This window comes from Capsicum annuum, chromosome 4 (assembly GCF_002878395.1).
Source record: "Capsicum annuum cultivar UCD-10X-F1 chromosome 4, UCD10Xv1.1, whole genome shotgun sequence".
NCBI classification, from domain to species: domain Eukaryota; kingdom Viridiplantae; phylum Streptophyta; class Magnoliopsida; order Solanales; family Solanaceae; genus Capsicum; species Capsicum annuum.
The window spans coordinates 224,151,719-224,260,172 of NC_061114.1; the positions used below are offsets into that span (position 1 = coordinate 224,151,719).

The 108,454-nt window shown below is 35.7% G+C and overlaps 9 protein-coding genes and 1 long non-coding RNA gene across 12 annotated transcripts; 4 read left to right on the plus strand and 6 right to left on the minus strand.

The window, feature by feature from the left end:
- Positions 1-2,023: 2,023 nt before the first annotated feature.
- LOC107867121 (mitogen-activated protein kinase kinase kinase 5) lies at positions 2,024-7,541 on the plus strand. 2 transcript variants are annotated; one of them, XM_016713234.2, is made up of 11 exons: positions 2,024-2,618; positions 4,058-4,651; positions 4,729-4,816; positions 5,259-5,321; positions 5,389-5,552; positions 5,751-5,826; positions 6,012-6,071; positions 6,174-6,299; positions 6,503-6,724; positions 6,855-6,946; positions 7,078-7,541. In XM_016713234.2, exons 1-11 carry the CDS (start codon positions 2,212-2,214, stop codon positions 7,301-7,303), a joined length of 2,118 nt encoding a protein of 705 aa, XP_016568720.2. In that variant the 5' UTR covers positions 2,024-2,211; the 3' UTR covers positions 7,304-7,541. The 2 variants fall into 2 exon arrangements, with proteins under 2 accessions (XP_016568720.2, XP_047267151.1); XM_047411195.1 differs by having other exon boundaries at positions 2,040-2,618; positions 4,052-4,651.
- Positions 7,542-8,375: 834 nt separating this feature from the next.
- Positions 8,376-24,712, plus strand: LOC107867120 (gamma-tubulin complex component 5). 2 transcript variants are annotated; one of them, XM_016713233.2, is made up of 16 exons: positions 8,376-8,786; positions 9,508-9,771; positions 10,029-10,126; positions 11,834-11,996; positions 12,077-12,187; positions 12,874-13,812; positions 20,634-20,786; positions 20,875-20,974; positions 21,061-21,155; positions 22,275-22,466; positions 22,556-22,612; positions 22,693-22,764; positions 23,280-23,378; positions 23,807-23,938; positions 24,046-24,219; positions 24,312-24,712. In XM_016713233.2, the coding sequence occupies exons 1-16, from the start codon at positions 8,682-8,684 to the stop codon at positions 24,480-24,482; spliced, it is 2,925 nt and encodes a 974-aa protein (XP_016568719.1). In that variant the 5' UTR covers positions 8,376-8,681; the 3' UTR covers positions 24,483-24,712. The 2 variants fall into 2 exon arrangements, 1 of the variants encoding a protein (XP_016568719.1); XR_001673097.2 differs by lacking the exon at positions 24,312-24,712 and having other exon boundaries at positions 23,280-23,682; positions 24,046-24,169.
- A 7,590-nt stretch (positions 24,713-32,302) lies between these two features.
- On the minus strand, positions 32,303-38,305 carry LOC124897788. The gene is made up of 2 exons (XR_007054734.1): positions 38,132-38,305; positions 32,303-32,642 (listed from the first exon to the last, which is right to left on the minus strand). It is a non-coding gene; the product is annotated as an uncharacterized LOC124897788 (long non-coding RNA).
- A 377-nt stretch (positions 38,306-38,682) lies between these two features.
- On the plus strand, positions 38,683-46,889 carry LOC107867118 (T-complex protein 1 subunit epsilon). Its single transcript, XM_016713231.2, has 9 exons — positions 38,683-38,996; positions 41,590-41,908; positions 42,098-42,446; positions 43,538-43,670; positions 43,772-43,824; positions 44,196-44,298; positions 45,834-46,000; positions 46,073-46,186; positions 46,360-46,889. The coding sequence occupies exons 1-9, from the start codon at positions 38,798-38,800 to the stop codon at positions 46,528-46,530; spliced, it is 1,608 nt and encodes a 535-aa protein (XP_016568717.1). The 5' UTR covers positions 38,683-38,797; the 3' UTR covers positions 46,531-46,889.
- An 11,962-nt stretch (positions 46,890-58,851) lies between these two features.
- LOC107867117 (probable disease resistance protein At4g33300) lies at positions 58,852-62,964 on the plus strand. Its single transcript, XM_016713228.2, has 6 exons — positions 58,852-59,204; positions 59,954-60,369; positions 60,568-60,977; positions 61,070-61,425; positions 61,540-61,745; positions 61,835-62,964. The coding sequence occupies exons 1-6, from the start codon at positions 58,930-58,932 to the stop codon at positions 62,665-62,667; spliced, it is 2,496 nt and encodes an 831-aa protein (XP_016568714.2). The 5' UTR covers positions 58,852-58,929; the 3' UTR covers positions 62,668-62,964.
- A 1,353-nt stretch (positions 62,965-64,317) lies between these two features.
- On the minus strand, positions 64,318-74,169 carry LOC107867116 (nucleobase-ascorbate transporter 3). Its single transcript, XM_016713227.2, has 14 exons — positions 73,526-74,169; positions 70,809-70,906; positions 70,545-70,721; positions 67,544-67,644; positions 67,319-67,394; positions 67,171-67,230; positions 66,903-67,087; positions 66,727-66,823; positions 65,864-65,950; positions 65,680-65,738; positions 65,350-65,441; positions 65,163-65,240; positions 64,920-65,080; positions 64,318-64,708 (listed from the first exon to the last, which is right to left on the minus strand). Exons 1-14 carry the CDS (start codon positions 73,686-73,688, stop codon positions 64,490-64,492), a joined length of 1,653 nt encoding a protein of 550 aa, XP_016568713.2. The 5' UTR covers positions 73,689-74,169; the 3' UTR covers positions 64,318-64,489.
- Positions 74,170-79,115: 4,946 nt separating this feature from the next.
- On the minus strand, positions 79,116-87,427 carry LOC107867113 (serpin-ZX). The gene is made up of 2 exons (XM_016713226.2): positions 86,789-87,427; positions 79,116-80,172 (listed from the first exon to the last, which is right to left on the minus strand). The coding sequence occupies exons 1-2, from the start codon at positions 87,185-87,187 to the stop codon at positions 79,393-79,395; spliced, it is 1,179 nt and encodes a 392-aa protein (XP_016568712.1). The 5' UTR covers positions 87,188-87,427; the 3' UTR covers positions 79,116-79,392.
- Positions 87,428-90,517: 3,090 nt separating this feature from the next.
- Positions 90,518-92,477, minus strand: LOC107867115 (serpin-ZX-like). The gene is made up of 2 exons (XM_047411196.1): positions 91,577-92,477; positions 90,518-91,482 (listed from the first exon to the last, which is right to left on the minus strand). The coding sequence occupies exons 1-2, from the start codon at positions 91,967-91,969 to the stop codon at positions 90,703-90,705; spliced, it is 1,173 nt and encodes a 390-aa protein (XP_047267152.1). The 5' UTR covers positions 91,970-92,477; the 3' UTR covers positions 90,518-90,702.
- A 406-nt stretch (positions 92,478-92,883) lies between these two features.
- LOC107869435 (serpin-ZX-like) lies at positions 92,884-95,294 on the minus strand. The gene is made up of 2 exons (XM_016715972.2): positions 94,366-95,294; positions 92,884-93,933 (listed from the first exon to the last, which is right to left on the minus strand). Exons 1-2 carry the CDS (start codon positions 94,756-94,758, stop codon positions 93,148-93,150), a joined length of 1,179 nt encoding a protein of 392 aa, XP_016571458.2. The 5' UTR covers positions 94,759-95,294; the 3' UTR covers positions 92,884-93,147.
- A 375-nt stretch (positions 95,295-95,669) lies between these two features.
- Positions 95,670-102,607, minus strand: LOC107867112 (serpin-ZX). Its single transcript, XM_016713225.2, has 2 exons — positions 97,275-102,607; positions 95,670-96,916 (listed from the first exon to the last, which is right to left on the minus strand). The coding sequence occupies exons 1-2, from the start codon at positions 97,665-97,667 to the stop codon at positions 96,137-96,139; spliced, it is 1,173 nt and encodes a 390-aa protein (XP_016568711.2). The 5' UTR covers positions 97,668-102,607; the 3' UTR covers positions 95,670-96,136.
- Between the last annotated feature and the right edge of the window lie 5,847 nt (positions 102,608-108,454).

Below are 108,454 nucleotides of genomic sequence, written 5' to 3' on the forward strand. Positions count from 1 at the left end.
GTGGGGGTGGGGGCTAGGAGAAGGGTTGAGTGGGGGTGAGGAGGGGGCTGGGTGGGGGCGGGGGCGAGGGCGGGGTAGGGTGTGGGGGTGGGGGTGGGAAAAAATACTTTAAATTTATTATTTTTAAATTTTTAAAAATAGTCTTAAACTTAAAAAGCTGGAATTTTTTTAAAAAAATTATTATTTTTAAATTTTTAAAAATATTTTGAAATTATAAAAGATGGAAAAATAATTTTAAATTTATTATTTTTAAAAATATTTTTAACTTTTTAAAAATATTTTTAAATTAAAAAAGATGGAGTAAAAAGAAAAAATCTTTTTTATTTTTTATTTTAATGTTATTTTTTTTAATTACTTTAATATAAAATTAGCCAAAAATTGACGCTCACTCGCACCTCCAGGCAAGTGTAATCACTCTCTTTGACCTAGTCAGCATGTCAATGCCACATAGGCAAAGTCAATAGTCAAAGGGTGCAAAATGTTGCTTTTTAGCGTGTTAATAGGTCCAGATGATAAACATGTGAGTAGAAGTATCCAACTTACAAAATTGACATAGTACAGAGGTCCAGAAGGTCATTTCATCTAATTTAAATTGTATTCGAAATTTTAAAAACAGGTAAAGCCTTATTTTCATTTTTATTTTATTCTAAATTTTTTATTTTTATAAAATAACATTAGTTAAATTATGTTTCATGTTTAGATTAACTATACTATTTTTTTAAAAAATATATTTAAATTCTGTGTATTTAGTACAAATTGTATGGCCAAATATAATTCTAACTTTAGCTTCGACTTTAAAGATTTCAAATAAAGTATTTTTTTTATTTTTATGACCAAATGTTCACTTGTTGTTTTCTTCCTTCTCTTTTTCTGGTCATCTTTTCTTCTTAGCTGCTTCATACAATCACTTTTATTTGTCACTATTTCACATTTCGAGGTCAAATTATATGAATTTTGATCAATATATTAAGATTTATTTTTTCATCATATTAATATGAGAAAGATTTCAATTTATTACGTTTTTCGTATTGTTTTTGATGATCTATATTTTAAATTTAATATATTAAATTAATCTACTTCAATTTTATCTTTAAAATATATCCAAATTGACCTTGAGAAGCAAAACAATGACAAGTAAAAGTGAAAGAATAAATTATTTCTTTTTTTGAATTTTTGGTATTAATTTTTCTTTAAATATGGTGATGATATAAAAATAAATCGTTAGCCTTACGCTATCAAATTCAACTTCAAATAAAAAAATTCAACATAAACAAAGAGAATAATAACAAGAAAAAATAATTATGATGAATAAACTGATATAAAATGATCGTACTTTTAAAAATCTGTAGAATATTTAAATAGAGATTATTTAGATTTATAATACCAAAATAAATTAAAAAATGACAATAAAAAAGAACTATATAAAAAACAATAAAGAAATAAACACCCCAAAAAATTTGAGCAAAAGATAATTTGTGAAAAAAGAAAGGAGCAGAGAGAACAAAAAAAAAAGTATAAATAACATAAATACCAGCCCATATAAAAATAATTACACTCTCTCCTACTTTTTAAATTATACATTATTCTCTCTCTATTAATATACATAACATAGCTGACATATATATAGCATTCTGTGTATATGTTGTGATTTTTATAATATGCGTAGGGAGTTAGCTTTAGATCTATCAACGAACAATAAACATTTCATAAGAAAAAAAAGCAGAATTGGAAGTTTCAATCTCAAAGAAAGGTATAGGTTTAATTTTGCATAGTCATTTCAATTTTTTTCTTCCAATTCTAAAAAAGAAAAATCCGTCAATAAATGACGAACGTGCTGCAGCTACTACTTTGACTCCTTTTATGCAATTATAAGATTTTTTATAATATTAAAAATATAAATAAATTATGTATTTGTGTAACTTTTAGAAAAAAAAAAGTGGGCTATGACTTTGAAAAATGGGGCCCTCTATGTCCACTTGGATGAAAGTTAAAGGCCTCACACACGTATTACGAGGAATGTGAGGCCCAGGATAAAATTTTCCCTACTACTGCTACTAAAGTTTTCTTCAATGCATTACTTCATTAATATCCCACTACACATTTTCGGGTAACATTCTTTTACTCTTCCATCAGAATGAATATTCATTTAGTTAATCAGCTACGCTACTAATATTTCCGTTGTTGGAGTTGGTAAGCAGATTGCCATGAAAAATGCCATCTATATGGAAAGCATTTTCACTATCTTCGAATTCCCATCACTCTTCTTCTACTTCTTTTCCCACTACCGGGAGTACTTCTCCGACAGATTCGCCGAATACACGGCGTATTTACGGGGGAGGAAGGAGGCTAACTAGGCAGAGGAAGTTGAGGCATGTTAGTGATGATGATCTTGGTTTACGTAGACCTAATATTCAGGCGTTGATTATTGATGAACGTTCAAAGTCTTTGCCGTGTTCTCCTGATTCTTATGCTGAATTGGGCTCGAGTTCGAGGTCGCCTCATCGGTCTACGTCCTCTGCCGTGCCACTGCCGTTGCCTCTCCCTGAGCTGAATTGTCTGCCCAGGCAAAACACGCCGGTTAGAGTTGACAGGGATCCGTTAAGCCCTCTTCGTGCTAGGTTAGTAGAATATTTAACGAAATTATTTTAAACTCCAACTAAAAAAATGCTACTTTTTGTGTGTCAATTTATGTATCAGCATTTAACTTGGCACAAATTTTAAAGAGAGAAATGTTTTTGAAATTTGTGGTCAAAAGCACTACTTGACCATTTATATGGAATAAATCATTTTATTAAGGGTAGAAGGACAAGTTTAAAGTTAAATTGTTTATAGAAATTAGAAAGTTCATATTTTTTTTACACGGACTAGAAAAGAAAACGTGTTGCATAAATTGAGACGGGGAGTAACTTTCTCACTGAAATATTCATATAGCCAATTTGTATTGGTTTGGGATTGAGGCACAGTTATTTTTGTTCTGATGATGAAAGTTTTTCACCTAAATTAACTTTAGCAAGGGTGTGACCTAGTGGTCAATGAGGTGGGTTGTGAACAGTGGCGGAGCCACCTTGTATTGAGGGGGTTCGAACCCCCTTCTATGGAAACTTATACTATTTTTGTACTATTTTTATATGGTCAAAAATATTTTATGTATATATAGTAGATGTTGACCCTTCGACGAGTCCGTATGTTTACTTCTAAATTCCCTCAATGAAAATCCTGGCTCCGTCACTGATTGTGAACTTGAGGTCTCATATTTAAATCTCAGCAGAGTAGGTGGTTCTTCTCATCTGTTCTAGTATTGGCGGAAAAAGTTACCTTATATCTATTGTTGCCAGTGGGAGGTGACAGATATTTCGTGGATTTAGTCGAAGTGGACGAAAGCTGCCCAGACACCATGGTTATCCCCCCCAAAAGGCATGTACTGGTTGACTGGCAGTAGGTAGTTGGTTCTTAGTTGAAGTAACCCTTTAGGGCTGGATTCATTTTTTTGTAAGAAATAATTGTGGTGTCTAGGCTATCTTACCTGCCACCTCCCACCAGTAAAGATAGGGGGTAATTAGCAAGTTATTAGGTAACTCTGTCCACCAAGGTTAGCACTTAGCATAGATGGAAGTAAATCACCTGGTGTTTTTGTCTTTGTTGGGATTTGAACGTGAGACCTCATAGTTGTCAACCCACTTCATTGACTATCAAGACGGGCCCTTTTGGGCGCTTTTGGGGTGAATTGATTGCAGTAACATTATAGGTCATTACCATAAAAGAACCATTTTTTCCCTTTTAGGGTTGTGGTAATTGCAGTAACCTTTAGTACCTAAGAGGTTCACCATAAATGTTGGTTTGGATTTATGAAGATAGTGTGGTTTGTTGTTGGTTGGTTTCCCAGAGACATATTGTATTGACGACATGTAACAGTTCTAATTTTGTGTTGCTTGGTCTTAGTATCAAATGATGATATGTAGTGTGCTATTTAGTTTTTTGGGGAAATGTTTGATTAACTATGATGATTTCATAAGAACAAAAACCGAACTCTAAAGTGTTAACCTGTTGCAAGTTGCAGGGATCCTTCTGACCAAACTCCAGTTGAGGTGAAAAGTTCTCAGCATCCAAGATCATCTACTCCGACTTATCAGCGTAGGGGGTTTCCTCCTGATCTGAATGCTGAGGGTGTTGAGTTCAGGTTGAATGTTCCTCCCAGAAGTGCCCCAAGTAGTGGTTTTACAAGCCCCATCCGAAGCCCGAAAAGGTTTAGTACACAGGACCTTTTTCATCCTCCCTCCCCTCAGGCCTCATCATCACCTTCAGAGGCTTACTCTTTCCAACTTTCACCCACAAGGGTTACGAATAGCGCTGGTCATTCTCCACCGAGTAGCCCAATATTTCCAAGTTCAGCTAACAGAATCAGGAATGACAAAAGTGGTGCTGTGCATTCGCATCATCAATCTCTTCCGGAAAGTTCTCTAGCTTGGAATGAAACTAACAACATCAACGTGCACCCGCTGCCCCTTCCACCAGGAGTTCCAAGACAACCAGAATTGTGTACCATCTACAGCAACATGGACAAACCTTGTGTATCACCAAAAAAGGGTCAATGGCTAAAGGGGAAGCTTTTAGGTCGTGGTACATATGGAAGTGTATATGAAGCTACTAACCGGTAAGGGATAAAAGCTTGCTTAGTGAGTAACTCGGTGGGACTGTAACATTTCTTTTTGTTTTTCCTCCCTTTGACAGTGAAACCGGTGCTTTATGTGCAATGAAAGAAGTTGATCTTACTCCTGATGATCCTAAATCTGCTGAATGTATAAAGCAGTTAGAACAGGTGACTTCCTCGTGTCTTCTTAGTCTACATAATTAATATGTACATAAACTGCAAAGGCATATTTGAAAGGCCAAATCTTTATTAGTGAAGTCAGCTTTAAAAAGTACTTAATAAGCTTGTTAAATCCACTTTTGAGCCTAAGCATCATGCTCCTGAAGATGCAAAATCAAAAATGTATCCATAGAGCTACTTTTATTGATCATATTCGTTGACTTCATAAGCCTCTCTTCACATTTTGCATCAGCGAGAAAATAATCCGGAATGTTGGTTACTGGCTTGGGGAAAGTTGAGGTTTCATATTACTGTATTTTATTTCCACTTGCTTATACACAGTTTATTGCATCTGAAAGGATGAGGCTTTTGTACTGCACTGCAATGACTATGGCATGTTTTTCACTTGTTTATGCTATTCTAAATCAATTCTTTCTTCCTTCTGTTGCAGGAAATAAGAGTTCTCCGGCAGTTAAAGCACCAAAATATTGTTCAATACTATGGCAGTGAAATAGTAAGAACATCTTTCTTGTTCTCTTGCCATGTTCAGATATTGAAAGATAAGTGCTGTTGCTGTGCAGATGGAAGACCGCTTTTGCATATATTTGGAATATGTGCACCCCGGATCAATTAATAAGTATGTTCGGGAACATTGCGGAGCTATGACAGAGTCAATAGTTCGAAACTTTACTAGGCATATTGTATCAGGGTTGGCTTACTTGCATAGCACTAAGACAATACACAGGTAGATACTGGTTACACCGAGTGGAATATGTCACTTGATTTAAAGATTTATTAATGGAACCACTAAAGCGTTTGAGTTGCAATTCTTGTTATAAGCATGGAAGAAACTATTTTCTTTTACAATTTTTTTCTAAAAAAAACATTTCGCTGACAATGATGATCAGTCTAATGGGTGGTTTCAATGATTTTTTCTGAGTAGGGACATTAAGGGAGCAAATTTGCTTGTAGATGCATCTGGCGTTGTCAAGCTTGCAGATTTTGGGTTAGCAAAACATGTAAGCTTTCAAAAATTCTAATGCCAAACTGAATATGCTACTCCGTTGTTTGTTCTAGTTTAGTGTTTTTCGTTTTTTCTTGTAAACCCTGATCTGTAGTGAAATGAATGACCTGAATTTTTCATCAATTACTTTTCAGGCATACCTTACTGCTGTAATTTCATATTGTTTCTCTTTTTCCCCAGCTTTCCAGCTGTGCAACTGATCTTTCTCTGAAAGGGAGCCCTCACTGGATGGCTCCAGAGGTAGGCATCGTTAATCTACTTTGCGGTTATTGCCTGGGTTCAGTTTTCTTTCCCCTCTATTTATTGGCTTGTACTTATGTCTAGACTTAACTTTAAATGCAGGTAATGCAGGCAGTGTTGCGCAAAGATGCCAATCCAGAGCTTGCCTTAGCTGTTGATATATGGAGCCTGGGTTGTACTGTAATTGAAATGTTTACTGGACAGCCCCCTTGGGGCGATCTTAGTTGGGTAAGTGTTTAAAGCATTTCATTTTTGAGAACAATGTAATCGTATTACAATTCGAAATATATTATGAGCTTTTAGCTTGTAAAATACGAGCATGGCTAGCTGATTGGCTTAATCCTAATTAGGCCAGAGCTATGTTCTTACTTTTCAGGCATTCTAGAATTGATTTCTGCAAGTGTCTAAGTGTTCATGCTTTGGCTTATTAGGTGCAAGCTATGTTCAGCGTGTTGAACAAATCACCACCTATACCAGAAAAATTATCGTTAGAAGGAAAGGATTTCCTTCAGTGCTGCTTTCGAAAGGAACCTGCAGATAGGCCATCAGCTATGACGCTGCTTGAACATTCTTTTTTACGTAATACCAGTTCTTGTGAGCATAGTATCTCCCTTGCTGGCTACTCAGAGGATTCTCCAGGGATGAAATTACACGTGAGTGGTGCATGCAGCTGCTGATGTGACATTATTGGTTAACGTCACTGTATTATTTGTCAGATTCTGTAAAAAAAATTTCCTAATGGTTTTAAACTCTGAATTCGTTGCATTTCATGATAACTTGCAGAGTCCCCCGAAGAACCCAATTAACCATAAAAAGGAACAAAAACCACTGTTACCAGGAACATCTGCCAGGCATGGAAAATCACCATGTAGCAGGTAATAATTGTCTTTTACCTCCTCTTATCTGTGTTTGTCATGTTTGTTAGATATCAAACGCTTTATTCTGTGAGATTATTCTCGTGTTAGTATGTGCGTCCATCTTATCCAAGTTAAATTGTCTCTTCCAGTGAAACTTGCCAGCAAACTCATCCTGAAACCTGCAAATATGGAGCAGCTTCCTACCACTCTCCACGTTCAGCACTTGAAGCCCTTCCCTGTACAATGGAGCTGAACTCGAGTCCACGTGCAGCCAGCCCCTCAAGTGTTCCTAGTAGCTTCCGCCTGGGACCTGAAAACACTAGTCCTTATAGAATCGTAGGAAAGGAAATTCCAAACCTCTGCATAAGATCATAATAAATAAAAAGCGAGGGGGAAACTCATGTACAGATCAGGATTTTAGATGCAGAATAACTTCAGTCAGATGATTAATTAAAATGTTGTCATATGCAATGTAATTCCCATATGCATTCACATCTTTTATGTACTACTGTTATTGTGTTTGAAGCTATCAAAGACTTGCATAGTTTTGGAACAGATTCATGAAGAATTGAAGATGGCTCTCAAGTTAATAGTTTAATTTAGATTGGAAACATGACTTAGGATGTAAATGTTTGTCTTGTACTTGGCTGTTAACTAGATGGACATTTATTCCAAGTACTCCTGCTGATAGCCTGAACTGGGTAAGGATCAACAATTATGCTACAATTAGTTATTTATGTATTAACTATAATTATTCTAATTTCTATCGTGCATAAAATAATACATAGATTTTCTCGTAACTTAAACATGTATTAGTGCGGAAAAGAAAAACATGAGCTAAGTTATATTAGCAGTGCTATATTTTGTGTAAACAGAAAAAATCAACTAAACATTGTACAGTATAATTTATGCTAGATTCTGTGTGGCTGTTGTTCTTCTTCATTTTTATAACCAAACAACGTACACAATTATTATTCTGTTTTTAATACGTAAATAACTTCTCTGTCACAAATAACCCCGTCATTATTAAGCATCATAGTCATAATCTGGACATTCGGGATAGCTTAGTGGATTCATGCCAATTATTTAAGCCTTGGCGTCGTTTGGTATTCGGCATGAAATAAGTAAGAATATCAATGAAATTATTTTATCCATCTTTTATATGAATAGTAATCTTACTATTTTAATATAAATGATGCAATAAAATAATCAGAAATTAGCTAATACCGCAAATCAATTGGAACCGGGCTCTCTTCACAGCCCCTAAAGGCATTAGAAAGAGATTTAATCCGTTGGTGTCATAATTTCAATCAATAGAAAATAATAACAAATAACGTTCTAGTACAATCTCACAAGTAAGAACGTAAAATTAAATATAAAATAAAATTATCTTAAATCTTATGTTGAGATTATTATCTTTATACATGAATCAAAACTTTTAAGAATGAAAAAAATTTCTCTAAAAAGAATTGTGATAGAGTGATAAATAGTATATTTGTAATGACCATGAATGTGAGTTTCTTTTTTTTTTTTTTCCAACAAAGGACTCCAAGTGGAATAAAAGGAAAAAAATAAAAATTTGGAAAATTGACACTTGCCCCCTTGTATTCTCCTACTCTTTTCATTTTGCCCTTCGTTTTGAATGAGAAAGCGCGCAGAATTCTCCGATTAATGGAAGCAATTGGTAACTTTAGAAAATGGATCCATGAAAATCATTCATAATTTATGGTGCTGTGCTGCTTTCAATTGAAAAATGGAAGGTCCACAGAGTTTAATCAGCAAATTACACACTTGCTATTCCGACGGCTTACACTTTGCGAAGCCAATTTCCTCCTTACGTACTAACGAATTTGATTTAGTAAGTTCTTTTTCTTCAAACCCTTTTCATATTTCGCTACGAGGATTCATATAGCCCACTCAATTTTAGTTTATTCGTTTGTATTTGTTTAAAGTTTTAATCTTTGATTTACCCCTTTTGATATTACGCTATGATGAGTAGTTGGTTAATTGACCAGAGGGAGTTCCTCGGATGATATGCACCCCTTACTTTCAACCCGAAGGTTGAGTTTGAGTCACCAAAGGAGCAAAAAGGTGGGAGCTCCTAGGGAGGGGTAAAAAAATAAAAGATAAAAAATAAGTTTTAATCCTTAATCTACCCTTTTGATATTATGCTAATGAGTAGTTAGTTGATTGGTTAAAAAAAAGGCAGTCCGGTGCACTGAAGCTCCCGCTATGCCGGGAAGGACCGAACCATAAGGGTTATTGTACTCGGAGGTTGTTTTCACTGCTTGACCTTGTGGTCGCACGACGAAAACTTTACTAGTTATACCAAGGGCCCCCCTCAGTTGGTTGATTGATTGATTTTTTTTGCTTAAAGTTTTCATCTTTAGTTTACTCATTTGATAGTATGCTATAAGTAGTAGTTGGTGATTGATTTGAATTTGCCTAAAGTTTCATTTTTAATTTACCCTTTCTGATATTACGCTATGAGGAGTAGTTAGTTGATTGATTTGAATTTGCTTGAAGTTTTAATCTTTAATTTACCCTTTTTCGCCCATTGTGATTTTTTTCCTCTTTAGGTGAGAAATGTGCTGCAAATATTACAAGGTTTATCCGGTACGTTGTTGTATTGGGATGAAGTAGGGCGTTGTTTTCGTGTTCGGAGTGGGATATATGTTAGCCATCTTTCGCATACAAGTCTTTATCATGTTCTGAATCAGTTTACCTATGCTGCAACATGTTTAAAGATGGTAGAAAGTAGTATTAACAAGGTTGCGAAATCTGTTCCTTCTCCACCACCTACTTTGAGGGCATTTTGTTGCTCAATCTCCACTTGGCTAACAGTAAGTATCTACTTTCGTTTGCAGTTTTTGGGGGTTTGCATGTGTGAACAGCTTTGTAATGTTTTTACTTGAGCTGAGGGTATATTGAAAATAGCCTCTCTACCCACGAGGTAGGGGTAAGGTCTACGTACACACTATCCTCTCCCGACTCCACTTATGGGATTATACTGGGTGTGTTGTTGTTGCTGGGTGTTTATATGCGTATGCCATTTGTATAGAAAGAAGATGACTTTTTCCCTTCTTATTTTATGGAGCAGTGGTTGCGGAATGGTGCGTTGAAAGAGGAGATGAAAGTGGTCGACTCATGTAGTTTAACTACTCCAACCCTCTTGGGATTGTCAAGTTCTTTATCAAGGTTTGTATATAGAATCCAAATGAATCACCTTGTGAATGAAAGTTTTGAAAAATATAGCATGATTTGAAAGGGAGCATTGATGTAATTGGTAAACTTGTTGTCGTGTGACCAAGAGGTCATGGGTTCAAGGCTTTAAGCCGTGGAAACAACCGCTTGCATAAATGCAGGGTACTATGTAAATAAACTCGTGTGGTTCGACCCTTTCCTGGACCTTGCGCATAGCGGGAGCTTTAGTGCACCAGGGTGCCCTTTATAGCATGAATGTAGTTCAGTGATGTCAGTGTGATTAAGCATAATAAAAAGAAAAAAAGGTGAAAAATACCAAATATACCCCTGGCGTTTGCGTTTTGTCTTTAAAAAGGAATAAAGAAAAGAATTTATCTGATGAAAGAAGTTTTGAAACTCTATCAAATGAAAGAATTATGGGAAAAGATGGAAAGAATGAAGATTATGTAGGATAGTCATCATAGAAGTAAATGTAATTTGAGCCAGGGATGTTAGAGCTGAACTGTGGTTTCAAGCGAAGATAAGTGGATCGTTGGTTTTGTTGTAATAGAAGGTCTAGTATAGTTATGATAAACTAAAAATAGGATAAACCAAAAGGGTGGCAAAAAGAGTTTTTCCATCAATGGGAAATTACAACAACTAGGAATATCTTCTTCCTAAGATTGGTAAATCACAATGTGTTTGATGGAGAGCTATATGAGAGAAGTAATTTGATCTTAACCTCTATACCTATAAATAGTCATACATCTCAAAATTCTAAATTCCTTTGTGTTGGATATTTGGCCTAGGCTTTGGGGCACATCCTCATACCTATAAACAAGGGAGTTGCTTATTGTCTGCCTCCAACTTCAGTTACATGTTTTTCTTGATTGTAATCTATGCATCTCATGTTTTGCTGTCTTTCTTTTTTACTTTGTTTATGAACATGTGGGTATCATGGCAAAAATTCTGAAATCAAGAAATTCCAGGATTTATTTCTTCCTACACCAGCTGTTGTATTGCGATCTTGCAGCAGTTAATATTGCTTCTTGAAGAAATAGGTTTGGACCTAGATGTACTCCATTTGTCCCATTTATGTGGCACACTTTCCTTTTAGTTTTATCTCGAAAAGAGTGACAGAAAAAATCTTTAAATTTCCCATTTTCTCTTTCTACCACTCCATGGAAGTAAGACTAGCAACCCGATAATGAGATGAAATATAGCGCCACAAATGTCTATAGTCTGTTTTAAACCACAAGTTTCAGAATAGCTATAGCTTGTTTTAGACCACAAGTTTCAGAAGTCTTTTTTTGCATTCTTAATCTCCATATCCAGTCAAACACCGGTTCATAAAATAGGACAAAGGGTATAGATTAACCTGCCCATTTTTATTTTTATTTTGCTATAAACATGCCTTTTGATTGTTGTTCCCATCTTTGACGTACCTGTGGCTCATCCTTGTTGCGTCTTCTTTCTTTATAAGGGTTTTTCTTCCTGGATTTTCTTCTACATTTTTGATTGTGTATGTACATGTTTGCATGAAACCCTTGTCCTTTTGAAATGCCAAGGGGGAGTCTAATGGCTCTCCCTTTTTGCATGCCTTACCCAAAAGAATTTTACCGGCTCACTTGTTTGACTGGTCTCGCTGACAGTTCTTTTTCTGTCCTCTTTTTAGGGGTTATTAATAGAAGTTCCTGACAAGATATATCAATGCAATATTAGTTTGTGTGCAGGAACTGAATTTTTGTTTCAACTAGTCCAAGGGGCCATTCCACAAGCTTATGATGAGACTAATTCTTCTATCTCTGCCACAACTTTTGCTGTGCATATTCTTGATTATTTATATAAGAAGCTGACTGAAGTTTGCCTTGTCCAAGGTGGCGAGGTTTGAACTGCTTTCCTTTGCTCGAAATATTTTCTGACTCTTTCATCTTATAATTTATTATCTTGAGTAAATAATTTCAGGAGGATGCTTACAGGATGATATTACATGCATTTGTTAGCAGTCTTTTGCCATACATTGAGGGCCTTGATTCATGGCTTTATGAAGGAATTCTGGACGACCCCTTTGAGGAGGTAAGTTTCTTTTGATAGTTGTATTAGTGGAAGTGAATGATTTCATGTAGCTTTCAACATGTATCAGAATAGTAGCTTCCAGGAGCATATCTGCATGTTTCAACATCATAAGAAAGAAAATGGACACATTTACATTAGAACTTGTGAAACTCAGTTATGGTTTGTGAGAGTGATGCCCCATCATTTTTTATCTGCACACATGTATAAGAACAATTGGAACACAGAAGATGTTCCCTGTAATAGCAACTTATAAGGAAATTGTTCCTCAAATATGTGTATCCTAATCGCTATAAGCTTTTACTAATAAACAAAATACTTTTTGTTTATATGATCGTCATTATCTTAGCCATACCCCTATAGAGGTTTAAAAGTGTCTTAGAAGGTTGGAGTAGGATGACTACCAAGCTATTTAATGCTATATTAGGAAGTGGTAGGATGCTTGACAAGTTGAGAAAGAGTATTTTAGTTCCAATTTATATGAAAAACCGAGAGATTCAAAATTGTGTGGACTATCGTGCATTGAACTTATGATTCGTAGATGGAACTTTGAAAAGAGTGACTTGGGGACATTACAAGAGTGACTGAGCGATTTTCATGGTTATGTTATAGCAAATGGTTCAGCAACACCTATATTTAGACATTGATGTTCTCTAAGACAATCTTATGCCTGTATGTTTTTTATGCAGATGTTCTTTCGTGCTAACAAACGAATTGCAGTTGAGGAGTCTGAGTTTTGGGAGAAGAGCTATCTACTGAGATCTGCAAAATTGGACAATGGCTGTGTTACTGATTCTTTGCTTTCAATAAAGCGAACAAATGATGTGAGTAGAAAAGAGCTTAATGATGCGTCTGGTTTGACCAAGGAAAAAGAGGCAAAGGAGAGAGATTCGGATGTGTGTCCTCTGTTTATCAAAGAGATTGCCAGGGATATTATCTCTGCTGGAAAGTCTTTGCAGCTTGTACAACATACTTCTATGACATCCTCAGTATCTGCTAGTGGCCGTATTGCTGGGTTAAGCTTGTCAGAGATCTTTTGTGTCACCTTATCGGCTCTTATTGGCTATGGGGATCACATATCTGAATACTTTTTCCAGGAGGAGACAACTGCTCCTTTAGTTAAATCATTTATTGGAGGGCAAAAAATTGAAGGAAGTAACGAGAGCTTCCAAGAGATTACATGCTCAGATAAAGAATGGTGTAAGTTCTTGGTTGATACCATGGCTCAGAAAGGAAGTGCTGGTCACCTTTCATGTCACGCTCTTGGAGAGGAAGTGTATAACTTTGATTTGAAAGGTGATAAGCTAGGTTTAGATGGAAATGGTATTCTATCCTTAGGATTCCATCCTGAAAATCCAGCTATAACTACCAGCCACAAGTTTCTTCATGCAAATAGGGATGCTTGGGGCCCATTGAGTTTATCTAGAGAGTATTACCTTCCCCCTCTTAATGATGAGGGATTAAGGCAGGCAATATTCGACGGAAGTGCTGCATCATTTGTGGCAACTAAATATACGAACTATACCTTTGGTTTTCAGTTTGGTGAATCTGAACGTGATCGATTAAAGGAAGATGTCAATTTTCTGGAGGAGTTGTTCCCCTTTCCAACTCTTCTTCCTCCTTTTCAGGTACTTATAACCTCAGTGGTCATAAAACCAAAAATAATTTAACTTATTTTCGACATGCTTAGCATTCCTCAGCCTCACTTCCTAAGGCGCTGGGTAGGAGGTCATTTATCTTCGGTACGCAATTTAGCCTAATATTTTCTTCTTATACCAGGTCATATCATGTAAACAAATAGTACTTTACACCTTTAAAAAACAACTTTCAAAACAATGGATGTGATAATGTAATCTAAACCGTAAATCCATCTGAAAATTCTATAGTTTAGCCAAATTTGTTTTGGTTTTGTCATGCTCCTGCTGTATTACGGTAGAAAATTAGATGTAGTGCTCTTCAGCAGTGGTGGATAGCTTATTCTGAGACCAACTTCCCTAATTAACTGAATCAAATTTTATAGTTGCTTCATTGAGAGCCTCCTACTTTCTAGGAGAGAAAATCTCACTTTCCGGTAGCTTTCACCGGAATTGGACCCTCTTTCAAGCCACCAATAATCACCCACTGTGATTATTGATAAACACCTTAGAATCTTTAAGCTAAAGGATGGAGGAAAACAGAATCTACTTCAATGCAGGGTTTAAATCCTTTGATATCACTAGATGGGAGACTGAAAAGGCCGAGTGGTACGAGTGGGTGGAAAGGAGTAGGAAGATGATGCGCAGATCATCAGTGAGCAGGAAGGTGATGGAGTGGATATGTGTCTTCCTGAAAGAAGCATCAAAGGGAAAAAGAAGGAAATCAGGAGATGGAAGCTGGCAGAAAGTGATGCAAAGCACTTCTGTACGAAGAAGTATAATGAATATGGGAGGTTTATTAGCATTATAACATTAAATAGAGGGGGGAGAACAGGTCTAATCATTCCGGAAATAGCAGTAAATGCTGGGTGATTGGACATTGCTTCAAAGATCGATAGTTTCATTAAATGCCAGAGGAAGAAGCAGCAGATAACACCAAGCTCAAGGTATATAGAAGCTGATTATCCCTACGCAAGTGTTATACAAGAGAGTAAATGGCAAACTAGGAACATCCACACAGCTGAGATCAGTAGCAAGAAAGGAACTGTAGAAGTGCTAGATAAAATGGATGTCCAGGAGGATGGACTATTAAGGAGATGTCTAGTTGGGTATTGCAGTGAGGAATCAAAGGAAGGGCCAACTTTAGCTGATATCAGAAGATGGTCCACAACAACATGGAAGAAAGTTTTCGGGGTAAACATCTATGAGTTGTACGGTGAGATGTTCCTCTTCGAGTTCCCAAATAGATACATGGCGGAGCAGACCATTCAAGGTCAATGGAGATGGAAAAATTACAGATTTCATCTCGAATGGTGGCAGCCAACAATTGGGTGCATCCCAAGAGCAGCAACTGTGAAGAAAACGTGGATTAGAGCTGTGGGGATTCCCTTGCATCTTTGGTCCAAGAATATTCTTAAGGAAATAGGCGAAGTTTGCGGGGGTTGGGTTACTACAGAGGAAGAAATAGAGCTTAAAAATCACATGAAATGGGCCAGAATTTTAGTTTCAAATGATGGTAGCAGCATCCCAAGGGAGGCGGCGACATCTCGAAACGGCGTCATGTACCACTTTCCAATTTGGGCAGAATGTCAACCACGGTTTGAAATCCTGCCGGAAAAACCAGTCGGAGGAGATGAAGCACTTTATCCAGATAATGCCTTTGTACAATGGGTAAGAGAGGAGAGCCTCTGTGGAGAAGTACAAAAAATTCTATCAGAAGACAGCACATGTGTACAGCTGGAGAAAGTGTGTCAGCAACATGCCAGGCCCATGTTTCATTTAAATGAGACCTCTGTAGTGGGCTGTTTACATAAGCCCAGTCCGAAAATGCCACAAAACTCATTTAAAGGCCTAGATTTAGCTACACAGGTTATTTTAAACAATCTACAAGTGGAGAAACAGAGTATTACAGAAGCCCACAGTGCTTTTAACTTTGCTGAAGACATAACAACACAAATATCTCAGCATGACTCCTCTCCAGTAGCAGAACAAAGGAAATCTTTCGCGAAGATGGTGATGACGACAACTGAGGTTGAGAATAGTAGTGCCTCGCCAACATCGGATAAGGAAGAAGATCCGCAGGAGTTAAGGAATTGCAATAGCAGAGGTGCGGAAAGTGAAAATTACGGAATAACTTTCTAGAATGACAACACTGAAATTGTCAATTGGGAGGTAGAGGAAGCGGAACCAATAATGATGCGGCAACAACAAATTTTTCAAGGGAGAGAAAAAGAAACATCAGGGTGCAACAAAACTTGATAAAACTGGGGAGAATATTTGGGGTTGATTTCCAAGGACTCGAAGAGGAGGCCACAGAACTCTTAATGCAGATAGACAGCTGCCGGCAAGCAAGAAGACTAGACCACGATATTGAAGTCAAAAAGACAAGGATAAATGGTGCACAAGAATTGAAAAGTCTAGTATCTTTTGATGTTAAATTCAAAAGCACAAGGAACAGGAAGAAGGGGGAAAATACAAGCTCTAGTTCTAAATGAAATTCAAGCTAGTGTCTTGGAATGTTAGGGGGCTGAATAATAGAGAGAAGAGGAGGCTAGTGAACAGTCTGGTGTGGGGGTGGAAGGCAGACATTATTTGTCTTCAAGAGACAAAATTAGAAGGGAATGTTTCAGAAATGGCTAAACAAATTTGGGGAGGGAGGTGGGTTAGACATGCATATCTTGAAGCAAGTGGAACAAGGGGGGGTATATTATTGATGTGGGATGAGAGGGTTTGGAAGGGAGAAGTTCTGGAGATAGGAATGTACTCGATCACTTGTAAGTTTGAATCACAACTTCAAACTTTCAAGTGCCACATAACAGGAGCATTTGCTCCCAATTGTTACAAAGAAAGAAGAATAGTTTGGGATGAGTTGAGCTCTGTGAGGGGACTGATGGAAGGGCCTTGGGCCATTTGTGGGGATTTTAATGTCACTAGATATATTTTCGAGAAGAAGTATGGTACAAACAGAACAAGGGGCATGCGGGAGTTTTCAGACTTTATTGAAGATATGAAGCTAGTTGACTTGCAACTAGAGGATGCTAAGTATACGTCGTTCAAAGGAGACCAACATGAAACTGCTGCCAGGATTGATAGGTTCTTAGTTTCCAAAGAATGGGATGATAGTTTCCAAAACATGAAACAACTCCTACTTCAAAGATTGAGCTTTGACCACATCCCTATAGCACTACTTGGAGGGCCCTAGGAAAGGAACAAGAACTATTTTAAATTTGAAAATTGGTGGTTGGAGACAGAAGGCTTCATTGACAGAGTCAAAAACTGGTGGTCCCTTTTCAATTTCTCAGGGAGGCCTGACTATGTCCTAGCTTGCAAGCTTAAAGCTTTGAAATCCAAACTCAAAGAATGGAGGAATGGGGAGTCTGGAAACTTGGGCATACAAAGGAAGAAATTAGTTGAACATATGGCAGACTTGGATGATAAGAGGGAAGGTAGAGCACTCACTGATGTGGAGACGGCTAAAAAGTCTGAATTACTTCTAAAATATGAGGAGTTGCTTAAGAAAGAGGAGATTTCATGGAGACAAAAGTCAAGAGTTCTCTGGTTGAAGGAGGGTGATAAGAATACTAAATTCTTTCACAAAATGGCATATGCTCATAAAAGATACAACAATATTGACCAATTGGTGATTCAAGGAGAACTTACCAAAGAACCAAGCGGAATTGAAGAACCAAGCGGAATTGAAGGAGAAATTGTGGACTATTACAAAAAGTTGTACACAGAATCCATCCAGTGGAGACCTATTTATCAAAATACTCAGTTCCCAGTTCTAACAGAGGAGGATAGGGTGGCTCTCCAAAGCAACTTTGATGAAACTGAAGTTTTGAGGTGCCTCAAGTTGTGTAAGTTGTGTGCATCTGATAAAGCACCTGGGCCTGGCCTGATGGTTTCACTATGGGTTTCTTTATCAAGTGCTGGGAGGTGGTGAAGCAGGACATTATGGACACTTTTCAAAATTTTCATGATCAGGAAGTGTTTGAGAAGAGTTTTAACGCAACTTTTATTGCACTTATTCCTAAAAAGAAAGGTGTCAAAGAGTTGAGAGATTTTAGACCTATAAGTCTGAGTAGCAGTATTTACAAACTGCTTTCTAAAGTACTGACTGAGAGACTGAAAGGGGTGATTAGCAAGTTGATAGATTCTCAGCAAATGACATTCATTAAAGGGAGACAAATCATGGATGCAATCTTGATTGCCAATGAAGCTGTTGATTCCAGAGTTAAGCAGAAGAAACCAGGAATTCTTTGCAAGCTGGACATAGAGAAAACGTATGACCATGTTTACTGGAGATACCTTGTGAAAGTATTAGAAATGATGGGTTTTGGGCAGAAGTGGTTGAAATGGATGAAGCAATGTATCTCAACAGTCAGCTTTTCAGTTCTAGTCAATGGTTCTCCGGCATGATTCTTTCAATCATAGAGAGGACTCAGGCAAGGTGATCCTTTGTCACCTTTCTTGTTCCTAATTGCTATGGAAGGACTGAATAATATGATCAAGACAGCGAAATTGAGAGGTTGGATGAGGGGTTTTGAAGTAGCCAGGGAAAGGGTTGACAGCCTGGAAGTGACACACCTTCAATACGCGGATGACACACTTATCTTTTGTGATGCTGAGGAAGATCAACTGAAGCATTTAAGGGTAATCTTGGTTTTGTTTGAAGGGGTTTCTGGTTTGCATTTTAATTGGAGAGAGAGTCTAATGTACCCTATTAATCAAGTCAACAATATGAGCTGGTTAGCAACAATTCTTGGTGGTGAAATTGGCACTCTGCCAACTACATACTTGGGATTACCTCTGGGAGCTAAATCTAAGTCCATAGATATATGGAACAGTGTAATTGAGAAGTGTGAGAAAAAACTAGCCAGGTTGAAATCACAGTACTTGTCTATGGGTGGAAGATTGACACTAATCAATTCAGTACTTTACGCTCTTCCAACTTACATGATGTCCCTTTTCCCATCCCAGTAGAGGTCATCAAGAGGTTGAACAACATTAGGAGAAAATTTTTGTGGCAGGGCAATAAGGAAAAGAAAGGATTTCACTTGGTAAAGTGGAAATTAGTGATAACTGGGAAGAAGAATGGTGGTCTGGGGATTAAGAACCTAAACTTGCAAAGTAAAGCTCTTAGAATGAAATGGTTATGGAAGTTTGCAAATGGTAGCCAATTGTTATGGAAAAGGGGGATTGGGGCTAAATACGTAGCAGAAGATGAATGGATGACCAAAGTCGTGACTTCTCCCTATGGGGTCAGCCTTTGGAGATCCATTAGGAACCCGTGGGATGAAGTGAAAAGCAACTCAAAGGTGAAAGTGTTTGATGGGGCCAAGACCAAGTTCTGGAAGGACAACTGGCATGAGAAAGGCAACTTGGAAGAGTTATTTCCTGACATCTACAGCTTAGTCACATTTCAGCAAGGGTATATAGCAGATTTATGGACACCGCAGGGTTGGAACTTCAACTTCAGGAGACAACTTAATGACTGGGAAGTTCAGAGGGTAGCTAAATTTGTCAACACAATGGAGCCGTTCAACGGACTCCAAACAGGGGAGGATATCTTTTGGTGGACCGGAAACAATAGAGGAGTATACAAAGTGAATAGAGCTTATAAGTTGATGGATCAGACAAACCAGCAAAATATAAATTGGCCATGGAAACAAATCTGGAAAAGTAGAACACCACACAAAGTATCATGCTTTGTCTGGTTGCTGGCCAAAGAAGCAGTCCTAACTCAAGATAATGTTATGAAGAGAGGGATAACCTTATGCTCTAAATGCTTTCTTTGTGGGGAAACATTAGAGATTGTTAACCATCAGTTTCTACACTGCAAGTACACTCAACAACTATGGAGAGTTTTTTTTAGTCTTAAAGGCATTTCCTGGACTATGCCTAGGAAAGTCTCTGAGGCTTTAAAGAGCTGGGAAGAAGCAGGAGCACAGGCAAAGGACAGAGACAGATGGAGACTTATCCCTGCTGCTATATGGTGGGCACTATGGAAAGAGAGGAACTTTAGGTGTTTTGAGGGCATAGAGAATAGTGTACAGAATGTGAAGCTTAGCTGCATTCTACTGTTATGTTTTTGGTGTAATCAGTTCTACTCAAATGATACTGTCTCTATAATTGATGTTTTAGACTCAATTTGGTCATAGAGCAGTAAGATTTGGGACCACTTGTAGATAAGGTTTCAGTACAACCTATGTACTGTTTTGTGATATCATACAAAGTTACCAAGTTCAATTTTTTTTTTTTTTATAGTTGCTTCCATTAAGAAAGTCAGTTCTAACAGATTGTTACTGCTTATTATTTAGTTAGTTGAGGTTGAAGTTTGTGCTTAGCATGCATCACATTCACCATGACCTTTAAATTACAGCTTTTCTTGAATTTCCAGCACCATTCTCGTCATGCAAATGTCAACTTGCAGCGTTTTCTGCATGTAATTGCATAACTCTTGATCTTCCAACATCCTGCTCTTACTTCTTCCCTTTGAAATCTGCACATTCTCATTTGGTTATTGAACAATGTGCTAAGCATTGGATTTGGGTTATAACAAACATTTCTGTGATTGACTGTCAAGAATGGTTCCATGATTGAAATTTAACAGATTTCCTAATTTTTTGTGGACCTTCAGCTGGAAGTGCAGCTGTGTCAAGATTAGGCTTTTAGCTTGTTTCTTAAATGAACTTAGTTTAAATAGATCATATCAATTCATCTGGCTAGTTATGGTTAATATTTGTCTTAGTCTAGCTTTTATTCCATATTTTCCATCGTTTGAAATTTCGAACTTTACATGATTTCTGGAACAGGAGGAGGATCATGTATCAGAGGTGTTCCCTTTCCAGGAAAATAGCACACTCCCTTCAAGGACCTTAAACTGGATTGGGAGGGTTGAACCAAGGAATACTCCGTTGCCTACAGTTATTCTTCAAGAATGCCTTCTTGTCTTCATTAAAAAACAGGTAGTAGCATGTAGTCATCTAAAATACCTTTTTATATTTACATGGTTGAGGCTTAATATGTCCAATTGTCTCTTGTTACACACTGCAGGCTGATTGTATTGGCAGGAATATTTTGTCAAAATTACTGCGTGAGTGGAGACTGCTAGAAGAGCTGGAAGTGCTGCGTGCTATATACTTGTTAGGCTCGGGTCCGCATTTGTTTTTGCTAAGCTAGCTTGTTAGAAGTCACTCGTCATTGGCATTCTTTACAGGATTATTACATTGCTTACGTCAGGTGATCTGCTTCAGCACTTCTTGACAGTGGTCTTCAATAAACTAGACAAAGGAGAAGGCTTGGATGATGATTTTGAATTAAACACAACACTGCAGGTCTAATTGGTCAACTCAATCCTTTTCCTTGATTCATTAGTTCCCTTCTATCTTTCGGCAGAATATATGTATATTTTTTTGAAACTGAGTCTGTCGGCAGAATCATTCTATGAAGATTTTTCTCTTACGTTGTCAAAGTGGCATCTAGTATCATTGTACATGCATAATCAAATATACATACTAGACAATATTTTGAGGCAAATGAAACATCATTAGATGATTATAGTTACTAGGCTACTTGGTAATTAACGTAGAGTAAGCTGTAATATAGTGGACAATATTTTGTAACAAATTTCAATTAACTACATTATCTTGAAATAGATAATTTGTACTTGTACGAGACTACTTGATAGTTAACATATATTAAGTTATAAGCTTTCTGTCATTTTAGGTTGAAGAAACACCGATAAGTGGACGAGTATTTCAATGTAGATAGAGTCTAGACATAGGAACGGAAGGGTTTTAATACTTCAATGGGGTTCTTAGAAGGTAAATTAATGCAACATGCATGAAATTAGTTGGGAGGCTGCATGTTAAACCACATTGTTTTAAAATCTATAGGGACCTTTTGACCTATTTTTACTCCACAGGGAGATTATATGGAACATTGAAAATCCCTAGAGAGTAATACCCATCATATCATTATTTATGCGTATATGGTTTTCCTTTCAATTGAGTAATGCAATAAAGTCTTACCTTGTTTATCGTTACCAAACATTCTGTATTCCACCAGAAAGGTATGTTCCAAGAAATCAAGACAAGAAGACAGCAGCACTTCTCTTTTTAAAGAAAAGGAAAGAATGTTTTTTGTGTTAAACAGGAAAATGAATTGTGTTGTGCGAGCTGGTATGGACACCATTGTTATCCCAAAAAGAAAAAAAAAAGAATTGTATGACTAGGGCTGACTGACCTCTCTATAATATCAGAAAAGGAGGATAAAAGATCAAGTAGACTCTCTGCTTTTCTTTAATGGTTGGGAAGGGATTGAACTGAAACTACTGCAGCCTTTGATGTCTCTAGAATCCAATTGTCTGAACTTTTAAATCTTTTCTGCTACTGACTTCTCTAATTTCAGTGAGGAAGCTCCTTTGTATTTACTTAACCTTTGTTATAATTCAGGAATCAATCCGATACTCTGCTGATGCCACACTATTAAGCACACCCGACTCATTAGTTGTGTCTGTAACAAGAAATACTGCCACTACTGAGGATGACCAGCGTGATATGCCTCTTCCAATTTCGACACCTCGCAAGAGTCGAGGGCAGAACTTTGGCATTGATGGTCTGGATTCACTCATGTTTACATACAAGGTTTGCAACTTGTTTTCGGGTGCTTTAGGCTGTCTGATCTATGGTGTCTTACAGCCTTGTCATATTGTGTTAATGTTGAAATGTAGCAGGTTCCTTGGCCCCTTGAGCTTATTGCTAATACAGAAGCAATAAAGAAATATAATCAGGTATCCAATGGATTTCTGTAGTTGCCCTTAAGGTGCAATCGATTTGAATGTTCTGTTCAGAAGTTTATTGTCTTCTTTAGGTTATGAGGTTCTTACTGAAGGTCAGACGTGCAAAATTTGTTCTTGATAAAGCTCGAAGGTGGATGTGGAAGGTCTGCTCTATGTTATCCTATTTTATTACAGTTAATTTGGAAACCAATAGAAATCGGTTGCTATTTCAATAACAATTAAGTATCCCACATTGGTTTGAGGGATGGGCTATTTGTATGCTTGCATGATCTTGGACAATCCTCACCGCATGAACTAGCTTTTGGAGTTGACGCAAGCCCAAGGTCCATTTTCTTTTAGTATGGAACCAGAGCCCAACCCATCTTAATTTTGGTTTATGTGAAGTTGCCCTGATGTTATATTACGCTTCTGATATCCGATATGGTCATGCGAGGGAGTGTTAAAGTGTCCGTCATTAATTAAGAGATGGGATGTTTGTCCACTTGTATGGTCTTGGACAATCCTTAACTCATTAGCTAAGCTTTTTGGGGTTGAGTCAGGCCCATGGTCCATTTTCTTTAGCAGTAGTGTACTTTATGTCTTCTAACAGAGATTCGTTTGCTTGCTCTTATTAGAATGTCAAGTCCAGTAACATAATCATAGCAACTTTGTCTCCCAGGACAGAAGCTCCGCACCTATTAACCGGAAGCATCATTGGTTGCTGGAACAAAAACTGCTACATTTTGTGGATGCCTTCCACCATTATGTGATGGACAGGGTGCTCTCTCTCTCTCTGATAGTTATAATTATCGAAACATGGCGGTTTAATTCTAGAAAGAAGAAATTTATAGTTTGCCCTTACATTTTTATATGTTCTCACAAACAATTACTAATATCACAAAATTACTGCATTTCTACTCTCTGTATTACTAGCGGAGTTTATGGCCCTATTATGAGGTAAATGCAATTTCTAACATCAATCAACGCTCTATCTCGGACAAGTTGGGGTAAATGCTGCTTCTGACATACTTGATAAAATTGATGAAATCGTGATTTCACAAAGCTCTTAGAAATAGAAAAAGGTTGTCTGTTCATTATCTGCTCTTGACTGTAATTCCATTAAATATTAGTAAAACATTGGCCTTTGCAATCGATTGTTGCTACATTTTATTACTGTTAAGCGTCTCCCACCATGTGACCATGTAGGTGTATCACAGTGCATGGGGTGAACTTTGTGAAGGGTTGGCTGCAGCGAGATCATTGGATGAAGTCATTGAAATACATGAGGCTTACTTGACGTCTATTCAAAGGCAGTGCTTCGCTGTCCCAGAAAAACTGGTATTTTCACATGGATGCACTATTTGTTTCTTTTTCCTCCTTCCCAAAACATGGAAATGAAGCATCAAGCCATGAGGCGTTAACTGGAAACAATTTCCTTATTCCAGTGGGCATTGATTGCTAGCCGCATCAACAGTATTCTTGGATTAGCTCTGGATTTCTATTCAGTACAGCAAACTCTTAGCAGTGGAGGGGCAGTTTCTGCTATCAAGGCGAGGTGTGAAATGGAAATCAATAGGATAGAGAAACAGTTCGATGACTGCATAGCTTTCCTCATGAGGGTACCCTTCTTTTACTCCCTTATTTTGATTCAGCTAACCACTTCGATATCACAGACTTGATTAGCTCTTAATATCATTTTGCGAAATTTCAGATTCTATCGTTCAAGCTCAACGTGGGACAGTTTCCACATTTGGCAGATCTGGTTACCAGAATCAATTACAATCATTTCTATATGTCACATAATGGGAGTTTGATATATGCACCTGGCTCCAATGCTGTCCCTTCTAAATCAGGAAAGTTGTTTGCAGGCCAAAGAGATTGAAGCAAAGCTAGTTGGGATGATTTTTTGTGTTTTTCTTTTTCACTGTACAGAAATTTATAGTAAAGAGCCTCTTCATGTATTTTATTAATTGAGAGAATATTCTACTGGTTGGGATGAAGAATCTGTAGTACACTAGTCTGTATTTCATCATCTTAAGAGCCATCAGGCAACTGCAGTGTAACTGTTGAGAATGCTGTTATATCCATATCTGTTACTAGCTTTGTATAATACATGTAAAGGTCTTTTCTTTTTCAATAAACCAAAAAATCAGGAGGCCAATGTTGCACAGTTTGAAATTGAATCTTTTTCGTTTGGTAATAAGGGCGATTTCATTTAAATTAGTTATCGCTCCTAGCGTGTGTAGGAGCCAAAAAGGAATAGTTCAAGGCCACGTCTCGGCCATGTAGGTTAATGTTCTAGTATTTAACTGAACGGTTAAAAGTTTTGCCAATACTGGCATCCCTAATAACATTTAACATTAGCAGCAAAAAGTGGTACATAAGCTACTACAGTAGGTTCTAGGGAATAGTCGACCCTAGTGCCATCCTTCGCTAGGCAATCTGCTACTGCATTTTGCTCCCTGAAGATTTGCTGTGGTGTGGCTGCTTCCAGCTCTTGCAGTAATGACCTACACTCAGAAATAATGTTAGCATACAACAGGTGTCCTTGGTTTAAAATGTTGATGCAGTTGATGAGTCCATCTCGATGTCAAAGGAGGTGATGTTATGTTCTTTCACTACCAGGAGGCCAACTCTAAGGGCTAGTAGTTCAACCATTACTGGGGTTGTGTGAGGGATATGGTTGTAGTAGCCTAGGATCCATTTGCCATGGTTGTTTCTAAAAACTCCACCCAATCCTCAAGGCCCAGGGTTGGCTTTTGCTGAGCCATCAGTATTAAGTTAGATCTCTCTTGAGGTAGGGGGATTCCACTTAGTGTTGATGGTTTCGAACCTTGGAGGCATATGGGAGGACTATGTTTTACCAATAAGGGTGAACTCAGTAGCCTTTGCAACAACCTCATGGTTTCGACCCTTGGAGGCATATGGAAGGACTGTGTTTTACCAATAAGGGTGAACTCAGTAGCCTTTGCAACCTCATCAATCCTAATGGTATTGTGCTTATTATTGAAGAGGTTGTCATTCCTAGTCAACCAAATAGCCCAGAGGCAGTATAGTAGCAAGGTGTTGAAGCTGAGCCAGTTATTGAAGGGCTTCCCACGAAGCCTGTCCCACAACTCATGCCAGGCTACAAGGTTGTTCCAGTTTCTAGGGAACTTGTATCTGCTTTTGGCCTGAATGTTGTCCTAGAACTGGAGTGTATTGCTGCACTGAAAGAAGATATGGGGGAGGTCCTCCACAATGTTACTACAAAGCTTACAATGAGCAGGGACATTGATGCCAATATGGTTGAGATAATTGTTGGTGGGGATCCTCTGTGGGTTAAGAGCCATAGAAAGGTCTTAATTTTATTAGTAGTGTTGACTTTCCAGATTTTAACAAAGGCATTGTCGTGGCTTCCATTATGCTTTGCTGGGTAAAGGTGGTTAGCATCAGGGGAATTTTATATGGCAGTATCTTTAATGGTGTCCCTAATGTTGATAGGCATACTGATAATGCTTTGCTTTATGACATTGGGAATTTCAAAGGGGATTGTAGAAAAATCCCAGATGTCATTGTTGTAGACATCTTTAACAGTGATATTCAAGGTTTGGTTCCCCACAGGCCCTTGGACTATGCTCCTAAGGCTATCAAGGTGGGGGATCCAAGTGTCACCCCAAAAACTCACCCTATCTCCTTTACCCATTCTCCATCTTATGCCCAGGGAGCAGTCTTTCCAGCCCTTTTTGATACTTTTTCAGGTTCTAGAGATTATTCTCTTGGGGTGGGAATTGTCTTGATAGTTATAATGCTTAGTGAGTAGGACTTGACCCCAAAGAGAGTTTGGGTTATGGAAAAGTCTCCATGCAAGTCCAGCATTCATAGCTCTGTTTCTGAGCTCACTTCTGTGCTTGCCAAGACCCCCATCTTTTTTGTGAGTGGTGAGGGTGTCCCAGCTGAGAAGGTGCAGTTTTTTTTTGTCAGGGAAGCTTCTCCAGACAAAGTCTCTTTGTCTTTTGTTAAAGGATTCAGTGATTTTTTTTTGGGTATTCTAATGTATTGCATTGTATAGGTGGGCATCGCACTGAGGGTGGATTGGCAAGGACAGTTCTACCAGTCATATTCAAGAGCTTGGTATTCCAGCCTGCCAATTTGGTGTTCATGGAGTCAATGATGAATTGGAATCACTATTTTTGGGCTTACTGTGAAAGATAAGGAATCCAAGGTATTTTTCAAAGGTGGTACAAGGCTGGATGTTGAGGATTTGAGAGCAAATGGTGGTATGAGATGGGGAGCAGTTATTGGAAAAGATTACTTTGGACTTTTGATGGTTAATGGTCTGTCCAGAGAGCTTGCTGAAGATATTGAGCAAGTTAACAATGGTATGACAGTTGTGGGTATTGGCTCTAGCAAGAAGGGTTAGATTATCAACAAAAAAGATACGAGAGAGCTTAGGTTCAGTATTAGAGATGCTGATAGAGGTCCAATGCTTAGCTCTTACCTCAATTTCAATGCCCCTAGATAATCTCTTCATACACATGATGAAGATGTAGTGGGAGATGGGGTTTCCCTGTTCAATGCCTCTAGAAAGGTTAAAGAAGGTGCTTTTCCTACCATTAGGTAGGACAACTATGAAGGAGATGCTAATACAGGACATGATGAGCTTGGTAATATTTGGAGGAAATCCAAAAAATTTGAGTGTATCCTTAATGAAGGACCACTCAAGTTTGTCAAAGGCTTTTTCTAACTTTATTTTAAGGATCATGTTGGCTTCTTTTCTTTTCATCCTTCTAAAATGGGAGAGTACTCTTGGATGATGATGGCCTGGTCAAAGGAAGCTGGCTTGGGTAGGGCTGATGATGTCTTGGAGAAAAGGCTTGATCCTATTGATAATTGTCTTAGTGACAACTTTGTAGGAAGTATTACAAAGCCCAATCGGTCTGAAGTTCTTAAGGTTGGAAGCATTCCTACACTTAGGGATGAGACATAGAAGGGTGGTGTTGTGGTTTGCAGGGATTTAAGAGGAAGAGAAGACTTCCTTGTAAAAGGAGATAACTTTAGGAACTACCTCATGCCAGCCATCAGGTCCAGGAGTTTTAAGAGGCTTGAAAGACTTGGTGGCCATAAGGATTTCAGAGTCCCTCAAGGGGGCATCAAGCATTTGGGAGGCCTAAGGACTGATAACATTCCTAGTCAAGATGGGAGTGAAGTGGTTGTTGGTACTCATGATATGGTTAGTAGTGTAGAGACTGGTGAAGGATATGGTCTGCAATGTTTCCTTCACCTCTAACTACATTACCCACATCATCTACAAGCTCAGAGATATTATTTCTTCTTCTTCTAATAATGGTGGTGGCATGAAAGAAGCCAGTGTTGGCATCCCCATCAGTGAGCCAGGTGATTCTAGATTTAGTCTTCCTGAAGTCTTCTTCACACTTAAGCAGGGCTCATAATCTTAGAGGAGCTCATTCTTTAGATTTTGGAGGTATGTGCTGGTATGATAATGCTTAAACTTTTGTATGCCATCTAATCTAGCATTAATGTTTTTCATTCTTTTAAAGATATCTCCAAATACTCTATAGTTACAAGCAGTGGCCCTAGACTGAAAAACGAGGATGGCTTGTTGAAGGTTGGTTGGTTGTGAGAAGCAAGTATGAACAAGGTCCTTGAAAGTGTGATGATTGCACCACATGGGTTCAAATCTAAAAGGTTTAGGATTTGAGCCTTGTGAGCTATGGATCAGAGAAAGAAGCATTGGACAATGATCCAATTTGATTTTGGGTAGATGAGTGACTAATGCCTCTGGGTAGAGATTTATCCAAGAGGTATTAGCCATACACCTATCTAATCTTTCTTGAATGAGACTAAACCTATTGTGATACCTCAACCTATTGTGATACCTCTTATTGGTCCAGGTGTATTTACAGCCCCTAAAGCCTAGGTCCACCATGTTACAATGGTTTAGACAATCCCACAACTTATTAACTCTAGCTGTATTGATGGAAGCCCCCCATTTTCTCATTGGCTCGCAGTACTTCATTAAAGTCCCCACCTATAAGTCAATCCCTTTTGAAGGTTTCTGAGATATGACAAAGGTCCTCCCAAAGGGTGGCACGCATACAAGGGTCTGGGCTAGCATAAATAGCTGAGAAAAGCGATGGGGAGGGATGAAAATTTACCTTTACAAGAGTGTGTATTCCTTGGGAGGAGATGGAAAAGTTTTGAAGTTTAATCATATCCTCTTTCCACATCACGACTATGCCTCCTTTTCTACCATCAGCACTGGATTCGAAGTGAGATCCAAACCTGAATAGCTCTACAAGGTGCTTATGATCAACTATCTTGGTATCCAGCAGAACCACTATACTGGGATTGTGCATTTTGATTAAAGCATTGCATTGACGCTTAAAACTAGCACTGTTGGCATCCTTAGTATTCCAAATGATGAAGTTCATGGTGTCAGCAGGGATGGGTGGGTGGTTGAGAATTGGGCTCTTGCCCTTGTCCTGACGGGAAGCCTGTGCCTGTTCCAAATATGGGCTCAGGTAGGTTGTTGCATTCATTCCTAATAATGAGTTCCTCAGTATAAGTTTGAATGTCTTCATCTCCTTCAGACAGAGTACTATAGTAGCTGTGCTGAAAGGCTCTGCGTACTCTTTCCGAAATGGCTTTTCTAGCTTGAAGAAATCTACGGTGGCTACCTTGAAGGTTGCCAAGAACTCTTACATCTCCGGATTCGCTTGTTGAAGTTTCTCTAAGATGGTTCGATTTGTTCTTTTTTGGGCGTCTTCCTTTGCTGATTCTTCATGGTTCAAGGAGGAGGGGACTGAGTAGCTTGGGTTGGGGGAGTCGGAGGGGTCCATGGGATGAAGTTTAGTGTCTCTATCTCCGAGAGGTAGGAGATACTGGGGTAACAAGGCAGACTTTTAAACATGTGACTCGTGAGGGAGTTGAACTCGTGTGAGTTCATGATGTTCAATGTCCCCAACATTTGAGCTTGCAACCAGGTTTGAGCCTATAGTTGATGCCCCAATCCTTCTGCTATTTTGTCTATCCCTTCCTTGATGATTTGGGCCATCCACACTGTGTCCTCTATCACAAGCACTATTTGTTGGTCCCCACTGCGACGCAGTGGGTTATGGACTTCCCCATTAGTACCAACTCCGCCCATGGTGTTGGAAGTCTGTTGGGAGGATGAGGGGCTAAGACAAAGATTAACGGCTCTTTGAGGGGTGGGGTGGTTGAAGGTTCCGTCATTGGTAATTTGAGCTTCCGTAGGCCTCTCTTCTGATTTTGGTGAATAGTTGTTACTTTGCATCAACCTAAAGGGAGGGGGAGGGGGGGTATTATGGGAGTTAATTGACAGGACTACTTCGGCCATGTCAACCGTTTCAGGGTGATCATTAGCTCTAGTATCGGCTTCGGTTAACTCCCTAGAAGTTGCAGGGACGGAGGCCTTCATTAAAACATTGTTGGTGGAAGTGGGGGGTGGGGGTGGGGGGCAGCTTAAGCCACCCAAATTAAATGTGGGAGGGTCAGTGGAGTTAATAAGGGGGCTTTGGTTAGTGGGTTCCAAGATGCCACGTTGGTGGTATTGACTGCCATTGTCAGTGCTTTTGTTTCCCCACTGGCGCACGGGGCCCTCATCCGATTTATTTCTTTTTTTTCCTTCCGATTTTATTATTCAGATTATTATAATTATTATTTTTCTTTTTCTTTTGTGGGGTAAGGACATTGACTTTGGAGTTGTTAGACAAGTGAATAGCAGTGGTCATACCTGGGCTGGCCATGTCCATTTTTACCTGTGATGGTTGCTCTTGCTGTGGTGTTCTGCATCCATGGCTTACCGCTGTGAGTTTTGGTGGGGATCTTCTTTTTTAGAAGGAGACGATTTGCCAGTCATTTCCTTCGGGGGAATTTTTCATGGGGGTGGGTTCAGATGGCCCAGGTTCCATAGTGGGAGTAGTCCCTCCACGAATGCAATTTATGGCGTTATGGTCGAGTCTACCACATCCCGTGTAGAGAATACCTTCACCTTCGTAGACAACTCGTTGTTGGTGATTGCTAATGGTCACTTGGGTTTTTAGGGGAACATCCCGTGGGACTTGGATGCATATGCGTGCGTACCTTCCCCTTAGAGTGGAGGACGTGCATGTATCGATTTTCAGCGTAGCTCTCAGTTTTGATCCTATCCGTTCCAAGATTGTTTGGTCGTAGAACTCCGTTGGTAGCGTTGGTAGTCTGAGCCATATTGCAGTGTGGGTTTGTGTTGCTTCGTGAGGTGCAAAATTCGGCTCCCATTGTCTAACTGACAAAAAGTGGCCAGTTACAAACCAGGGACCGCTATGGAGGGCCTTCAGCATATTCACCGATCTGGTAAATTTGACAGTATAGAAGTCGTTTCCCAAATCGATGAGGACGTCTATTATATAATAGCCATAAACGGAATCTTAAGAAGCAGAAAATCTTTGGATTCTGTTGGCTTCCATGTGTCTTGTAGTTTGGTTCTTAAATAATTGTGTGCTAATCTTCTGTTGAATAGCTTAACAATTACTGAGAATTGCCATGGTTGGTAGATTCGGTCTTTGTCTTCATCTGAACGATCGATTGTGGCATTGTCATCATTTGCTCTGATTGGGCGCTTTCCCATCTTGTAGTCATAATATTTGTTGATGGAGCAAGCTTTGTTTAGCAATTTATCTTTGAAGCTGTCATACTGGACTAGTGAGGTTACACCATTTATCTAGTGTTGTTCGATTGACATCGTGTCTGGTGGTTCTGGCAGTTCTGGTAGCTGAGTCGGCAGTACTTTCGTCGGTTGGGGCATTGGGAGAGAAATTCACTGTTCACTATATATTTATCTCATATGTCCACACCATTTTCACTTTTGCTTAAAAGAGTGGTTTTTCAACTCTCTTTTTTTTTTTTCGAATGAGATATCCGAACCCACAATAGGCTCGATAATGAATCTCTCTATCCCTGTTCATTTAAATACTAGGCTTTTGTTTGCAGCGGGTTTGTAGCTTAAATACCAAGCTTTTGTTTATGACAAGATTTGTATATGTCGTGATGCGCTAACCACCCATGACAAGCTGCGCTGTGTATTCTTCTGTCAGTTTAAAATTTGGAGTAGAATTCGGAGGCAAATATAGTTGGTAGAAAAGATGAAATTACGCAGGGAACATTTCATTTGTATTAACATGCAGAATACAGGAGGTAGAGGTAAGCTAAAGAAGTCCCAAAGGAAAGTGATTAAATAGAACATGGCATTCATGTAGCTTATTAAGGACATGATCCTAGATAAAATGATATGAAGATCAAGAATTAGGAAAGAAAGTCAATAGACAGAGATAGGTTAAGAAATCCAAAGGCAAGGTGATTAAATAGGACATGACGCTTGCGTAACTTATTGAGGACATGATCATATATAGAAAGATATGAAGAACGAGAATTAAGATAGAAGGCAAATAGAAAGTCGAGTGTGCTTTACTGGCTTCAGTAATTGTATTATTTGTTGTTGCTATGATTCTCTTTTTCATTGTTTTTACTTCAGATACAATACTTGCCATTTGTAATGTTATACTTCAACCGAAGGTCTATCAAAAACCACCTCTCTACCTTTACAAAATAGAGGTAAGACTGCTTACACAACAACTTCCCTGGACTCCACTTGTGGGATTACCCGGGGCTTGTTATTGTTGTTGTTAATAATAACATGCAGAATAGACAGACGCATACAAATCTCTGATAAACAGTTAAAGCTGGAAATACAGTACACCATAAAATCAAAATTTTCAAGACAGTGAAAACCTTTAGCAAGGTTCTACCAAGCCGATTAAGAACATCCAGAAATCTCGGGGCAATAATGAAGAAAAGTATACAGGGCATAACCAAAGCCTGGATATGGGACGAGCTAGAGATTGTAACATGACAATTTATTTGAAAAAGTTGAGACAACTCCTGAAATTGAAAATCTTGTTCCCACTGTAATCTACTTGGGCTTTAGTATATGAGATCCATTTTAGTGATCTTGCAGACTCCTAATTCTTGAAAAGATGAAATCCTGTAGCAACAACACAAACATCGTCATGCTATAATACAAACTGATTAATCGTGTTAAGAAAGAATTTGTAAAGGAAAACAATGATAAAGAGAAAACTATGTCCAAATTAAGTACTCCTTAGAATAACATCATATTTCCAAGGTATTGTAACAAACGAGAACATATAGCAGAGAAGAAAGGTCAATTACAAGAGGAAGGCGGAGTAAAAGAAGGCAATAGAGAAAACCGAGGGGGCTTGAAGATATCACGGCCATGGGCACTCAGCTCATTTGTAAGCCCCTTGAGGGATGGATGCGAGCCGGGAGCTTATTTATGACTCTTGTAGCAATACGTGACATCTCCCATCTAACCTTAATTTTGCTAGCAGTATGATAAGTGTATCAACGGAATGCTAAATAAAACCCCTTTTAAAAATAAATAACTAATCCGCCTTAGGTACTCTTTTAAGTCCGTGTAAGGTGGACCCAAAATTTGAAGCAAACAGGGGCACCAGCCCGGGCAGATGCATCATGCATGTTAGTCAAATTGGTGGCACACAACAATGCTTCCTCGGAAAATTTTATCAAACAAACATAAAACCAATGTACCAACAGAGAAAAACAAATTACACGACACATTTTGATATACTTCATGGTTTGATAATATGACCCCCACTTTACATATTGAGGTCGCCAATTCAAAACTTGCTAGCTACACATTATGTGGAAAAATGCCAAAGAATGCATCGACAGAGATGCGAACACAGGTCAAAACACTCGTGTGTTGAACCAGTGCCTCAAATAAGTTTTTTTTTTTTTTTTAAATTAGTAACGGGTCAGTGCCTCAAATAAGTTTGTGTTTAAGGGTATAGGCGGATCCACCATTTGAAAGTTCCAGGTGCCAACTGCTTTGAAGAACCGCATAACTGCTGCGTCTTGCATAAGTTATATGGATTTTTAAAAAGCACAAAGTATAACTTATCATTCATTAGGTGAAGATGGAAGAGCCTGGGTCACCGATTTGTACCAAAATTTTATTTTTTAACAATAAAAAGCTAAAATTAGTATTAAAATGTAACACTCCGCACCTTCGGGCTAGAATTTAAACCATCGTTTCTACGCGTATAGACCCAAACCAAATGATTCCTTGTTAATATATGTGTAGTGATCAATTCTATAGTGTGGGATACTTTTGAATATGAATTGGGGTCACAAAAATCCCCTAACTTAAAGACGAGTTGGAAACTCTTCTATCGATTAAGTTTTTGTGAACGTCTCAACTTCCATCGACCATAACTTCTTGTATATAACGAGTTAGAGGGCCTACAATATACCAAAAGAAAGATCTTTGAGTCCCCTTTCCAACGCAACTGGTTCACCTTAATCCGATATCGGAGTAGAAAGTTATGCTCATTTTACTTTGGAGTGTCTAACTGCCAAAAAGTGATGACTTAGTTGACGAGCCGTCAACTGGGTGATGACCCATCAACCATAGTCGTCACCCTTAACCAGAAAGGAGTAAATTCCACCTTCAAGTGACGGGACATCACCAAGTTAACGGCTCGTCAACCTAGTCGTCAGCCGAGGAAAATCCTGCATTGTTGTGGTTTCTTTAGGGGTATTTTCCTCACCCCAAAGTTCTCTCAAACGATTTAATTCATCCAAAAAACGTTATAATCCATCTTTTATCAGTTTTAAAACATCTCAAATCCTGATACAAGTACGACCAAGAGGATGGACGTGTGAAAGTATAATGAACCCGAGGCTTGGAGTGTGCAAGAAAAATGCAAAAGAGGGCTTAAAACACACCAAAACCAAACCTACACTGCACTCCATGGGCTGCATTTTGAGGCATTTCATTAAAGGGCCTTTTGGTCATTTTGTATTCTACATGTAACGTAGTATAAATAGAACATTGTAGGTCATTTTGTCTCTTTGATGATATTTGTAAGTCATATAACACTTTGAAAGACAAGTTCTCTCTTCTCTTTAGGAGGCGACCCGAAATTAGGGTGATACTAGTATGGAATCACTAATGTTGCATTCATGGCTTGAGACGTTGGTGTTTAGAGGAAGTAAAGGTCACTCTTGTGTCAACGTAGGAGTTAGGTTAACCGTTGCGTGTAGTGTTAAGGGTCCAAGAGTATCACATGTTCACTATACCAACCAAGGTCTAACTATCTATCCTTTGTGTTCATTGTAATCCTGTAACCATTTGTGTATCTTGTAATCTTCAATCCGTGAGTTGTTGTCCCTTGTTCTTATCATATTGTTGCTGTTTTGGTTATACACATTATTATCTCATCATTGTGTAGCATTCTCGGTTTTGGACTTGTTTCCAACTTGTCTCGATTTAGTATTGTGTTTGTACACCGTTTTGGTACAATCGGTGTTTGTAGTGTATCAAATCCTCTCCACTCTCAAGAACAAGGAAAAATTAGGGTTTCCTTCAAGGCAAGAATTCAAGTCTTTCAAGAAAAGGGTTCCAATCTTCAAGTTAAACAACATAAGGTACGTGGGGTTTTCCTAAACTACATAGGCATGGTGAAATCCTTTTCTTTATAATGCTTGAAGGTTGAGAATGTAATTACAAAGGATTTTGAATTTACATTTACAATTATGTATTGTGAACCCTTTTGATGATAATGTTTTGGGTCTTGAGGCCTTCCCTTGAATTTTTACTCGTGTATATATATGTGTTTTTTTTTAGTTTTTAAATATGAATAACGAATTTCCATCACTCGTTGTGTTATTTCTTGATTTACAAGTTATGGGTTACTCAATTGCATGTCTAAAAGCATGAACCAAGAGTTTGACTATCATTTATGAACTTGATGTTGGTTGTGAATCGAAGAGAGGAATATTTCTTGTTTTGTAAATGCTATATATGTGATAATTGAAAGAATTGCATGATTGTCTCGAGAAATTGACCACCACATGTTTATGAATTGAAAGAGAGAACCTTTACATAAGTTTTCATGTATGTTGAAATACATATCCTCTTGTACTATTTGTGAATGATTTGGTGGTCCAAACATTATGTTTTGAATGAAAGGATTGTAACATGATATTTTATGGCTTAGAGATATGACTTGCAAGTCTTGGTATGACGATAACAAAAGAGATAATGCCATGACAATACAGAACAGAACAGCATGCAGATTTTGAATGATGCATGTTTAGAAAGAGTTAAAAATGAGCTTAAAGAGAGTTAGGTCGTTAAGAAGGCATGAGCCCAGAAAACTCATTGCCCAAAATTTGCCGATACGGGTTTTATATATATATACGAGTAAAAATTCAAGGGAAGGTCTCAAGACCCAAAACATTATCATCAAAAGAGTTCACAATACATAATTGTAAATGTAAATTCAAAACCCTTTGTAATTACATGATTTCTCAACCTTCAAGCATTATAAAGAAAAGGATTTCACCATGCCTATGTAGTTTAGGAAAACCCCACGTACCTTATGTTGGTTAACTTGAAGATTGGAACCCTTTTCTTGAAATCTTGAATTGAAAGACTTGAATTCTTTCCTTGAAGGAAACCCTAATTTCTCCTTGTTCTTGAGAGTGGAGAGGATTTGAGATGTTTTAAAACTGATAAAAGATGAATTATAACGTGTTTTGGATGATTTAAATCGTGTGAGAGAAGTTTGGGGTGAGGAAAATACCCCTAAAGAAACCAACAATAATGCAGGATTTTCTCGGCTGACGACTAGGTTGACGAGCCGTCAACTTGGTGACGTCCCATCACTTGAAGGTGGAATTTGCTCCTTTCTAGTTAAGGGTGACGACTATGGTTGATGGATCATCACCCAATTGACAGCTCGTCAACTAAGTCGTCGTTTTTTGGCAGTCAGACACTCCGAAGTAAAATAAGCATAACTTTCTACTCTGATATCGAATTAAGGTGAAACCAGTTGCGTTGGAAAGAGGACTCAAAGATATTTCTTTTGGTATATGGTAGGCCCTCAAACTCGTTATATACAAGAAGTTATGATCGATGGAAGTTGACCTTAGTTGAGACGTTCACCAAAACTTAATCGATAGAAGAGTTTTCAACTCGTCTTTTAAGTTAGGGAATTTTTGTTACCCCAATTCATATTCAAAGGTATCCCCACACAATAGAATTGCTCACCACACATATATTAACAAGGAATCATTTGGTTTGGGTCTATACGCGTAGGAAAGAAGGTTTAACTTCTAGCCCGAAGGTGTGGGGTGTTACGCTTGTCTTCTTTGTTGTGAATACTTCAAACAACCTTGCAGTTTCAAACTTCATTTAAAATTCTTAATCATCCTCATCACAAAGATATGGTACTCCTAAATAATCGCAATCCCATTCGGCTAAAATAAATAAAATCTACCCTAAGGCTTTCAATGCTTCGTATTCTAATTTTGGGAATAAATGCATGTTCTCATGGTGATAAATTACTAATCTACAAATGACAGCAAAAGGCTTAATCTTTTTTTGAACACCCTTTTGCCACCAGGCTAAATCCATGGCAGTATGGAAAAAGCCTTGATATGTATTCTCTTCCTTGTATGCATTTCCATTTTTATATACATTTCATTTTCGTTAACAAGGGACCCGTAGTCGCTACCCTTCGGGTGCACAGACTCCACTCTAGTCTAATAGCCCGCAAACAAACCACACACGATAGGTGATACGAGCCTGGTTCACTTGAAGTACATTAGGAGGGGCTTCCATATATGAATGATAGCTTGGAGCGCTAAGGAAGACATGAAAAAATAAATAAACAAGTTCATAAGCAATCAAGATGCCATTTTGGCAATCAAGAAGGTCCCTTTTTTTTATTTTTGTAAAATAGTCACTTTTGGGCTATTTTTGTAAAGGCAATTACTATGAATAATTGTCTTAGCCATTTTCATTACTTATATTTTGTATGATTGAATTGTCTTGATCGAGAGATTAGGTGGATTCTTGCATTGCTTGTATTATCTTCTTCGCTTGATTGATTATTGAGTTATCATATTGTGGATTCAATTTGGTTTCACGTGCATTTGATTGAGTTCTCTTTCTCCCTTGACCTGATTATTGTTCAATTAAGCCTTTTTTTCTTCACTTCTGATCTGTTATTTCTCAACTATCCTTTAATTTTGTTGTTTAATTCCGCATGTCAATATCGATTTTAGTAACCTCCGACTAGGGTCGCTTATCAATAGGTAAACCTTACTAGGCAAGCCATGTGCAACCTGATACCCCATTCGAGAGATCACCAGCTCAACCAACTCGTCACCCTTGTTTTTTTTTTTTTGTATCGATTTCATTTCAGTCACTAAAATTCAGAACACAACACTACAATCTCATCACTTATCCACAAACGAAAATAATATACTTCTGATTCACAATAAGAAAGATTAATTCCCAGCTAAACATCTCAACAAACACCTTTCACCCAAAGCCAGCAACAACACTAAAATTCAAATTCAAACAACTTTCCAAACCAAATATTCAAAAAAAAAAAAAAAAAAAAAAACCAAAATTACCTTGAGCACAATCTACCAAGAAGCTTTCTTAACACCTTGCAAAGCACCACGAGCAGCCAAACCACGAAAAACAATACGAGACATTCGAAACTTCTCATAAACAGCACGAGGACGTCCTGTAAAAATACACCGATTTCTTATTCGTGTAAACGAACTGTTTCTTGGTAACTTAGATAGCTTGTAACGATGAGCTTCTCGCATTTCAGGTGGAAGTTCAGGATCTTGAACAAATGCTTTATACAATTTTCGCCGCAATTCATACTTAGCTGATAATAGTCTTCGTTTGTTATCTTGTATATTACGAGTGAATTTTTTGCCTAATGCTACCATTGAATTCATCTTTGCTATAGAAAGAAATTTGAGATTTTCAGATTTTTCGGGATTATTGGGTGTATATTAGGGCTTCATATACATGCTTTTTTGGACTATGTAAAAAATTCAATAATGGGCCCAAGTTAATAGGCCCAATTAAAAGGCTCTACTGCACCGCCTTGCACAGGGTGGTAGTAAGGTCTATTTGAGGGTTTATCACGTTTGGTTCGTTCTCACAGAAAATATACTAGGGTTTGAAGCCTTCTAGTTTCACATAGCGCCAACACTCTCTGCCACTGTCACCGGAGAATATTATTAGTAGCCGAACTGATCGGAAGAAGGTAGTTAGAAAGAATGGCGTTAGCTTTCGATGAATTCGGAAGGCCGTTTATAATACTAAGAGAGCAAGAACAGAAAACCAGATTAAGAGGCCTCGATGCTCAGAAGGCCAACATTTCTGCCGGTAAAGCTGTTGCACGAATTTTGCGTACCTCACTTGGTCCTAACGGCATGGATAAGATGCTTCAGAGCCCTGACGGCGATGTCACCATCAGTATGTTATGTTCTTCTTCCTCCTTTTTTTGTTTGCTTCTCTTTACTCTTCAATGAAATTTGATTTACACCTTCCTTTTCATATTAGTTGTCCACTTTCTCCTTTTTTGGTTTCCCACCTGGTCTCCTACACCTGTATTGGAGCCCGATTATGTTTGGATCTCGCATTGCTGGGCCTCTTCTGGGAGGCAGCAGTCTCAACATGTTTATATCTAAGGGCTCGAACTCAAGAACTCTAGTGTCCACTTTCTCCTTTACCTAGCCTTTAAGAAATCATAAATAAGATATAAGATGGTTACAACAAGTACAACACCATACCCAGTGTATTCCCACAAAGTGAGGTAAGTATACACAGTCCATACCACTACTTCGGATGAGGTAGAGAAGCTGTTTCTGATAGACCCCGGCTCAGGACTGAACAATAAAAAGACATAATAAAAACACAAACAAAATGTATTACACCAATAGATAATAACAGAAACAAGACACACACATTGTACTACAAGACACTATGAACAGGAAACTACAAGGCGCATGCAACCACTGGCCCGGCTACAAACAAACCACTCCTACCTACTAGCAAGGGCGCACTCCCACCTACTAACCCTCCACCCTAATTCTCATCCTCCACTCCTTCCTATCTAGGCTCATGTCCTCCATAAGCCGTAACTGTCCATGTCATGTCTAAATACGATATAAGATGGTTAGTTTTACTAATTTATATAACTCCTTGGGAAAAACTTTTTGGAACTTATAAGCTTGTTTAGGCTATCAAAAAGCATTAACTGCAGAGGTAAAATGGAAAATTTTAATTAATTTTATCTTAGTTTGGTTAATGGACAATTAATTTGGGACAACTAAGTAAGGTGGACAACTGAAATGGGACGGAGGGAATACTTTTTCTGCTGCATAGTACATATTAGTTGTCCACGTTACTTAGTAAAAATAGTTGTCCCAAATTACTTGTCAATTTACAAAACCAAGAGAGAATTAATCAGAATTTTCCAATTAATTCTTGTTTTTGAAAGTGTAGACAAGTTTGTAAAGTTTCAAACGAGTTTTTTAACAGGTAAGTTAGTAAAACCACTCTTCTTATTTATGATTTTTTAAGCTGCGTGTAAAAGGGAGAGTGGAAATCTAATATGGGACGGAGGCAGTACTAATGAGGTGACATACGTTCTTAACAAAGTTTGTGGTTGTGATTTGCTTTCTCCAGAAAGTATGTTGAGTGTTTGGAATGAAGGAAAATGTTTTGTGCAAACTGTTTCCAGGAATGTTTGGTTGGTGAGCTGATAATAATGCCGGTGAATTGGGTAGTGTTCTGGTAAAATCTGTGAGTATTAGCAGTTGATAACAATGCCCAAGTATTAGTTGGGGCAAGTGATACTCAGTTAGAGTTGGGGTAGTTGTAAAGGCAAAATGACTTCTGCATGCAAGGGAAATAATGTTCCCCATTTTGCTGGAAAATGTATATGTTTTCTTGGGAAAATATTTTTCGGGAACAAACATAAGAAGATGAGTTCTTCGTGGAAAATATTTTGGCACATTGTATTTGTAACTATGTGAGACACTGTAAAGTGTAGGATCTTTGGTTCTGTATGATGTATTTCATTTAGTTGTAGGCTTGTAGATGCATTACGGATTCTAAGAAATTTTGTCTGAGGTTGCAATGAATTAGGTTATAAGTTCCTTTATTTTTGTTCAGTAACTAGGCTTATTATAATGTCTGAGTGTATGACTCTACACGGCTCTAGAGTCAAGTTAGGCTCATATAGTTGACTATACCACGGGTTGTTTGAGTTTGTCCATTTCATTTTCTCCATTGGATGCAATGTATGACCAGATGAGTGCCTGAAGTAATACTTGGTTTATGGAGGAATTTATCGGGACTAGTGTGTAGCCAGTGTAGATGATCAACCTTTCGATTGGCGTTGATCCATTTTATATATGGAAATTGGATTGTTTCTTTTAGGATATGTTTTTTGTTTGTATTAATTGTTTGTAATTCTGACTTCACTGAAAATTTTGAACAATTAAGGAAATCGTAACTCTATGTCGATTCTTGTACATTTCCATACAACATTCAAGAGTGAAAGGTAGATTATTATATGATTGAAAGGTATACTTTAGGAGTACACTATATTTAGAATATCTCTCTTTTTTCTTTTTTTTTTTTTTTTTTGGGGGGGTTATTTAGCTTTGCTGTCTCATTGATGCTTGACATATACTATTCCGTTGCTACAAATTGTAGCTCTGTTGACCCAACTTCTGAAGATCTTTTAATCAGTGTTCTGGAAAGAAATTTTTGAGGTGAACCTTGGGGCAATGTACAATAATTTTCCTGTGAGGCCTTGCCCTATTTCAAAAGTCTTGCCAATTGAAGCAAGCTATTGGTTGCATGCAGCTTTCCCTTCTTTCTTCCAGATGTGCCTCTATAACATCATTCGATAGTCTACTTATGTTTGGGAAGAGCAGTAGTTACTTGAACACTTGGTTTAGATTACTATGAGCGTATTCCTTTTTTGGACTTAACCTCTGCAGACAATCTCATATCTTGTTTTCATGTTTCTAATCTTGGAAATTTCAATTGTCAGCAAATGACGGTGCCACCATTTTGGAGCAGATGGATGTTGACAATCAGATTGGAAAGTTGATGGTTGAGTTGTCACGAAGTCAAGATTATGAAATTGGCGATGGAACCACGGGAGTTGTTGTCATGGCTGGGGCACTTCTAGAACAAGCTGAGAAGTTGTTAGAACGTGGTATTCATCCTATTCGGATTGCAGAAGGGTATGAAATGGCTTCAAGGATTGCGGTTGAGCATTTGGAGCGTGTAGCACATAAGTTTGAATTCGGTCTGAATGATGTTGAGCCTTTGGTTCAAACTTGCATGACTACTTTGTCATCTAAGATGTAAGTGACAAGGCAGTTTCAGATACTGCATAGAAATTTCTATGTTATGGAATTGTACTTTATGGTGTCACGTTATGCACTTTATTTGTATAGTTCATGCATTGTATTTGCTGCTTTTGATACTGATTACAATGCTGAAGACCATGCAGCAAACCTTGTATTTGTTTTGACATGATTAATTTACTGCAGTGTGAATAGATGCAAGCGTAGCATGGCTGAAATTGCTGTTAAAGCAGTTTTAGCAGTTGCTGACTTGGAGAGGAAGGATATAAACCTGGACTTAATCAAAGTTGAAGGAAAAGTTGGTGGAAAGTTAGAGGACACGGAGCTAATTTATGGTATTATAGTTGACAAAGATATGAGTCATCCACAGATGCCAAAGCAAATTGAGGATGCCAAAATTGCAATTTTGACTTGTCCTTTTGAGCCTCCTAAGCCAAAGACTAAGCATAAGGTTGACATTGATACTGTGGAGAAGTTTCAAACTTTACGCAAACAGGAGCAGAAGTATTTTGATGACATGGTTCAGAAATGCAAGGTAAATTTGCTGAATATGTACATGAGATAGAGTTAAAAATCTTTGTTGAAGCTAAGCTGTTTTTCAATAAGGGAATTGAAATGGGAGAGTTGGAGTACAAAAGCTTGAGACATGTTTCTTGGCCCTTATAGATATATTGGAGTATGTAAAGTCTATGATCAGCTAAAACTAATTGTATCTTCCTTGAATTTCAGATGATAGTGTTGCAAAACTCATTCCCTTCCCTCTCTCACATCTATTATTTTCTTAGCAAAGGAATTTGTTGTTCCCAGCTTATTGTTCTGTATGCTAAACATAGTTAAGAGTGAAATTGAGAAATATTTATTGTCCTTCTTGCCCCTTGTCGTGTGAGCTTATATAATGTGGTCTGCTAATAACGTAAACTAGTGGAGTCAGTTGGGATACCAACGCGTATGTTCACAATTACCACCGAGTCATATATAAGGGAACTTCATTTGCAGGTTGTTTGTATGATTGTTACCTGTTGTATTGTATCATGTTGTTACTTCTAGTACCATGTTTGTTTCAATTGTTGCTTAAGTTTTATTGTATTGTGTACTTATGGTTTCAATAAAACCTATGTACTGTTCTATCTATTTATACTCACACACACACAAAAGTTACTGATTTCAATTTTTTGCTGTATCGTATTGTTGAATCCGTTGTTATGTAATGGTAGAAAGTGCCATTTTATGTAACATTCTATTTCATGTGGTAACAGAGTTATTTATCCTCTACCTCATATCTTATTTAATAATGACCTTACATGTACCATACTTTTCTTTATAATATTGTAATTTTATTTTTCAAATAGCTGGTGCATGGCTGTATGTAATGATGGAAAACAATACAATCTATCCTAACGTTGTATTCATCGAAACAATACAGTTCAATACATTATGCAACAATATGTAACCGTCCAAATGATATGTTAATGAGATGAGACCTTTGACGTGTGTTCTTGGGGCCTAGTATTGCATTATTGTGTTTTTTCATGTAGTTCATTCTTATATGGACTTACTTTCCCTGTATTCTGGTGGTTTGGCATCTCTGGAGCTTCATTTGTCTAACAAGGGTGTCATATCTAACAGGATGTTGGTGCCACCTTAGTTATCTGCCAGTGGGGTTTTGATGATGAAGCTAATCACTTATTAATGCATAGAAATTTGCCTGCTGTTAGATGGGTAGGTGGTGTGGAATTGGAGCTGATAGCAATTGCCACAGGTTTGTGTCTACTTATTGACTATGATGCCTTGCATCTTTCACTATTTCTGTTGGATCTGCCAATTTGATGTCATTTCTTCTTGGTGTCTGCATTTGATTAGGTGGGAGAATAGTACCAAGGTTTCAAGAGTTGACACCTGAAAAACTGGGCAGGGTACATCCCTTTCTTTCTGCTTTGTTTGTAGACGTACATTATGTATTTATGAAATACCGTGGCCTTATATGCGAAAGTTGTTCAAAAAGGTTTGGTTAGTTTTATTAAAGCTAATAACTCGCTTATCTTAAAGTTTATGAATATGTACTGCACTTTTTACTTGTATATTGTTAATGCCAAACATTGCATGAATATATTGTTGAAGTGTTTCTAATTCAGCAATATGTAGGATTACCTGACATCTTATCTTGCCGCGTACTCTATGAGAGCTTCACCATTCCATTAACCTTCTATTATGAAATACACTGGTGGATTTATAGTTCTCTCTAGTCTCTATTTGCCAAAGATGATATTTTTTTAATTAAGTTCAGGCTGGTATGGTTCGGGAGAAATCTTTCGGTACGACAAAGGATAGAATGATTTACATTGAGCATTGTGCAAATTCAAGAGCAGTAACTATATTTATCCGTGGTGGTAAGTCGATTGCCTGCTGAAATGCCTTATTAGTTCATTCTGCTGTTGATTGAAATTTTGTTCTTTTGTCAATATTTTAATTGTTGATCATATTGCCCGCTGAAAAGCATTATTAGTTTATTCTGCTACTATTGAAAATAGCATGTGTTTTTCTTGATATATCGTTTTAATTGTTGATCATATTCACAAGAAATTCACTTAAATTTTGGAGTTTATTTACTTTGCCTGTGCTCTGTCTGTCCGTGTTATTTACTTTGCCTGTGCTCTGTCTGTCCGTGTTTTATTTGATTGTGACTATTATTTACAATTGAACTCTACAAGTATGTGCTCCCTGAATTCAAATCATGGTAGGTCATGTCATGACCTTTCCAATAATTCTTGCTTAATTGCAATTGCTTTAATATGACCACCCAGACAGTTAATTGCGTAGGCTTCTATCTAATAATACCTCAAAATGAAATTGCACTGCAAGGAGACGCCAATCTTTACCTCTCTAATCCTACTGACCCAGTGAGGGCTTTCTCATTTGAAACCTTTTAATTCCTGTAAGGAGAGGTGAGTGACAACTCCAATTTGTGTTGAGTTGAAAAAGTTTGGTCAGTGAGTTTAATTAGGTGTCGACATGGTTCAGATGGTCCAAATTTTTCTGAAAACTGAGACCAAACCTATTTTTACTTGGAGTTAACCAAACCGAACAAGATGTCTAAAACCAATGGCTTCTTATGGGCGGTATTCGTTTGATATGATTTGGTTTCTCATTAATGAAAATTCTTTCCCTCGTTAACATTACATTGTGTGTGAATGTGAAAACCATTCCTCATAATAAGATGTTCTTTAGTAATTACTTATCAACCACGATATGCTGTTTAAACTGTACATAACAAACAAATATTTGAACCATAAGACATTTTATTAAAAAAGTACAGAGCATTTTAAATGCTCACTAAATAGCATTTTCTCAGTAAGTTACTATTTTCCATAAGCAATAGACGCATATAATCCTTTCATGTTCTTATTAGATGGAGACCATTATTGGGGTATTATTCTTCCACAAGTAGTTTTAAGTTCATTTAGAAAGAAGAAATTTTTAAAAGATATCATTAAGCAAATGATTCCCAACTTATCAAACTGTTTTTCCACTTGACCATATGTTCTGTCATACCAAACTTAGAACATTTCATGACATGTATACAAACAATCAGTTCAATTTTGATTTTCTATGGGTTTTAATTGAAAGAAGCAAAATCAAAACATACCAGTTATAATCTCTATAGTGGGGTTTGGTTGATTGGTTTATTGCCCACCCCCATACCGCCTTTATCTGTGACTAACTCAGTAGATGGGAACTAAATGTAGAAGGTATATTTTTCTGTCATCTATGTTGGTGCCATTCATTTTGCGTTGAACACATGGTGCAACATATTTCCTTACCTTTGCAAATTGAGGTTTTTGTGCTAAAAGAGTATCCAGACATTGGACATGACAAGAACTGTTATATATTAGGATGGCTGAACTGATATTTGATCGCTGAACAGGCAACAAGATGATGATAGAGGAGACGAAACGTAGTATCCATGATGCTTTATGCGTTGCTAGAAATCTTATTCGCAACAATTCAATTGTATATGGTGGTGGTTCAGCTGAGATTTCTTGCTCAATTGCTGTGGAAGCAGCTGCTGATAAACATCCAGGAGTTGAACAGGTATAGTTTCTAATTTTTAAAATAGTTTTCTGTATCCGTCTTTTGCTGAAGCCTCAATCCCTCTTTCTGCAGTACGCAATCAGGGCATTTGCAGATGCTTTGGATTCTGTCCCAATGGCACTTGCTGAGAACAGTGGTCTTCAGCCAATTGAAACTCTGTCTGCTGTTAAGGCTCAGCAAATTAAGGTAATTCCGACTTATTAGATCAATATTAAATTAGTCGTATTGAAGAGTCATCCTGATGTCTTCAGCTGTTTGAATGTTAGAAAAGGAAAGGATACAGACCCGCTTCTGACATTTGTGTGTCCAATTTTTTTTCCTGAAAGACGACTCATCTTAACTTTAAATCTTATATGCAGGAGAATAATCCCTGCTGTGGAATAGATTGTCATGATGTTGGCACAAATGACATGCGTGAGCAAAATGTCTTCGAGACTCTAATTGGGAAGCAACAACAGATTTTGCTTGCAACTCAGGTTGTCAAGATGATCCTAAAGATTGATGATGTGATTACTCCGTCCGAGTATTGATGTTGAGTATGGAAATACAAAATTTTCTCTGTGTTAGAGAAGATGGACGTTTTACTTCTGGTTCTGCAAATCAAAAGTCTTGTTGGGTGAAACTTCCGCAATCTTATGCTTTGGGTTCTATATTTTCCTATTTGACTACAGTTTGGTTGGTTGATGAATGTCCTGTCGGTATGCTCCATGAAAACATTATTTGCTATTCAGATTTAACCAATGTATCTCTGCTAGAACTAGAAAGCTCAAAAACTGATGTTTCTGCGTGCGCTCTTATCTGAATTTAGCACCTTTATGGTGTACGTACTTTAGTTTTATGCGCAGCGGTTTAGCAATTAAATTGAAAGGATCTTGCACTTGTGTGGCAACAAATGTTTTGGTAATGTTTGATTAGTTGGTTACTACCATGGGGGGGAGTATTTAGATACTACCGGACTATTTCTCTGATAATGACTTTAGAATGTAATGGAACCAAGAATAATTTAGAGACACTATTAAGTGCATTGTGCTGTTGATGGTTGACTTGCTCATAAAGCGGAATACGCGAAATTATGTTAATTTCTTTAATATATAGGAGTTATCATCATAATCAAGTGAACCTTTGGTGTCTTGATATTCTAGTAGATTTTGTTCCTCGTATTTAGGCGTTGAACTTGATTCTAGCTCTTAGGTCTCTGGTCCGGTCACTAGACTCTAGTGGCAAGAGTAATGTGCGTAAGTTGAATATGTCGATGTTCGAAGTCTGCTGCCACAAACAAAAGTATGCTGCTCTCTTCATTATAAAGTAAATGATCTTTCAAATTCAAATTAAGTTTTATCTATCCTATGTAGATAATATTTTGTGGTTTAGGGACATTATTTGATTTGTGTGACAATATGGGGTTTAATATGATGTCGGCCTAGTATTTGTATATGTTTGATTGCACTATTTTTGGTGGGAAATAGCCTAGATTTTGGGGTTTATGTTGTATCATTGACATTTTTTTTTTTTTTTTCATGTTTCACTTGATGGTTTCTGGATTATATTTTATTATGGATAATTAGTTTATTTGAGTGGATCGACTCACAAGGTTGGTATTTGGTTTGATATTGGATATTCTCATTTTAGTTGGTTGTGAGCATTACATCCTTATATCATATTCATTCATAAAACATTGGTATCATCGCGGAAATACTAGAAATACTTGAAACGCTGACTTTTTCTGACAAAACATATGACATCTTTGAAAACCCTCTACTGATGTATGTGAAGTAGAGGTGTTATGAATATTGGTTGTACCAATGTTGATGAATCTCTCATGGGTCCTATCTAGATTCACAACTTTGTAGGTGTATACGGAGGTTATGCGGTGACCTTGTGCATCACATCATTATCATCATCATCTTCATTTCACTCCATATATTATGCTTATTTTGTGATTGTATTTCTGTTTTTGACTTGATATCTAACCATTTCTATTTTCTTATACTTGTTTTTGGTGTATGTGTATATTTCTTCTTTCCCCTACTTGTATTAGTTACAGTTGTATATAGTAGAATTGTTAGTGGAGACGGTGTGTTCTATCTTTTGGGATATTTTTTTAGGGAAAATTACAAAAAGTAGCATACTTAAGACTAATTACAATAAATAACAACAGTTTTGTAAAATTACAGTTTATAGCAAGAGTAACGTTATTTTACTCAATAATTAGGCAAGTGTATGTTTTACTTTCACTACTTTACATTTTTCTATTTTCATTACACTATTTCACCTCCCCAAATATAATCATATTTTTTATCCTTTTTTTTCATCTTATTTTTTTATCATTTTTTTATTTTTTATTTCCACGTTATTTTATCTCTTCTATTTCTCTTCTTTTTTTTCCCTTTTTCCTTTTTTTTATTTTTTGTTTTCTTTTTTTTCTTTTTTTTCTTTTTCATATTTAAAGATAATTATCTCCATGATCTTCAAGATTTCAAAATAAAACATCATTACCGTCTTTCACTCTCTTATATCTTTACCTTTTTTTTGTTAGTTTTTTTCATCTTTTTTTTTAATCATTTTATTTTTTTATTTTGATTTCTTTTTCTTTTCATTTTTTTCTTTTCACTTTATTTTCTCTCTTCTATTTCTCTTTTTTTTTTTCCTTTTTCGTTTTTTCCTTTCTCATATCTTTTTTTGCTTTTTCTATTTTCGTTTTCTTCTTCTTTTTCCTATTTTATTTTGTTTTTTTTCTTTTATTTTTACACTTCTATTTCTCTTTCTTCCTTATTTTTTCTTTTTCACTTCTCTTTTTTTCTTTTTTTTCTTTTTATATTTTTTTTTTCGTTTTTTTACTCTTCTATCTCTAACTTTTATTTTGAAAAGACAAATATGTATATCACATACACATATTTAAAAAACATATAAAATACATAGTCATACAGATCTGGATATGTATTTACAGTACAAAACATACATATATATTTACAAAATACATATCATATTCATATTAAACAGTAACAAACATAACTATACTATATATCTTCATATGTATTTGTGAAATATAAAGGCGGCTCATATAAAATAAGAATATGCATATGGATCAGGTATGTATTTTGCAAATACATATGCAAAGCTATATGTATTTTATACGGTGTTAAATTTGTCTTTAAATTGTACAAACTATGTCATTTTAGAGGGTAACATATGTACTTATTTGTTTTATTTTACTATTTAAAATATGTATCATGTATTTTTTTTATCACCTGTATGTATATGTATATAATTGTCATTATTGTTATAGAGATTTTGTGTCTTATATGTTTATTTATACATGTGAGTCAGATATGTATTTCTATAAATACATATGCATATATATATATATATATATATATATATATATATATATATATGCATGTTTGTTACCGTAAATACATATGTAGATCTGTATATCTATTCATTTTGTATATTTTTTTGAATATGTATATATGATATAGATATTTGTCTTTTAAAAATAAAAGATAGAGATAGAAGAGTAAAAAACAAAAAACAAAAAACAAAAAACAAAAAAACAAATACGAAAAATAAAAATTCAAAAAAAAAAAGGAAGTGCAAAAAGGAAAAATAAGAAGAAAGAGAAATAGAAGTGTAAAAATAAAAGCAGAAAAAAAAGAAGAAAAAAATAAAAAATATATGAGAAAAGGACAAAAAAAAGAAAACGAAAAAAGAAAAAAAAAGAAGTAGAAGAGAGAAAATAAAGTGGAAAGAAAAAAAATGGAAAAGAAAAAGAAATTAAAATTAAAAAAAAAAAAAGATAATAAAAATGAAAAAAATTAACATGAAAAAATAGTTAGAGATATAAGAGAATGATATTTTGAAATTTTGAAGATCATGGAAATAATAATCTTTCATATTTGAGTTTGATTTGGAAAAGGAATATATTAATTTAAATAAGAGTAATTTATGGAAATTTAATTAGATGGATAATTATTCCTTATTTAACTCAACCAATTTGAGTAAAACAAGGACAGTAAATAATTTGCTATTTTTTGTATATGTATTTGTATAGCAACAGTTTACTTAAATATAAAATATAATTTGCTATTTTTTGTAATTATGAAACTGTTGCTATAAAGTTACAATTAAAGCTCTGTAGTTGCTATTTTTGAAATTTTCTCTAATATCATTCATGTCTACTTATTTGGGCTATTTTGCTTTTTTATTTAACAAGATGCCTCTCAATCTCAGTTTTGCTTATTGTCATGTTTCTGTGAAAATGCTTTAGCAAGTATTGCATATTTTCAGCCATCGATAATACTATCAACCTAATAATTAAGCATAGCTCACAATATTCTCAAATTATGCCTCACAAGCTTGTAATGAGAATGTGACCTGGTGTTTCATCTAATATTAATATTTATTAACGTGCGAGTAACGAAAACTATCATGGTGTAGTAGTATGAGACCTGCAATGGTTCTGCAGTAATAAACTTTTACATTATAACTAGACAGATGGTATTGAGTTCAGATTCAGACAAATCTGGGCCTTTCCTTTTGACTATATTAACCAAATAAATAGTGCACAATATTAATTTTTCGTCGTTTTAAATTGATTTGTCAAATAAAAAGGTAAAATAGCCAATAGGTAGATGATAAGGGCATTTTAGGCCTAATAGGTAGACGGATGACGTTTATGCGCCAATTCACATAGTTAAAGGACATCTTAGGCCATTTTTCGTTAATCAAAAAATGCTAGGCACTTTATTTAATGGTATAAATCCGATAAAAAGGCAGTGATATCATTTTTTTTATAGTAAATATCAAATATTTAACCAAACACAGTGAAAGTTTTCAACAAGAAAATTTAAATAAACACCAATAGAAGTTAAAAGAATAAAGTTTATAGGTCTAGCTAATTGATGGTGTATTTGGCGGGGATAATCATTTCTTATCCTAGTACAATCTTGCACTAAATGAGTGGAATAGCAAATAATTGACATTACCATTTGCCTATTCATTGGGATGACTTTTCTAGACTTTCGTATTCGATTTGAACTTTTTAAAAGTCCCTTATAAATGTCCAAATGGTGAAGAAAAGTCAATTGGATGCACTGAGATAAAGCTAATTTATCCATTGGTCTCAATCGATAATTATATGTATTATCCTTCAATTATGTAGTCAAATAATAATACGTAAAATATTATATAGAAATTACGTACTTTAAGAGCAATTCTTGTATTTTGACATTCTTATTTCATGACTCATGTTCTATCTTACACAAAATAATATATAGTTTTTTACATAATATAATGCATGTATTATTAAATACTGTCAATCAAATGCAAAGTTCGCATGACAAGTTCAACATTTAATTTTAGGAAGATGAATTTGAACTATAAACTGGTGCTTCTCATTCCATAATGCTTCATTTAAGTGCAAGATTAATTCCTTCTCTTTCCTCCTATAAATTTTCTTCTCATATTCAAAGTAAAAGTTGTGTTAAAATGGTACGTACTCTTTCATTTCTAATCACGTTTTTCAGGTTCTAATTCAAATATTACAAATAGAGTCACATTCACATGAAGTATTTTATCCTTAAAGTAGACTTTTCAACATGAATTTGAATCAATCGAGCCCCAAAGCATATTTGGAACGTAAAGATTTTACAGAGTATCGAATTTGAACACTACTATTTAACTTGTGCCTATTTTCTTAACATTTTTGCGTGTCTATTCACTTTGGTACAACGTTCGGCACTCGACTTTTGAAATTAGGTTTTTTTAAGCTTAATCTAAACAAAATATCTTAAGTTACATATAGGTGAAGTTAAGAGAAAAATGGTTAAACTACAATCATATATTTGCTTGAATTCTAAGCAAAAATATTAGATACAACCACATATGCTAAAGTTCACATAAAAATAAACGAATTTCAGCCTTACATACTTGAACTTAGACTGTCAAATTTAATTTCAGACTCCACGTATCTAAAATTACTTTAAAATGAATAATAAACTTACAAATGTGTATGCACAATAAACACGATTTAAATGGTACTCCTTTCGTTTCATTTTACGTGTCATCATTTTCTTTTTGGTCTGTCCTAAAAAGAATACCATTTTTCCTTATTTGGTAACTATTTAATGATATCATTCTTATTTTATCCTTGGTGGGTCCCACTTTATAAGAAAAGACATTTAAAAAAGTAAACTTTAAGAGGAACAATTTTGTAAATTTTATAAACTTATCATTTATTTCTTAAATTCTGTATCCAATTAAATAACAACATATAAAATGGGACGGAGAGAGTAGTTTCGATGTCAAGTACATCAAAAACGAATATTCGTACACTATATAAATTTACACAATTGTCCTTGTCACTACTAAAAATCGAAAATGTGGGACAAGCAATAGAATGAGAAGCCTCAAGTAAGGTGGGCCCACATAACCCGTGTTGACCGGGTCGGTCTTCCCATGGACCCCACATCCAATAGATACTAGCCTTTCCCTAATTTCAATTGATTTCCAAGAAACTATTCACTCCCAAACGAATTAAGGACTCACATCATTATAGTAACAATAACGTTACTATAATGGACTAATTTTACTATAGTGGACTAATTTTCTTTAGAATCAATTATTCATACTATATTTTACTTCTTTATAATGCTAATTTATCAATAATAACAATAACGTTTATTATAGTAATACATTTTTTGTATAATTATCTATCTATAACAGTGTACTCAAACTATGTAATAGTAATATTTTATAAGAAAATATATTATGTATAAAATAAAATATCAAAAATATTTATGATAATTATCATTAATGTCATGTGCATAGTAAATTTCAAGTACGAATATAGAAAAATTATATTTAAATGATGCGCGTTGATTATTTCATAACTCCATGAGGAAAATGATACTAATATTTGTCTTTTTTATATTCATACTTTTATTAATAACAACTAGTTAAATGAGATCTGAACGTCAAATATCGATAGACGAATATAAAAATACCTTTTTATGTAGCCATGAAAGTTTCGAACAAACGTTGTCACTGTAGAGAAAGGTTTTAACTGTACTTTTCCTTAGTTCTATTTTTAGTATCCTAATTTGTCTCAAACCAAAAATTAAAGAAAACATTTATTCAATATAATACATTATGTGAGATGTGTAATGAATTGTCAAATTATATGTTTAGGCTGCAATTATGATAGTGCGGTCTCAAGGGGATATTGTGTATGTATATCTTATTTGTATTTAAAAGTAGAGAGATTATTTCAGAAACAAAGTTCTAACCAATGTATCTATTTATAGTAACTTATAAGTTTGAGTAATTATATATTTACATATTCATATTAACATGAATTCGGATTGGTCCATATGAATAATTCGAGTCAAATTTATTTAGTAGCTATATATGTCTCTGTCAATCATTCAATGAAAGGTTATCAATATCTTTGCGTAGTTATTACTTCCATGTTTCACATTTATAGTAAAACCATTTGTAAATGCATTGTTTTTCTTTGTCGTTATTTTAGTATGGCGTGGCTTTATTATTCATCACAACATTTGATAGATAGTATTTTTATTAAAGTGAAACTTTTTGACAGGAATTTTGATAAATTGAATTTCAAAGCGAGTATCAGATATAAAGCAAAAATTTTAAAATAATAGTATAAGCGTCGTCACAAATTTTCAACTTTTGCGTTCTGAATGTGGACCCAATTTTCAAGCTCAATCGTGCCAATATCTTTAAGTCTTGGAGAATCGATACAGTTATAATTTGTGATAGACTTGTAATTAGTGGTGTGATTACACTTTTTTGAGTCTCAAATTAGCAAATTGTATGAGATCTGTATCTTATGATCAGATGGAGTTTATTGTAAAGGGTAAAAGATTAAGGACAATCATCTCAAAGTAGGGACAACTCAAAAAATTTGATGTCCTAAAGTCAAATTCTCACAATTACATCATAATTTTTTCAACAACAATGTCGTTCATAATTTCAAAAGTTCTTGTATATTATACTCGTTTCATTCTGACATACTAATCATGTTTCGCTCATTGAGAGTAAAATTGTATATACTTTAGCCAATTTCGAGATGTATTTTTTTTCATCATTTTATTATTGATAAGCAATTCAACTTGTAGTATTTTTTTTGTATGGTTTATGAATATCTAACATTTTCTCAATATATTGAATTTAGCTTTTAAAACTAATCAAATTAATTCGCAAAAGGTGAAATTCATCAGTTATTTAGGAGGGGAAGTGTAAATTTTGTGTTTCTACATATATTTTTCATTTTTTTTAAAATAGCTGACATATTATTAAAAAATTGGCTCCCAAAAACTTGAAGGCCTAAAGCATTGGCTTCAGAAGCCTTACCCTCAAGCCGACCTTGTATCAAACTTTCATTAAATTTTATTTAGACACTCAAATAATAATTTATTTTAATTGAGCACATGAATGTATGATAAAGTGCTTCTACTAGATATTTTATCACGTGTTTAGACACTCAATTGAAATATATTAGAATTTGCATGTCTAAATAAATTACCGGCAAGTTTACGGAGTTGTTGAGGTATTGTGAACTTTTGATGAAAATAGCATGTATCAAAATTATACTATTGAATAGTAACTGTTAGTATATTATAGGTATCTGTCAACCTAAACTACAGTGTATCAGAACCTTCTTCTGATGTTTCAACTTTCTACTGCAGACAGATTCTTTAGTTGTTTTACTATTACTTATGGTGGACTGCGTTTTTAATTGTGTTGAAATAACAGGCATATATGTAAGCAACATGAAAATTGGTCAATATGCTCAAGTCTTGAAGGTGGTTTTATTTGCTCATAGACTTGCAGTTGGTGGGTAAACTATGTCAAGTTCATATTTCAGCAAAAGTGGACTTTATTTTGTTCAATTTATTTTACGTACAGAATTGTATGGATTAATTCGATAATTTGAAAATTGTGTTATACTGAATGATAAACAATGAACCTGACTGACTAATTTGGATTCGCGCTGCGCAGGGCTCATTCGGGAAAAACGCTTTCTACCAAAGATTTTTTCATACACAAGACTCGAAAGCGAAATCTCTGATTAAGGATGGAGCAATCTCATTCACCGATCTATATTCTTTGATGGTGAGTTCAAATTATGTTAGAATACTAATTTATAAAATTTAGTCTGGTTTCAAGTGAGATCGATAATTTCACTGTTTAAGTGAATATGAAGGGATGATTTAAAGCTCAAATACATGATTTTTGTGAATTTTTTTTTTATAAACGTGTTATTTAAACTAGTTAGAAATAATTTAAGGAGGTTGTGTATAAAATTTCAAGTTATGAAGATGTGGACGGATTTTGAACAAGAACTACATTTGATAATCATTAATAAATAAATAAAAATAGGGGGGAATAAAAAATCTGTCATGGTGGCTAGCCACATCTTTACAAGATTGATGCAATACGTGTCCATACAAAATAGACGCATTGCTTGCCTTAATAGAAACAATAATGTGTAAACACTATTGTAAAAATAGTGAAACCTACGGAGCATGGTTGACTGTAGGGAGGTAGATGTCTCATGTAAAAGATTTGGATTAAATTTAGCCTTCATTTATCCTTTTTAATAAAGTTTACATTTTCTCTATTATTTGCGAGCTATAATAATATTATTGTCCAAGTGAGCATAAATTGAAGAATATTACTCCATATATCATTTTTTTTTACTTTGTCCATATTTTACTTGACTCGCTTTTTAAAAAATAATAAATAAAAAAATAATTTTATTATATTACTCATATTAATTCAAGGTGAATTATTATGTGTATGTTATTGTAGATGACTTAGTTTTGGTTGATGGGAGTCGCAACGGAGTTAACACCAATTAAGTTAGAAGCTTGGAGACATCCTAGAGTATAAAAAGTTTAGGTTAAGTAGGAAAAAGACTTATTATTTAGAGTGCAAGAACGAACTATTTAATTCGATAAAATAATCTGTAAAAGTTGACAAACGTAGCATAAAACATATAAAAATAAATATACATATATATATATATATATATATATATATATAAAGAGGGAAAATTATTTTTTTTTGGGGGGGGGGGGGGGGGGAGAGGGGAGAGGGAGGTATATAAATCTAGCTATGACTTTAAATTAGTACTAAAAGCATCAAAAAAATTATATGTATTGAAATATTTTTCATCCCAACTATATAAAAAATTTGTACAAAATATTTTAGGCTCAATATTTATACTAGAATAAATAAATAATTTTTAATTAAATAATAAAAACACACAAATAGATTAAATGGGCTAATTAATTTCTGTTAATCAACACCCAATTGGCAAAATGAAAAAGGAGTGAGAAGGAGAAAATGCTGCAAGTGAGAATCGACCACCTGACTTCAAACATCAAAATGAACCCCCTTGACCATTGAGCTCTACATTTCAGTGGTACTGAGGGGGTTCATTAAATATATTATATCCATATAATTTAAATTTGACTTTATATATATAATGTAATTTTTCGGTTGAGGGGGTTCGGGTGAAACCCTCACCGCCACGTAGATCCGCCTTGCTCCCCTTGGAAGGTGTGAAAGGTTGACAATCGATGAATTCAAAAGAAGCAGATTTCGACCGAAAAATTATAATAAAAAAATTATTAGATAAAGCGTTTCATAGTTACAGCTTACTGAGTTATATAAGAAGGTGTGAATCACACAAATTAGGATAGAAGTTGGTTAGTAGGCACGAGTGCGATTTCATAAGAGATTCATGAAGTAAGTTATTTATCTGATCCCTTTTTTCCATTGATATCGCTCTTTCCATTGTCCAAGATTCCCCCCTATTTTTGCCTTGCATCCATACTAGTAGTCACAGGACTACTCTAGTAGTCTCCCGCTCTTCAATTTCTGTTGCTATCTATTATTTCATGCAATTTGATTGTAGTATTGGTTGAACTATTAGCTGTTGTTTTTGTTACTTGCTATTGTCTATTATATTGTCATTACGTTTTTTTACTAGAAACAAATATTTTTGTCTTAAGCTGAAAGTTCTATTAAAAACAACCTTTTAAGTTAAGTACGTATAATTTACATACACTTTATCCTCTCCAACCTCATTATATCAAACTACTATGGTGTTATTTTTGTTACCCCTATTAATTATAGGGCATCTTACATAAATCACAACATTTTGTTATCTAATTACTCTCTCTCCCAACTTTTATATTAATTACGTGATATCCCAGATATGATACGTTATTTAATCTCCTATACATAAGTTTATGATATATTACTAACTAATTAATTGAAGATAAAAAAAAGGAAAAAACAAGTAAAAGTGACTACAATTTAGTAATTAACACACTCAATTTAAGATTGTGGCTGTTTAATTACATAAAATCTATAACAACTTCTTTATTTGAAATTTGAATAGTCAAATCAAGCTTCATCAATCATAATCTTCCAAAACTAACTCCTTCTCCAATCATTCATTCCATGTTCATCATAAAAAATCTCGCCCCCTGCATTCAGAAAAAAATTAAACACAATATAAGAATTTGATGTCTTAGAAGTACAAATCTCATATCCCATATATATCTTTCTATGTAAAAAGTTTAATGTATCAGGAATGCGAAATCCATATCACATACAAATCTTTTTATGTATCATAAAATTTTCAATAGTTTGATCAGAAAATAAATCTATGTATCATAATCAGTATATTAAATGTATCAGGTTTAAAAATGAACCAAAATCACATATAGGTTGAATTATATGTTAGATAGCATGCAATGTCTTATTAACCTTGGATCTATGTATCAGACATATTATATTGAATGTATCAGGTGTAAAAAGAACCAAAATCACGCCTTCAATAGTTTGGTTAGAAAATAGATCTATGAATCATAATCAGTATATTAAATGTATCAGGTATAAAAATGAACCAAAATCACATATAGGTTGAATTATACGTCAGAAAGCATGCAATATCTTATTAACCTTGGATCTATGTATCAAACATATTATATTATTGAATGTATCAGGTGTAAAAAGAACCAAAATCATGCCTAAATTTTTTGATGTATCAGAACAAACAAATATGTACGAATACAATGTGGTCATCTGCAACGCATCTATATTATTATCAAAATTTTCGATTTGAAGACTTGTTTATTCATATGATACATTACGTTAACAAGAATACGTATAATTCATAATTCATACCTTTGATAATTTTTTTTTTTTAAACTTGCTTTATTTTCCTCTTCGCAGATGTAACAATATGCTTCTTATTGCCACTATCAACAATCTCCCATAGTTTCTTCATCATAGTCGGATAGTTACGATACTTCGATCTATTTTCACAAAAAGTCACTGTCTTTGTAATCAAAAAAATTATGAAAACAAACTTACCTCCTATAAATTTGAAGAAGAAAGCTAATGGAGGTTGTAATTGAAAGTTAAAACTTGAATGTTGAAGTAGTTTAGTGGCTGATAACACGGTTAAAATTCAAAATTGCTGAGTTGATGAAAATTACTTCTCCATGATTTTGGGCGAGTTTTGAGGAGTAGGAGGTACAAAAATAGAGTGGGTTGTAATGTATCAGCAAATATTATGATTTTATGAGTTAGAAAGGATTTTTATAATTAATTTAATAGGATAAGATTTTAAGTAATAATAAAAGTTAAGGTGTGGTTTCAAGTAATTTTTCCTTAATCATAAGCAAGGGAGTACTACTAGAGTGAAACATATTGTGTAAATTTCCCAAATAAGAAATTGAGAGGGTTAAGTTCGTCATTTCACAAACCCCCACGAAGTATAGTACTTCATAATAAGCTCAATAGACATCACTCAAAAAAAACTTCAACCACTTCTTCAACCATAATATGAAAATCAAACTCCCGTCTCTTCCAACTTCCCAAACATGGCGGTAACGGACTTTTTCGCCGGCGAAATCGCCACTGAACTCATAAAATACTTACTATCCATAGTTAAAAAATCCACTTTGTGCCGTTCAAGCGCTGAGAATCTCATAACCAGCATCAATGGTCTCCTCCCAATCATCCAAGAAATCAAACAAACAGGTGTTGAACTTCCACAAATACGTCAAAATCAGATTGATGATTTCTCTAAACTTCTCAGGGATGGATATGAACTCGCCGGAAAAGTTCTCCATTCCGGTAGATGGAATATGTACAGGTGTGTCATCATCTCATCTAAAAAGCTTAAACAATTTTAGCGATAATATATTCTTAATTACTTTATCATATTACTTAGCCCCGTTGATATGATACAACAACTCTCTAGTTAGAGTTAAGTATTTTACCAAACTAACTTTATTTCCTTCATTTTATTTTACTTCACCCTCTTGTTAGAATAGTTATCATTTTCGCTCAATACTACCCTATATCGTTTCGTCCAATAGTCAAATTTATATTTACAGAACATAATTAATAAGGCTAGTATAGTAAAGTAAACTCCTAATAAATGTTTTTTCATATGTGACAAAGTCAATATGAGCCAAGTAAAACGAATCGAGGGATTAAAGCTCTCTTGATTTGCTTTAAATGGACGTGTGTAAAAGTACAGTGATGAGTGGCCAAGTAAATTGATGAAATGGATGGAGTTTTATGTCTCACCCATAATTTTCAACCCGGAGTATAGATATATATGTAAAACTTTACTAAAATAAAATAAATATTTAGATTTGAACCTATTTTAATATTACAATGAGTTGAATGCTGAAAATCTTAAAAGTTGAACTTGGTAAATTTAAATTCTGAATCTGTCTGCTTGTGTGATTCTTTTTTGTGAAACAAATATTTTTGATTTTTGGATAGTTGAATTGGACCCCTTGCTGCTCTAATAGGTTATTGAATTGTATGATCCCCGTCTAAGAGTTTAAGTTGTTAGAAATTACATAATTTATATTATTGCCTCAATAACAGGAACCTACAGTTGGCTAGGAAAATGGAGAGGCTCGAGAAAAGAGTAACGAGGTTCATGCAAGTTACAATGCAAGCCCATGTACTGGCTGATGTTCATCATGTTAGGTTTAACATGGAGCAGAGATTTGATGTGCTTGAGCATAGGCTTAAAGCTATTAAAATAGGAGTTGACGATAGTGGTGGTGGTGCCGGTGGAGGAGGATGTTTAGGGGAAGCTGTGAAAAGAATGGAAGAGGATGAGAAATGGTTTGAGGATAGTTTTGTAAATTTGGGTGCTGGGATTGAGTTGGGGAAGACGAAAGTGAAGGCGATGCTGATGGGTGAACAGAATAGGGGTGTGTTTGAGATTTGTGGAATTGGAGGCAGCGGCAAGACTACCTTGGCGAAAGAGATATGTAAAGATGATCAAGTTAAAAGTAAGTACTTAATTAATCTCAAAGAAGTTTCTCATTTCTCTTACTTTAAGGTTTTGTATTGTTGATGATCGAGTTAATAGTAAGTAATCACAAAAAAGGTTTCTCATTTCCAAGTTGTTGATTGGAGTGTAGTCTAAATTGGTCGTAAACAACCTTTTCTTTTTAAAATAACGGTGGTGTCTGGCCATGTTTTACCAGGTTATTTCAAGGACAGGATTTTCTTTTTCACTGTTTCTCAATCTCCAAATGTGGAGCACTTGAGGAAAATGATTTGGGAAAAGATATCGGGGTGCAATCTCCATGGTTATGGATATGGGGAGATGTTACCCCAGTGGAACCTGCAGTACCAATGGAATATGAAATCTGCATCCCCGGTACTCTTGATTCTTGATGATGTTTGGTCTCTATCTGTTCTAGAGCCACTAATTTTCAAGATCCCCGGCTGCAAGATCCTAGTTGTATCCCGCATCAAGTTTCCTCCATCGATCATTGACTGTATTTATGATTTAGAGTTGTTAAGGGAAGATGAAGCTATGTCATTATTTTGCCATTTTGCTTTTGGACACAATTCCTTTCCGCGTGGTTTCAATCAAAAGCTTGTCAAAGAGGTACTAGTATATGTTTTTGGCTGCATATCCGTTTTCCTTGCAAAAACTTCTAGTTATACTTGAGCGTTAACTGAAGGTTCTTGGACTTTTAGGTTGTGGATGAATGTGAAGGGCTTCCTTTGGCTCTTAAGGTCATTGGATCTTCATTAAAAGGAAAGCCTGAGATGTTCTGGACAAGTGCAAAAAACAGATTATCACGAAGTCAACCTGTCTGCGAGTCTCATGAACTGCAGTTGCTTGAGCGAATGAAATTGAGTATCGACTGTTTGCCTGAGAAGGTGAGAGAGTGTTTCCTGGACTTGGGTGCTTTCCCAGAAGACAAAAGGATTCCTCTTGATGTTCTAATTAACATGTGGGTGGAGCTACATGACATTGACGAGGAAGAGGCTTTTCACATTCTTGTTGACCTTTCAGACAAAAATCTCCTAAATCTAGTCAAAGATGCACGGTAAGCTGTGGATTCAGATCTCCTCGAACAATCTTTTAATTTTTGTTAGAAGATGATTTTTTTATGGGAAAAATCAATGTGTTGATAGACTTTAATGTGTTGTTCATGTGGCAGAGCTGGAGATATGTATACAAGTTACTATGAGATATCGGTGTCTCAGCATGATGTATTACGAGACCTAGCAATTCATATGAGCAATCGTGATGAGGTAAATCAGAGAAGGCGATTGGTCATGCCGAGAAGAGACACGAGGTTGCCAAAAGAATGGGAAAGAAATGTGGATGAGCCATTCCATGCACGAGTCATCTCTGTGCATACAGGTATTACCGATCCTTGGTTAGTGCAGATAACTTGATAATCAAAACTTTGTTCTTGTGGTATAAACAGAAATTATTTCTTTTAAATGCAGATCAAATGGGAGAAATGGACTGGTTCAGAATGGATTGCCCAAAAGCTGAAGTAGTGATTCTCAATTTTGCCTCGTCTGAGTACTTCTTGCCTCCTTTCCTAGAGAACATACCAAAGCTAAGAGCATTGATAATCATAAACTACAGTGCTAGCAATGCAGTTCTTCATAACATGTCTGTCTTCAGTCGTTTAACTAACTTGAGAAGCCTTTGGTTCGAGAAGATATCCGTCACTCACTTATCTGACTCCACAAATCCTCTCAATAACTTGCGAAAGATATCTCTAATGCTTTGTGACATGAAAAACAGCTTAGATGAGTCAGACATAGACCTCCCTGGTTTGTTCCCACAGCTCTCAGAGTTCACAATGGATCATTGCATCAACTTCAACAAGCTGCCATCAAGTATTTGCCAGTTGCATAAGCTCAAGAGCCTTAGTATCACTAACTGTGATAGTCTTAATGAACTTCCATCTGATTTAGGTGAATTACAAGCTTTACAAGTTTTAAGGATATATGCCTGCCCACATCTGAAAAGGCTTCCCCCGGGTATCGGTCATCTGGTAAAGTTGAAGTATCTTGACATTTCGCAATGTGTTGGTTTGAGATGTCTCCCTGAGGCCATTGGATGCTGTCAAAACTTAGAGAAGATTGATATGCGGGAGTGCCCTCAAATCGAGAGCTTGCCAAACGCTCTAACCTTTCTTGAATCATTACGTTGTGTAATTTGTGACGATGAAGTTTTTTGTCAATGGAAAGATGTTGAGAAGGCTGTACCAGGTCTCTCTGTACAGGTTGCCGAGGAGTGCTTCACTCTTGACTGGCTATCTCAGTAATCAAGTTCCCAATAATCTTTTTCCCCTTTACTTGGGGTTTCTTTCGCGTAAATGTAGTAAGTTTTTTATCTGCAGGTTGCTGAGGATCTGCTCAGTGGCATCCCCAGTAGTCAATTTTCCAGTTCTGTATTTTCCCCTTTACATGGGGTTCCTTATATTTCTTGTAAATAGTATATAGCTAGCTCTATTTAAATATATAGATGGACTATATCTCAATAGGTTGATCTTTCTCTTTACTAAACCATAATGCTGTAACAAAATAATTACAGGTAATCCATAAAAGTGAGATTAACGCAAGTTATCTGCTATAACATGTTATGCTATACAGCCTGTTTCATGTCTCATTACGACCTTGGTATACTATTCTCTATCTTGAGCCGAGGGTCTATCGGAAACAGCCTCTCTACTTCATCGGAGGTAGTGGTATGGACTGCGTACATTTTACCCTCCCCAGACCTCACTTTGTGGTTGTTGTTGTTGTATATGCTATAACATGTTAGTTTACACTGATAGTGTAAATCCAGTGCAAAAATACATCTTAGAACGTGCACTCGCAGCTCAAGATTTACAGCGTCTAGATTCTGAATCTATCACGGCAGCTTTGACTCATAGTTTTGAGGAAAGGCAGGAATGTATCAATCAACAAACAGGTGCCAAGGCCAACCAAATGAATCGAGAGCTTGGTCCAAAATTTGTATTTATAGTAAGAAGGTTACCTGATATCCATTCAGTAAACAAACCGAGATGTTTCAAAACCCATAAACTTAGAATCTTGAATTCGCCTTTTTTGGTGAACCAGAAAGTGGAAGCTAAGTAAACGTGTGGACCCTGCTAAGTGCTAAAATAAGTAATCATGGTCACTGAAACTGAGAAAATAAAAACAATACTCTAATATCCTGATAAAAAGGGGGAAAAAAATATATTTAATATGAGGTTCATGGAACCAAAAAATTCAGTAAATCAAATGTGGGGGACCGTTTGCTAGTTTTCTTCAGATGATTGGGAAAGAAGTGAGGTTTGTTCAAAGAATTTGACAAATTTTCCACTGCAATTTGGTAGGGTTCACATCCAACATATTGTTTTCAAAGAATTTTTTGACCTATTGACTTTGAGCACAAATGTCATTTTTGATGACCACTCTTATGAGACATCATTTTCGCAAAGGGAAGTAGGCAAAGGAACCATGTTCTCGTAAGATCTAATTCAAATCATCATGGAATTCTCGAGATATTTTTTATAAAGTTTTATAATATCTGTAACGGTTTCGATTTAGGTGGACAACCTAGAAGATATATGTTTATATTGAATTAGCTCCAACACATAGCGAATGAAAAAAGCATTAATCCTGAATTCTCTTCTAGACTAGAAAAATGTCTATCAATTGACCCCGATCTAAGTCTTCCTTTTTCATGTCTCTACCAAGAGATGCGCCATGTTCATAGAAATCGCGCGCAAAGACCATTCCAACGCCCAACAACAAATTCGATGCAATCCTACAAGTGATGTCTGACGATCCAAGGAGCTAAGACCATTCTAATGTCCGTCTCACTTCATTTTATACTGTACAATTATATAACTTAAATCCATTAAATAAACTTAGCATACAACATGGGAAAATATAAACTTAGCATAATACAACATGGGAAAATATAAACTTAAATCCTACTGGCTATGCATCATAAAAACTTGCAGGCCTCAATTGTCTGATGTTCACAAATTTCATGTAATAATAACTGAACATGACAAAAATTGTACTAAGTTGTGAGCTAAAAAGAAATTGTCATACAGCTTTTGATAGTCATATACATGGATGTATAAGTTCTCACAGAAATCTACTTGGGATGTACTCATTAATTCTAAGAGGGTAACTGTAAAACTCATCATTTCTGCTATCTCCTTTCCTCCTCTGGAATGGAACCAACCATGGAACACCTCTATCATCTTTCGAGTGTCTCGCTTTGAGCGTGTTGTCTACGAATGTCCCAACAATCGTTGCAACGGTAGGAGGTGAAGAAAAGATCGTGTTCAATATGTCGTTAAACTGCAAGAAACATTGGACGAGTTTAAGTTTCCATGTGTCGAAGAACTTATGTTCTAAGCATTGACAGCATAAAACAAAGTCTTAACTGATCAAAGCCGCTTGTAAGATTTTTGCACACACCTTTGATGAGCATTAATTTGTGATCTACGAGTACTATCAAATGCATATCGCCAAATTACAAAGAGGGATCGTGTGAAGTTATGTTTCTTACCCATCCAGCTGGAGTTCTAACAGGTCCGTGGCCAGCAATATCCGTGTTCATCACGAAGTATTGGGGTATAGATATACCGAGGAATAGAGAGATACCGAGCACGTATATATTCCGCATGGAGTTCTTGTTGGCGAATTGGCTGAAGGAAATACCAATAGCAGCTGCAGCAAAATTTTCCATTCCTTAGTTATACTGTAATAAGTCGACGAGAAGATCAACAAGCTAAGAGAGAAAAGCACTTACCAACTATACCGTATAAGATGCAGTAGATAGCTGCAAATATAGGTATAGGAATTTGAGCAAAGAATACTCCAAATTTTCCTGGGTAATAACAACTTGTGTTATTCATTGCTAATCGTAAAACATAATGTGGGATAAAGAAAGCAAGGGACAGGCCAGGCAAGAGATGTAGGGAGAGAAAATGTCAAACCAAATATCGAGAAGAAGATCATGAAAGCAGTAGAAATCTGAACAACTCGTCGACTCCCAACACGAGTTAGTCCCAGAAGGCCGACATTCTCTCTGCAGTGTTGTATCATCCATAAATTAGGAGCGAAGATAACAGTAAATTAAAACAAAAGATATGGAAAGCTTCGTAGCTTAAGGGCAGTAGCCTACACCTAACTTCCCGGATGTAGCGTAGTGCAAAAGACTCGATGCAAGATAAACTATATCTAACTGAAAAGCATGCCATTAATACTACTTAACGACTGAACCAGAAGACAGTTTGCATTAAATCAAGTGAGCAATCAACCCTTACACAGATGCAGTAGTGCCAACAACAGCACCGAAGAACCCATCGAAGAGCTGTCCTATACCCTGGACAAGAAGCAAAGTACAATTGAACGACTTTCTGATGCTACAAGTTTATCAGAGGGCCAAAGTAGTACACAAATTGTTGTCAAGTGATAAGGCATTGCTGAATCATTTGGTGGATGTCGCACCTGTAAGCCAATGCTTCTACTCACAACATGTGCCGGAGGGAATGTGGCCCCTGCAAGCCTTGACGCAGCATAAAACGTTGCTGTTGACTGCAAATAAATGTTTGAGGTAAATTTGAAAAGAGATCATAACATAGCAACTCCTTGAGTGGCTGCCATAATCTGCTTGATTTAAAACTATTCAAATCAATGCAAGATCAAGGAAGAGCATACACAGAAGATTAGAAGTGAACAATCCAATATAATTCTTTAAACTTCTCGTATGTACTAAATTTAACTAGATATTTAACTTCTTTATTTTAATAACCTTTTTAACTAGAACACCTGCGCCCCAATATCATGAATGCTCAGTATGGATCTATAATATTTTAAAGGATTATCTGACACCAAGGGATTCTCTAATTTACTCTAGTGGTTATATCTTTAATACACTACAAAATTTCCTTTCAACTCTGAACAAAAAATTGAAATTCTTTCTTCTCTAGTGCTACTAAATCTTCTTTTTTTTTTCTTTGGTAGGATACTTTAATTCATGGATCTTCTCCTTGCTTAAATAAACTTTGAACGAAGTGCAGAATGATCCCCCAACTTTATAATATATAAAGTATTTTCAACGGTAACTGTTTGGCATTGTAGTAATAAAACTACTATCAAGCCATAATTGGACATTCAGTAAGGTCAATTGAACACACCTCTTGTGGCATCCTACAGGTCGACAGAAAAAGGTGTTACTAGATCTCCTGGCGCCAAGAACTACTTCTCTTCTAAACCCATAATTTGTTAGTGGAGTCAAATACTAAAACTCATGTTTCTATAAGTAAAGTTAATTCAATGGGTAGGAACAGATTTGAAAATGAAAAGTGAACCTCTGCTGATGAAACAAGTGCAGCACCCATCATTCCAAAGAGATGGCTAGCTCTGAATATGGGAGTCCCCCACTGGAAAGGGTAAGGGACTTTGACCCTACATGCAGCCAAACATACAAGTCAGGAGAAGATAGACGTTGAGGACTTTGCCATTATTGTATCCATCAGTTCAGTACCATGGAGCTGATGACAAGAGGAATGAATGGTCAACTCGGCAGCTCAGCTTAGTTTGCTCCTTTACATGGTTGTAAGCACCAGCAACGGTAAGAATAGCAGCAAAAGCCCAGATAAGCCCAACGCAGAGGAGCAAAGCAAACCTTTCAAGTATGGATTGGGCAACTGGATGAACATGTTGCATATACTGCAGATGACTTGACCAACATTACAATCTTCCAGTGAAGTGAAAGAAAGAGAGAAAAATTAGTCAACGAAATAATAAATTACCTGCTGGGAAATGATAAGTAGAATTAACATAGGTAGGCCAATCTCTATACAATCACCCACCTGATCAAGTTATAGGATCATAAAGAAAACTGGATGAGGTTTATGCAACTCTTCGTGCAATGAAGCTTTTAGATATTTAGGATAATACCTGAGGAAAGCCTCTACCAAACAAACCAAGACCTACAACACAGACAAGGGGCGTAACGACAACAGGACTGAAAAACCTGTAGACAAAATGGATCACGTCATTCCTCCAACAGAGAGGGTGTAATAAAACTAAGAAACACAATGGAAAGGCAATCCAAAGACATCTCCAAGGTTATAACCCAGTACTAATGGTCCTCCTAATACGTATTCAGAAGATACAACTTACTTTGTAAGATTTCCCCAGACTTGGCTATATCCAAGTATTATGTTGATAAAGGAAGACACAATCAGCGACCCTTGAATAGCTCTCATAGTGTGCTCGAATCTCTACAAACAACAATAAAGGGTAATGCATCAGAAATATCATCAGTAGTTATGCAAGATCCATGGCTTTGAGATTTCTACGCAGTCACAAACTCAGATTAGGTGTACTCCCAGTCTCCCAGTCATGAGCATTAACAACATACTTCACATTAACACCACAAAGCACAAACTTTGAGGTAAACACAGAGGAAGTAAAACCAGAATCCGAAACCAAGGTATGCTCAATCAATATCCACGCGACGGGGCCCGACGAGATTCCGGTGGATTTTTGAAAGTTCTCTGGCTGGTTAGGGTTAAGGTGGCTGACCAACTTGTTTAACAATATTTTCAAGTCATCTAAGATGCCTGAGGCGTGGAGATGGAGTAAAGGGTGACATTTAGAGTTGCAACAACTACCGGGGTATTAAGTTGTTGGGTCACACGATGAAGATTTGGCAGAGGGTGGTGGAGCGGAGGTTGAGGAAGATTGTGTCTATTTCGGAGAATCAATTTGGTTTTATGCCTGGTCGCTCCACGACTGAGGCAATTCACCTTGTGCGGAGATTGGTAGAGCAGTCTAGAGAGAGGAAGAGGGATCTTCACATGGTGTTTATTGACTTGAAAAAGGCGTACGACAAGGTCCCTAGGGAGGTTCTTTGGAGATGCTTGGAAGCGAGGAAGGTCCCGGTGGCGTACATCAGAGCGATTAAGGACATGTATGAGGGAGAAGACTCAGGTAAGGACTGTGGGAGGAGGAGGAGATTCTGACCATTTCCCGATCTTGACAGGGTTGCACCTGGGATAACTCTTAGTCCGTTTCTTTTCGTGTTGGTGATGGATGTGTTGACGCGGAATTTAAAACGCGAGGTGCCTTGGAGTATGCTTCTCGCGAATGATATAGTTTTGATTGATGAGTTGCGACAAGGGGTTAATGATAAGCTGGAGGTTTAGAGGCAAACCCTTGAGTCTAAAGGTTTCAGGTTGAGTAGGACCAAGACTGAGTACTTGGAGTGCAAGTTTAGTGGCTCAAGGCTAGAGGAGAAGGTGCTAGTGAAGTTGGATACACAGGCGGTTTGCAAAAGGGATAGTTTTAAGTATTTCGGGTCTACGATTCAGGGAAATGGAGAGATAGATGAGTATGTCTCTAACCGTATTAGGGCAGATTGGATGAAATGGAGGCTCGCTTTGGGAATTTTATGCGATAAGAAGGTGCCCCCAAGCTGAAAGGCAAATTCTATAGAGTTGCAGTCCGGCCTGCTATGTTGTATGGAGCGGAGTGTTGGCCGGTTAAGAATTCTCATATCCAAAAGCTGAAGGTGGCGGAAATGAGGATGTTGAGTTGGATGTGTGGAAGCACAAGGGCTGACAGAGTTAGGAATGAAATTATTCGGGAGAAGATGGGAGTGGTGTCAGTGGAGGATAAAATGCGGGAAGTGAGGTTGAGATGGTTTGGTCATATGATGAGGAGAGGCACGAATGCGCCAGTTCGTAGGTGTGAGAGGTTGGCCTTGGGAGGTTTCAAGCGGGGTAGGGATAGGTCAAAGAAGTATTGGAGAGAAGTGATTAAGCGCGACATGGTGCAGTTACAGTTGACTGAGGACATGACCCTAGATAGGAAGTTATGAAGGAAAAGCATTAGGATAGAGGGCTAAGGGTGTGGATGGGGCATAGTCAGTAAGTAGGTGGTCTTTGGTATCCTTTGTTTGGTAATGTACAAATTTTTTATGGATGTCGTACCTATGTTATTTTATTGTGTTCTATGCTTTTGATGCTTTTGTATACTGCCTTACATCTTGAACCGGGGGTCTATCGGAAACAGCCTCTCTACCTCTCTAGAGGTAGTGGTATGGACTACGTACGCTCTACCCTCCCCAGACCCCACTATGTGAGAATATACTGGGTTTGTTGTTGGTGGTGGTGGTAAACCTGAAAAGTAGATTAACGTAACTTTTTATGTTGTTTCCATGAGAGAAGTAGAACCAAAGCACGAACACGCTTCAACTACATTCATGCACTACATGTAATTTTAAAGAACACCCATCAAAGGCCTTCGAATACATCATGCCTATTTGTGATTCTTCAATCGGTGGCTTTGACTTATCCTAATTCTCAAACAAGATTAACATTTCATCGGCATTTTTGCATATACATCTTGTCTTCCACTAGGATGCTTCTGCTCAAACTATAAATGAAGTATTTATCAGCTTTTTTAGCACGGCATAACATCTTGTCTTTGAATATGATCCATAAACAAGTATTTATCTCTGAACAAACTACTTACACAATAAAAAGCATTCATCTGGTAGCTGTCATGTAAAGCATTAAGCTTTATCCTCCAAACAAGGCCTTGCATATCTTAAATTGGTAAGACTAAGATTTCATCAACAGTTCTGTATATGAGAATATCATGTCTTCTACTAACATACTTCAGATCTCAACTAACCTCTTCTTTTTGTACAAGTAAAGGAAAACTATATTTTACCAGGATTAGAATTCCCCACTAAGATAGATCAAGAAGTCCGGAGGAATGAAAGCTTTGCCATATCAGCGAATCGTTTAAGAGATCCACTTCTTTTATTTAAACCTATGATTCTAGCCTACTTACTTTGGATTGTATGGTAGAATTTGAGAATACAAAAATAATATCTAAAATTCAAATATCAGCGAATTAATATGAGTAACAAAGCTAAGGTGACATATAATGTAAATGAATTCATGTTCCAATGGTACTCCTAAGAACAAGACCATATGAGATAAGCAATAACTCTTTTTTAAGTGATTCCGTCTCCAATCAAAAAAGATGGGAAGACAAACCTACAAAGGGTTGTGAAAAAAGAAAAATGTCAGGGAAAGTTGTTTCCCAATATATTCGTAAAATATAATACACAAGTAATGGAGATATCTAAACAGGAAACTTTATTTACCTCATGCTCACTCCGGAAGTTACTGCCAGAAAGATCGTTAATGACCGACAGGGCTGATATAAGGTAAGCAAACGACGGACCCATCACAGTGGGAAGTCTTGTGCCAATGAGAGTTTGCAAGAGAGTATTCACTCCTGATGTGAAAAGCAAGGACTGGATAACTCGAGCTTTATCACCCTGCTCATGATATTAAATGCTAAGGATGTCAATATTAGATTGAAATGGTATCTCCAATACTAAACAGGCGAAATGCTAGAGATATACCGGACCCCCACCCATCTGAGGTACCAGCACGGTGGCAATCATAACTGTAGTTCCAAGCATAACTATGTAGTGTTGGAAAGCCAGCAAGGCAGTTTGTGCTGCAAAATGTAGAATCATGCCGCTGATTAGAAAAAAGGACCAATACTATAATTCGATTTCAGAATACGCCACTCATTTACAGGAGGTGAAAACTTCAAATCCTAACATCATTTCTTTTTTGGGAGGATAAGAAAGATCCTGAAATTGTTGCGCCCACGGTTTTCTGAAAGTCTTTTCGTTATTTTGGTTTATTAAAAAGTAAAAATTCCAATTTACAGGAACAAGGTAAATCATCAGAAGTGATCTAAATCCACTTCGATTAATGCATGAGGATTTCTAAATTCCATCAGAAATCGTCTACTTTCCTCCAAGTGGGCCATATGCAGTATAAACAAGGAAACTGCAAACCAAATCTTATTTATTAATAGAGAAATCTCTTCCCTATCAAAAGTATGTTACTCTAGACTGTAAAATACGAGAATCGTCCTTTAGCTGAATAACAGGTGATATCGAGGCAATCGAGCAACATTTAACAGGAGCATTTGTCTTTATTAGAATTCAGCCGTTTCATGGGGAGACAGCAGCTCCTTTTGGTTGGGAAATTATTTATTGAACAAATGAAACTTCTACATTTATGGAACGCCTTCACAGTACATTTCATACATCTGCATCTTAAGCAAGAAGCTTGACACTACTCAACTCCCCTTAAAACAGTTTGATTCTTACGTCTTAGATGATAGACAGCTTCCCCAGGAAAAAAAGAGAACATGTTTCAGCTCGATATCAGAAACAAAAGCATTTTACTTAGAGGTCTTAGCAATCTCAACTCCAAACATTGGAGGAATGGGGAGCTTTCTAAAGTCACCATGCCTACTATAATTCCGATTCCTTCACCTGACCATTGTCGTAAGAGCACAAGCATCAACTGACTTACATGAAGGGATCATTACATTGTCTCGGAAGATTCAGAAGCTATAATGAATTTTAAAACCCACCCCAATCCTTTCAATTACTCACAGTAATCCACTTGGACTAGTTGCTGCACTTCCACTTTTTGAGGCATACAACAACAAAAACAACAACATACCCAGTAAAATCCCACAAGCGAGACCCTTTTGAGGCATAAATAAATTAAATAAAGCCAAGAGATTAACTCCAACAACCTGCATCTATTAATTATCCTTGAAATTCACTGCCCTTGGAAATGATAAAGCTCATTAAGAAGGTCTGCGCTTTGAGCAAGTGCCTCCCTCATCCTCTCCTCTTTTTGGAAGGTAGTGGCCCTTTCGTCTATTTAATCTTTGGCTCATCTGAATAGCTTTAAATTTATTTGTATGTAGTACATTACTAACTGTGCCACATTAAATATTTGCAACCAAGGTGCATCCAACCGTGCAATGTCACATTCCATGCAAAAGACGAAAACTTCCGACAGGCGTATCTAATTCTGCTATCGTCCATGAAAGGGACTCTTCACTGAAGACATTGCTCTAATGATTGATGACCAAAATAAGTAAACTACGTAACGGGACTCAAGCTTGGCAAACGACATCAATATAGGTTCACTGTTCGAGTAGATGCTCAATTCGGCAACGTTGTTATGGTATCCCAATCAATCCCATTCCATCGCCATCCCCCTTGAGGAAATATCCAAGAAGTCCAATTCTTTCCACTGGACGGGGGAGTGGCTTTTAAGCAATTCATTATTTCGACAGTTTTAATCTTACTATAACCTGAACAACTAGACCTCTCTTGTTTACGTGATTCTCCCACAATAAGAGCAAACACAGCCAGATCATACAGCGAATTAGAATCGAATTAGTACAAAAGAAAAGAATACTAAAAGGACTGCCAGAAAGAAGCTTTACTTTCTCTCTCAAAGATAAAAATAAGGACACAAATTCCAACAGTCAGAAAACTAAAACACACATGTCCAAAAAGAAAATGACCATGAAAAGATTGAACCTTTTTGTTCAGCAAAAAGGTTATTCAGTAGCAATACTTTAAGATTTTAAAATCTACCCCAACCATGAAAGTGAAAACACAAACTTCACAAAAAGGAGTATGACAAAATTTCATCTTTTTACAACTACATTCTTGTTCAGCCAAAAAAAAGAAAAAAAAGAAAAAAAAGAAGAAAATCAATTTCAATGGCAATACTTTCCAATTATAAAATTCACATCAAAACCAAGATTGAAAAAGACACAAACTTTAACAATAAGAAGTGTCAAATTTTTCATTCGTTATCTTTACAAGTAGATTCTTGCTCAATAGAAATACTTTTAGCTTTTAAAATTCATCCCAAATAAAAAATTAAAAACACAAACTTCACAAAAAAAAAGTGTCAATTAACTTTTTAATTTTATCTTCACAAGTAGATTCTTGTTCACCAAAAAAACATCAATTTCAATAGCAATACTTTAAGATTATAAAATTCACCCAAACCAAGATAGAAAAAGACACAGACTTTAACAACACAAAGTATCTACTTTACAATTAGATTCTTGTTCAGCATAAAAAAAACTAATTTGAATATCAAGTACTTTTAGACTGTAAAATTCACAACCAAAACCAAGATTGAAAAAGACACAAACTTTAACAAACAAAGTGTCAATATTTCATGTTTTATCATTTCATTAAGGCATAGAATTTACTATAAATAGAAACAAAATACTAACGCCAAGAAGGATTAGAGTGTATGCAGTAGTGAAGCTGAAGTAGTTGTTCAGCAGGAGGAAACAAAGGTCCTTTAGCCGCACCAAGTGGCATTGCTGGCGGTGGCGCCGCCGTCTGTGGCGGCGGTGGCTGGTGGTTGTGTCCATGATTATGAGTTTCTCCCATAATTCTCTTTCTACTTTCCAAAAACACAAATATGGAACATTCAGACTTTCTAGTTTTCAAGAACTAGCACCGACATGATATACTAGTATAGAGTAGTAGAAATAAAGAAAATGAAATCTGAGTTTAAAGATTGTTAAGAGTCTTTTTTGTTTGTTTTTCTTTTGGAAGGAAAGAACATTAATTACAACAGTAAATGAAATTTGAATACAGATAAATACTTGTCGTTTGGTTTGAAATTGTTATCCGGGATAATTAAAAAAAACACATTTTTCAAGTGTTTGATTGGAGAGATAACTCCAACTCGAGGTAAGTTATCCCATTATTTTCTTCTTACTCTCTAGATAACTTATCCCATATACATGGTGAGATAAGTTATCTCGAATAATCCCAAAATAACTAATTTGAATATTAATTATCCTGAAATAACTATTTTCAAACCAAACTATCCATAATAAGTTCTGAAACATGCAGCTAAACTAGAAAACCATATTACTGTAGTACCTGCGTTTCATATTAATTGACTTGATGTATTTGATATACTACTTTTATTAAGAAAATATTAATTAAAGATTTATTTTATCAAATTAATTTTATTAATTATATTTTAAAATATAAATTTAAATAAATATATTTTATATAGTCATTTAATATTGAAATTAATATTGGAAGAATAAAATAAAATCCTCTTGATTTCAAAAGAGTCTATTGAAAACAACCTCTCTATTTCTCTAAAGATAGCGAAATAGATTGCGTATATTTTACATTCCTCAGACCCCACTAAGTGGGAATATATTGAATTTGTTGTTATTATTGTTGAAATTGAAATGAATATTTTTAGTAAGAGTATCGATTAAAACAAAACGGAGGAGTATACTCACTTCCGTCCTAATTTGCTTGTCCTCAGATTTTTTTTTTTTTTTTAACCCATTGCAAGAGAGTGTGTTTTCAAAAGAAATGGGAGAAAATAAATTTTTAAAATTTACTAAATTAAAATCAAACAAATTTGAAAACTGTATAATTTATTTAGATTCTTTTATTTTTCTGACAAGGGTGAAAGGGAGAGGAGATGAAAAAAAAAAAATGGCTAAACGTAAAGTGGGTGTATAAGGGTATTTGCGAATTTCGAGGAACATTAACATAACGCATAGCATGGGATGGGAAGTACAGGGGACATACCGCGTGGGACCTCGAATTTCGATGTAATGCCTCTCAATAAATGCCCATTCATTCTTCTCTTATTTACGATTTTGACATTCATGTACTTTCTTTCTTCATGCAAAAGTTGTCAGATTAGTAGTCTATCTTACTACTCCCAATGTTCGTCTTTAAGGAAAGTGCTAAATTAAAAAAAAAAATTAATTATTTTGAAACGATGGAAGTAGGACATAATTATCTTAAAAAATTAAAAAGAAAAAAAAGACTTTGATGGAAGAAATACAAAAATAAATTCCATTTAGTTTCTTAAGTATTATAGTTTGAATTGAAATGATGATGAGGATAGGACTAAAGAAAATATATGAGTAATAATTAAAGGTAAAGAAAATAAGAAGAAAACAAATTAGGAGCTTATAACATTTTTCCTCCTGTAAAGTGTCTGCCATTAGCAAATAAAGACAGACACTCCATGTCTGTTTCTTAACCTTATCTTTTCCTAATATGATTAGCCAAACTCTTCCATCGAATTCTCAAATATCAACATTAATCTGGTTTCATAAATCAATAATTAAGTACAATTCTATAAGTAAAATATAAAAAAAGATATATTTGAACCGTATGACAAGTAATGTCTAAAGAGAATCCGATATATTTGAACCTTATCATGAAGTAAAAAAATTGTTTTTATATCCTCGATTTAAAAGAATATTATACAAGAAAATATAATAATAAAACAACACCATATAAAGCAAACAAAACAATAAGAAATATTACATGTAGAAAAAACTTCCTCCATTCTATTTTATTTATCTCAAATTAACTTGACAAATTAATTAAAAAAAATAATTAATAACATGGTTAGTTTACTATAGTACCCCTATTGAATAATGTTTACATTTTAATTTGAAGAAAAAATAATTAATGCAAAGAATAAAACATGAAAAACTTTTTGTCTCTTCTTGATTTATGAAAAATGACAAATAAAATAAGAAATCAAATTAAAAAAATTGGGATAAATAAAATGGGACAGAAGGAGTGTGAAATTATGCAATTACTAAATATTATTGCGTCGTAGCTCCTAATCTCTCAATGATCCGATGTTTGAACTGACATATGAAATGAAATTAACAACGAAAAATAAAGGAGAAAAATCAAATAGAATTAAAAAACAAATATGTGACCTCATGGAAGGATATAGGCTTAAAAAATGAACTTTTTTCTTAATATTATTCCACGATTCACTTCTATATGTTCATCAGTATTATATATTGATAACATCTTTAGAATATGTTGAAAATTTATTCAATATATAAAATTATTGAATAAATATTCTTAATAAAAAGCCTTTTACTTTTAAAAGAAATTTTCTCGACACAAATTTCAATCGGTGAACCTCAAAAGTAAGTACTCCATCCGTATATTTTACTTATTCACTGTATTAAAATAAATATTAAATAATATTTATCTAATTTAAAATATTAATAGATAATTTTTTTTCTCAACTCATTTTATCTGTAATATTAAATATTATTCATCATTCAAAATATTATACTGTATTTGTTATATTCAAAAATTTCTCTGATAAAATTTCACCTATTATTAATGGCTGTTCAAAAGAGTAACGAACAATTTTAATACTGGGATGGACTATATTGATGGCATTAAATAGTAAATGTTCAACAAATGCAGCTCCAAATTGGGAAATAAAATCGTTTGACTAATCTGAAACTTTGCGCCAGCACGTGGTATTCCTATGGTGTCTGGGAAAAACGGCCGATTATATTCTCTTTTTATTTCTTACGTTTTCGAACTGTAATTATATAAATTTTAATCAATACTTTAATATAAATTATTTTTTACATCATATTTTATCACTTATAATATTTTTATATAATATTTGCTTGTAATTTTCATTTTGATTTAATAAATTATTTGAAAAAGAGTTAAAAATATTCTTAAATTATTTAAAATTGATCAAAAATATTATTCGTTAGTTTTTGACTTAAAAATACTCCCATTAAATATTTGATTAAAAAATACTCCTCTCTAACAGAATTCCATCAAGGATGCCACCTAAATTAAAAACACCACCTAGACATTCCACAAACGATTAAAAATACCCCTGAACTATTTAAAATGAATAAAAAATATCCCTCGTTTGTTTCATTCGCTCAAGAATATTTCTCCGTTAAATTTTTGGCTCAAAATACCCCTCCTCTAACAGACTTCTACCAAACACGTCACTTGAATTAAAAAAAACACTTAAGACATTTCACATCATCATCCACGTGTAAAATCTCCCTAATCCATCATGTTATGACAGTTGGAAAATTAAAAAGCTTGATTTTTAGGGTATAGTTGAATGATGAAAGGCATGGATAGTCAGTTGGGAATTATATACAGATTAATGTTTTATGCAATGACAGATGAAAAACGCTAAGTCTTGCCCATGTTGAATAATGTGATAAACTTGGATAGAATTTTTGACACCAATCCAGCTCCAGCAATTTAGATCCAGCAATGCAGTTTAGAATCCATGACCTGCTGGCAGCTATAAGTCCAGTTGAACTAGCCAAAACTTGTACAACAGATCTTTTGCACTAAAATTGAATCTTTTTCTGATTGTCTCTTTGGATCGAATCGGGGCAATTTTAATATTGGGTTTTAGGGTTATAATAAGTGGAAGGATGGATTAGGGAGATTTTAAACATGGACGATGATGTGAAATGATCGAGTGACCTTTTTTATTCAGGTGGCGTGTTTGGTGAAAGTCTCATAGAGGGAGGGGTATATTTTAGCCAAAAGTTTACCGCAGGAATTTTTTTGAGCCAAAAAACTAACGAGGAGTATTTTTAATCCATTTTAAATAGTTCAGGAGTATTTTTGATCCTTTTATGTTATACATGTGGACACTGATATGGAATTTTCAGGTTGTATTTTTGATCTAGGTGGCGTTCTTGGTAGAATTCTATTAGAGAAAGGAATATTTTTTAGCTAAATATTTAACGGAGAGATATTTGTAAGCTAAAAAATTAATGAAGAGTATTTTTAATCCATTTCAAATAGTTCAGAAATATTTTTAATCCTTTTTCCGTAAATTATTTAACTAGACAAAGAAAGGGAGTGAACTAGTGTAGAACTACAAGATCGGCACCGGCCTTGGGTCACATGCACACAAATTATGTCAATTCAAGTCGTGTGGTATTTGATTTGCTTTAAAAGGTCACTATAATTACCAGAGTAGCCTCTTTATCATTTAGAGCTCTAAATGCATGATCCAACAGATAGATCCTATAATTTATTCACATGTTTGGTGATCGATTTTGAAATTTGAAACCTACATTAAAATTTTTAAGTTCTTTAAATTATAATTTTTAATATTTAAAGTTATATTTGAACATGAACTTTACTCTAAAAAAATTAAAATTGTGGGGATAAAAGTAAAATTTCTCTAAGAAACTGGTCTAGATTATTTTTTTGAAACTTAAAAATATGCTTTTATATTTCATGACCATACATATATCTGGAGATAAATCTCTAAAATTTAATTCAAAATTTATAGTCAAACCCTAGCTACATTTTACACAAGGAGTGAAAAGTTTTAGTAGAGGGCCTCACATAAGATTCATTAAAAGTTTTAAGGGGAAAATGAGTGAAAAGTTTGTTAGTAGAGGGCCTCACATAAAATTTATTAAAAATAGGGGAAAATGCTAAAAGCTGAGGTTAATTTCACAAATATCACTCAATTAATTGTTATTATCTTAAAAAGTTATTTTTTTTTAGTTATTCATTAAAAGTTTTTTTTTTAGTTTTAATTTTTGTACATTTTTTTTTTTAGTTTTAATTTTCTTCAACAAGGGAAGCTTAGGAGTAACTAATAAAGTTGTTGTCATGCGATCAAGAGGTCACGGGTTTAAGCTTTGAAAATAGCCTTTAACAAAAATATAAGATAAAGCTGTGTATAGTACACCCTTGTTGTGAAGCCCTTCCCCAAATCTTACGCATAGCGAAAACTTTGATGCACAACATGAGGCTACAACCAGCCAAAGACTTGCAATGGAAAACAAGTTATGTTATTCTTCAAGGTCTTTACTAAAGCCCTTTCAAATTTTAGATGGCATGTGATAGTAGCAGTAATTCTGACTTTGCTTTAGATGAGGCTATTTTCAAATAAACTCACACATCAATCAAGTTAGCTTTGTTCATATGTACCCCTTTTGGGCCAGGCGAACAGACAAGAAAATGCTTGTAGTTACAAGTCTGCAACAACCATAACTGGAAACTCAAGTATTAGATAGAACCTTTGATGTCAATTATTTCAAAGTACACTGCAGGGCATACAAGTTACACTGACTTCAATCGTACGAAGAGTAGTTGACAAATTTACTCACAATATCTGAAAGAAGAGGGATTCTTGAATGGTACGTGAAACACTCCTTGATAAGATAAAAAGGCAGTTTGAGCTAACTCTGGGCACCAAAGAAGTCCATGCAATACAAAAAGACGCAAACAACATACATAAGCCTCCATATACATAGTGGAATATGGCTTACTCTGCGAGAGGATTAAGCACACTACCAACAAAAAGTACCACGCCCGTCACATCTTCTCTAATCAGGAAGAGATACGGATGATCGGCAACAAAGTCTACTTTTTCATCCACCATCAATGCTCTTAGTTTAACGACACCAGCAGCTGCAGCTGCAGCTTCTGTTCCCTCTTCATTTACCTCAATAAAGGACTTGTGAAAGATGCTAGAAACATAAAGGTTACTGCCAACAGGGGAGTCCACCATCTCTGTGAGGCCATCACCAGAGAAAGGCAATACCACGCCAAGCCCTTTCAGAACGTTAGAAGCTTCAAACCCAAATGATATTTTAAATTTGGGGATACGAAATTCACCAACTCCAACCTTCTGATATGGTAGGTGTCGCTCCAAGAATTGGGATTCGGAACTGACCTTGTCTACCAAAGCTGGCAGTCCATCATTCGCGTCAGGCAGAAAGAAGTACATGGAGAAACGACGCCTATCCTCACCCTGTTTATACGGAAGGCCCAGCACCTTGAAACCATCAAAAGCTTTTACATATTGCTTCTTCTTGCTAGTCATGAATGGCACTTGAATAGATGTCCCATTGAGAAGGTGGAACTCACTTTCCTTGGTCACTGATGCATCAAACTTCTCATCCCAGGCTCCTTTAAAATACAATGCATTTGCAAACACAAGTCTGGTTGAACTGTCAACTGAGCCAGCTGGAAGAATTTCTTTGATAAGCCCGCTTGTTTTGTTTTCAGCCCATTGATTCACTTGACTGGCAACCTCAACAGCCTATAAAATATCAAAACATTGTAATAACATTTAAGCGAAAGGATTCTTTTTTGTGACTAAAGTTCATAAGTCAGTATAACTATCCATGCTAAGGTTGCAGAGAAACAGAACAGTTCAGAAGAGTATAGCCAGTTTTAAGCAATGAATGAAGAATTCCTTCAATCAGTACTTGGAGACAATAGTGAATGACAAGTATAATGAAAATGTATGAGACAACATTCATTGGCCTGCTGTTTATCAGCAATTTAAATGCATAAACGCAACCCCATCAATTCACACTTCCATCCCCAGCTAAAAAGGAGAGGTACACACAAAGATAAAGCCTAAGGTGCAAAATTTCCAAAGCCAAAAATCTGATGCACCAAGTTCTATCTTAGCTAAAAGTAGAAATGCAAATCCTTCGAGCATAAACATTAAGCGCACTGAATTTCACATGTAACAAAATGAGAAATAAGACCACCTTGGCTGGTCCTACTCATCAAAAGATATTTGAAGGTCTAGCAATTGACAATTACCAAAAACCTAGCTCCACTGGAGTAGGAGCATTTTATAATGAAACTATCACTTCCAGTGCTTTGTAATTTCCGAGTGTCTATTGAAAACCTCTCTACCTCCCCTTCCCATACCCCACTTGTGGGGTTACACTAGGTATGTTGTTGCTGCTGTTGAAATTTCTTACTTCCAGTAGCCTAGTTCATCATCCATTCACCACATTACTGTTGGGGAATAAAGAAAAAATAATACTACTACGATACAACTGTTAACAAAATATTATTTTGATAATACTAACTGTACAAAAATATTAAAGTGTATATATATTTATTATACTTGAGTCGTACCAGGCACTGTCCTAAGAAACAAATTATTTCAGCGGTGTGAAATGTTTCCCCAGGATTAAATAAGCACTTCTCTAAATATTTAGAGGATACAGGAATCAACAAAACTATTAATAAAAATACCAACAAGTTAATTTATATCTGATATAACTAATAAAGACCAAAATATAATAAAGTAAGAAGAGTTAAAACTGAAAATTGAACAATAAACTCTGTGGAACGTGTTTTTCCTTACTACAAAATTATGAACGAGGCATTTATATATATATATAAATGAGAATGATTCATTCTCCAATCTATGTAATTACAAGTGTTAAAACACTTGTTTATCATTCAAAGGAGAAGTTAACTTTGGCTCTTTTCCATACAACTACATAGCCAAATGGCAAATTTAAAAACATTATGTAACACTTCTTATTTTCCATGACAATGACTTTTTTTTTTTTTTTTTGTCTTCCCCTTTTTTTCAAATACACAATAAATTATTTTGAAATAAATAATTTTCCTACAATCCCCACATTATTTCAAAATAATTTATTAAAAAAACATTTTAACTTGTTGGATTTGCATGGACAAAATGCAGTAGGTTTGGTGTCTTCTGGACTATGAACCAAACTTAGACCAATTAAATTTAACTTACAGAGTTACCGGTGAAATATACTATTTCTATGAACCGAATAATTCTTGTTGTAAGCCAGAGATTTTATCAATCACATTTCGACCGTAGTTTTGTTGTTTAACGCGGTTTTGCGCCAATAGGCCATGCGCGCGCCTGATATTCATAAGAGCTCTAGAGACTAAGGCCAAAAGTCTCATAGGAACGGCCTCATTCCACTTCTCATATAGGTGAATTCATCAAGTGTATACTGCCTTAAATACACCACCCGCAAGGATTATGAATTCATTAAGATTTGATAACTCATCCCTCCATTTTAGTAGCAGTTCAAACACTCTCAAGAAGTGCGCAGAGTCAATATTGACTTGTTATTACCCATATGAACCTACTTTATGGAATCTCCAATCACATAGGTTGGGTTACCATCTCTATTGACAATCATATTGGCCTTAACCCCATCTCTTTTGAGGTTTGAAGAATTAATTTTCTTCCCATAGGTTTAGTCAGAGAATCGGCCGAATTCAATTCTGATTTCACAAAATCAATGGAAATTATTCCATCTCTCGGCAATTGCTTAACAACATCATGCCTCAACTTCATATGTCTACTCTTACAACTATAAGATTTATTCTTCGCAATAGCAATTGCGGCTTGACAATCACAGTGTATATACACAGGAGACATCAGATCATCCCTTTTTAAAGGGATATTAGACAACAGATCATCCTTCTTTAAAAGGATATTAGTCAACAGATCATCCTTTTTCAAAGGACTATGAGGCAACAGATCATCCTTTTTAAAAGGATATTTGCTAAGAAATTTCTTAGCCATTCAACCTCAGTAACTCCAGAGCCACAAACTCTTATTCCATAGTTGATCTAGCAATGATCGTCTACTTAGCTGATCTCCATGATATTGCACCGCCACCAAAGGTGAACAAATAACCACTAGTGGATTTAGTCTCGTCTGAATCAGAGATCCAATTTGCATTACAATACCCTTCTAAAGCAGAAGGAAATCCATTATACAATATACCACAATTCACAGTTCCTTTCAAATATTTCATCAATCGCATTAATGCAGACCAATGCTCATTATTGGGATTATGAGTATATCTACTCAATCTACACACAGCATAGACTATATCAGGCCTAGTAAAATTCATTAAATGCATTAGACTCCCAATGATCTGTGCATACTTAGACTAAGCAACTGGGTCACCATTATTCTTTTTTAATTTAGAATTAGCATCATAAGGAGTGGCTACAGGAATTACCTCCCAAAATTCAAACTTTTTTAGAAGTCTTTTCACATAATGTTCTTGTGACAATATTATACCATCTTCACTCCTTATAACTTTAATTCCCAATATCATATTCACTTCACCCAGATCTTTCATATCAAAGTTAGTAGACAAAAATAATTTAGTACGTTCCATAATATTTATACATGTATCAAATATAAGCATATCATCAACATATAAACAAATTATCACAACATCACTGTCTACTACTTTTGTATAAACACACTTATCTACCTCAACAGAAGAAAAACCGTCTTTTATTAAGACTTGATCAAATTTCTCATGCCACTATTTAGGAGCTTGTTTAAGGCCATAAAGAGATTTAATTAATTTACAAACTTTGTTTTCTTTTCCGAAAATTACACATCCTTCAGGTTATATAAATTTCTTCTTCTAAATCACCATTTAAGAAAGCTGTTTTTACATCCATTTGATGGATAAACAGTTTATGAATTGATGCTAAAGCAATTAATATTCGAATCGAAGCAATATTGTTACTGGTGCAAATGTATCAAAATAATCAACATTTTGCTTTTGAGTAAATCCTTTCGCTACTAATCGAGCTTTATATTTATCTAAAGATCTATCCGCATTAAGTTATTTTTTTTAAAATTCATTTACAACCAATTGGTTTTGCACCAGGGGGTAAATTAATTAAAACCCATGTATTATTTTTCATAATTGAATCAAGTTCAACTTTTATTGCCTCTTTTCAAAATTTAGCATCAGAAGAAGATACAACTTCAAAATAATTTGATGGTTCATTATCAACAAGAAAAGTCTAAAAATCATTTCCATAAGAAAAATACTCTTTTCTAGGCCTTTTACTCCTCAGTTTCTCAGTATTAGAGGTAGATTCATTTTCTCTTTCAACAGGTGCATGAGAGATTTTATCACATAGTGGGAAAATATGTTCAAAGAATTCAGCATTTTTTGTATCAATTATAGTATTAACATCAAGTACATCACTTTTCAAGACAAGAAATCTGTATGCAGCACTATGTTCAGCATATCCAATAAGCATGCAATCAACAGTTTTTGCACCTATTTTTCTCTTTTTAGGTTCAGGAAGAAGAACTTTAGCAAGACAACCCCACACTTTTAAATATTTTAAATTAGGCTTATAACCTTTCCACAACTCATAAAGGGTTTTGTCAGTTCTTTTATGAGGAATTCTATTCTGTAAATGACATACAGACAAAATAGCTTCACCCCACAAATTATCAGGTGCACAAAAGCTAATTAGCATAGAATTCAACATTTCTTTCAATGTCTTATTCTTCCTCTCAGTTACACCATTAGACTCGGGAGAATAAGGCGGAGTAACTTCATGAATAATACCTTCTTTTTCACAAAAACTATTCAAAGCTACATATTCTCCACCTCTATCAGATCTAATTCTCTTGATTTTTCTACTAAGCTGATTTTCAACTTCAGATTTATAAGACACAAAAGCATCAAATGCATCATTCTTATTTCTAAGCAGATACAACTTAGTAAATCTAGAGAAATCATCAATAAACGTCACATAATATCTTTTACCACCTCTAGTCATAGTTTGTTTTAAATCGCCCAAATCAGTGTGGATCAAAAATAACAATTCAGATTCTCTATTAACTGAAAGATATGACTTTTTAGTAATTTTAGTTTCAGCACATATTTAACATTTATCAAAATTACTTGAACCCAAATCAGAAATTAAACCAAGTGATTGCATATTCTTTACATATTTAATATTAACATGTCCTAATCTAATATGCCATAAAGAAATAGACTCAGTCATATAAACAGAAACTGATGCATATCACTGATAATATTAAATACATAAAGCCCATGATTACAAAATCCATTTCCAATAAGAATATCATTCTTAGTTAATATGACCTCATTATTTTCAAACACAACTTTTATTCCAACTTTTCCTAATAATGCCACAGAAAGCAAATTAATTCTGATATTAGGAACATACAATACATTACTCAATGCCAAGGTTTTACCAGATGTGAGTTTAAGAAGAACTTTGCCTTTTCCAAAAACTTGAACAGTTCTTGAGGTCCCTAGATAAATCCCTAGATAAATAATTTCTTCTTCTTTCTCAACTTGGGCGTATGATATAAAATCATTTCTATTTATACAAATGTGTCGTGTAGCACCAGAGTCTACCACCCAATTTCTCACATTAGTCTCAATATTCATTTCTGAAATGACCGCAATAATTATATCATCCGTTTCAATCAAATTTATTTTTGACTTGGCGGGATTGTCATTTCTTTCACATACTCTCTTGCATTGAGATGCATTAGGCATGTAACCAAGTTTATTTTCATACCTGTATTCTACAGTACCATAACCTCCTGATAAATTGATTGGAATGGAAGCAGCCAGAGCAACACCAACATCAGTATTATCAACGGTCTTAAGATCACAATTATATGCCATAGTTTCTTAGATTGTTGGGGAACAAAGAAAAAATAATACTACTACGATAAAATTGTTAACAAAATATTATTTTGATAATACTAACTGTACAAAAATATTACAGTGCATATATATATTTATTATACTTGAGTCGTGCTAGGCACTGTCCTAAGAAACTATTTCAGCGGTGTGAAATGTTTCCCCAGGTTTAAACAAGCACTTCTCTAAATATTTAGAGGATACGAGAATCAACAAAACTATTAATACAAATACCAACAAGTTAATTTATATCTGATATAACTAATAAAGACCAAAATATAATAAAGTAAGAAGAGTTAAAACTGAAAATTGAACAATAAACTCTGTGGAACGTGTTTTTCCTTACTACAAAATTATGAACTAAGAGGCATTTATATATATATAAATGAGAATGATTCATTCTCCAATCTATGTAATTACAAGTGTTAAAACACTTGTTTATCATTCAAAGGAGAAGTTAACTTTGGCTCTTTTCCATACAACTACATAGCCAAATGGCAAATTTAAAAAGAACAATGACTTTTTTTTTTCTTTTTGTCTTCCCCTTTTTTTCAAATACACAATAAATTGAAATAAATAATTTTCCTACAATTACTCCACTAAGCTAACTTAACAAAGATCAAAATCACGATATTTCTATTATTTCAGTTTATACTGTATCCACCTTTCTAACTGGTTATCGACTGCTAAATAAAACTTGATCTTTGGTAAGCATGGCAAATCCATAAATACAAAGTATTCCATTAAAACAGAAAGAAAAAAAGAAAAAAAAAAATGGAAAAAAAGTCCATTAAAACAGAAAGAAAAAAGAAGAGAAAAATGGAAAATAGGTAGTTTAAACCATAGTGTCTGAGCCAGCTTACGTGCGGGATCTAAAGACGAATCTAGGATTTCTAAAACATAGGTGCACCACTAAAAAAAGAAGGTAAAAATATATTAAGTCTTAATTCCTAGTCCTCTCTGTAAATAAATATCCAACCAAGTGCACCACTTAACCTTCTTATAACATGTGTGGCAACAGATAGTGTTACACAAACTTTATCGAATATATACATAAAATATCTGATTTTACAGAGAAACTACGAGTCAGCGTGCCCCATCTTTGGCTGTAATTTCGCCCATACATGCATCTCGACTAATTCCACGATATATCTGTAACCCCACCACACCAATATCAGGTACCAACTAACTCTCTGTCCACCGACAAATAGGGAAAAAATGAAAAAAAAAAAAAAAAGTACTTTGAACTAAATGGGATCAAAATTTGCTCATAACAGCTCATAAACTAAAAATCAACAAATCCCCTCATAAAATAATTACCCCATCAAGCATTTCCAAAACTGAATGAATCAATTATCTTCGAAACAACTAAATACAAAAATTGGGGGCTAAAAAAAATCAAACCTTGTTCTGAAAATCAACAGACTCAGAAGCAGCCTTATAAACATTGTCGACAATCTGTTTGAAAGAATGCTTAAGAGGCAAAGTCTGTTCAACCCAAACACTATTAGCAACAGAAAGACGGGGCCCACCAACTGCACTACCATCAACAAAGACAACATCAACAAGCTGAGAAGCAAGCGAGTTGATTTCATCAACAGATTTCGATTTAAGGAAACTGAGTAACTGGTCTCGGGTCGTGCCATTTGAACCGGAAGCAATGAGACCCAATACTACATGGATCGACAAAGGGGAGAACACCATGTTGGCGTTGTCACCTTTATTAACCTCGTTGGAAAAAACATGTTTGGATAGTGTTAAGGATATGTCTGTTTGGTTGCTGATTGATTCTTGAAGCTCCATTTTTTTGCTATGCTGATTTTGAAGAGTCAAAGAAGAAAGAGACGGTGTAGGTGAGACTGGTTTATGAAGTTTGAAAGAGTGTGGAAAGTCAATATATACTTAGCATACAAGGATGGAATTTGTACCTCAATGGCAATCAAGCAAGGTGACCACGTTATCAAAAGGACAAAAAAAATTGTTTATTGAAGTTAATTACGTGTGTTTCAATCTTCATTCCTAAAGCGGTTTTTCGGCTTTTCATTTTTTTTTTTTTTTTTAAAAAAATTAAATAATTACGCTCTCCTTTTATTTTAATTTGTTATTATTTTTCTAATTAATTTTTATTTTCAATTGTTATTTTCACACATCAAGAAAAAAATATCTTTTTTTTTTATTTTACCCTTAACATTAGTTTCTTATTTTATAAATTATTTTCAAGATATATTTATCTAAGTTAATTAATAGAGTTAGTATAGTAAAGTAGTCATACTAATACTTCCTCCGTTTTATTTTATCCGTCTCAAATTGGGATGACACATCTATTAAGAAAACAATGATTGGTAATGTAATTTTATTATTTTGCTCCTCTTAATTATGTCTTGTTGTTAGTTTCAATATTGATGGATGATTAATACCAAAACACCATTTATATTTTTAACGGTACTCTTCTTTCCAACATTTTTCAAGAATGTTAATAATAAGGAGTAATCAATTACACTAAGGATATAATGGGAAGAAAAAACTTGTCCCTCTTGATAAATAAAGTAGGACAAGTAAAATAAGACATCAAATTAAGAAATTTGGGACGGATAAAATGAGACTAAGAGAGTATGTAATTATTTTCTTAATGAATATGTCATATTAAAAACTGACAAAATAAAAGTAAACGAAGAGAGTAAAAAGGTGTTAAACTGTTCTTTCGATTTTAATTTTTTAAAAATATTTTCTTCTTAACATAATCAATAAATAATTTGAAGCGAAATGAGGTTTTCTCCTTTATCTTACGCATACAGGAAGCTTCCCTGAGAAATTTGGAAGATAGATGAAAGAAAAGCTAAAAAGAGGAATACCCCACTCTATTGGAAGTCAGATTTATTAAGCCAAACTTCAGATATCGGATATATGACATTAGTCACAATTAAATATATGTTAAATTTTAAAATAAGTATCAATTAAAAAAGCGATATTCAAATTAAGATGTTTGGTGAAGTTTTTACATATTTTATCTATTAAAGCTTAAGTGTACGAAAATATCATTTGTTACATTTCGTACTTTGATATGTCCCTATTTAGCTTAAAAATGAACTTAGGTGACCCTTAAAGTGAGTAGAAATTGCTTGGGGGTGAGCTCGGAAGCATTGAGGAAATTTAGGATGAGAAATTTGACCATGTGTTGCTCGTGGTCGTGGGAGGCCATGCCTTGGCCCTCGCGCCGCATGGCCAAGTGCAGTGGGCTACTGGTTCACACTCATTGTAGGATGTGCGCCGCATAGAGTGATGCCTCATGATGGGGCATGCTACGCACGAGGATGGGCCATGCGCTTGGGTGTGCGCTAAACCCCCACTCTCCCCCACCCCCTACGTTCTAATTATCCAAGATTAATTAAAAACTTCTCCTCTCATCCTCTCTAAGTCAAGCAAACAAGTCAAGCTCATAGTTAATTCAAAGGTTAATATCAAGAGTATGTTCATGCCCAAAAATTCATGAGTCTACTAACGTAAATAAGAAATTTACGGATTTTATCTATTAAAGCTTAGGTATGTAAAAAAACCATTACTATTTTATTTCACACGGTTAAAATTTAAAGTTTATCTTGAATTTGTGTATTTTTTCAACACAACTTTAGCTTTATGTACTCTTGAATATATGCTTTCTCAAACTCCCAAAGAAAAACACGTTGCGATAATTTGACAACTAAAGTACAAATACTTAAATTTAATGAAAATAAATTTTGACAACAATTGCAATAGATTAAAAACTATATATCATGATATATATATTTCTTATATATTTTCTAGCCATCGAAGAATGTACAATCTCCATTTAGTTTACGAAGGAATGCAAATAACTAGACTATAATAAAACAAGCTAATTGTTGGAGTCTTGGAGACAGGATCACATCTAGAAGAGAATCTTTGAATTTACGAAATTCTGAATTCGGCTCTACGACTGAAAAAGTTAAGATTTTCTGATTTTTCATCTTTTTTCACAAATAGAAAAGTTTGTAACTAACTAGAAGAAGAATAGTTTATATATGTGCTTTCTTATTTTTATCAAAGAAAGTTCTTCCCATTGTAGAACGATGTAGTCGTAGTAGTCCTCTGATGAAAAATCTGTTAAGATCCGCCTATGACTCTCACACTATTGAAATCTTAGCTCCGATACTTGAGTCAATCTCCTTTTTTTTTTTCGTTTTCCATTCAATATTCATGTTAGAGTTTTGACTAATTCGAATTTAAGTTGAATATGATTTATTAAGGAGCCTTTGTTTTTTCAGTTTGTATCTTTTGCCGAAAAGAAACTGTTGTATACTACAAATACTAGAGGATTTGCTAGCAAGAAGTGTGGGTGGACTCACAAAGTGTAATGAATGGCATAATGGAGTAATGTTATACGGTAAAAGGGCAAAGTGGACCTTTTCTCTAGAATTTATAATAGTTCAAGTCTCAGTTTAATTTTTTCCAAAAGAAGATATATTGTAAAAATTAAGGGAATGATTGAAAATGATTATTAACTCTGGCTTTGAATTCCAGAAGTGATTAGTTATTATGTTGAGTTAACTCACCATAATTTGTAGGGCAATAGTTGAGCCTCTTCGACTCATTTTATTCGAATTCAAATGAAAATATCCTTAATCAAATATATACAATGGACAAGGACTTCAAAGGGCTACAAACATATACCCGTTTCAAAATAGTTGACATGTTATAATTACTATGGCACACCTTTTTTAGTTGTCCCTTATAGCTTGTTTGGATGGTGGTTTCCCAGGGTATGGTATGGTTACCATGGGAACCATGTTTGTTTTGATTGTAAACTAAAAGACATGGTATGGTATGGTAATATTTCATGGTTTAGGGATCATGGAATAGCCCATTTTTTTGAACCACTGATTTGGTGGTTTTGCATGATTTTATTAATTATTTTTCCAACTATACCCTCATATAATATTTTCTATTTTTATTTTACCCTTTACCCCATATTACTTACCACCTTAATATGTTAGAATTTTTACGCAGAAACCAAATCAAATAAAAAAAATATTATTAAACAGTAGTGAATGATACAGTTTATCCAAACATAGTACTGTACCATACCATACTGTACCATACATTATAAAACCATGAGAAACCACCATCCAAATATAGTGTTACTCTCTTAGAATCCAACTTTAAAATTCTCCTTTTAATACATGACTGGTCAATGATGTGCTAGATCATATATTTCAAAAACTTCATTCATTCATAGACTTTGTACAAAATCATACCGAAAATTGAGACGAAGAAAGTAACAAATTATTCGTTGCTTCAGTAAGTTAACCAGCTAGAGGATTCATCAGGCTCCCAATGAACAATACCGCACCAGTGGGTTCATCTCTTATAAGGAACAAGAACGGATGATCCGTGACAAAATCTATCGGCTTCTCAACACTATAGGAGACCAACATACCAACAAAACCCGTAGTCGCTGTAGCTTCTGTTCCTTCCTCATTTACCTCAATGATGGACTTGTGAAAAACCTCAGAAACAGATAGGTTTTCGGGTACAAGTGAATCAACCATCTCAGTGAGACCACCACCGCAGAAAGGTAATGTGAGGCCAAGCTCCTTTAGAACGTTGGAAGCTTCAAACCCGAAAGTTATTTTAAATTTAGGGATAAGAAACTTGCTTACACTAACTTTTCTAAGCGGAACGTGGTGATTTAAGAATCCAGGTTCTGAACTGATTTTATCCACTAAAGCTGGTAATCCATCATGGGCATCAGGGAGAATTATATACATATAGAAGCAACGGGTATCTATGCGCTGTTTATAAGGAAGCCTCAACACTTTAAAGCCATCAAATTCCGCTATGTATTGCTTATTCTTGCTAGTCATGAACGGTGCTCGAACAGACCCTCCATTGAGTAAATGGAATTTATGATATTTAGTTTCTGAAGCATTGAACTCGGCATTCCACACTCCTTTAAAATATAGCGCGTTCACAAAGATGAGCCTTGTCATATTGTTTACTGCGTCAGGAGGAAGAATCACTTTGATGAGATCATTTGTCTTCGTTTTAGCCCACTGATTGATTTGATTGACAACCTCAGCAGGCTTAATCAATTGGTAAGACAGACAACAGAATGATAGAATCAGCACATAGTATATGCTTTACTTAAAAGATACAAAATTAGTATTAAAGAGCTACCTTGTTCTGAAAATCAACAGACTCTGAAGCAGCTTTGTAAACGTTATCCACAACCTGCTTAAAACAAGGCTTAAGAGGCAGTGTTTGGTCGGTCCAAACACCATTGGCGAGAGACAGACGAGGACCTCCATTGGGACTGCTATCGAGAAATATGTTGTTGACGAGATGAGAATAAAGAGAGCTGAGTTCATCAATTGATTTGGATTTGAGGAAACAAAGCAGCTGATCCTGAGTTGGTCCCGTGGAACCGGCAGCAATGAGGCCAAGAACTATTTGAATTGATAGAGGAGACAAGGCCAAGTTGGAATCGCCTTTAACCTCTTTGGAGAAAACATGTTTAGCTATCATGAAAGAAACATCAGTCTGGTTGGTGATTGACTCCTGGAGATCCATATTTGCACGCGAACGCGAACGAGAAGGAGAGGGCTTAGTGAGTAGAATGATTACAAAGTTGAAAGCTTTGCAAGAATTTATATACTATATTGTTACTTAACAGGGTGGGGTTTTGACAAATGGCCATAAACAAAGATATGTTTGTAAGACCTAATTCTATGAAGATAATATTCATACACAGGAAGGAAACAATGAAGGGAACACCTGGCACTGACTAACCACAAGAAAACTTATATTAAATTCTACTGGGAATTCAATACTAATAGTATAATTAATCGAAACAAAGGGAAGCTATTAGAGGGAAGCGCGTTGCAAGCACACTAAACAGTTAAGAAAAGCAGAGCAACTGTTCAGCAAACTTACTATTCTTTATTGTATTCTTTGTTCCCGGGGATGTGGCTATATCATATCATAGAAAATAAATCTATTTTTGCTCCTGTTGGTGATGGTGAAGGTGACAATATTTGAGTGTCTTTGCAGGTGAAATGACCATAGTTGAATGACTTTTTATTATTAAACTAAGTTGAGCGACTTTCACAAATAATTATCATTAGTTGAGTGACTTTTATCTTACAAAACAAAGTTGAGTGACCTTCTAAGATGAAACCGTTAGTTGAGTGACCTGTGAGAAATTAACTCATTGACTATGTTAATTGAAAATAAAAGTTCTTTCCACTGATGAAGACTTAAAGTGAACACTTGGCACGAACTTACCTGTGAGAAAAGCAAGATAACATATTTGTTAAGCAGGGTCCCTGTGAAAAATACTTTTACAGTTGCAGATGTATATATATTTTGATCTTCCCTTATTAATTCATTAGAGAGAGAGATAAAATACAGATCATCAAAATCATAAAAAAGCAAATATAGTTTTCTTTTGGCTGCTGGTGTCTATGAAATATTGAGAACACAAATGTCAAAAATCAAAACAATATAATTTTTTAATTTGATGGTATTAAGAAAACAACATACATAGTAAGGACTAAGGACACTTATTATATTTTCTCCTTTTCTTCCTTGTCCCAAAGTTGATTTGAATTATCTAATTCAACAGCCCTTCAACATTATTGATAACGAGGAAAACTAAGTTTCATAAAAAGTTTTCTGTGATAACATGAATTCAGAGATTCACGTCGCTTTCGTTCTTTCCAAGTTCATTTAATGTTGTTTCAGTAAAGCTAACCAGCAAGAGGATTCATCACGATCCCAATGAACAATACCACACCAGTAGATTCATCTCTTACAAGGAACAAGAACGGATGGTCCGCAACAAAGTCAGTTTTCTTCTCAACAAACAAGCACAGGGGCATCAGTACAGTAACGGTAACAGCTGCAGCTTCGGTTCCTTCCTCATTTACCTCAATGAAGGACTTGTGAAAAACTTCTGAAACGGACAGATTTTCATTTTCAGGAAAAGGGGAATCAACCATCTCAGTGAGACCACCACCGCAGAAAGGCAGCGTTAGGCCAAGTCCCTTCAGAATGTTGGACGCTTTCAAACCAGAAGTTATTTTGAATTTAGGGATAAGAAACTTGCCCACACAAACTTTTCTAAACGGAACGTGGTCATTTAAGCATCCAGGTTCTGAACAGATTTTGTCCAATAAAGCTGGTAATCCATCATGTGCATCTGGGAGAATGAAATACATTGAGAAGCAACGCGTATCTGTACCCTGTTTGTAAGGAAGCCTCAACACTTTAAAGCCATTAAACGCTGATATATACTGCTCATTTTCGCTAGTCATGAAGGGTGCTTGAATAGACCATCCATTGAGGAGATGGAATTCATGGTTTTTCGTTTCTGAAGCATCAAACTTCTCACTCCATTCTCCTTTAAAATATAGTGCATTGGCCAAGATAAGCCTTGTCATGCTGTCCACATCGGCAGGATGAAGAATCTTTTTTATGAGATCATTTGTCTTCATTTTAGTCCATTGATTGACTTGATCAACGACCTCAGCAGCCTTGATCAAATTGGCAAAGACAAACATGGAATGCTAGAATGTAAGATAATAGGTCATACATACCTATTTGTTCCTCTTATTCTTGCTCATTTATCAAAAAAACCGTTTTCATTCTTTCAATTGAACAAATGCTAATGCATGGACATCATTTAATTTATACAACTTGAGGCTATAATCATCAAAGGGCTAAGAACTGTGATCTCTGTCCTAATTGTGTGATACTTTGTACTCTTTTATAGATGGAAGCTTACAAAAAGGGAAGCTTGTTGCATTAAGCTCTCGCTTGAGTCGTGACCACTTCTTCACATGGAAGCAACTTTACAGTTGTGCCAAGGCTCTGCTTAATACGGTTTTCTTTTTCCCGAAAACCAATTATCATTTGTCAGCATGAAAAAGAAACAACATTTGAATAAATCAATGACGACGGCATACCTTGTTCATGAAATCAACAGACTCTGATTCAGCCTTGTAAACATTATCCACAACTTGCTTGAAAGAAGGCTTGAAAGGCAGCGTTTGTTCGATCCAAATACCATTAGCAACAGACAGACGCGGACCTCCATTGGGGCTGCCATCAGCAAAGACGACATTGGCAATATGTGAATAAAGAGAGTTGAGTTCATCAATGGAATTGGACTTGAGGAAACGGAGAAGCTGATCCTGAGTTGGTCCGTTAGAGCAGGCAGCAATGAGGCCAAGAACTATTTGAATTGACAGAGGAGAGAGCACTAGGTTGGTATCGCCTTGAATCTCATTGGAGAAAACATGCTTAGCGAACATGAAAGAAACGTCTGTCTGGTTGTTGATTGATTCCCGGAGATCCATATTTGCACGCGAACGAGAAGAAGAAGGACGCTTGTTGAGTAGAATGATCACATAGTTGAAAGCTTTGCAAGAATTTATATACTATACTGTTACTTAACAGGGGGAGTTTTGAGTTTGAATTGATCCAGTAAACACATATCAACAAATGGCATTTGAATAAAGAAAGTACATGTTTGTAAGGCTTAATTCTCTAATGATCACATTCATACACAGAAAGGAATCAATGAAAGGAACACTTAGCATTGATTTTCCATAGCAAGAAGAATTACTTTCACTGTTCAATTTAAGTGTCTTAGTTTGATTGAATACGAAATTTAAAAATAAATGGAGGCTTCAAATCTTGGAAAACTTACGACCAACCAAAAAAGAAAGTAAGACACTTAATTGTCACAATAGACTTATTATATTCTCAATATTAATTAATTGTATACTTGATGGAGACGAATAAAAGTTGTTAAACGGAAACATCAAAATGACGCCGAGAAGAAAAGTATAGCAGGGTTGACTTCGTAGTTGTGAACCTGTTAGTTTCGAAGCACATAATGGTGACATTTTGCATATATCTAATAAGTTTGAGTCATTCAACTGAATTATTTTTTTTAGAAGTTATATATATATATATATATATATATATATATATATATCGTGATTTCAACTGTTTTAACTTTTAATAAAGAAAGTGGTTTTCTACGCTAATAACTATTAGTGGCGTAAAAAAATGAAACTTTTTTGCTTGACCTCCAAGTTTGGAAAAGTTGACAAATGTAAGTATGTTCAGTTGCAGATGTATATAGCTTCCCTTGTTAAATCATTGGAGAAAAAAGATAGAATGCAGATCATCAAAACAAGAAATTAAATAGTATAAGTTTCTTTTGGCTGCTCATGTCTACGAAAGATTGAGAACACAAATGTCAAAGTAATGTACTTTCTTAATTTGCTAGTATTAAGAAAAACAACATACTTAGTGAGGACACTTGTTGCATTAATTTCTCCATTTCTTCCTTGTCCAAAAGATTTGAATTATCTAATTTAACAGCCCTTCAACATTATTGATAGAAAAGAAAACTAAGCTACCTAACATGTGAGTCCCTAACAAGTACAATAGATGAAATTACAAACTTCTAATTACTTTCGAGCTCTTTATCATATCAAAATACACAAATAAAGCAAGCACAAATGAAATAACATTAGATGTCAGAGATACTTTTAAGTAACAAAAAGATCAGAAGACTGATTATTTGGATACATCGCGCCACTGAAATTTGTCCTTATAGATGATAGATCTATCATTCTTTGCGAATGTGAATGATAATGTGAATTCAGAGATTCATATGTTGCTTTCCTTCTTTCCAGAGTCATTTTTGGTTGTGTCAGTCAGCTAACCAGCTATAGGATTCATCACGCTTCCAAGGAACAACACCACACCAGTAGATTCATCTCTTATAAGGAACATGAATGGATGGTCCGCAACAAAATCTACTGGCTTCTCAATAGTCAAGGACGCGGCCATCAATATAGTCCCGGTAACAGCTGCAGCTTCGGTTCCTTCCTCATTTACCTCAATGAAGGACTTGTGGAGGACTTGTGAAACCGACAGGTTCTCAGGAATAGAGGAGTCAACCATCTCAGTGAGATCACCTCCGCAGAAAGGCAGCGTTAGGCCAAGTCCCTTTAGAATGTTGGAAGCTTCAAATCCAAAAGTTATTTTGAATTTAGGGATAAGAAACTGGCTCAGACGAACTTTTCTAAACGGAACGTGGTGATTTAAGAATCCAGGTTCTGAACTGATTTTGTCCACTAAAGCAGGTAATCCATCATGTGCATTTGGGAGAATGAAATACATTGAGAAGCGACGTGTATCTGTACCCTGTTTATAAGGAAGCCTCAACACTTTAAAGCCATTAAACGCTGCTACGTACTGCTTCTCTTTGCTTGTCATGAACGGGGCTCGAATAGACCCTTCATTGAGGAGATAGAATTCATGGTCTGTTGTTTCTGAAGTATCGAACTTCTCATTCCATTCTCCTTTAAAATATAGTGCATTAGCCAAGATCAGCCTTGTCATGTTGTCCACTGAGCCACGAGGAAGAATCTCTTTGATGAGATCATTTGTCTTCGTTTTAGCCCACTGATTGACTTGATCGACAACCTCGGCAGCCTTTATCAAATTGGCAAAAACAAAAATGGAATGATAAAATTAGGCACGTATATGCATGCTTCAGCCAATAATTTCATTTCCAATATCGTCAAGGGCATACATAACTATTTTTTCCCCTCTCGTTCTTGCCTGCTTATCAAGTACCCACCTGATTTCAATTTGTTTGTCTGGTTTTACATGACACGAAATTTGAAAAAGTACATATCAAAATGTCCTTTGATATTTTGGTTTTAAATATGTCAAATGAAAGTTAGAATTAAGTAATTGTCAAAAAATGAACGAGAAATTCTTTCGGAAACAAACTAAAAAAGAAAATAAGACAAACAAATTGACACCGAGGAAGTAATAAAGCCCTAACCTTGTTCGTGAAATCAACGGACTCTGAAGCAGCCTTATAAACATTATCCACAACTTGCTTGAAAGAAGGCTTGAGCGGCAGCGTTTGTTCTATCCAAAAACCATTAGCAACAGACAGACGTGGACCTCCATTGGGGCTGCCATCAACAAAGACAGTGTTGACAATATGTGAATAAAGAGAGTTGAGTTCATCGATAGATTTGGACTTGAGGAAATCGAGAAGCTGATCCTGTGTTGGTCCCTTGGAGCCGGCAGCAATGAGGCCAAGAACTATTTGAATAGAAAGAGGAGATAACACCAGGTTGGTATCGCCTTTAACCTCTTTTGAGAAAACATGCTTAGCGACCATGAAAGTAACGTCCGTCTGGTTAGTGATTGACTCGTGAAGATCCATATTTGCACGCGAACGAAAAGAAGAAGGAAGACTAGTGAGTATGAATGATCACAAAGTTGAACGTTTTGCGTGAGTTTATATACTATTTTGTTACTTAACTGGTTGGGTTTTGAATTTAAATTGATTTCTCAGTGAAACACATATACACAAATGGCGATAGATCGAATAAACAAAATGCTTTGTTGTAAGGCTTTTAATTCTCTGAAGATCACTTTCACACTACAGAGGAAGGAATCAATGAAAGAAACACGTAGCAGTGACTTTCCACAACAAAATCAATTATTTATTGTAGACGCGTAATTTTGTCCCTTCCGATACTCAATCTCCTCATTTTTACCACGTCTTACCACGTATTTCCATCCATGTGATCATACTTACAAAAATACAAAAAATAACAAACTCCCTTACAAATTAACAACCTTATCCTAACCAACCTACCCCACCTACCCTACCTCACCACCCCACCCACGAAACCCTTACCCCTCACATTTTATTCACTTTGAAATCAATTCACAAGATAACAAATAGAGGTGGGGCCCATGGAGTTGTTTCATCACCTACCATCCAAAAATGGAATGCACTACACTCACCGTAAAGGTGGGCATCACTCAAAAAAGTATACAATATACATTTTCTCCACTCACAAGGGCCCCACTGGGAAAAAAGATTTCAATTTTTTCTTTTTCCTCTTGACAGTTAACACAATTGAGGAGAAGAACATACACCTTACGAGATTTTCTTTACCTCTGGAGGGTCCACACCATCAACATCCATCTCCATAATTCACTATCACATATACCTATCACCATTGCCATATACGAAGGGGAAGCACACAAAATTCCCTTCCATTTTTTTCACACACCACTCATTCCCATCACTGATCCTTACCATAAACACAGTAACACACTCATACGCACGGGGTGGAGAAAACGAGAGACGAAGGAGATAGAGAACAAGAGATTAGAGCAAGGGAGAAATCGTGAGATCAAAGAGAGAGGGAGAAGGGCGATGGTGAGCTGAAATCAATCGGAGAAAGAGAGAGACCGTAACTGAGAAAGAACAGAGAGAAAAGGGCGTTGAGCCTGACTGTTTCCGGCGAATTTCTCGCTGGAAAACGTTGAAGCAACAGAAAACGTGACCCACTCTCCGATTTTCGTCACTGCCAGAGCTCACCGGAGCTCCAGCGAAGTCACAACAACAAACTGACTTCCCCCGTCCTTATTTTTCGACCCAAAAAGCCTATTCCTTCCCCTTTTCTGTTAAAACCCGTCGGAGAACGATGAGGCGGAATCATGCATAGGGAAATGGGTTCGTGCCTTCTTTTTTTTTGTGATTTTGTCGGGGTCGAATATATCGTAGTTGGACTGGATTCGTCATTGAGGTTCATTTGAGGTTTTCGGGTGTGGATTCTCTTATTCGAATAATATTGAGTTCGAAAGCTTCATTTGAGGTCAATTTTTCTCATCTTTCTCTTTATTTTAATTTCGATGTGATTGTGGATGTGATTCGATGCCTTTGTCCTATTTGTTTGGATATTTGGGTGATGATTGGATGTTGTTTGCTTTTTAATAATTGATATCAATTGTAGGTGATGATAATATGAATGTGGGTTTGTATTGAAAAGGAATTTGGGGGTGGAATTGAGAAATTGATAAAAAAGGTGAATTTAGATTAATTTTGGTTTATTGTTGTTTTGTTTAATTCGGAATCAGCATGAATATTGTTGAACGTGATAGAATCATAAACCGAGTTGGGTAGGCAAATGTAAGAATTGTGAAATCTTGAATGCTTGACATGTGTTGAATGGCTTGGTTTTATTTCTTTTGGAACAAATGTACCATTTGGCCGGGGAATGCCCCGAGCTATTTGTGTTTATTCACCGGGGAATGCCCCGACGTATCATGATTGCGGAGGATAATCGTGATGAAGACTCGAGGTGTCGGGTAAAGCATAGTGTAGGATTAGTTTAGAATAGGATTTACATTTTTGCATCTTCTTTATTTTTGGATTGTATTAAATCGAACTGACATTATTTTGGTTTTTGAATTTCATTTGATTTGTTTGTTTGTTTGATTTGTGTGTTTTGTTTGGTTTATACATTCATAGTATTCAAATTAGCCGATATGCTTCACCAAGCGACCGTGGTTGAACTACGGGATCGAGGGGTGCCTAACACCTTCCCTTCGGTCAACAGAATTCCTTAGCTGGAATCTCTATTCGCGGATCAGTTTTAGAGTCAAACTGTTTTGAAAACAGATTTCCAAAGGTGACTTGGCACACCTAATTTATATCAAGTGGCGACTCTGAATAAAAAATGTAAATAATCCCTTTTCGAAACAAAAATTCTTCATTTTGTCACTTAATTACAAAAACTCTTTCGAAACTTAATCCATAATCTTTTGGAGTCGAAAAGGGGTGTGACAGCTCTGTCGACTTTGCTGGGGAACTTGTTCAGAATTCGAGCTTATTTTGGAGTCGTATCGACTTTGTTTGGAACTATAAGTGTATAAATATTTTTTTTTGTGTGTTGTATTGTGTTATTGTTTTATCATTATGGAATGTTTTCGTGCTCTTTGTGTACAGTATTTATCCTATGTGTTACCGCTTTTATATCTGGCATCATGTGTCTACCCCCGACCTTCTTTCTGCAACAAGTCTGTAGTACACGTGTTGTACACGATCTCTAGTTGAGTCACCCTTATTTTAGGGGGGGAGCCATCGGTGTTATGGAGTAGGTGGAAAGCTGTCGTAGCCACTATCGACCATACGCTCCCCCGAACAACCTTGTTAGTGAACCCCAACGTAGGTAAGCTTTTAGTTCATGCTTATGTGCATCATATTGAGACCTAGCGGGGCCCACTTGGTCCTTTGTAGGAGACTCACCTCTAACGCATCCCTATGTGCAAAATATTGCATCTTTGAGGATAACGTGGTCATTTGATGGACTGATTTGGGAAAAACATGTGTTAGAAGTAAAGTGTGTGGGTAATGAAAAAAAATAAGAAAAAAGAAAAAAAGAGTTTCATAGTTTTTAGAGTTTTTTATTACTTTTATTCTTCACAATTCCAAAATTCAAAAGGACTTTTTTACCTTTCTCACTTATTTTCTCAAAAACATCAAAATGATTTTCCTTTGTCTCGTTTAGCATGCATTCACAATTCGAAACTTCAAAAAGATTTTTTTTCATTCATAGGATGTGTTTATAAAAGAAAACTGCAAAAAAAAAGATGTCAGAAATTTTTTACGTTTCGTATAACGAAAATACCAAAAAAAATTTTCTTTCATAGTTGTTGATGTCATTTTTCTGTGAAGAATCAAAATGAAAACTCAAAAGATTTTATTGACATGGTTCATCGTCTGTCTTTGGTCGTGTCTCTTAAGTCAGGGTCTAGCCTGTTATTTAATCATTAATTGTCCAATCTGGACGAACTACGCACCCCTGATTCTCCTCTTTCGGGAGTGAGATACGTAGGCAGCCTATTATTGGTTCGAGGATCTTATTTAAAAAATCCAAAAAATATTTCTTCACTCTCCATTTAGAGTAGGCGTTTCATATATGTCTTTAAAAGAAAACTACAAAAATATTTTTCTTTAATAGGTTCAAGTTTCATTTTCACATGAAATTCAAAAATCGAAAACCCAAAAAGATTTTTCTTTGGTTATCACAGGTTTCATTTTGTATAGAGATTTAAACTTAAAAAAAATGCAAAAAGATTTTTGCCAATTCTTTTGACACTTTGTTTCAAGAAAGAAAAAAGAGTTTAATTGGTCATTTTGGCAAAACTTCACGAACTACGCACACCTGATTCTCCTCTTTCGGGGGTGAGATACGTAGGCGCCCTTCTAGGGTTCGGTGATTTTTTTTTCAAGATATAAAAAGAATAAGAGGTTTTGAAAAATCATTGAACTCTAACGCATTTGCTATCTCTTGTCCAGTTAGTTTATGGTGGTTGGTTTGTGGTATTTTGGCTGGTCCTCCATATTGGTCCAAGTCACAGAGAAAGTTATGGCCAACAAGGATACCGAGTTTGTTGTCACTAATCAGATAGGGAGTTTGGGGAATGAGAATGTAGGAGCTAATGAAGAGATTCGGAAATTGAGGCAACAAATGATAGAAATGCATCGAGCTTCGGCTAATGGGTTGTCGCCTCCTCTATTTTCTGCAGATAATCTGAAATATCTTTCTAGTTTGCCTCCAGTGTCACATGCACAATTTCCTATTTTGATCGACACGCCACAACATGCATCAGGACCTACTCGAGGGCAACAGTATCCAAACACTTCCAATGTTCATTTCCTCACTCCTCAATCCAAAATTACCACATGCTCGGCTTCGCCTGTTATTCATGCTTTTGCAGCCCCACTCCCGTCTGAAGCTCCTGCTTTTAATGTCAATCCAATGGTTGTGATTCCTCACTCTTCAAGCGACCCTGTATTGAATATTTTTAGTGATCATCATTACGCTCCCGAGCCCACATTTAAGTGGACTGGTCCTTACGATTGCCCTCAATCGCCTGAATTTTCTCCTAACACTGAGAAACCTGTTATGATAGAAGAACAAGAGGAAATAGCCAGAAAATTGAGAAGTTTGGAACTGACTATGAAAAACTTGTAAGGACTTGGGGGGGGACAAAAGTGTCTCATATAAAGATCTGTGCATGTTTCCAGGTGTACATCTTCCTTTTGGTTTTAAAATGCCGAAGTTTGAGAAGTATGATGGACATGGCGATCCTGTAGCACATTTGAGAAACTATTGCAACCATCTAAAGGGCGCTGGAGGGAGGGAAGAATTACTCATGACATATTTTGGTGAGAGTCTTTCAGGTCTAGCTTCAGAATGGTTTGTTGACCAAGACACCGACAAGTGGAATAACTGGGATGACCTGACTAATGAATTCGTGCAACAATTTCAATACAATATGGAGTTGATTCCTGACGAGAAATCCTTAACTAATATGAAGAAAAAGAGTACTGAAACTTTCAAAGAGTATGCGATTAGATGGCGTGAATAAGCTGCTAGAGTAAAATCGCTAATGAAAGAAAGCAAGATAGTGGAGGTGTTTATTCAAGCGCAAGATGAAATATATTATCAACACTTGTTACCTACATTAGGCAAGCCATTTATTGAGGTCCTCAAAATGGGGAAAATGATAGAGGATGGAATTAAGACCGGTTGCATTGTGAGTTTTGCAACATTGAAAGAGACTACTCAAGCAATTCAAAAAGGTTCGGGAAGTGTTGGAGAAAAGAAGAATGAGAAAGATGCATCTGCTATTATAGTCGGACAACAAGCACGGGCAAGAGGACCATACCATCGTTACCCACGGGCTTAAAACCCAAGTTTATAGCCAAGTTCCACAGAATCCTTCCCAAAATCCATTATATTCCATTCCTCCATCTCCATATCGAGTGTATAATGCGCAACCATATGTTCAACCCCCATCTTACCCATACTGGCGCGCGCTAACTCTGCCGAGTTATCCTCCAACTCCACATACATACAGAAGCCCTTCTAGGCCTGGTTTTCAATTTAAGCGAAATAATGAAATGAGACAGAAGTCGAGGGATAGCTTCACACCCATTGGAGAGTCGTATGCAAGTTTATTCCAGAGATTGGTACAACAGAGTATGATCACTCCTCTCTTTGGGTATACTTCTGACCCATATTTAAGAAGTTTTGATCCTAATGTACGATGTGCATATCATTCTGATGGTTAGGGTCACAGTATTGAAGATTGGCGTGCTTTGAAAAGAGAAATTAAAAAGATGATTCAAGATAAATCAATCATGGTGCAGAACATTGACAGTAAGGAAAGCTCTAGTCATGCTGATATGCAAACCAGTGGCTAAGATGTCAGTCTGAGCAATTGAGAAGTTACCCCTCTCCTTACTAGGAAGGGGTTTGATAGCTTGTTTTGTTTTATTTTCTGTTCTCCGACTTATTTTAGGGTTGTAGTTCGGGACCTGTCTTGTTTTGTCCTTTTGTTGTTTATGTTCAAACCCTTCTATCTTTTGTTTCGACTAAATGAAGTGTCTTATTTTCCTTTGTGTTTTAAATATGTGTTGTTTGTTTGTTTTCTTTACATAGTATATTTTGTGTTGACTCTAGTGATATAACATGCTAGTGAAATTTTCAGCCAAATCTTAAAATCCAGTTTAAGCATGAACATTGAATCAGAGGGTTAAAGTTAGAAAAAGAGAGCATATGAGAAAATAGATAGAGTGCTGAGACATTTGGTGACAAGTTAAGGCAATTATTTTGAGAATCAAAAGAACAACTTGGTCATCGATCTAAAGGTAAGTCCCAATTACGTCAAATAGTGGACGTGTGATCCCTATATCAAGAGAAACAAGAAGATAAGAAGCTCCACGAAAGCATGAGTCATTTGATGTGAGGAATGTACAACAAAAGTGGAGTTTACAGAAGAAGTAGTGACGACAAACTCAATCTGCTTAAAAAGATGTCGCAAATGATCTTCATCTCTCACTTCCAATTGCATATTATGTACTTGCATTCTCAAGGATTGATATGATGAAGGCATTTCATTTTGTTATCCAAACATTGTGTCATCTTTTGTTTACCCCATTTGAGCCTTAGTATTATTTTCTTTCATAACCCTCTTTTGGAATCAAGATAGAGTAAGCAAAGTTCAAAGAATAGTGTCGAGTAAAAAGATAAAGTCAAAAAGTTACAAAAAAGAGACAAAATGTTTCTAAAAAAAAAAAGAGTGTCAAGAAAAATAGAGTTAGAAAAAAGAATCGCAAAGTGAAAAGAGCGAATAAAAGAAAAATAAAGAAAAATTAGATCAAAGCGAAACAACAAGCTGCCAGAACTACGCGTGACTTGATTCTCATCTCTTATGAGTGAGATACGTAGGCTTCCCTACTCTGGGCTCGGTCCAACCAAATAAACAATTTAGTATTTTCCAGTCAAAAGAAACTGGGGCGTGAGTTGATCCTCATTGTTTGAGTCAATTTCGAAAGTTGTAAGTCCCACCCCACTTCAAGTGTCGTTTGGGCCTCAAATCATCCTTTCTTTCTAACCTTATCCAAAAGCCAAGTTACAACCAAAGAAAGACCTTCAGATCAATCTTTGAGAATGTTAAGGCTAAGCATGCAATGAATGTGATGATGCATTTTGGGAACTACTTGTCTTTCTTGGCATAAGGAATCAGGAGAGAAATGAAAATGAGAGAGTCTTATAGGTGAAAACCCTCACGGGCACCGTAAGATAATGGTAAGCTGAGAGAGATAACAATGCGAGAGTCTTATCGGCAAAAACCCTCATGGGCACTGTAAGTCGACGGTGAGTTGAGACAAATGAAAATAAGAGAGTCTCATTGGTGAAAAACCCTCACGGACACCATAAAGCAATGGTGAGCTAGAAAAAAAATGAGAGAGGCTTGTTGAAAAAAAAACCCTCCAAGGCGCCACTAGCCAAACGAGGTCTTAAATGTAATTGACATAAGGAAACAACTCATTTTCAAGGCCATTAACTCAACAACAATTCGTAGAAAGTTTGGATGGAAAGATCAGGCAGCCTGACCCAAAATGCATGGCATAATCTTTGGAGTTGACTGTCATTTTTAGATAAATTTTTATTTCTTAGTTTCAATAGGGACATTCATTAGCTTTTCTTTTTTCTCTTTATTTTGTTTATCTTTCTTGAGTCAGTTATCCAAATAAAAGTCATTGTCATTTTCTCTTGTTGTTAAGTCAAGTCTATGTCGAAACAAGTGAGAAAAGATTTTAAAACTGGCTACCAGCTTCTTCAATTGCAGAAAGCAAGACAAAAGACCAACACATGAAAGAGACATGATTGTGAGCCGAAATAAGGCATGCAGAAAGTTGTTTCAACAGAAAATTTTGGGAATTCACGAAAATACCAAGGGTCAAAGAGTTTATCTGAGAAGCATGGTAAAGCAAAGATACTGTTTTTGTTTCAGAAGAACTCTTAATAATTTGTAAGGAGATGCACTTCCTTGTCTGGGTAATTCAAGCACCATTTGTAAGGAGATGCACTTCCTTGTTCGGGTAATTCAAGCAACACTTGTTAGGAGACACACTTCTTTGTTTGGACAATTCAAGCGGTATTTGTAAGGAGATGCACTTTCTTCTTTAGGTAATTCAAGAGGCATTTGATAAGGAGATGCACTTCCTTGTTTGGGGTAATTCAAGCAACATTTGTAAGGAGACGCACTTCCTGGTTTGGGCAATTCAAGAAACATTTGTAAGGAGACGCACTTCCTTGTTTGAGTAATTCAAGAGACATTTCTGAGGAGATGCACTTCCTTATTTGAGTAATTCAAGCGGCATTGGTAAGGATACGCACTTCCTTATTTTGGTAATTCAAGCTGTATTGGTAAGGAAATGCATTTCTTTGTTTTGATAATTCAAGCAACATTGGTAAGGAGATGCACTTTCTTGATTAGGTAATTCGAATTTTGCTTTTTAGGTGATGCACTTCCTAACTTAAGTCTTGATTCCTAGAAGATGCACTTTCTAGTCGAGTTATTGCACTTAACCCTAAGAATATGCACTTCCTTGCTAGTTTTCATTTGTCAGGTGGCATACTTTTTAGCTTAAACTTGTATCTCTAGAAGACCGAATTTCTAGTTAGAATCCCTCACTTTAATTCTTAGGAGATGCACTTCCTAGTCTTGGTTATTTAATTTTACTCTTAAGAGATGCATTTCTTAGTCAGAGTCTTGATTCATCATTGCAACATGCAAGTAGGTATGATGTGACTTTTCCAAAAGTCTTTTGATGATAAACTGGGGCAAAAATTCAATTTCTGTTTTTGAAACTTTACTTTTCTGGAAAATAAAACCTCTTTATAATAATATTTGTTTGGGATAATTTTCTTTTTAGTTTTGATGTGATTTCAGGAGCCTGCCCAAAGCATAAGGCGAATAAATGGAAAACCAAGCAACAAGGTGAAGAAATTGACAGTTAAACAGATTGAAAAATAGCAAGTCAGGAGCCCGCCTGCAGAACAGGGTGAAGAAGTTGAAAGCATGGCAACAAGTTGATGAAATAGCAAGTCAGGAACCCGCCTGGAGAACAGGGTGAAGAAATCGAAAGGCAAGCAACAAGTTAAAGAAATAGAAAGTCAGGAGTTCGCCTGAAGAATAGGGTGATGAAACTCAAGTCAAGAGTCCAAAAGAAACTGCATAGATAGGACTTTGTAATTTCATTTATGTTTTAACTTGTAATTTTTATTTTGATGTAATAACAGAGCCGCGGACCGGAACCTCGATGGAACCTAAATCGACTCTCCAACTCGGTATAGTCCTTCTCTTTCTAGTCCTTTGGAAATACCGGTACTCGATTCCTCCATAACTTGGGTAGGTAGGTTGTCCTAAGTCAATACCCAGTTGCTCTTCTTCCTTTTATTTTTTTTCTTTGAATAATGGTCGGGTCAAAATTTTGTCTCTTTGTCTACTTCTTTGTATGAAAACACTTTGTGTTTACATGCAAAGAGCGGCATGATGTAGACACGTAATTTTGTCCCTTCCGAAACTCAATCTCCCCATTTTTACCTCGTCTTACCACGTATCTCCATCCATGTGATCATACCCTACAAAAATATAAAAAAAACAAACTCCCTAACAAATTAACAACCTTATCCTAACCAACCTACCCCACCTACCCTACCTCACCACCCCACCCACGTAACCCTTACCCCTCATATTTTATTCACTTTGAAACCAATTCACAAGACAACAAATAGAGGTGGGGACCATGAAATTATTCCATCACCTACCATCCAAAAATGGAATGCACTACATTCACCGTAAAGGTGGACATCACTAAAAAAAGTATACAATATACATTTTTTCCACTCACAAGGGCCCCACTGGGAAAAAAGATTTCAAGTTTTTCTTTTTCCTCTTGACAGTTAACACAATTGAGGAGAAGAACATACTCCTCACGAGATTTTCTTTACCTCTGGAGGGTCCACATCATCAACATCCATCTTCTCCATAATTCACTATCACATATACCTATCACCATTGCCATATACGAAGGGGAAGCACACAAGATTCCCTTCCATTTTTTTCACACACCACTCATTCCCATCACTAATCCTTACCATAAACACAGTAACACACTCATACGCACAGGGTGGAGAAAACGAGAGACGAAGGAGATAGAGAACAAGAGATTAGAGCAAGGGAGAAATTGTGAGATCAAAGAGAGAGGGAGAAGGGCGATGATGAGCTGAAATCAATCGAAGAAAGAGAGAGATCGTAACTGAGAATAAAGAGAGGGAGGCAGATCGAAAATATCAGAAAGAACAGAGAGAAAAGGGCGTTGGGTTTGACTGTTTTCGGCGAATTTCTCGCTGGAAAACGTTGAAGCAACAGAAAACGTGACCCACTCTCCGATTTCCGTCACTTCCAGAGCTCACTGGAGCTCCGGCGAAGTCACAACAACAAACTGACTTCCCCCGTCGTTATTTTTCGATCCAAACAGCCTATTCCTTCCCCTTTTCTGTTAAAACCCGTCGGAGAACGATGAGACGAAATCATGCATAGGAAAATGGGTTCGTGCCTTTTCTATTTTTTTTGTGATTTTGTGGGGGTCAAATATATCGAAGTTGGACTGGATTCGTCATCGAGGTTCATTTGAGGTTTTCGGGTGTGGATCTCTTTATTCGAATACTATTGAGTTCGAAAGCTTCATTTGAGGTCAATTTTTCTCATTTTTCTCTTTATTTTAATTTTGATGTGATTATGGATGTGATTCGATGCCTTTGTCCTATTTGTTTGGATATTTGGGTG

Coding starts and splice junctions, on each gene's coding strand:
- LOC107867115 (XM_047411196.1), bottom strand. CDS start 91,969: ATGGATCTCCAGGAGTCAATCACCAACCAGACTGATGTTTCTTTCATG. Junction 91,483..91,576: donor CTGTTGATTTTCAGAACAAG/GTAGCTCTTTAA, acceptor CAATTGATTAAG/CCTGCTGAGGTTGTCAATCA.
- LOC107867120 (XM_016713233.2), top strand. CDS start 8,682: ATGGAAGGTCCACAGAGTTTAATCAGCAAATTACACACTTGCTATTCC. Junction 13,813..20,633: donor CTCTTCTTCCTCCTTTTCAG/GTACTTATAACC, acceptor TTTCTGGAACAG/GAGGAGGATCATGTATCAGA. Junction 24,220..24,311: donor GCATAGCTTTCCTCATGAGG/GTACCCTTCTTT, acceptor GCGAAATTTCAG/ATTCTATCGTTCAAGCTCAA.
- LOC107867117 (XM_016713228.2), top strand. CDS start 58,930: ATGGCGGTAACGGACTTTTTCGCCGGCGAAATCGCCACTGAACTCATA. Junction 59,205..59,953: donor GGTAGATGGAATATGTACAG/GTGTGTCATCAT, acceptor CCTCAATAACAG/GAACCTACAGTTGGCTAGGA. Junction 60,978..61,069: donor ATCAAAAGCTTGTCAAAGAG/GTACTAGTATAT, acceptor TTGGACTTTTAG/GTTGTGGATGAATGTGAAGG.
- LOC107867118 (XM_016713231.2), top strand. CDS start 38,798: ATGGCGTTAGCTTTCGATGAATTCGGAAGGCCGTTTATAATACTAAGA. Junction 43,825..44,195: donor CACCTGAAAAACTGGGCAGG/GTACATCCCTTT, acceptor AATTAAGTTCAG/GCTGGTATGGTTCGGGAGAA. Junction 46,187..46,359: donor TTAAGGCTCAGCAAATTAAG/GTAATTCCGACT, acceptor TCTTATATGCAG/GAGAATAATCCCTGCTGTGG.
- LOC107867121 (XM_047411195.1), top strand. CDS start 2,212: ATGCCATCTATATGGAAAGCATTTTCACTATCTTCGAATTCCCATCAC. Junction 2,619..4,051: donor TTAAGCCCTCTTCGTGCTAG/GTTAGTAGAATA, acceptor ACCTGTTGCAAG/TTGCAGGGATCCTTCTGACC. Junction 5,322..5,388: donor AATACTATGGCAGTGAAATA/GTAAGAACATCT, acceptor GTTGCTGTGCAG/ATGGAAGACCGCTTTTGCAT.
- LOC107869435 (XM_016715972.2), bottom strand. CDS start 94,758: ATGGATCTCCGGGAATCAATCAACAACCAGACAGACGTTTCTTTCATG. Junction 93,934..94,365: donor CTGTTGATTTCATGAACAAG/GTATGCCGTCGT, acceptor AATTTGATCAAG/GCTGCTGAGGTCGTTGATCA.
- LOC107867112 (XM_016713225.2), bottom strand. CDS start 97,667: ATGGATCTTCACGAGTCAATCACTAACCAGACGGACGTTACTTTCATG. Junction 96,917..97,274: donor CCGTTGATTTCACGAACAAG/GTTAGGGCTTTA, acceptor AATTTGATAAAG/GCTGCCGAGGTTGTCGATCA.
- LOC107867116 (XM_016713227.2), bottom strand. CDS start 73,688: ATGGGAGAAACTCATAATCATGGACACAACCACCAGCCACCGCCGCCA. Junction 66,824..66,902: donor CTCTTGTCATCAGCTCCATG/GTACTGAACTGA, acceptor GGCTGCATGTAG/GGTCAAAGTCCCTTACCCTT. Junction 65,081..65,162: donor CATCTTATACGGTATAGTTG/GTAAGTGCTTTT, acceptor ATTTTGCTGCAG/CTGCTATTGGTATTTCCTTC.
- LOC107867113 (XM_016713226.2), bottom strand. CDS start 87,187: ATGGAGCTTCAAGAATCAATCAGCAACCAAACAGACATATCCTTAACA. Junction 80,173..86,788: donor CTGTTGATTTTCAGAACAAG/GTTTGATTTTTT, acceptor GATATTTTATAG/GCTGTTGAGGTTGCCAGTCA.